This window comes from Xiphophorus couchianus, chromosome 21 (assembly GCF_001444195.1).
Source record: "Xiphophorus couchianus chromosome 21, X_couchianus-1.0, whole genome shotgun sequence".
Lineage (NCBI taxonomy): Eukaryota > Metazoa > Chordata > Actinopteri > Cyprinodontiformes > Poeciliidae > Xiphophorus > Xiphophorus couchianus.
The window spans coordinates 17189660-17333838 of record NC_040248.1 but is presented as its reverse complement, the minus strand read 5'-3'; the positions used below and the strand labels follow the sequence as shown (position 1 = coordinate 17333838).

The window sequence follows — 144179 nt, the reverse complement described above, 5'->3', positions numbered from 1 at the left end:
TTGTTTAAAATTTATGAAAGGATTAGATGGAAATGGATCTGTGGACAACAACTCTGAAAAAGCCGCAGAAATTTTGGTTATGAGAACTGGTTGTACTCTACATAAGCCAAAGATCTTCTGCACTCTTCTTCTAGGTCTTTTCGACCAAGGGAAGCATCCAATCTGAACTCAAATCCTTGGGGAAAGGCATTATGTTCTGATGGTCGGACTTTTGGACTAGAACTCTAAAATGAATAATATTATATATAAAACATGCTCTACTGTCCAACTGATCTGTTTTACAAACCCAATAAAATACAAGACATTTTCAAATACAGCTATTTGCACATGTCCTGACCATTTCCAAAAACAGATTTTTGAGCTGTCGTGTGACGAATATAGGCCAGTCTAACATTTAAAAAGCAGAAAAAAAACTCCCTTAAGGGCCCACATTCATCTGCAAAGCTCTCTGCGTGTTCATAATTGTCTATGAAAAGGATTTCATTATAGCCGCTGGTTTAAAAGTTCTCCTGGGGAAGGCTCTTGTGGCGCCATTCAGTGTGTTGTTACTAATGTTGTTCCTGCATTTGCAAGTATAAATTTTAACCCACTTCATTCTGAAAATATCTCCTCTAAAAATACACATCTGAATCCCAACAAGTTGGTAAAACAAATCAACATTAGGAGAATCGTAGAAACCTGCTAACATATCCACAAACATACCAAACAGTAAGCGTGGTACTATAAGCTCGCAACTAGACCTGGGCTGGCATTATTGACAAACAGACATGGTGCAAGTACACTTATGAACCACTTTGCGCTTGAACATAGTGTTTGTAATAGACTACCCATGGCTAGTACAGACATCCAAGAACTAAAACCACTAAACCCGAGGCAGGTACTCTTCCACCTAATGCCTAACTTCCATAGCACTTAAATCTTTACACTCTTCCTTGCAAGTGGTGTGCAAAAAGCTTTGTGAGGAGGAGGAGTGGAGATTTGACCACCACATGCTGTTAGGATTTCAAAAACATAATATCATTTTGGATTAAATTCCCTTTCATGAAATTGCACTTGAGTTTTCTTTGGCTGTTTAGAGAGAAGACTTGTTACCATCTCCTCCCTCCCACAGGTTTCTAGGTTTGTTACTGATTTTATCTCTCTTGATCTACATTAAATTAACATTGCAATCAGAAATGTTTATAAGACCATTGTTTTGGTACTGTTGGCAGAATTTTACTAACTTTACAGCAGACAAACCCTTCTTATAATTGCAGAGTTGTGTTTTGCACATTTCTACTAGTACTTTCGATGATTTATCGTTGGTGATGAGCTCAAAGTTTTTGATTTTGTAAATTCCTCTTTATGTCAGGGAGAATGTGAGGAGTCTTTAGATTCCTCCTCACATTTTCTATAAAATTCATGTTGGGAGACTCCCAACATGCCAAATATATGATTTTACTTAAAGTCACAGGAAAAATGTTGGTGAAACGATAACTGTTTACCTAAATCTGCCAGGCAAATAAATAATTTGGGCATTTACACAGTGTTCATTTAAGCAACGTACTGTTTAACGCTACCACAAAAGACTAATAAAATTAAAATCCCTTTTAAAATAGTTTCCTCTTACTTGAACTTTTGGTTGCCAGTTTATGAGATTTTAAAGCTCGTTTGACTTTATTGGCAAAATGCCTCCAACAATGTTTTAGGGCTGAAAAGGCTCTTCTTGAGGCATGATTATTAAATAAAAGGCGCTTTAATGTTTTTTGATTATTAGCCATGACTGTTCATGTAAGCTTGCGAGTGTCTGCCTGTCTATGGTGCGGCCATGCGAATCTGTGTGCCAACCCAGAGAGATGAACATTTCTCAGCTCTCCATTTGTTGCTCATATTTAGCGTCTTCATGTGAATATCTTGACTCCTGAACGTACAGTTGAAGATTATTTGTCAAGCATGTGGAACATTTCTCTGGTTTCATGCTTCATATTTCTCCCCATCTGCTGCTCGTGTGTACTCTACTACTTTGTTCAGGCTCTGTACTGATTTAAATTCAAGGCGACAAATAGTTTTCCCCGGACATTCGGCTGCCTCACAGACAGAAGATAAGAAGCGATCATAACACCAGGTAACATAAGGAGAAATAGGTCACATTAAGGATTTGAACCTCCTCGTAACAATGCTGGTGTGTGTGTGTGTGTGTGTGCGCGCGCTCTCTGCACTCTGTACAGATAACTCTGTCCTATCTCAACTCCATTTAGTGTCTCCATGTTTCGGTCTGGGTTACACCGACGGGCACCCCAGGGGAAATAAGGATATGGTTCTCAGGTTCCCAGCAGGCCCAGCATATGGGAGCTGCTCTCTCATCCAGCAGAGATGAATTCATCCCAAACTCATCTCCTCACTCAGATTAATTTGGCAGACATGGTAAGGCAGGTGGAATGTGTTGAGCAGCATCTGTGTCTGTATGAGATTGATGTGGATGCTATGCTTTTGTGTATGTCAGTATAATGCTGAAGGCTTTTGGAGATGGGAAACGGGATGAGGTGTCAGTCTGCTGTTATTTATTGTCATCCCTGTCCCATTATTAGTCAGAAAGTTAAGAAGGGGAAAGGAATAATTTAGTTTGACATCAAAGTTGATTTATTACAGCAGCAGAACATAGCAGTCACATAATTGTCAAAGTTCATGCAGAGCAAGTGTTAAGTTAGGAAACTCGGGTTCTACTAATATTACATTTTAATGTCACACATAATGAAACCAATATGGAGGAATTTAATATCATCAAGCCAAATATTAGCAAGTGAAAAAGGTTATTTGAATTCATAGTTTAAAAAATGTGCCTACTTCCTAAACTCAATTCACCTTGTAAGATAAAGGGATCCGTTGTAAGTAGCAGATAGGTTACCATAATGCCATATCATACCATACCGTACTGCACCATACTATATACCATATATCATTTACCGTACCAGATACCATATTCCATACCATACCATTTACCATACGCCATGTACCATATACCATGCTATACCTTACCATAACATATGCCATACCTTATACCATGTACCATACATTGCAATACCATATACCATACTATACCATGTCATACCATACCATTTTGGTCTATAAAGCACTTTAAAGTAACCAATGGTCTGCAAAGTGGTGTACATATACACAAGGCAGATCATTCCACAACTTTGAGGCAGCTACCACAAAGGCTTGGTCTGCTCAAGTTTCTGCTTTGATTTAGGTACATCAAGGAGCTGCTGGTTGGCAGTCCTGAGAGAGGGGGCTGGTGAATGTAACAATAATAACTCAGAGAGGTGAGGGGGAGGCCACGAAGAGATTTAAAGACAAATGAAAGAACTTTAAAACAAATCATGAAATGTACTGGCAACCAGTGGAGTGAAGTCAAAATGGGAGCAATGTGCTCAGAGCTTCTTGTTCCAGTTAAAAGTCCCACTGCAGCGTTTTGCACAATCTGAAGACGACTAATGGACGTATTACTAATCCCAAAATAAACGAGTTACAGTAACCCTGCCTAGATGTAACACAAGCTTGAATCAAAAAGCTGCCTATAATTGACTTAATTTTGCCTAACTGCCACAAATGAAAAAGCTAAATTTAATAATAGGCTTAATCTGGCATCCAAGTTTAAGGTTTGTGTTCATCTTTACTTCCAGATGTTTTATGATCAGCCTAACATACTGTGTGAAGGAGCCAAGATTTATGTTAAGAGTGCTTAGATGTGCCACCATAGACCCATAGACCATCACATATGTTTTTGAAGTTTAAAACTTTCAAAGCCACTCAGGACTTTATGTCAGCAAGACAGTTAAACAATTATCCTAATGAGAAGCAATTGTCTTGCTGTCCAGACGGATGACTATCAATACAACTGACAGTAATAAGCGTAAAAGTGGAAGAAAACCCCAATGTTTTCTGAAAACAGAACTAAGGGGAAGCAGACGCAAAGAGAAAAGGGGCTCAAAACCCAGCCTTGTGGGATCCCACATTCAAAAAAGGTAGCAGAGTACACCAGCTCCAAGAGTTTGACTGGAAAAGTTTGCTCTCTCAAATAAGACTGAAACCACTGCAATGCCGTAGCTCTTACACCTACATATATCATCCAGTGTCATCCACTGCTTTCAGAAATATCAGTTTCAGACCTTCATTTTGATATTAAATGTTATCATTTTGGTTGCTTATAACCATAACTAACCATGTCCTGAAGATCTCTACTTGTGGATTTTACTTTGAATCTTTCATTTGAACATACAGCTCCAAGAATAGTTGTTCTAAAAAGTAACGGCACTATATAGATGTACCTAATAATGCTTCTTATAGGTCCAAACATGGAGGATAAATTCAGGTCTATTTCTCAAAAAGTTGTGGGACGTGCAGGATGTATGTAGCATTCATGATGCACTTAGATCCTGTGTTTTTGCATTACCATTTTGTTGCTTTTATGTTGTTCTTTGCTGATATGTTGCTGTTGATCTCTGGCCTTCCCAGGTGGGAATAAAGAGGAGGTCCATGCTGTATTTTTGGAGCTGTTTTCACAGTATTTTCTATTTTTATATATATATTGGTGTTTGGAAAAACATGTTTCATAGGTATAAAGACAAGGAAATAAAGCAGATTTTGTAAAACTTTAAGACTTGAGGTCTTTAAAATAGGTCTTACTTTATCGATGCGCTCCCATTCTGATAACTCATTATTTGAAGGGTTTTGTTTGTACTTCATTTTTTCAGGTAAGAAATATTGGAAAACCGAGGGGCTATAATTTATAGTGTTGAGCAGGGATTAGTTATTGATGCTTTTATCTCATCACGTATTGACTCTTTTATTTCCCATTCTACCCGCCTAAGTAAGATCTTTATGGATCATCCGCAGCTGGTCCAAAATGCAACTATTAAATTTTGGACCCTTGAAAAGCACTTGTGTGTTAATTCTTTGTCGATATCCCTACACAGGCTAACCAATTTAAAGTACAAGTGCAGACTTTTAGGGTTTTTTATAGTTCTCTTATATCAGCTCAGAGTTTGTCTGAGGTCGGCTGGTCAGGGACTGCCACCTGTCCCAAAATCAACTTTCCTGCTTCCTCCCACAGTTCAAAAACACAAATGGTCTCTCTAAGTTGGTTTCTTTCACCCAGTTATGGCTAGAAGTAGATACCAGTCACCCTATGACCCTGCAAGGATAAGCAGGTGTAGCCAGTGAATGAGTACACTAAATAATACATCTGTACTGAACCAACAACTTGCCATAAAAACAAAAAAGATCCAATAATGGCAAAAAATAAAAATAATCAGGATGGTCACTAGCCCATTGCTGATTATTAAATCCAAGCAGCTGAATCACACGTTGTCTGCAAAAACAACTTTTAGCCCTCCAAATCACTCTGCTTGCTGACAACTCCTTGCAGAGGAACTAGCCGTCACAGGAGTCAAGGATTTCCTCGGCGTTGGAAATTATTAAGCATAACACCTTAAACAGAAGACCATTTAGCATGGCAGCCAGCTGGTGGTTTGTGGTGGAAGTTCCTAACCACTGTGGTTGCCTTCTCATGGTTTGCCAAAGATGATGGGAATCAGGGGGTGTGTGCCTTTTTTAAAAGTTTTTTAAATTATTATTATAAAACCAAGTCAGAAGACACTCATCTTAGTCTCTAAGTGTCTCTCTTGAACCAAAATAGAGCTCTCAATCGCAGCCTGCGGAGAATATTGCAAGTTTAAATTGAGCAAAGCAGCTCACGGATGGTACAACTGCTCACCATGTCATTTTGAACTATTGCTGTAAGCTCTCATGACAGTAAAATGAATATAAAATACGTAGACAAATGCTGGCAGCAGATGTTTGCAATAATATTGTTGAGATAACTGCGAAGTTGGAGTCAAAATGTTGGTAGGTTTGTTGTTATGGGAGGACAGATGGAGAAAATTGCATGTTAATTTTAGAAGAACATTTAGAGACCAAAAACGACATGAGACTGTTAGATTGGTCTAGTCAAAGCCCAGACTGAAATAATAACTAGAGAATCTGTTGCGAGACTTGAATGTTTCTTTGTAAAGACATCTGTAATTGCAAAACGTTTTTGAAATGAGTCACTTGTTTTTCCTATTAGTATTGTTTGTCTGTCACATAAAATCCTAACACATTTAGATTTCAAATAGCAAACTAAGAAAATGTGAAAACAGATATGGGTCATTTTTGCCAGGCACACCATGTTCAATTTCTACTCATTTTTCAGAACATAATCATCACATTTGGCAACTGTCCTGGTTCTTTTATCTCAAAAAATCCCATTAAAGTTCTTTGATGCTTGGGGTTGTTATAAGACTTTTTCAAGGGACTGTAGCAGCTGTTTGTTCAAGGCCAGTTTTTGATCTGTCAAACTATCTCTAAAAAGTGTTGGTACCTTCAGAAGAATCACGTTTTTTGGTTGTTTTAGGATGAAAATTCTAACCATGTGCTAATAGTGTCACTGATGCACTAGTTAATGAAGTTAAGTAAACTTTAAAGTCTTTAAATTTCCCATGTTGATGTTACAAAATGAAGAGTCGAACTTTCGGCCTTTCTAATGATTTGGCGGTACGCATCTGTTTTGTTTCAGCTCAACATGTGGAAAAAGGCGCCGTTTATGCCTGGTTGTAAATTTGCTTTAACTGCTAACTCTAAAGTAAATACTTCAATCTGCTTTCCATCCATAAATTTATCAAACATTGTTCTCTGTTTGTTGTTCTGTCCATGGGTCCTGCGCATGGACGACATCCACATCCAGACAATATCCAGTCTTTCCAGATGCATACGAATTTATTTATTTATTTATTTTTATTTTTTTGCCAAAAAGACACCATTACAACAAACAAGTAATCAAGTCAGAGGCTGCCCCTTCTTTTCCTGCTAGATTTGCATTTTAATGATCAGCCCTGTAGCTTCAAGGTACTCATTTTTGAAGGAAATATTAATTGTACATGTAATTGTAAAAGTGAATTATACAAAAGAGATGAAATTTGAGACACAAACATACAGTACACTTTTTATTTTCTGACTTTTTTTGTATTTCCTTGTCCTTGAATTTTTTCCCATTTCTCCTATTCCTTTCTGCCGAGTATCACAGCTCATGAGCATGACATTCCTCCTTATTTCTTCAATAGTCTGGCTGCCCTCCTCCCGCCCCCCCCCGAGACTCTGTCAGTCTCTTTTATTGATTCTCTCAAAGTTTGAATCTCCTAGTATTCTGTTATTCACAGCACCAATGTTCTTGCTTTACTAAAAGAGACACAACGTGGTGGAAACTACTCTACAGAACACAACTAAAGAATGCATTAGTCCAGGAATCCGGATACCTTCCAACTACGCTCAAGCAGCAACAAAGAACATGATACTTTCATTAAAAAGCACAGGAGCCACAAACAAACCAACTCCCTCAAGTCAATGCCTTAAAATCTGCATCAATATTCATGTTGTTGCTTTAATTTCGATGATTAATCATCACTGAGATGAGTTGTGCGCCCTCACTGGGCAAGACTGTGAAAAGCTGAGAGCAAAACAAGATGTCCGTTACTGTAAGAAAGCCACAAAGCCGGGAACAATCTACACGACTCACAGGTTTGGAATAGACAGAGTTCACGCCAACAGACTCGTTTCATGGCTGGAAGATCGGGAATCATGCAGGGAAGAACCGGACCGTGCGAGAGATTTACGGTCTGCAGAATGTTTCACACACGCTAAAACCAAATGCACATGATCAAACGCGAGAAAAAAAACACACCAGTAGGTGGCAGTAATAGAAGATCATCTTCAGAAAAATGGAAAGACTATATTTCTGTTTCACTCTCTCATAAATTGAAACCAATGTAGCTTAAATGACTGTCATTTTTTTTGGTTGCTTAAAAATGAATTTTTAGAATTTAATTTAGATCATTTTTATGATATTTTTGTTTGTTTTAGTGTTTTTCTGTTACATGTTATAATTTCTACATTATGAGACAACAGTATAATGCATAAACAAAATTTACCTGAACAACAGTCACTATTCACTGTATTTTAGTATGCAGTTCTCTTCGTTTTGCATTTTTGTTTCTTCTGCGTGACTTTTTTTTTATTATTACAATGCGATTGTAAGAAGTTTGTAGATGGTTTGCTAAATGCGTATTGTTGCTAAGGGTTTCTGTTTGTAATGCTGTATGGTTACCAATAAAGTTTTCAGGAAAATAAATAAATAAATCTCATAGCTGATGTCATGTCCTGGCCTTTATTTTCTTTTTCTTTTCATTGGCTGACATGAACATTTGTTCAGGTCACACTACCAACTGCGTCCAGGTCTGGCTCGAAATCAGCAAACACATTTGCTTGACTGCAGCTGAGTTGGTTCCCCTCAAACCCTCTCTCACTAACAGATTTCTTTGGCCAACAGGTCCTGCTGACTCTCCCAAACTGATGCTGACTCTGCACGAACGGGACATGGGGGTAAAACAGGGCAAGAAAATGTTGTATTGTCTCCCTGGGTTTATTAGTTTCCTTTCACGTTATGAGGAACATAAGAACTAGCGGTGCACTTTAATACACAAGGAAATGGCTTGGCATACTTAAGACACTAGTCCCATTGATTCCGAAATGTTTTTATTTTTCTCTCCCCAATTTATTTTTCAAATCCGCCATGTTAGATTTTCCTTCCTTCCCAAAGTTTTCTGCAGGAGAATCATTTGATCGGCAGGATCTGTGACTGAATGGCTAAATATCAAGCTAGGATCATAGTGGAGAATTTGTTTGTGTTTGGTTCTTAGCAGCAGGATAGTAAGTGTAATTGTTTCATAGTTTGAGATGTGCAAAATTACTTGCTTTGTGAATTCCCCGTGCAACTTGTTCCATTTGTCAGCGCCGAGCAGCTGATAAGTGACGTTATAAATCCAAGAGGAAAACTACAGCTTCCCTCTGTCTCATTCAACTTTCTGAGCCCAGCACCCATTTAATGCCACCTCCTCGCAGCTGTTTTTACTTTTTGAAGCGATTATTTTTTTTTAGCACACTTCCCATTAATCTCCCCCACATGCCGCACGACTGTCACAAACAAAAAGCCACCTTGCAAACCAATTATGTGTCCGCGCGGGGAAGATAACACACGAGCGCGGCGACTCGATTAGATGGATGACAAAATGAAACAACAGAAAGGAAACAAATTACACTGCGTCAGCAACGGCATCGAAAACGCCCAGAGGGACCGATGATGGCGCCGCCTCGCACAACACGCTTCGCCTCCTAAACTCCACTCTCCTCCCAGATCCTGCTCACAGCTGCTTCCCTCCGACTGATGTGCCAAGTGAATCATTCATTGGCGAAAACAAACAAACTCATCGACAAACACGCTTGCCGCGGCTCGGCATTATCATCTGGTTTAGTTTTTAAAAGGTTCCAAGACTGCTGTTTGAATGCAAAGTGCTTCTTCAGCCCAAGCTCTTCCCACACACAAATTATCGCTGATCTTGTTTGGAAAATGATACAGTTTCTGAGTCGTGTGATCCCAAAACTCATTATTAGGACAACGGACAGGTGTGGTGAATCCATTCTTTCCTTTACTCCACATCAATTTCTGACCCAGCCTATGGAAGGTTGCAGCTGAAACTGAGACTCGTCCAACCAGTTTCCTGACCATCTGTTATCGTCCAGTTTTTGTGTCTTTTTTATTTTATTTACCCATGAATTCCCTGACTACTTTGCTTTTGCTAATCCTTTCATGTTTTTCTGTTTTCTTTTGCAAAGTGGGAGGGGGCTCACCATATAACCTTTATGACTTTACTTTTTCTTTCAAATACTTTTCACATGGCAACATTTTTGGAAGCCAGAGCTCTATCCAGTCATTTGGCTCTGACCCCTGACCCCTAAAAGGTATTTAGAGGTTGTACAAACCATCAAAAGTGCTAATAAATAATGTATACCTCCAACTTTTATATGCTGGCAACCTAACTGGATGTCGGAGGCCTGCAATTTTTCTAGTTGGATCTCCAACTTCCTGGAAAGTTTGTAAATATTTCCAAGTTGTAACGTAAAAAATGCAACTTCCAACAACAAATATAACTCAAAAGATTTAAATAACCTCAAGTGGACCCCTGATGGCAAACATGACTAAGTTAAAACAGAAAAAGGGCACACTGAATACAAATTGCTTTAATTAGGCACATTACTATTATTTAGTATTAAGACCCAGGACACGCTGGAGGGACTATGTTTCTCGGCTGGCCTGGGAACGCCTTGGGATTCCACCGGAGGAGCTGGAACAAGTGGCTGGGGAGAGGGAAGTCTGGGCCTCCCTTCTGAAGCTGCTACCCCCGCGACCCGACCTCGGATAAAGCGGAAGAAAACGGATGGATGGATGGACTATTATTTAGTCACACTTTTGCAAAAAATTTTAAAAGTAAGTGTTTTATAGAGTTGACATATTAGTGGCAGGCTAAACGAAGTGCATGGAGAGCACCGGCATTTATTCCATCTCACAAAGATTTTATTAGAAAGCTATACATTATCTTGTCTCATTATCATCTACACCCCATGAACGTCCCATTTTTATGGCCCCTTTTAGCTGCTGCTCTGACATTACATCAGTTTCTTTGTCATCTTCTCACACTCCACTGTCACCAAGACAGATCTTATTCTTTTTTTGTGTGTGTGAAATCCTACTTTCTGTCTTTGCAGTAACCCAAATACACATGAAAAACTGAGACATGCACACACTTGACACAAACATGTCCTTCCATTAAGTTCCGCTTCAAATGTGATAGCCCGAGTCCCGGACTGGCTCTTAATTATTTGTGATGTAATTAGCCAGTAGGGAAATTATATTAAAGAATCTTAACTTAGACCTGAGGGAAACTTTAAGCAGTTGGTCAAATTAATGGGCCAGACAATCAAATAATATCCTTGACCCACTTCTGACGTGACTCAATCTCAATTGTTAAGAAATGCAATATATTGGGGTTTTCACAGTCCAGACAGTTATTCTACATTTTGGTTAGTTTTAATTTGACCTACATATAGAGCTTTGGAAAAAAATGAAGAGCCCACTGCACTGAACCCCATAGAAAACCTCCTTTTTATTCCTCCAAATATTGATTTCTGAACACTTCCTGAGTTAAAACAATAGTTCTGTTGTTTCTAAATGGATATGAACTTGTTTTTCCTTTGCATTATCTGAGGGCTGAAAGCACTGCTTATGTTTCGTTATTTTGACCATTTCTCATTTTCTGCAAATAAATCCTAAATTTTTGCTGGGAATTTTGGAGACATCTTGTCAGTAGTTTCGTAGAATAAAAGAACAATGTTCATATTACTCAAACATATACTATACCTCTGAAGAGTAAAATCAGAGAAACTGATTTTGTTTAGAAAATGTTAGGATTTTTTCTTTCTTTCCATCAATAAGCTAAGCATGCCATATTTTAATGAGAAGGGGGGAAAAAAGCATTTTTTGTGGATCAATTGATTTCTTCTTCTGCAACCTAGAAAAACAAAATTGTATAGTCTTTAAAACAAAAATGGGTTATGCTCTTGAAAAAGCTTGCTGTATTTAGCCACGTTTAATGAATGGGTGTTTCTCTGCTTCGGCTTCTTGTGCCGCTGGACAAAACTTGTGCGGTCGGGATTAATACTTTGGACACCGCCAGACTAAACTGTACTCTGAGGAGTGTCCAAAGCTTCAAATGCTGTTGAGTTCAAAACCTCTGCACAATGTTACCACTGACCTGTCTAGCGTATTCATTAGTAGTTCATATTTATTTGCTAATGACCACTCTTTTCACATTGTTTAATTACAAGACATTTGAAAACTATAAATACTGTTCCAAATTATGTAGTACTTTATTTTCATTCCTTTTTAAACTAAAGATATATTCTTCGCTCATATTCATCAGTACTTGTCATGAATCTAAAACCAACACCTTTCAACAACTTTGTCTTCTCTATTTTCATGGAGATGACAGACAAAAGTTTATGTCTTCCTGTGCGTCGTCCCTCCTTGACTGACATTTTTCTCGACAGTCTGCAGTAGTCCTTCTGCACCTGATCTGAACGGACACATATTCAGCAGTGGGTTCGTGACGACACCCCGTTGCTTAATTTGCAGTGATCGACTCTGACACATACCAGAATCTGGACCCCTGCTTCACCTGCGCCACTCAAATCCGTCCTCTGATGGTACCGACACAGACCGCTTCCTCCATCAAAGCCGCCTTGATTAGCGCAACATGTTTTAGTGAGAATGGGGGTCTTTGAGAGCCACTGAAACCTTCATTGAGCCGTCAATGGCGGTGAGGATTGTTTTATTGAAAGAGTATCTAAATCCAGCGGATCGTTTGTAGACATCGTTTAGGACGGTGACTACAAAAGACATGCCACATGCAGCACGAGAAAAGCCATGTCAAAAGCTTAAATTATTCCCAGGTGTTATACAGCATAAAAGCTGTTAAACTGCCCGACTTCAAAATGGCCACTGCCTTGTTTCCTCCATGACAGCCTGAAACTGGATGATTCGTTGCCATTAATTGTCATGTTTTGGTTTACTCGATTAACCCACATGCGCAGAACACACTAGAGAGACCAAAGTTAGTTCAATGATTTATTATAAACACGGTGCAAAAATGTGAAAGACATCCAGTATGGGACACTCGGGAGGGCGGAACCGGACCAATGGTCTTCCTGAAGAGGAACACAGAAGTGAGAACAGAGTGACGGGAGGGAAACGGAAGTTCAGCGGTTCGAGGCCTTACTTGCTGGTGGAAAAGGCGGAGCTGAGAGAGATAGGCAGCACGGTGGATCAGGGGTTGGAGCAGAGAGGACGGGCGACTGCGGCGTTGGAGGGCGGACAGGTGAGACAGGCTCTTCGGAAACCAAGGAGGATCAGGTCGTGTGGTCTCGATGATTCCTCCGGCTACTGGGAATCCAGATGGACAGAATGCCGGCAGTTCCGCGGCAACGAAACCATTTACGAGCTAACACTCTGGCACTAGAGTGTTGACGATGTCCTCCTGAAATACTCCTCCCAACAAGGTAAGTGGCAGCAGGTGTGCCGGTAGGATCCGCCGACCACGCCCACTACGAGGTTCCTGAACGCCCCCTGGTGGAGAAGGCCGCAGGAACCTCATCCAGTCCTCCGGAGATCCACAACATTAATAGGCAGGACCTAAAACATCCACTGTGAAACGGAACGGACATTTTATATTGTAATTCTCAATTCTGCCACAGGATGGAGCGGTTTCCCCCATAGGGAGAAAAATTCATAAAAAGTTGAATATTATAAAAAAAATATGAAGGTTATGAATACCAAGAGATATAGTCGGCAAGCTGAATAGTATAAAAGTTGATTGGTGAAAATAGCACAAGGTATGCAGAAGCATGGCAGAATTTACGGAGCAATCAGAAAAGTGGAACACAATAGTTCCTTTAATTAATCAGGTAAACCCTGTTGAGATCTAGATCTCATTTTCAAGAGGGACCTGAAACAAACTTCACTCCCCGTCGGGGAATCGAACCCCGGTCTCCCGCGGTACAGCGGGGATACTCACCACTGTACTAACAGGAGAACAGAGGAGAATAGTGTGAATGCCTGCAGCATTCACACTAAATAAAAACCTTCAACAAATATCAACCATCCTTTGGACTTAGAGACATCAGTTACTGAAAAGAACTAACAACATTGCTAAAAGAGCATCGTCTATGAGTTTTTGTTCAATCAATAATGGATAACATGATTGTTTTGAGATCTTACTTTCATGAAAGATCCATCGCGTATAGATCCTGCCATTCCTATTCAAGTTCTCACCAGAAAACTGCAACTTAAAAATATTTAAATACCCACTTCATGTGCACTCAGTATTGAAATTCTTGGAAACAACAGACCAGTCCCTAATTGGGTTTAGTTTTTGAATTTAAAATTCACATAAATGTGTTACTCCTCAATCCATAAAGTCCATTTCATAAAGTCATCTTATAAACATTTAACGAACAACAATCCAGCTGTGGTTAAATTAATCCAAAGTAAAAAATATATAAATCAAAAAAACAACTTGGTTTACAGCAAAGCTCAATCTGCTCAACCAATTCATCTTTATTTTGCCTCCACCTCCCAGTTAATTAATTTTTTATTTAGTTTACAAATAACTGCTGCCACTACAGCATTTCAGGCAGCACTGAAATAGCTTTGAAAACCACAGAAGAAGAGCACTGAGATGCTTTTTTTCTGTGAAGAAAGGGCAAAAGAACTAGTGATACAGACACAGATATTGAGGTAAATAATGACGGGATGATTAAAACAGCTTTCTATCAATGCAAAAAACACCAACAGGTAAAGGTTAGGGCAAGCATACAGAAGGAATAAAAGTTGGTAGGGGTGAAAATATGACTAATTCATCTTTTCTTTCACCTTTGAGTGTTTCCGAATGTTTCTTTCCTTTTATAATTTCCATTTCATTCCAGCAGCAGCTCACCTAAGATCCACTGTACATGTCAATACTCAAGAAGATGTCTGATTCTGCCCTTTTGAGCTAAACTTAACAGCCCTTAAAGTCCCTTCTGAACTTTTCAGAGGTGTTCTTGATGCATAAGTTGTTTTCGTGCTTGGGTCTCAATCCATTAAAAACATCAAAATAAAAAGGGAAACCCCTCTTTCTTGGCCTTTCGCTGTTTACCCTTAGCCAATGGCTGCCTTCACTTCATTCATAAATCTCATTGTCAGCCGCTGACTGGTAGATTGAGCAGACAAAATGGGCTGCTAGTCTGAGCCTAGAAGGTGTTTGTTCCACGACATTAAACCTTTGTTTCTAGGAAGCCTCCATCCTGAAACAAAGTAGTGCCGTTTCTGCACAGAGAGGAGATAATAAAACCTAGGAAGGAAGTCCTTTGCTTTGATGAGGCTGTAGGATGTCGGCTGTTAGTTTTATGAAGCAAAGGAGGTCAGTCACTTCTTGGTACTGCGGAGTTGATTTAATGCAATTTCCATCTTTTTGGGGCTCCAACTGTTGAGAGTGTAGATGTTTTCCAAGATTCTCGTTCAAAAACATGGCCGCACAGATTTGGTGCGAAACAAATCATACAATTACAACAGCAACCAGGCAGATGTTCATTTACACAAGTCCAAGACGCTTTTTGAATTCTCTGCCGGCAGAATATTCTCCTTCTGGTTCCCAGTCATATTGGTCCTAGAGCAACAAGCGGGCCCCGGATCATCACTCTACAACCATGTTTAACTCTCACTTTGATCTGATTTACATGAAATGATATGTTAATTTCACACCACATGGAACTGGATCCATATCTTCCTGGACATACCACTTACGTCTCATCAATCCACAAACTCTTGGGAAAGATCAAGATTCTCTCTGACAATGGGGCCTTTGTGTTCACTTATTGCTTTAGAACTAACCCAGTTTAACCCAGTCTAACTCTTATCGCTGAAATATGAATACTTAGCTTAACTGAGGTGAGTGATTAATGCAATGTTTTAGGCTGCCGGTTGATTGGGGAAAAGCGCCATCTTTAGACGGCACTGAATCACTGTTTCGAATCTGATGTAGTTGTCATGCCAGGCCACTGTATGGCGCTGTGATTTTCCTTGAAACCAGTTGAAGTGCTTAGCTGGAGCCACATCTTTCTTCTCACCAGGTCTACGTGTTTGCTCCACATCAAAATAACAGACTGACCATCTCTGATCCTTCCTAATTTAGTTTGAAACCCTCCGTCACAGAGTTTAAAGTACGTCGACGCGCCTACGCGTTTGTTCACAGGCGATTATTTTGCAGCGAATAAATAAACGCCTCTTCTGACTCAGGTCTTTTACACTGTTGACCAAATGGTGTAAAAGAAAAAAAATCTTTCTCTAAAAGTTGTATTTAACTCTTGTTTCGCAGTTGCTAGTGAGGTCAGTATGATCGTTAAGCTTTTCAAGAGATCATCTTTTGTTTAAAACAGAATCAACAAAGTAAGGTGTGGATAATGGGACACCGAGATAAATAACATGACTAATGTATTTGAACTGTCACCATAACATATGTCACCATTCACAAAACATAAACTAAAACATAGGCAGGATAAGTAGATGAGACATTTATAAGGTTATTATGAGTTAAAAGCTGGTACTCAGATAATCAGGTAAAAGTTTTCCCTGGCACCAGCTCCAGTAAAGCACTGGAACCTCTTTGGTGGGCCAGCCATTCCCCTTACAAGTTGCCAAAAAGCTTAATCTATTTTACTATTTTGTTTCTCTCTGTCCTTGAAATTCTTTCAATGTTGTGTTGCTTTTTGAGATCCTTGAGGTTTCATTAATCGGGACTGGACGTGCGTAGTAAATTCAACTCAACTTATCATGATGAGCAATGTAAACCCAAAGGAATAAAAAGACATTCCATGGATGTTCGTATGAAATCCACCCGTCTCCGTTTCTCTGTGCTTCCTTCTTCTCTTTTGGCTGTTTAATGACAGGGGCTGTCAACACATGGTCAGACATCAGTCTCCATAAAGAGGGACAGAATACGTACATCATTACTTTTCTTTTTTTTTCCTTCTTCTTTTTGACATTCTTCACTACATGAGTGACAAAGGCAAACGAAACTGCACGAGAAAAGACAGTACTATAACTGGTGGCATCTCTCATCAGCTCCCCTCTTTCCAACCCCACAGGACGTCTGAGACGTGGCCCCAATCCCGGCTTTGATACGGGCTCTGAGTTGGGGTGAGGCCCCTGAGGTAACGAGAGACAGAGCTGTGAGCCTGCAGAAAGAGGAGGAGGGAGAAAAAGACAGATGTAGCGCTGAAGACATCCACCCGTGGCCTAAGGCCTGAGAGACTGAGAGGTTCTGACAAACTACCAGTTCCTTGCATGAGAACACATGCAGTCACCTGTTTTTATGCTCTCATGTTAATCCTGCTGCGAGGACATTTCCTTCTCTGTCTGGGAACTCAGAGACAGGGAACTTTCTGCATACTATCAGCTTTCCTCCTCATCTTATAATGGCTTAGATTGGTTTTCTTATGAAATATTCTCCCAGTTTGCAGATTAAATTAAAACCACTTTAGTTTTTTTTTGTTTTTTGTTTTTTTTTACAGAGTTACAGAGAATCTCTTAAAGGGGCGGTACTGTGTGGCGGTACTAAATGGTACCGCCACACAGTACCATTTGGTATTGTGTGTTTTCCAAACACACAATACCATTTAGTAGCAAGATCAAGCAACTATGTTACTTTGGGTTATAAAAATAGATTTAATAGATTTGCATTTACACAACTGTTGCTTGAATATTGCTCTGATGATCCAACAACTACTTACTGTCATGAAACACTATGCAAACGCTCTGCCTGCACAGATGAAGATCAACTTAACTTGAAATGCCAGATACTTGAAACTGCAAGTGAAACTGGAGGCATAGCCTACTTTCTGATTGATTTGACTAATTATGTTAATGCTTTCCTTTCTCTGTTGGTTCTTTTCATGTCCCAATAGACAATGAACTGTAGAAAGAGAATGACCTCCTATCTTACTGTAGAGGCAGTTGTTGAAGGTACAAGCCTGAGACATGCTAACACACATCTCACCAAACACTGGATGTCCAATAGCTGATTAAGGCAATGTCTTTTCTTATTTAAAGAGAGATGTTATGTATTTTCCATACGTAACACTTACAGCACATTTTACAGTACAATAAAGTAACTTTTTTACCTTCAGTTGTTACGAAAATCATTTAGATGCCAAACGTAAGTTAAAAATAAAAACTGAATTTGCAATTTGACACCTTGAAATTGGGTCTCTGTCCCTTTAAGAAGCGCCCACTCTTTCCAACAGTTTGTTTATGACGGCATAATGGGATGGGTGTTTCGGCACACATGCATGGCTGCCAGGAGAGAATCAAGGATTCTGCAAATGTGCATTAAAGAAATAAAGCAACACCCCAGGCATGTTTTTGACGACGGAATGACATCATAACATGACGTAAAGATGATTTTGCACAATACCGCCCGTTTAAATGAGCCTTGAACAGTTTGACATTTTGTCTCGTTAACACCATAAACTTTTATGTGAGGGTGCCAGTGGCTTGGGTGGTGGTTGCCGTCCTGAAGTTTTCTGTTCCTTCCCAGTGATTATCAGGGGGGCTTGCATCAGGGAGGACATCTGGTGTGCAAAGGGTCTGCCAAGTCTGCGTGTACCCTGAGGAGGGAGGTGCCAAAAGGATGATGAAGACTGCCATAAACCTCTCTGCATTTTGGGGGAATTTCATGAGAAATTGTTGATTTTGCTTAAAATAAATGGAAAGCTCTGAAAAAACCCTTAAAGCAAGATAGCAACAACCAGAGCTAGAAAAGACTTGCTTAGATCAAACTATACTTGTGTGCTTTTATGGCCTAGTCAAAGTCCAGACCTGAATCTAATTGAGAATGTAACATGTGTAAAAATGTTGGTTGTAAATTACAGTGGAAATAGCTGAAGGTTTAATTCCCGTCGAGGCCGTACTTGCTTGCCTTGTTTTTATTTTATGGCTGATGTCAATAACCTTTGATTAAACCCTAACCACAGTGTTGTGATGAAGCAGAACAGCTGCCATCTGGGTTCAGACCATGATGGTAACAAACAAATTGATCATTCTAACAGAGGTTACCACTGCAGGCTAAACTTTCAAGACATTTACAAATCACAACATTACACCACACACTACACAATGTTCTAATAAATGTTTCAGTGCCAGCCACCCTTGAGTCCTTGAAATATATTCCTCATTTCTAAATGTTTGTACAGATGATGAATAAAACCAAACTCATCTACTATAGTGCTGTAAAAACACCCACCACGATATTAGCTCCGTCATGTTGCCTAGGAGTAGCCACACAATACTACCAGCACAGACAAAAACGTATTATGATAAGAAAATTACACTTTCTGGGAAAACTTCATTTCTGTGTACTATTCGATGGGGCTTATTACGGTCTAAATTAAACCACTAAAACTCTTGAACCAAGGCAGAAATCAGAATGGTAATTTGCTGCAGAGGAAAATGTAATAATAACGTTACCATTTTTTATTTATTTATTTTTTCTTTTCTCCGCTGCCTAACAGCCATAAGTCCCTCGTGAACGTAATGAAGCTCCCTTCGCTGAGCACTCCAGTGGATTAATGCGAGCCACTTTTGTCAGGCCCCCAACAGACGATGAGCTTTCTAACAACCCCCCTACCAGCACCCTTACACTAAACCTTTATCAGGCACAACCCCATTTGATTTGCAGAACAGTTTGTCGCCCTGGCTCACATGTTGGAAGGGAGATTCAATAACGGGGACTTTACACATTATACTTAAATGGGGTCATTTGGCAGCCGGTATCTGCTCCACATGCTGTGTGCCTCCGACATGGATCTATAGGGCTCATTCTGTTCCATTGACTTTCAATCACGTTCCTCTTACTCCCTCAGTTCCCAACGACTGCCAACCAGTGACTCATTACAGTGATGGGTAAGGGTAACCAGGGTTTCACAACCAGAGCATTATGGTGTGTACCACCGTGTGTGTTTTCTTTGTCATGTATTTGCCAGCCTTGTTCACAAAAGTAACTTTCCTTTTCAGATAGAAAAGTCCAGATTATAAATTCAAGATTATGAATACTCCAACTGCCAAATGAGAAGAAATTATTCCAATAACCCCATCAATGCCATTCCACACAAAATGACTTTCTTTTGAGTATTTCAAGAAAGAATAGAAATATTATTTGTTGTCCCTCAATGGGGAAATTCAGACGCACTAGCAGCAGGTTAATGGTGAATGTAATCATGCATTCTTTAAAATTAAGGTAGAAAATACAAAGCAGAAACGTATGAATAAAAGACTCTGTGTAGTAAGAGTAATTTAAAAGATAGATAAAATAATATTGTACAGTAATTAGAAATAGCTTACTCTGATTAAACAAAATGTGAAACGGAGTAGGGTCATTAAAAACCTTTTGACGCCTAGAGTCTCTTGGAGAACGGTACAAGATTGTCATATCTGATCAAAATTTTTTGAGAAAAACATATTTTTCAAATAAAAAACAACAAATTATTAAGAAAAACATAAACAAAAAAACAAAATCAAAATGGAAATACCAAAATGGAAGGTGGCCCTCCTCATGAGTTGAACAAATCGTATCAAAATAATATGAGATCATGACGCATTTACTTGAAATCTATTTATGTTTCCTGATAAGTTAAGGAATGTTTGTTTATGGCAATTTTCATTAAAATAGGTAAAGAATTTCCATTAGAGAGTTAAGTAAATCACAAGACTGATCAATTTAAAAATGAATGAAACAATGATATGTTGTTCAGCTTTCTGCTTAACCTCGTGGACCATCCTGTTATCCACGAAAATCCCTGACTTGTAAGATGGAGTGGTAACCAAATGGGAAGCCGCTATGGGAAGCTCGTTTTAACAACACCAATCCCATCCATTCCAATCTTTCAGCAAAGAACATTCGGGTCCATTTGAGACGAAAAAGAAAAACTGATTAATCTCCTTTGGAAAATATTATGAGGCCTCCCTGACTATATGTACATAAGGTCCATCTGGTGCCAAGCACACAAACACAGATGAGATTTTATTGTTTCTCTGGCCTCTAATGTCGGCTCAGCTGGGAACATTCCCACGACCTACTCTCTCCTTCTTACTGTCTGTAATACTAAAAGAAAGGGGGAAAAAAGGTGACCGTTATTGATTGCACCGTTGTAGTTCTCCTAAACCATTATATGTACGATGCTTGGAGACATATTTCAGAATTCAGACTAAACGATTTACAGTAAATTATGCTACGAATTTGAGATTTTAAAGCAGAAAAATACAGCAGTGAAATTTGTTAAATCAGGTGCAGTTAAAGGGTTGTAAAAAAAAAAGTTTATTGGGGTTTTTTTTATCCAGGAAAGATTCATCTGAAATTCACAAAATTCCTATAATCTTCTAAATAACAACAGCCTTTAATGAGAAATGTCAGCATATGCAAAATGGGAATTTATTTCTTCCCAGTGCTTAGTGAGCAACCTAAGTCTGTTTTTCTGCCTTAGTTTTTGTAATAGTTTCCCAACCAATGCAAATGCAAATGGCTTCCTTCGAAGTCCACAATGTAGGCCCTTAGTGGGACCAGGATGGACATCAAACATTGGAGGACAAAGTACCAGTATGAAACATGAGACATCTGCAGGCTCCATAAGCTTTGATGTCTGACCATGAAACTGCAGATTATACACTGCTCAAAAAAATAAAGGGAACACTTAAACAGGTGTTTAACACTTAAAGTGTTCCCTTTATTTTTTTGAGCAGTATATTAATCTATCAGGGTGGTAAGTGGAAGAAGGATGTTTTCCACTTGGGCTGTTAAAAATCAAATAAAACTGTAAAAAATATGTTTCATGTTCATAAATGTTAGCGACCATCATTTGTCTCATTTTGTTAAGTACTGTATTTTTATGTTCCTACAACGGCGCAAACACGTGATCTGTAGCTGCAAACTTTGACCACAAGAAGGCAGTGTTGCAAATTTGGTTCATGGATTTCCAAGGGTTTTAGTAGTTTCTTAGTATTTCCTGTATTTGTGCTAATAAGCAAACACAGATATTAGACTCAAATCATGGTGACAGGGATTTTTAAAGGGATCTTTTTCTGCAAATAATTAGTTAAATATGTTTGTGAAATAGTGGGGCTGAACAGTGGCGCAGTTGGTAGCACTGTTGCCTTGCAGCAAGAAGGTCCTGGGTTCGATTCCCGGGCCGGGAATCGAACTTTCTGCATGGAGTTTGCATGTTCTCCCTGTGGGTTCTCTCCGGGTACTCCGGCTTCCTCCCACAGTCCAAAAACAGTCTCTAAATTCTCAGTGTGTGTGTGCATGGTTGTCTGTCTCTGTGTTGCCCTGCGACAGACTGGTGACCTGTCCAGGGTGTACCCCGCCCGGAACGTAGATAGGCACCAGCGACCCTCCCGACCCCGCTAGGGACAAGGGTGAACAGAAAATGGAAGGATGGATGTTTGTGAAATAAGATCTAAGCATTAATTTCATGTATTTCTAAAATGGATTGTACAGGCGGCTCGTACTTGCTCTGTGAGTTGGCAGAAATTGTTTTGTGTTCCGAAAACTGCACCAACGTGTGTTCTCAGTGTTTAAAGTGAATAGTAAACACTCCCACTGCTTTTGAACTAGTTGCCAAACATTTTGTCCAAGTCAGTTTTCTTATCACTTAGATAAAGCTAAAGCAAAAAGGACGATTTTGTCCAATGTTGCCCCCACAGGCTATTAAGAAAACTGCGACTCACAAACACAAGTAATTGTGTACTGGGGCGCAACTCATCTCCAGTTTAGCTTAAAGCGAGAAAAGACACACATAACAGCCTGAGCAACGGCCATGTGTCGGCAAGCAGACATATTATGTATTGTTCCTGTTGATCCACTGCGGGCGCAACTGCCCAAACCCAAACTATGTTGTGGGCAAGCAAACGCAGGGCTGTAGTCCAACGTCGTATAACAGTTAGTGGTTCCTCTTTGGGGGAACATCTGTGGACTAGGTCATTTGCCGCACAGTGAGACCACATGTGCCCAGCTGGCTGGTTTGTGCTACAGTATGATGTCATGGTGAAAAAAAGTCAGCTCTGAGCAGGACACAGTCACTTAGATAAAACTGAGACCGTTTACACTACCAGGAGTTTTTGCAAACAAAAACTTCTTGATTAACATTAATGTCATTAATCAACAATTAATTAAAGCCTGAAACAAAGCACATTTTCACGTCAAATTTAGCTCCTATTGAATAACAAAGACAGGATATAATTAAGAATAATTCAAATTCAAAGGAAAAATGTCAGTTCAGATGCGAGGATGCAACTCAAGAGCATCAAACTGGAGAAACCGTTTCCCAAAAGAGAAACAGTTTTGGGAAACCGTGTGGTGTGAGACTCTCTGGAAAGGTCACAAGTCCATCACACAAAAAGAAGCATGTGCACGCCTACAGGTCATGTAAGCTAACACGCATGTCATTTAATGCAAATAGCCGTGTTACCATCCAGCTGGTAAAGACGGTACATGGATGGATGTTACCCAACATAAGAGATTTGAAATAACTACATTTCTTAAAAGATACACACATATGAAGGGATTTTTCCAGGTATTACTCTGTAAACATGCAATACAAATTTGAAAAAAAAAGAGGAAACAGAAGGAGATGATGACAATATATCCTTGGCATCAAGGATGTAAACATGAAGACAAGGGGAAGCTTCATAATCAGCTTCAGAATCAAAGCCTGTGGAAGAGGACAAAGCGGCAATAATCTGTGGAGGCAGTTTGCGAAGGATCCCAGCGCATGTGCTCATGCACGTTTTGCCTGTGAAGTTGATGAAGATTGAGCCATTAAAAGCATCATCGTCGTTCTGCTCAAGGGAACAATTGATGACGACTCAAAACAGCAACAGAACTGTTTTAACCTGTCTCTTCGCCATTCATCATCGTTAGGACAACAGCTGCAGCACTCTCCGTATCCCCATAAAAATCCCCCTCCGAACGTGTCGGCGTGTGTGTGTGTGTGCGCGAATGTGTTCCTAAGAATCCCTGTCTCGCACTGTATGCTACACAAAGGAGGTAATTTACGGTGATGTGAGGGAGGGGGGGTGGAGAAAAGAAAACCCTCAGTGACAGAGAGGCAAGCACAAGAAGCTGTTGGAAGCAAATTTGATCTTGGCCGGAAATGGGTAACCAGAGGGTTGATGGTGTTCTTGTGTTCCATATGCTCGCTGGAAAATGGGCTATCATCTAGATTTCTCTGTGAACATAACAGGAGACAGCAGGCTGGTCACAGCACATGGTTGATCCTCCCAGTGTACATTCACGTGCGTATGCTCTTGAAGATTTAGGAGTGTCCGGAGACCGGAGTCCAATTGCATCTTGCGTTTGTTTATGATCGGACGCAGTTGTCGGTGTGTGAAGTTGATTTCCCGGGGTCCGCGCGTGCTTGTTCTGGGGCCGCCACGTAGAGCGCCGAGTCAGTACATTTGTGTCACGCCAGATGTATCCTCCGCCCCGTCCCCAGGCTCTCGCTGCAGGCCCGCAGAGAGGAATTCAGTTGCAGCCAGCGGCACTTTGCATGATGAGCCTGGCCGATAGCCCCGATGAGGACTGATCGCACTACTTGGAGAGAAACGGGGAAGGACACGGAGGGAGGGAGGGATGGAAAACAGATGGGAAGGAAAAGCAGAGGAAGGAGGACTGTGGAAGAGATATAGATGGGGTGGATTGATGTAGGGGAGAGTAATGATGGGGAATGATAGGTTTAAGAAGAGTAATGTTGGTGTGTACAGAGTTCTCTTAAATAGGCAAATGGCCAGCCATCACTGACAGTTATCTTCTCCGACTTACAGCAGGCTCCAACACCTATCGTTACCCCGCTGAATTGATTATAAAGTTCAGAGGAAAATCGTCGTCTTCACAGTTCCAGTAAATCTTTGACTGTGGCTTCAGTGGCAGCTGAGTCCATGGCATGTGCCATCCCAGAGCACGCTTAAAAAAAACAAAAAAAACACTCAGTGAAGCAAGCTGCTGCAGGGAGGGGAGGAAGGGGCAAAGCAGGGGGTGCATCACATTAGCACTTCAGATCCATAATGCTGAGACTTATAAATAATTAGCAGTGTGGCACTATAGGGAACCAAGCTGGCTGTTAGTTAAAAAGCAAAAACAGGGGATTTCATTTACATCGGGCTCACTGATGTTGCGCACTATTCAGTCCCGTTTCAGAAAGTTGTCTTTTGATCAAAACAGCATGTGTAAGCTTGCTTAACGTCAGAGGATTTTTTTATATTCTTTGCAAAGAATATAAAAAAAAACATTTTGTTGTTGGTGTTTATGTCAGAAGGGGCAAGGCGCATCGCAGAATGTGTCAGAATTGGCTCGTTTTTATGTGTCGTTCCCTTTGTCTTTAATTTACCGAGTTTGACATTTGCACAGTTGCAACTTTCGGTTGAACTGTGCAAATGTTTTAAAGACTGCAGCTCATTGTTATGCATTCAAGTGTAATGAAGTAGTGTGACAAAGTGTTTGCCCCCTTCCTGACTTCCTTGTTTTTCTTCGCGTGTTCGTCACATTTCAGTGTTTCAGAACACCACTCTGATTTAAACAATAGTCAAACGCAGCATAAGTAAGCACAAGATGCAGTTTCTAGATGAAAGTGTTTATTATTAAGCGCGAAAAGAAGTCAAAACCTGTGTGGAAAAATTGATTTCTAACCTACGTCTACTCTACATACAACTAAAATCTGTGAATACATATGAGCTTCAATAAAAATGCTTACAAATGTCTATATTAAAAGTTCAAACACCAAAAATACCACAATATTCATTAATACGCAGCCACTAACACTTACAGTCTTATCAGTTTTTATCTCCGCTAATGGGGCAACAGCCAATCAGCACCAAGGAAAGTGAATGGCATTACTGGATTGGCAGTCAATAGTGTGTCTAGGTATTTCAGCTTCTTATATATATTTCAGATATGCTCTACAAAAGTAGTAAAGGCCAATTTTATGCAAATAATCTGTGTAGTGAAGAGTGAAGGTTTAAGACAAGTGAGTTGGTCGTTCAAAACTCTAGTTAAACTGAGTAAAAATCTAACATTCATCAGACGTTTCCTGGTTTCAGACTTGATTAAAGGAAAAGGTTTGTGACCAGATGTTGAGTTTTGATCAGTGAGGGGACAGAAGGCAAGCAAAGGAAGAGGAATTTAGCTTCACGCCGCCTGGACCCAGAATCGGCAGCAGTTTCACCAATCACTGAGCCGACTTGACTTTGCAGCCCCACAGTTGTGTCTGTCAGCTCAGCTGATGGGGGAATCTCAGCAAAACAGCTGCTTTCCTCTGCGGAAAGTTCACCAGAAAGGACTGGCAGCTGTCCATTCTGGCCCCGTTCTTGTACGTTTTGGTGGTTCCTCAAATGAAAATCCTCCTAAAAAAATTTACTGACTGCTCCCGAGCAAATGTCAAACACAAATCACAGAGAGCCTTAAACAAAACAGAGAGAAACGTAAGCATGATGCAAAAAAAAAGAAAGAAAAAAAACACATCACAAAGTAATCCTGGCAGCACAAGAAATCTTCATAGATTTTTCCCTTAGCAAGTTCTGAGATGGATTTAAGCAAAACATGTTGAGGGGGTTAAAGCATTTATATTTTGGAGATCGCAGGACACCAATTGTGTGGATATAAAAGATCTGGAACAGAAATTTTAAATAGATAAAGCATGGTGAAATGTCTAATTTGAGGTATTTTGTGCACTAAACACAATGCACAGCTATGTCACTTTAACAGTGTTCTATAACAATAAATAAAACCCATTAATGCTGAATATATGGAGAAGGGCTTGAATTGTGAAAATAAAAAGAATATCACTTTGTAAAAAATGCTTCTTTAGACAAAGTAGTCACTGTCGTCTTTTTATCACTTTTCATCTGCTGCGCTTGTTAGCAGCCATTTTCATGTGCTTGAAGTTGTTCATCAGCCCTAATAATTTCTTTGATACCCGAGTCTGACAATGAACTTTTCACTGAGGGCAGATTGAGTCAGAGCTCGCTAATCAGGAGCTGAACACTCACTGACCTGTTACATCCACCTCCACAGAGGTTTGATTGTCTCACCCTCGCGCCGCTACTCGACATCAGGGACTGCTGCTGATGCGAGCAACTGCTGATGAAGGGAGAGGAAGTGCGGATGAGCAACAGGAAATCGTCGAGGGGAGAAAACGGTAATGACAAAATTGTTTAATTAGGGTTTAAGTCCCACCTGCCCCCTTTTTGCCACATCGCAACCTCAGTGGGTATTTTCTAAGGATGTTATGTCATTGTACGCAAACAGGAAGCACGTAATCGCAAAGTGGTCCGTGGTTTTGTAAAGCTCATCTGAGTCAGTAGTCTGCGCAGCAGTCTTTCACTGCAATTAGCAGCAAGCTTATGACAACTTTTCATGAGCTTTGAAACTCAAGGAATGCTAATAAATGCCCACTTTTTTGTAAAATGGCTTAGATTACAGGGTTAGCATCTGTCAGCATCACTTTTCAAGTCTAGCCACACGATTCTCAACTGGATTTGGGTCTCGACTCAAAACTGGAGTGAAGTTGGCCCCGCCTCTCTTTTTCAAATTAAACAATATTGGTGTCAAACGTTTGTGCAACAACATTTCTTTGTTTGTGCCGCTGTCATTTTAAAGACATTAATCAACGTTTCCATTTTCTCCACATTGTGTTAGCTTTGCCGCATAATTGCATAAGTCCTATTTTGAAATATAGTGTTACATTTGTGCAGCAAACACTTTTGTTTGTGCCGTTACAATTTTTAACCTCCCCGCCCCCAGACACACACACACACACACACACACACACACACACACACACACACACACACACACACACACACACACACACACACATTAACAAAATCAAACTAAGTTTGTGTTTAATTAATTGTGCTATTGCACTGTTCGTGATGGTTTGTGCAGCAAAAAGTTTTGCAGCACAGCTGATTGACTCTAAATTCATTTGATTTAGATTTTTTTTTATTTGGGGGCCTTCGGGCGGACGACTGGTTGACCTTTGATGGCCTCCGGAAACATTTTAGAATATCTTTAAAATGATAGTGGCACAAACAATCAGGTTTTGATGCATAATTCAGGTTTGACACCAGTTTTATCATTCAGGTCTCCCTAGTTTCAACTCTTCTCTATCCCCACTGGAGGAAATTCTCCCCACAGCATGATACAGCCACCACCTTGTTTCATGAGTAATATACGCCGACCGTTTTCCGACAAATGTAGCATTTTTCTGTGTAGGTCAAACAGTTTCATTTGATCTCATTTGATCATAAAGGTGAATATTTACCCCCAATAAAGCAGTGCTATAACTTTACTTTGTGCCCACATTCCTCCTAATTTGATTTAAAAAAATATATATTCTGGAGCACAAGCCTAATCAGAGCTCTTCTGCGAACAAAGCCTCCGTCATCACACATGTCATCAGACGTGGTCTGTGCTTCTCCAAATATCGCCACGCTAGTTACTCATGTTATGACCGCCGTTATGGGTTCCCGTTTTTGGAAATACCCTCCACCGGAGACCTCGCTCCACTTCCCTCCCTGCCGCGAAGCCAATCAAAAACCGCTTCGGCCGATCGTCTTCGAATGCCATCTGTGCCACCTCATGATGACTGTGGTATTAACCGTCTTTGTGAGCTGGCCTCCCGAACTACCAACCGGGGTCCACTTCTGAGCGCGAGTCAGTCAGTCAGTGCAGAGGATGACTTCCTCAGCTGTCGCATTATCATCCGCGCACTTGCAAACCCATTTACGAAACAGTGTGAATGCGTATGTGTTGTCGTTCAGTTGCTCAGAGAGGGTTTGTGCGCCTCGCGTAATAGTTATTTGTCTTCAGAGTTTGCTTTGCAGCGGCCGTGACAGATTTTTGCGGCCAAAATGAATGCTGCTGTGGAGTTTTACAGTGGAAGCCAGCTTTCAATTTCTCTTCTTTTCATATTTTGTCAGTTTTTTTTAGCAATCATGTCTTTAAACTGCAGTATGTTGTGAATGATGGCTATTGATGGATAAGAAGCCAGCAAGGGCAATCTTACCAAAAATAATGGCAACAATTTACTAAAATATAATAGTTATTTTCTGTAAAAGAAGCTGAGTTAAGAGTGTGTCCAGCATTCACAGGTGCCAAGTGTGCATTAACCGCATTTAATGCAAAACTTTAACAGAGAAATGCAAAGTTTGAATTGTGTTGCTCAAGTAACACAACAATCATCATGGACTTTTATTTTGAAAAGTGAATAAATTAAACCGTCTGGGTTTAAAAAGACAAAACTAGATTGTTTTTACATTGCTCCAACTTCGTTCTGTGATTGGCAGGCCAACTACTGAAAATCTATTTTTTCTTTTTAAATTGAGGCATCACATCAAGAGGAAATAGCACATTTTTGGCCCAATTTATGTAGGGTTTGTCAAAAAAAAAAAAGACATTGGGAAATTATTACAGATATGTGACATGAAAATTGCATTTCTATCTAGAACGATGAATCTATGCAACGTATATGACTGACAAGAACTATTTCACTTTCATAGAATTTTTTTCTTATTTTTTAGATGTACTTGTACTGATGTGTGTGCAGTGGCCCAGTCAAAGTCCATATCTCAGTCTAATAGAAAATTTGTGAAGATACTTGAGACTTGTTTTTCACAGATGCTTTCCTGGAACCAAACTTTTGCGTCTAACACAGAGTTGCTGCAAAATCTGTACTAGAAGACATTTTGTTTTGGCACATGTGAGGAAGATCAAGAAAATGTTTAAGTCTAAGTTTCAGAAACATAAAAGAGAAGTGATTTCTCTAATGCGTGCATCAGAGCAGAGTCTAATCAGTGCCTTGGTGTGCATTCTGCAGGGGGTTCTCCAAATCCGCCATTCTACACCACAAACACTCGCCAGTCGTGGGTGAAATGTGCCGTCATCTCTCTTACATCATCATCTTAGCGGCTGTCTGGAAATCCCCCTCCCCCTCTCTCTCTTCTCCCATTTCCCCAATGTCCTGCTTTAACTCCTCCGTGATGTCACACGGACAGACCTGGAGTGCTCTCCGCACCCTCGTTTGGTCAGCAGTAATTGGAGAGGCATGACATAAATAAAACACAGCTGGATTGGATTTTCACTCCAAATGCAAATTCGAATTATTTGAGGAAAGCATGAACCTTTTTTTCGTTGTTCTTTTTTTTTTTGCTCCAGGCATCAAACCTGTTTCCCGCTAATTCTCTTTCGTGATGTCAGTGAATTAATTGGAGCGGGGCTGTAGGGCAGTTCGACCTGGTGATGCCTGCAGGTGAACAGACATTAACAATGTGTTCCAATTATTACATTTATATACAATTGAGCATTTGTGGGGGGGGGTTAACTCTAGAAATGTAATTAAACTGCAGAAAAGCAGATCTTCTTGTACTTTGACTCACATGTGTCAAACTAAAGGCCCTGGAGCCAAATCTGGCTCCAGGGCCTATCTCATTATAATGAGATAGTAGTATAATGAGATAGTCCTAGTACTATCTCATTATAATGAGATAGTAGTATAATGAGATAGTCCTAGTACTATCTCATTATAATGAGATAGTAGTATAATGAGATAGTCCTAGTACTATCTCATTATAATGAGATAGTAGTATAATGAGATAGTCCTAGTACTATCTCATTATAATGAGATAGTAGTATAATGAGATAGTCCTAGTACTATCTCATTATAATGAGATAGTATCTCAAAATAATGAGATATTATCTCATTATAATGAGATAATATCTCATTATAATGAGATACTCTCTCATTATAATGAGATAACTTGAGTTGGCCCTATAGCTTGAGATATGCTCAACTTGATAGAAAGAAATGGATATTGACAATATCATTGAGCAATACTTCAGAAGTGGTTTTACTAATCTTGAAATCTTGCGAGTTTTGGAAGAAACCCATAATGTTAAATTAAGTCTCCGGACGCTGGAAAGAAGACTGCAAAAGAAGCGCCTTTGGCGTAGAAAAAATAAGACAGATGTTGCAGAAGTGGCCTCTTTTATTGAGCAACAACTAAATGGATCTGGGAGACAGCACGGCTACAGGTGGATGCACCAGAAATGTTGGATGGCTGGCATAGTCACAGACAGGGAAACAGTACGTCTTTTGATGCGCCTATTGGATCCCAATGGGGTTGACCTGCGTGCACAAAATCGCTTGAGACGACGCATATATGTCAGTCGGGGACCAAACTATGTCTGGCACATCGATGGGTACGACAAATTAAAGCCTTATGGGATATGTATTAATGGATGCATAGATGGCTTTTCAAGGAAAATGATCTGGCTAGAAGCTAATAAAACTAATAGTGACCCTCACATTATTGCTGGCTATTTCATTGATGCTGTGATGGAGTATAATGGATTTCCACAAAAGATACGAATGGATCATGGCACAGAGAACACTTATGTGGCAGCGATGCAAAGATTTCTGCACAACACCGAGAATGAAAATGGTTTTGAATCTGTTATTCTCGGTCCGAGTACAAGAAATCAAAGGATAGAGCGATGGTGGTGCACTTTAAGAAGTGAATGTGTCCAGTTTTGGATGGACCATTTCGACCAGCTTAAAGCCGATGGCTATTTTGTTGACAGCTTTCTGGACAAATCACTGATCCAGTTTTGCTTCCTACAAACAATACAGGTACTATAAATTTACTTCTTGCTTTCAGCACACAAATTTGAAATAAGTTACAAATAATACAAAAGCATGAATTTGTTTTCTAACAACTATTTACTTATTTTTTTCCCGTTTTTTTTTTTTATCAAACAGGTGGAGCTGGATCAAGTTGTCCATACATGGAATGACCATCGTATACGATCTACAAATAATCCTGGGGCTCCTCCTGGTCGTCCCACATTAATGCATGGTGTTCCCAACCTGTACGGGGTTCCAAACTTTTTACAGTCTGCTAATCTAACAAAGCTGGAAATATGTATAGAAGAATGTCGTTTCAAGGACTTTCCCTGTGATGTTGATGTATTTCACTTATGCACTGAACTCATGACTGAGCACAGACTGGTAATGACAGATGATGTGTATGAAATTACTAATCTTTATGTAAGACTCCGTCAAATGATCAGTGACGGGCTGAGGGAATAGTTTCTCTAAATCACCCAGGTCCACAAAACATCTAACAAGTCAGATATTATGTCTATATGTCCTGTGTAAACACTGATTGTAAAACTAAAAGGCATGACTGAGTTACAATTTGTTTCCATGGTTTACCTAAAAAGACTAAACATTTTAGTTTCCTTCAATGTTGTGGTCAAGGTCAATTTATTAATTTCTATGTGTTTAATCTTATTTATTAATGGAAAATACTAGCCTCCTGTTCAAAACAGTACTAAATAGTACCAACATTTGCAGGCTCTCTGTTTTCTTAGCCTTACTTGTTCAGGGAAACTGTTGATATATGGACAGGAGTATTACATGTAGAAGCAATGTTTTAATCATGTTATTAGTAACAGATAACCAATATGCTATTGTTTGCAGTTGGTATTAATTTGATAAGAGTACAAATGTTGTCTTTACTCTTGACATATACATGTTTTTCAGTATTATGGCCAATCAATTTATTTACAGTGCAACAGCAAATCATAAACAGGCTCTAAACTTTATTCAAAATGTATTTATTTTGTATTCTGTCAACAAAGAACAATCCATTACTTTGTCATCCCCAAATATAAATCACAAATGCTTAAAAAAAAATTTGCCTTGGTGTATAGTGCATTTAATAAGTTTAAGATAAAGAAATTTACCAAGTTGTGTCCAGTAAAACAAAAAGACTCTTTTCATAACCTTCCACAAAAGAAATCCAATGTGCAAAAAAGAAAAAGAAATTAGAAAACGATTTTATTATGAATATGGATGCAATGTAACAAGTACAACTGTCAACATAGTTGTGTCTCATAAAAAGATACAATAACAATAAACAGTTCCTATTTTTGTTTATTTTGGCTGTGAACTTCTAAATACTTCCTACAGTAATTTTCACTTTACCTCTTATGATTTATTATGTCAGCTAACAATTAACATGTTAATTATGGCATAACAAAAGTCAGCTACATTTTGTTGTATGGCATCATGGCTTTCCAGAGATAGAATTTTGACTGCTCCCCTGACAGTTAACAGATATGCAGAACTTGTGCATGTGTGGTAGAATATCTCCCTTGTTGAGTTTTGACAACCTACCCTTAAACAAACCAACAGCTGTGCTGCACAAACCAACATTTACCTATCACAAACAGTTGATCCCGTTTTATTACATCTGGAGAAAGTTTGGAAATTACTCAGGTAAAAAGTTATCTCTAAAACCTTAAACCCTGACAAGGAAATTTTGGGGAAAATCCTTAAAACATCTACTTAGATCTTGATAGGCAACTTGTTACTTTAAATAGCCACCTTAAGTCCTTTTTTTTCTGAGTTCCACAACCGTGGAACTCCACCCTCTACCTCCACCACTTTCAAAACTAAATAATGTCCATGACCCATACATTAGACTCCAAAACCTTGTTCATTTCAGCACTGAAATCTGGATAGCTATCATAATAGATTGACAGCTCAAGGACACAGCCACATGTGTGAGCCACAGGTCTTCTGAGAAACCCTTGAATCTTTGTGAAATCAATAAGAATGTTCTTATCCAGGAACAGGTCTGAACCTGTGCAGAACCTTAGAAACAAGGACAGATGCTGCAAATCTGCATTCCTGATATACGTGCTAACGTACTTTTGAATGTCCTTCTGATGGACATTCATTTCCTCAGGAAAGACAATGGACTTCAAAACTTTTCTTGCATTTGGTTGCAAGTTTTCACACACTGAAGAAAGGTCCTGGAAGCTGTTCCCGATGATACTGAGTGTTTTGGCCCACTGTTCAATAACATAAGCAGGCTCTTGGACAAGTGTTTTGTGTGCAAGCTCCTGGAGGATTTCGTTTACATTGCTGGCAGTGGGCATTCGTCTGCAACTGCGGTTATCAAGAATCTCTATCAATTCCTCTTTGTCAACACTGCTGAAGTCTGACTGCCATGACTGAAACACAAAGCGCTCAGATTCAGACATGCACTTAAGGAAATTCTCCACCACCTCACTTTTAACCTGTCCAAAGGCTGCTTGCTCTAGTATGACAGGTGCAATCTTCATCCATCCATCCATCCATCCATTTTCTGTTCACCCTTGTCCCTAATGGTGCAATCTTCATAGGAAGATATTTCTCTCTTGTCCATCCAAAAGCAATTATTCGGCCTACACTCTCCCACTGCTGCTGTCCATAATCATGTCTCAGAAAAGGCACTTTATAAGTGTTTCCTGTAGTACACTGGTCATAGAAATCTTTCCAGAATTCAGAAAGACAGTCTCTAACGACTCCTCCGTCATCATAACCCATCTCAGGTGTTCCATCTGGCAGTACAAGCTGGATTTTGAAATCTTTATCTAAAAGTCCGTCATCACAGAAATGTGCTATGAGCTCAGGAAGTACCTGTCCTCTGTGAACTATCAGCATCTTCTTCACTGCCTTGGAGGATGATGTGGATTGAGGGGATATTGGCAAAGTATCATCCAAAATCTGTGGCTCACTGTCAGAAAACGGTCCTAGAAACACTATGTTACTGCTATCCAAATCCTCCTCCCTAAGCTCTGTAGAATGAAGTGAAAAGTTAATATTCTCATGATTTGTTATGTTTCCAACAAATAGGAAGTCAGAAGTTACCTCTGTGGATATTGTAGATTGGCTGGTCACTGCAACATTTACAGCAGATGAAGAGGAGGGCTGACTCGGAGAACTGTCTTGATCCTGAAAAAATGATGAAGACAAAACTTCATCTTGACTGACTGGTTAGCCTTCTTTTTATGGGTGGTCAGGTAAAACCTGAGAATAGTCAGTTTTGTAACATGAAACATTTGTCCAACAGTGATTTTGTCATCAATTGCCACTTCCTGATAATCTTTTAGATCCATTTCAAAATCTGCTATGGACCCTTCTCTATTTCTTCCATTTGGAAAGAAGAGGCCAATAGCCATCTGGATTATCTCACTTTTTTTAGCATCCTTTGATACATCGACCTTCCTTGTTCCACCATCTCTTCTTGCTCTTACTTGTTTAAAAGCCTGTTGTTCTTCATCATAAAGCAGCCAGCCTATTTCTATTTTTCTCTTTGACTTCAGAGCATTCTTCTTTACAGTTGTTTCAGATTGCTCTTCTTTTTCCATTCCACAGCCATCTTCATGAGCAGTTTTTCTTTTACCCAGCTTTGATTTCAGGCGCTCAAACAGTTTTGATTTGCGACGGCTTGGGGGGCCATTTTCCTTCCTTCTACAGTATCCTGATAGGGCTATGCGGTCTCCATATGATGGCAAATAATTCTTTAGCTCTTCATCTGTCATGAGCTGGATGACGTTGGTATCAATCTAAACAAGGACAATAAAAAATAATTTCTTTAAAACTACAAAAATGGAACTAGAATTGCATGCAAATTATTTGAATTAAATTAGATAACATTGCTAGACACATGCTTTAAAAAAAACTGTAGTTTTTGAAATACTGATTTAGTACCTTCTCTCTCAGCATGGTCTCGATAGTTTCCTCTGGAATATTCCTTTGCCTCAGGAAATCACTCAGGTCATCCATTCTGTGATCATACACTGGAAGAGAAGATACACAAGACCATCATCATATGTTTCCAATAAAATGTAAAGCAAGTCATACTACAAATTATAATTTTACCTAAAAAACTAATCATAATATAGTCATTCATAATGCCATCCCTCCATCCATCCATTTTCTAACACCCTTGTCCCTAATGGGGTCAGGAGGTGCTGGTGCCTATCTCTAGCTAACGTTCCGGGCAAGAGGCAGGGTCACCCTGGACAGGTTGCCAGTCTGTCGCAGGGCAACACAGATACAGACAGGACAAACAACCATGCACACACACACTCACACCTAAGGAGAATTTAGAGAGACCAATTAACCTGACAGTCATGTTTTAGGACTGTGGGAGGAAGCCAGAGTACCCAGAGAGAATCCACCATGCACAGAGAGAACATGCAAACTCCATTCAGAAAGACCCTGGACTGGGACATTCATAATGTCTTTAAGCACTATGTTTTTTCATCAAATGATTTTACTAAGGCTAAACTCAAACTATTTCAACGTCACAAATAAATTCTTTCACAAAAAATATTTAGCATCTTTTAAACTTTTGTTTTATAATAACTATTACCACAGTTATTTCATGCCAAATTGATGACTTTATACTATGCTAGCGTACAGACAAATGTATGCATATACAGTAGTTTTACTTTTAAAATGGACACATCTTGAGAAACCTCTTTAAATTCACAGAAAAGATAAGAAAGTATTTATTGGTAGTAACAATAAATTTTCTACTGCTAATCTTTAGCAGAAAATTAAGCCATCTGTGAAGCATAGAGGTCTTTCAATAGAGAACTGGAGAAACACGCTATGGCAGAGAACTCACATATACCTCTTGTGTGATCAGACAAGGCCAGTGAAACTGCAGGTGCTCCACACCATCAAGTCTTCTGTCTTTCTGAAACAACCTGCACTGTACAAAAGCAAGCACATTTGGTTTTGATGGTTACTTGAACTTACTGATTAAATCAATAAAAAAGATTTGAAGACATACAAATATATATATATATATATACACTGCTAAAAAAAAAATAAAGGGAACACTTAAACAGGTGTTTAACACTTAAAGTGTTCCCTTTATTTTTTTGAGCAGTATATATACTGTATATAGCCTATTTACATTTCTTTGCTTGGGGTGCAGTTAAATAAATTATTTAGAATTTAATATTAATAAAAGAGAGAGAGACACAGAGAGAACGTGACATAAAATGCCATGACATATTTTAGTTTAACTTTAAAAAATATATATACATAGGCTTAGAGGTATTGTTTTGGTGTCGCAGTGGTTTGGGAGCGAGATGCAGCATCTACGAACTACTCACAAGTTATTACACCACGATTTTGTGGTAGACTGAACATGTGTCATTACAGCAAATAAACGTACCACGTAATCCTTCGATATTAACTACAGTTACCGGAAAGTCAGTTGTGGACTGACGAAGTAAAGAAACAGAAAACGTTAGCTTCAAAGATATGAATGCATCTTCTTAAGCTATCTTCAAGAATAGCTACCGTTGTCAGTATGCCAAATTGATGGCTTTATACTATGCTAGCTTACAGACTTAACTTAAATTAACAAAACCACATTTCTTACCGTTGTGAACAGCTATGTTTAGCTGGGTGCTTGCAGGCGGCAGGCGCGACTGACGGTACAGTCAAACCGCTACAGGTGGACTGAACCAATTCGAAATGGGGCTTCAACCTCCACAGTCTCCAAATGTCCTGAGCCTGTGTAGACTATCTCATTATAATGAGATAGTAACTCAAAATAATGAGTTACTATCTCATTATTTTGAGTTACTATCTCATTATTTTGAGTTACTATCTCATTATAATGAGATAGTAACTCATTATTTTGAGTTACTATCTCATTATAATGAGATAGTAACTCATTATTTTGAGTTACTATCTCATTATAATGAGATAGTAACTCAAAATAATGAGATAGTAACTCAAAATAATGAGTTACTATCTCATTATAATGAGATAGTAACTCAAAATAATGAGATGGTAACTCAAAATAATGAGATAGTAACTCAAAATAATGAGTTACTATCTCATTATTTTGAGTTACTATCTCATTATAATGAGATAGTAACTCAAAATAATGAGTTACTATCTCATTATTTTGAGTTACTATCTCATTATTTTGAGTTACTATCTCATTATAATGAGATAGTAACTCATTATTTTGAGTTACTATCTCATTATAATGAGATAGTAACTCAAAATAATGAGTTACTATCTCATTATTTTGAGTTACTATCTCATTATTTTGAGTTACTATCTCATTATTTTGAGTTACTATCTCATTATAATGAGATAGTAACTCATTATTTTGAGTTACTATCTCATTATAATGAGATAGTAACTCATTATTTTGAGTTACTATCTCATTATAATGAGATAGTAACTCAAAATAATGAGATAGTAACTCAAAATAATGAGTTACTATCTCATTATAATGAGATAGTAACTCAAAATAATGAGATGGTAACTCAAAATAATGAGATAGTAACTCAAAATAATGAGATACTATCTCATTATAATGAGATAGTAACTCAAAATAATGAGTTACTATCTCATTATAATGAGATAGTATCTCATTATAATGAGTTACTATCTCATTATAATGAGATAGGATCTCATTATAATGCGATAGTAACTCAAAATAATGAGATAGTATCTCATTATAATGAGATAATTATTTTTTTTTTTTTTTACATTGTGGCGGAAACGGGCTTCCATAGGAAATCTACACTGCGAGAAGCAAAATATCACATTTGCAAAATTTCTTGCAAATATTTCTCAATTGGCGCCACAAAATCTGTCATTTGAATTGCAAAGAAAATCCCTCCCCCCCAAAAAACGGAAATCCTGTTGAGACTGATCAATGTGAAATAAATGCTCAATAACATTTAATCTTAAGATGTACTTATTGACTGCAGAGATGTGTATTTGTTAATATTAAGCAGTTTGTTATGAGGTTTTATCACTAACTCCTGGAACAACCGACCCCTGAGAACATCTATGGTTTTGCTTTGAACCAAAATGAAAATTAGTCTCGACACTCCTGCTTTGGTTTATTAAATCCGCAACTGAACATGAGACGAAGTAGCGAAGCACAAAATTGCGTCCAAAAACCTGAAAACAACATGATCTCCTCGTCTCTCTGCACTGGCGATCACCTGCAGCCGTCTGATTCGAGTCCTACGTTGACATTTGGGGTTTTTATCCTGCAGCCGAACTCCTGTTGGTGTTGCCTGCCCCCTGACTAATTGCAATAATAATTGCAGCTCCGGCTAAACTTGGCCGGAGCTGTGACCCGAGCCTGCTGTGAGCGGATCGGAGATAATGAAATAATTGCCCCTAATGCTGTTTCCCCCCCCCCCACCGAGCCACCGCCGAAAAACCTCCAGCCTCAGACGAAGAGGCATCAACATTCATTTGGTCTCCATCAGCAGCGTTTTCCGCTTTAATTGAAATTTAGATTGTTGTTGACCCCCTGGGTGAGGTTTGGTGGACCGAGCCAGGGGGAGGCTGGATCTTGTGCAACACTAATGGGGTGGGCTGGCCAGAGAATGCCATTTATCTGTCATTGTGTGTTTGTGTGTGTTTGTGTGTGGGGTTTTTGTTTTTTTTCATAAAAAGACAAATTTCAGGCCATTTATCTTCTCCCAGCTCTACAGCCGCTTCTGCATATGTGTGTGTTTGTGATGATTAGATGTGAACATGCACACACACACACACACACATGTTTATATAGATGTATGTGTGTGTTTTAGTGTCGCTGCTTGGGAAAGCGTGCTCTGATGGGGATTTTTTCTTTTTTTTTTTAAAGCTGTTCTTGAAAACAACCTCCGGGTTGTTAGTGGAAGAAGTTCCTCTGGCGACGCCGGCTGCCTGTCCTACACATCTGCCTCCCCGACTAACGAGAGAGGAGGAATCGCCTGCAGCGATAGATGTAGAAAATAAAATCCAGCCTGTCACGAGTCTCTTTAAAGAGAAGCTCTTTAGGCATTTAGGACTTCTGAGTCGAGTTTGGCTGCATAGGCGCACGGTTTCTATGCAGTCGTAAAATGTGTGGAGTCTAATTTCAGTCAATTCCAGGTACAGACAAAAATAAAAGTATAGATACATATTTGTATTTCCAAACTTCTAGACAAATAGAATAGAAAGTTAAGTCATCTTCTTATGTCCATCCTTACGTTTTTCATTCCTAGCTTGTTTCATTCTTCTCCTCTTTGCACCCCTACGGCCTTTGATTGTTCCTTAGTTCATCCCTTTCTTAGGTTCTTCTTTCCTGTCTTTCGGTCCATTCGTTCTTCCCTTTTATCCTCGCTTCCTTTCTGTCTTTCACATGTCCCAAACTCCTTCCTTGTTTTCTACTTTTCTATACTTTTGTCTTTCTTTGATTCATTCCTACATTGATGCTTTGACCCTTGCTTCTTTCTTTCATTCTTTCTTCTATCCTACCTTTTGTTGTCTTTCTCCCTTGTTTCATTCTCACTCCCTTGCATCCCTTTGTACTTGACTTCATCCTTCCATGCCTCTTTCCTACCTACATGTGTCCATTCTTGTGTCCTTCCATGAAATCATTATGCAGGAGCCCTGAACGTGCTTTGGGGCGAATTGGTCAAAGAGACTAAATTCATGTTACGTAGTCGGGCTAAATGATCTGCTCTGGTCGTAGCTACATTTCCTGGCATCTTTCAGGTTAATTTCCGAGTAAAGAGTCTACTATTTCCCTCTGCGTCTGTAGAAATAAGCCTCCTGCTTTAAACTTTTTCATTATTTCATTAACTTTCCAAGAATTCGTGCAGCAGCAGAGTGCAGTTTGTTGTAAAGAGAGCAGCGGCATTGTGGTCCTTATGTTAGTTCCCCCAAAATGTGCCACTTCATTATAAGCTTCTGTCTTTTTCAGCAAAAATTCCACGCGTGGCTGAGTAATTATGCAGCTTTGAAGCTTTCACGACTAGAAGCTGAAGGAACAAAGTCATTCTAGTAAATGTCAGCCATTTCTTGTGTCTGCTGTCAACAGTGGCGGTTCTTGTTCGAACGGCACCCGGCCCCAAGGTCCCTCCTTTCCCGTAAGACGCTCGTTACCGATACCAATAAAGCAAAAAAAAAACCCCAAAAAAACATTCATCGGATTTATTTTCTGTTCTCACAGCCAAAACACGACCGTGACAACGTGCTGCATCCAAGGGGAACTCTGCTCTGCTACGAGTTCAGTCGTTATTGAGCGGAATCACTGAGCTGGGACTGCGTAAACCGCAGAGAGATTTCCACAGAGCTGGACCCACTTCAGACTCGCATCACATGGAAACCAATCCGGCGCTTGGGTCGGGATCAATATTTCTGGAGAAAAGAGACGCCTTTGAGGCGTGCGCTCCCTCACTCTCTCTCTGGAACAGACGCTGGTTGTGCCACAATTACAGTTATGAAAGCTGTCAACGCGGCATGGGCATTAGTGGACATGAATTCTCATCTGGGGGACTGCACCAGAACCAGCAGGCCTTAATTATTCACAACGTGAACTTATGGGACCGAAAATTTAAAAAAATAGCACTATGAAAACATAATACGGATGGGATGCAGGCTCTGATCTCTTATGCTATTTATTCAAAAATAATCATCTTTGTGACTCAAGTTAAACAGATAAAGTTGTGTGTCTTCTTCAGCTGGACATGTCACACGCTAATTTACAACAGCTTAGGTTTGTTTCTGTGGTGAATTTATGTGTAACATATGGCCCCAATGCGGCAGTCCAACTGCACCCAGCAAGCAAAACATCCTCAAAAAAATAATTAACATTGTTTCAAATAAAGGAAAAAGACAGAGTTTCTGTTCCTACTCCACAAAAAAAAAAAAAACGCTCCTCAGCCTTTGTCCTTAAGTTTTTTTGCTGAACTGCATTTAGATTCGTGGTCGCTACACTCTTCATCGCATGAATTAGCCTAACTGAGGAACAAAAGACAACTCAGCCCGGTCTGTTTTCTTAATTGCTTTTCGAAGCTAAGCGCAGATCCTCGAAGATAGGACCTGAAGTCGGTTGTTAGCGCGGGTACAGTTTTTAATTAGCCCCCTTTCACAGCGCCGCTTCCGTGACAGCTGAAAGCGCGAGCCTTCGACGAGCACAAACCGGATCCTCGGGTTGTTTAACGTGTCTTAACAGGAAGTAGCTGATGGCAACCGAGATGTTTAATCACCCATAGGTGATATTCATGGTTGGTAGGTGGCCTGAATGAGTGGCGCAATCCTGGCAACATTTAAAAACAGCAAAAATGTAGGAACGAGAAGAAACTGACGATATTGTGTATTATTTGCATCCGAGATCAAATGACTGAGGGAAATGAAATCTACTTTTTGCTGAAGCAAACCAGGAAGAAGGGGCATACCAAAATATTGATAACTCCTCAACTTTTTCACAGTTTGTCACAATACAACCACAAATATTTTAAGAAAGGTTTTTGAGGCACTAATGGAGTTTATTCAACAGTAAATGAGCAGAGAGAGAAGGGGTAGCCGTACATCAACTGGTTCAGGGCCAGGAATCAAAGTGTCATTATATATATATATATATGTATATATATATACAGTACAGACCAAAAGTTTGGACACACCTTCTAATTCAATGGGTTTTCTTTATTTTCGTGACTATTTATAAGGCAAGAAATCCCACTTATTAACCTGACAGGGCAGGTTGACCTATGAAGTGAAAACCATTTCAGGTGACGACCTCTTGAAGCTCATCAAGAAAATGCAGACTGTGTGCAAAGCAGTAATCACAGCAAAAGGTTGCTACTTTGAAGAAACTAGAATATAAGGGCTATTTTCAGTTGTTTTACACTTTTTTGTTTAGTGCATATTTCCACATGTGTTATTCATAGTTTTGATGCCTTCAGTGAGAATCTACAATGTCAATAGTCATGAAAATAAAGGAAACTCATTGAATTAAAAGGTGTGTCCAAACTTTTGGTCTGTACTGTATTTATATATATGTATATCAAATTAAAGACATCAAATTTGTATCCTCTTTTTATTCAATGCTTGCTCATGTATTTTTACGATGAACATTTTCATTCGAAACACAGTTTTTTGTAATCTGCTCTTACATCACTGAGGACTGAAATCCCAAGCACAGGGGGGAATTAACCAGTCAGCTGGATAATCATCTCCCAAATTTGGAAGGGTATCCACCGTGCTGTGGGATTAGCAGAGAGATTAAATGAGAGCAGGATCCGAGCCGCCTTCAGTCAGCAGATGCGAGGAATGATGGACGGGGAGTTCGCGTCTTCGGCTACGTCGACTGTGAAAACACATCTCGCCTACTGATGGTTACAAGTCTGGGAGAATTGAGTGCCAATGTGTGTTTCATATTTTGGGGGAAAGACAAGAAAAAAAGCGCTTTGCCGGAGTTTTTTTAAACCAAACGTTTCGGTCCGTGCTCTTTGAGAGTTTGGGAAATGAGATTCTCCTGTCGTGTTTAATCCACCTCTGTAATGACTTCCTCGTAAGAAAGAATAGATAGTCTGAGCCCAGAGGGGGTTCGCTAAGTAACTCCGCCAGAGAGCAATGGCTACTCAACGCTAACGTAGCCCAACACCATAAACACAACCCATCTGCTAAGGAGGGCATTTCACAGCTCCTCTCCACGCTGTAAAAAGTAATTTTCCTTGTCACAGGTGGACAATTTTTTTTTTTTACACTCAGCATAGATACAGGAACAAGTCAGAAAGTGACTTTTTAAAACACATTAATGGTTTCTCATAAAGAGCCATCAGTTCCACACAGCCACCGTTTTATCAAACCTGGCATGTAATAAAAATTTTCATAACGGACTCTTAAATCAATTCATAAAGTCGGGCCGCAGTTTGGGGATGAAAATCCAATATTTCAACACTGATTATGTCACAATGAGTGCATGAGTGTTTTACATCTGGACCTCCTTCTGTCCGATTTAATCTTCAGAAGAAAGTATTTATCTTTTGCAAAGGGAATAAAGGAAAAGCAAAGAGAGAAAAGTGTAAGTCAGGAGGTGTTATGTAGTTACAAATGTTCATGAAATGTAAAATGGATTCGTCATAATTCAAAGTTGAATGTTAGATGTATAATTTACCGAGGAGCCCGGTATTTGTGGAGCAGCTCTCTTGAAGCATCATCTAATTACAGATCCTTAAAGATTATTAGTATATTTGCAAGAAAAGCCTTTAAAAAAAAATTAACTTTAACACAAAAAGTTGAAAAAAAGGAAAAGTTTTATTTTCATACTTTGCTTTTATTTTTGATCAGAATGCTGAGGACATTTTATATGCAGACTTTTCAGTGTGAGGAATGGTTTCTACGACAAAAGAAGAAATTACTTTTAGGCCACTGAGCGACATTATTCACAAATAGAAAATAGGAAACATTTTCTTTCACATCTATAGACTTGCTAACAACAACAACAAAAAACTATCATGCTAAAATGACCCCCCCCCCCCCAAAAAAAGTGTGATAAAACATGGTGGCTAATGTTCAGTCAGTGTGAAAGTATTAAAGATTCCTCATGTAACCCTTAATACTTCACAATTAGCCTCGGAGTTGAATTCAGCATCAGTGACGGCGCTAAAACGACTGAGCATAGACGAGTGCTGATCCTTTCATCACACTGTCGATGGCTTTTACTGTCAAACTTTGTGGAATTGAAGACACAGCATTTATTATTGCTGCTCCAGAAAACGGTTTAAAACGTACTTTGTCTTTTTTTTTAGGTTACAGGAATAAGACAAAACTTGAACTTTGGTCATTGTATGTGTTGCAGATTTTCAACCGAGTGGCTGAACCCTGAGGGCTTCTGTTCCGTTTAGTCAAGACGACGCTATGAAGCAGATTCCAACTTTAGCGCATTAGCAGCTGGCGTTTAGCCAGTCGCCGTATCTTTTTACAGTGCTTACAAATCACTCTACCCATAATCCCCTCTTTCCAAAATAGCTTTTACCTCATTTACCAGACGACGTCCTTCGCTGGCAAAACCTGGATAACATTTCATGGGTCAGACGTATACACTTATGGTGTGTATAACACTTGGTGTGTTTTAGCCCATCGTGGTCTGCAGGTTGAACCGGTTTAGAGTTGGCCTTTATGCTGCCTTGGCACGTACAGATGAGGAGCAAGAAAGCTCAGGCGGTTTCCCGGCCCTTTAAAAGGGCTCCCTGATGGATGTCAAACTTTAGTCCACGGCAATGTCTCAAAATGTCACCGCAATCCACACGCGTCCAGGTGCATAAAACGATAACGGGGAGAGAGTTTTTCCCTCCAGAGTCCGCAATCACCACCGAGCAGAGAGATATAAATTGGAAAGTAAATAACCCAGTTGTACTCTGTGCTCCAGGACGGACAAAAAACATACGCTAGCAAACAATCGACATTGCCTTGGGACATGACTGAGTCACACTGAAGCACACAGTGGTCTCACACACACACACCCACACACACACACACACACCCGCCTGCGCACACTTGGAAGCATATTTCAGGATTTTCAGGCCACTGACCATACATCCCCTAACCAGAACACCATGTAGCTCTGCTCATCGCTGCTCCTGGTCAGCTGCTTTGTGATCGTACAGTGCAACATGCGTAACATGCTCTTTTGCATTTGACGGCCAAGGCCTGGATTCACACGCGGCTGACTGCTTTGTGGCGCTCCCTCACTTTCCCACAGTCCTTTTGTGTCTCTTTCCTCCGTCGCCCCGTTCGAACGCACACTTCCTTTCCTTATGTATTCCCTCGAGTCTCATGTCTAGTTGGGAAGTTAAGCTGTTTGCGTTAGATAGGGAAGATTGCGGCTCTGTTGGACCGAGGCTCATAAAATCCCACAGATCTTATCCTAATTGCCTGAGATTTGAGGGGCGAAGTCTGCCGAGCAGAGCAGGGGGGGAAGCATGTCATTTGAAACAAACAGGGATCCAGACACCTCTTGTTTTCATCGCAGCAGGACTCAAGAGAAAACCTCGCACAAGCAAGCAGGACAGCGATGCCAGCAGGTGGACATGCAACCGACTTTCCCCAAACCAGTGGAAAACCCCAAGCTTCCACTCGCCGGAAATAATTACAAAAAAGCACAAGAGACGAAGAAGCGACAGCAAAACATCTGAGCTGTGGCTTTAACATTTTGGTGGTTCCCTGAAACAGTCTACATTGCGTCTAAGTCTCTTGCTCCATCTGTATCTCAGTGAGCTGCGGAATCAGTGCGGGAAATCATGAACTTGTTTCATTTATTTATTTATCTTCTTTTCATTTGGCTCATTCTCATTCTGCTCATGCGTCTGTAAGAGTAAAAGGTCAAAATGAACATCTCGGCAATCAAAGCAAAAGAGCCACTCTACCCAGCGCAATATGCATTTCAGTAAAATCACTTATAAACAGTCTGCTTTGGATCTGTAGCTGCGTGTTCCCCGTGTCTGGGTGGAAAACGGGGAATTCACAAGGCTTTACAAAGATAAAATTGTACATATTGGCCACAAGAATCAGTGAATAGTGTATCTTTCTTGATAGTGATTTTCTTTTTGATATATAAATCGTTTAACATACCTGTATCTTAGCTAATAATATGTCAGTTTATCAAGTTGGACTAAAATTGGACATTTTCTCTCATCAGGAACCACTACAGACACTTATAGAAAAAGAAATAACTTGGAACAGCATTGAAACAAGGAAATGGCAAGCATAGAAAACAGAAATATATTCTCTATGCTGCTAACCCACTGTTTTGTTTTATTTTGCCATGTACATTGACAAACATATAAACTTCTCTGATGTGAGTCTAAATGTAAAGAAATGAAGAACTTTCTGAGAAACATTAAGTCTTATGATTTCACTTTTTGTAAGATAAGTCTCATTAGTTTAAGCAATTGGGCCAACTTCCTTTCACCATTCACAGTTTTACTTTTAACAGTGACTTAAAAACTTTGGTAAGACTTTATTTGAAGGGGTGTGGATAAATAAGACTGGCATAATACTGTTATAAACATGATATAACAGAAGTTATGAACATAAGTCTTCATGAATGAATGAGTGTTGTTATAAAGTGTCATTTCGTAAATAATTACACTTTTAATGCAAAGTTTTACTAAAACTTGCATTAAAAGTCCATTAAAAGTGCCATTATTTACCGAATGACACTTCATGACATCAGTTAAAATCATTCATGAAGACTCATGTTCATAACTGGTATTATAGTATGTTTATTGCTTTTATTGTATCAACCTTCCAGACCTCTCAGGTCTTCTGGTTCTGGTTCTGCTCTGCATCCCCAGAACCAGAACCAAACGAGGAGAAGCAGCTTTCAGCATCTATGCACCACAAATTTGGAACAAACTTCCAGAAAACTGTAAAACAGCTGAAACACTGACTTCTTTTAAATCTCAACTAAAAACCCACCTGTTTAGAATTGTATTTGAAATGTAATCAATTACAAATTTATTGATGGAACTTGACTTAATGCTTTGTTTTTGATTCTATGTTGCATTGTGTTTCTGTGTTTGTAATGATGTAAAGCACTTTGAAATGCCTTGCTGCTGAAATGTGCTATACAAATAAAATTTGATTGATTGATTGATTTATAACAGTATTATGTCAGTCTTATGCAGACCCCTTCAAATAAAGGGCTACCAAACCTTTTAACTTTGTATTGAGATACAATCACACTTTTCATCTGGCAGTTTAGGGATCTGCAAACCTTTGATTCTAGAGCCAGAAGTGACTATTTGGTGCTGTCAATAAAATATTGCTCTGTTTTGTTTGTGTCATTTTGTTTTGTTCTATACCCCCAAGGAAAAAACAAAAACCGAGGTCTGGTTGACTAAACTTCGTCTACGAGGGTAAAGATTTGGTCTCCTGTTCCGCAGACAGACTGAAAGCCCCACCGCTCCAGCTGGAGCTGAGGTTCTACAGTACGTCAAAGCCTCTTTTTTCCCTCAAGTATGCACTCAAGTATGACCATTCCTGCAGAGGCTGAGATGTGGCGTTCCTCTATAGTTGGGATATATAATTTGCACCACCCTGTCTTAAACACAGGGACCGTCGTGTCAAACCAGTGGTACACCAGTCCTACATGCGTCAACAAAGAGGCGTAACAACCACAGTATCCATAACCTTCCACCATCTAAGAATGCATTCTGCCCATTAACCTACTGCAGAACCAGTTATTGCTGGATACCTTTTTTTTTGTTGTCGATGGATTTGGAGATTTTCAACGATGGCCTGCATTAAAAAAAACTTAAAAGGTCAGAAATCTGTAGGGCGGTGAAGGTAAAATTGAGTCATTCATTGTCAACGTCTCTCTAGCAGATCCTTTCTCTCGCCTGCTTCTCACGTTATCCAGTTCTGAAAGGGAATCAAGAGCTTTGTTTTGTCACCAGTCAGCTATAAAACTTGACATAATGGCAGAGAGAACCTTTAAAGTAAAGTGTCTCCTTCTGCATTTCCTACACAGCCCAAGTCATTTCTTGCAGACAGTAAAGTCTGGCGTTATTGTCTCGCTTAACAACCTTTCGAGCAATTTGCCCGGAAGACACAGAGGCTCCGTTGCTCGGTCCGTTAAAAGAAGATCATCATCAGAATGTCTTTAGGAAAATCAGGAATTAGCTGAAGTTCTTCATATGTGAAAGAGAAACCAAACGTTTTTCTTTTTCTTTTTTTGCACTGCTACTGTAATTTTCACAATGGCTAAAATTAAACTGACCTACATTTCTAAAAAGAAATGTTGTACATGTGCGGTTAAGAGAACGCCATCTCTTACAGACTGGGAAAATAGTTGACTTTTCTTCGTGGTTGACAGCCGACTCATAGCGATGACTTATTAGCTTATCGAACATCTCATACATCTTTCAGGGAGGTGGATAACAGTCAAGGGGAACGCTCCTTGGAATGCGGCCTCCCCAACAAAAATGAGAAAAGCGCATAATGTCTGGGTCAAGAAGCCAAGAGAAAATCTATTGGCGGGAAGGGAGTGAGGGGAGAACAAAGTTGGTTGAGAGAGAGCGAGGTCTTAAAAGTTTCCAGGCAAATTGCTTCTGAGTCTCCCTTCCCTGAAGGAGCAGGGGATGGAGGAAATTTTCAAGCCCAATTCTTCTTAATCTACAAGGAGACAGATATTGATTATTTCTCTGAAGAAAAAAACAAACAGCATGAGAAAACGAGCCTCTGGGTGAACCAAGACTACTCCGTCACAATCAAAACGTATCATTTATAGTTAGCTGGAGAGCCATGTTGGTTATCCTGAACTTCATAAGTGCCTGTTGTGAAGGAGAAGAGGGGGCGGCGGGGAGGGCCAAATGCAGGCTGACCTAATCAATGGTGTGATTAATGGAGCTAATTTTGCCTGGACACTGCGGGTCATTACTTCCTGTTTTCCATCTCGTCCTTCCTTGTGTCTATATAGAGGCCAGCGTGGATCATGTGTTTGCCTCGCTAATGAGAGTCATGCATAGGCAGAGAGGACGGCCGAGGGTTGAAGTCACGCACGACAAGTCATCTGGGACCGCAGCCCCGCCGCGCAGAGATGCTATCCGCTGCAGCCGCTGACAGCGCCCATGTGGCCCCTGCATACCTGTCCGCTAACATAATTTCATTATTCCAGCTGGAGTTTGATTGACTGGATAGGCTGGAGTGCTGTCCCACGACGGATGAACGCTGGCTTTAGTTTCATTCCTTTCAGCAGCAGGCTCACTATAATGTGTTTCTGTTGCTTTGCGAGGTAACGTAGGCAAATCGTCAAAACGGGCGAAACTCCCCCCCACCCCAAAAACAGCATCAGTCCCATGTACTTCTGGTGAATTTTATTGCTTGACTTTTTTTTTTTTTTAGGCTCTGATATCCATGTCTGGCATCTGAAATCTTACCGCTCTTGTACCACATTGGCAACACGCCTGCCATAATGGAACAGGTCAAGACAAACGACACAATTTAAACAGAGAAACAGCAATACGATTAAAATCTAACTTACAAACTCATCTACATAAGTTTGTATGTAGATGCTAACATTTGTTCGAGGAAATAATGAACATTTTACATTTAAAACACACTGAGGTCTAATATGAGCTTTCAAAGTGAATGAAGCCTCTCGCCGTTGGCTTTAAACGATGTAGGTTATACCAGCTGGGTTTGTTGTTTCTGCTGCTTAGCTAACGTTTGTTGCGTTGGGTAAAGCAGACGTTACAAGAAGATACATTGTCGTTTTAAAGACACTGTGTTTTTGCTCTTCATTATTTTTTTGCTTTTAGAGCCTCTGAGAAGTATGAAGCCCCTTAAAACATTAAAAAAGTGTGAGGAGACTCGCATTTGAAATCAGCAGAAGGTCAAATCCATTTTCCCCGAAGCCTTGCAAATGTGACATTTTGGAAAATTTTATCTGAGAGCTGCTGAAAGTAAATCACCTTTAGTTGACCTTGGTTGTGAATTCAGTTTCAGCAACTTTGCCTGTTGAATGATGCTTCTTAGGCTGGGATGGATTATAGTGTCATATGTGGATCCCTTCAGCTACTTGTGAAGCTAATCAGATCTATACATTTTGAAGTTTACTCTTTCAGAATGGTGCACCGTGGGTCGGTGGGTTTGCCATGTAGCTCATGTTTGTAGCTTCAGCTAAAGCAGACGTTGCAAGGTATGAGCTCATATGGCCTCATAAGGTACTTTTCTGGTATTCTGCTTTTAAATATTACATGTTCCTGTGAAGGATTACTTTTGTAGCCTTTGGGAAATATGAAGTCCTTTAAAATGGCAAAAAAAAAAGTGCAAAAGCACTTTGGTTAAGGAGGTCAGCAGAAGGTCAGGTCCACTTTTCTGGAGCTATCGCTAACTTGACATTTCGGAAAATTTTATCTGACAGCAGCTGCAAGTAAAGCACCTTTAGTTGACCTTAGCCGTGAGATCAGTTTCAGCAGCGGGGGCCATTTTTTAATTTATTTATTTTTTGTGATGTTGTTTCGTGCGAATTTTAGCTGCATGGCTGCGGAAGCCACTTGAGGCTTCGGCTTGAATAATGCCTAAAGACAAGGAACCTCCAGGAGGTTTTCTCCAGACGCCCACCACAAAGTTTGAACTTCTGACCCTTCGTGCGCCGAAGGAAAACATAACCTCCATTTGTTCAGGAGGTGAAGAGAGGGCGAGGGTAGAATTCATCTGAGCTCGATGAGTCTACCAAGCATTGAACAACCACTTCACAAAGAGGACGCTGCTGCACGGTTCCTCGTTTAGCAACGTCGCACTTTCAGCAAGGCAGAGAAAAACGCAGCTGATCTTTTGCAGCGTATTGAAACGAGCTCATCTGGAGTGCGAGAAGTGTCTGCATTAAAGGAGATAGGTAATGTTTTACCTATCTCCTGATAAAGTGTTTTCTACTCATTCAGTCGGTTAGTCTTTGAATGTTAGCTTTGAAGGCCGTCTGAGCGAACAGCTAACATCTCTGAACTGCTGCCTGAAATGGTCTTCAGTTGGGAGTCAAACCGCAGAGCTGTCCTAAGTTTGATGAGTTGTAATTTTCGCTCTTCCTTCACTTGAGATGCCCTAAATGCCAACAGAGCCGTAGTTTAGGAAAACAAACAGCACAAGGGAGCAGGAGAAAGTACAGTAAAGAATTATTCCCTTACTTTCGTTGAACTCTTTTCTTAGCTAAACCAATTTCCTTTTGTGAGTCAGTCCATTAGCCCCATACCACTGAAGTTAATGACGCGAGCGCCGGTATCTAACACAGCGGAGCAAGAGACAGCTGGAGAACGGAAAAAACCAAAACGACTAGAAGGAACATGGTGGGGAGGCTAAACAAAAATGTCACCAACTACGACAACAACAAAAAAATCCTGTCAAAACAATGTTGAGATTCTTTCTACTAAAGCGTAATGCGTCTCATTTGACTGTCTGGGGAATGTACCGTCTGGCCTGGGTGTGTTTTCATAATGCCTGTAGGTGTTTTTCTTAGCGGAGTTCTCCGACACACAAAACATTTGGTACCGACGACGAAAATGATCGAGATCAGAAAGCAGATTATTAGCTCGTCTGGTGGAAAAAAACAAAAAAACAACAACAAAAAAACAAGCCGCGGTCTGAAAGCGCCATGATTTCGCTGTTCGTGTAATACAGCCCGGCGGAGTCAGTGATTCTTTCACTAGACGGACGGCGCTTCCGGCACCTTCAGAGGTTATTTTACCGCTCACAGATGAGAAGATAGTCTATGGCAGGGGTCTCAAACTCCAGGCCTTGAGGGCCGCAGTCCTGCAGTTTATAGATGTGCCACAGGTACAAAACACTGGAATGAAATGACTTAATTACCTCCTCCTTGTGTAGATCAGTTCTCCAGAGCCTTAATGACCTAATTATTCTATTCAGGTGGTGCAGCAGAGGCACAACTAAAAGTTGCAGGACTGCGGCCCTCGAGGCCTGGAGTTTGAGACCCCTGGTCTATGGAGAGACAGAGGGAGAGAGACTCTCTCTGCCTCTGAATGGACATGAGGGAGATTGGTAGATGTCTTTCATCTGTCACGCTTCATATGGTGACATTAACTTTTCTGTTTCATTTTTCAAAAAGTGAAAAATCACAGCAGGGCCCCCCCCCCCCGCTGCTCTTTGAAGGAGTGAAGCTCTGAATGGAGGCGCCCACATGAAAGCCTGGCATGCGATCAAACGGTGAATATAATACGCTGGACAGACAGAAAAGTGCATGTTATATCCCAGGTATGGCTGGTTCAGACGCGTGGAGAGGGCTGAAGCCCTCCCCCTTGATTACCCGTAACCTTTGCCCCTCACCCCGTCAAACTAAAAGTAAAAGCTTGACTGTAGGGATTGCGGGGAACGAGGGCGCGTCACGATCATGAACGCAACGGCCTCTGGCAGGAGCGAGGCGGCGACGCGTGACGTTTTCAAGCGCCTTCAATTGATCGGCGGAGCGACGTTTTCAAGCGCCTTCAATTGATCGGCGGAGCGACGTTTTCAAGCGGAGAGACCGCTTGGTGGTTTCAAAAGAACGTTTCCTCCAAGTTCACATGATCAAACTGTTTGTTTTGAGGCTCAAAGTCTCACCTGCTCGACCGCCGTCTACAGGGTCTCCGGTACAAAAAGCCACGTGTCGTTAATATCGGTAACCAGCAGCGCGGGTTCCTTTAGAAAACCGCCGCCTTTCTCTATTCGCCTCGAGTCTTTTCAGGTTGTCTCGTGTCATTTTGTTTTGTTACAGTCACATACGTTTTCATCTCTTGCCACAGTTTTTCAGCAGATACGAGTCTGAACTTAGACTGGGCCAAACACGCGTCAATAGACTCTATGTTTAGGCGTCACTGTCCTGCTAGAAGGTCTGAAGTCATTCGCAGGAGCATTCAACTCTGAGCAGCTTCCCTAACCGTGAAGAAATGTTCCTACCGTCACTGAATACGCAGCAAAGGTACAGGTTGGAAAAATGGAAGAAGGGGATGATGGGAAAGAAAGAGGGAAGAACACATTGAATCAAGGAAGGAGTGAAGAAGTACACTTGGAGGGAAGGAAGGACAAATGGAAGAACAGTAAGTATTTGACAAAGTAAGAAAGGAGGGACGTAATTGGAAAATTGGGAATACAGATATTTTTCTGTACTCTTATAAAATTCCCAACTTTTCCGTATTGTGTGGGACACTTTGGTCTTTTCACATCTTAAATTAGCTGCTAACGTAAGCCCCAGCGTCCAACTAATACAAACTTAGAAAAATCGAGTCTATATTTGTTTCATAGATGAAATCCTTTTTTTCCAAAATATTTTCACAGGTTTTCTGAATGCGACTCCAAATGATTTGTGGAAAACTCGCTTATTTTCGTAAAGCATTTTAAGATTTTTTGAAATGAGACGCAGTTTGGAAAGATGAAATACCTTGGCACAAAGCGACTTTCAATGCTGACATTTGGAAAATCTGTCAGCCAGCCAATGGCGGTGATTGGCTGTACCCCAAAGAGTGACAATAAGGAAGACCGTAATTATTAACTTGTGTTGTGGAGCAAAGAAGGTTTTCCACTGTGCGTACGACTGCATACTGTGGCACATTTTGTGTGTTGACTGTTAAAATGAACAGTGTGGGAGCAGGGCCCCTATCCTCTGGGGTCCACTGTACAATCATTGCATCCAGAGTGCATCTAACAAAACAAGATTATGGTTCATCCTTTTAAGATTTCTTATATTTATTTGCCTATTTTTTTTTTTTTTTTCAATTTACGCTGCCACACATTTTTATTTCACAATTTCTGATGGGACAGTTTTTGCGTTGGACATGTGCGCTGTGTGTTTACGGTAAAATACCTCTGAGGGATGGACATGGCGCCCGGCCGGACTCTAGGCGTCTCCTGAATGGCACAAAGATCAAAGAAACACACCGAGTGTGTTTGAAACTGATAATGTGGCTTTTACGGACGATGCGTTTTGACGGACCTCTCTTCTTGGGCTATATATAGACATATCTCTCTCTCTCTACATATATATATCTATATATGTAGGTAGATAGATGGGCTTCCATTTCATAAGCAGAGCACCGTAAAGAGTCAGGTTAAATGAAAATGCATGACTTATGGTCTCGTGTTAATCATTCAAGCTCTGAGCCAACGACAGCAGGAAGAGGAGGAAGAATGCTGACGAAAATAGCAGCACTGTAGAAAAAAAAGGGAGAAGAGAGAAAGAGAGCTCTCTCCGAAGCCGGTCAGTTTGGTACCACAGAGAGAAGCACAATGGCAGCTGGGAGCGCAGAGTTTACCCCAGCCTCTGTTTTTTGGGATGCTTGCATGATATGCAAAAACTCTCGCTTGCTCAAAACGCGAGAAAAGATTCGTAAACTCATTTTGAAATGCCAGTGCAGATTTTAGAACTTCATATTCCTTCAACTGCAAGCCGCCCACTGAGGGCTGTTCAAGCAAACGAGCGCCTTCGCTACATACGCTGACGAGTGAGCCCGGAAACAGTGGCTGTAATGAGTACACAAACACCCGCTCCAGGGATGAGGGGAGGACACACAATGGGGAAAATCCTCGACCAAAAGCAGCGATCTAAACATAGCTGAGCACATAATAGGTTAGAAAGAGGCAATTTTACTGCCAAACAATGCCGTGATGAGACCCAATCAACTGTTATCCCCAAGAGTGCAGTTCCACATCACGCACACACGTGCAGAAAACAGTCAGTAACTGTAGCTTGACCTCACACACCGTGTTGTCAGTAACTGTATGTCAACTGTGTCCCCGCAAAGCCAGAATCCACACTCTGCAGCTCCCGTTTCACATTCGGTCCACAATAAATAAATGCCACTGCCGCACCGCCGGGATCACACGTCTAGAGCCCAGTTTTTTCTATTTATTTTATTTTTTTAAATCACGCCATTCCAAAATAAAACACAGTGCCACACAGCAACAAAAGAGGGGCCGCTGAACTCTCGGAGCCCGACGGCAACGCAATTCTCTGAATCAAACTCAGCATTTTTTTTTTTCTCCTTTTTTTCCGCGCCGACTAAAGTTAATCTCTGGGGTTGGGAGTGTGCGTGGCTTTATTTACAGCGAGGCTGGGCTGAGGGAGGGCAGAGTTCAATGGGATCCCGCTCATGCTTTAGCAAAAACAAGGATTTTATTGCACGTCCGAGTGAACAGAGCTGCACATTTCCGGATATTTGTCTTAAGATGATGTTTGTCGCCGACAATGTCTGTTAGAGAGTTTTTGGTATTATCATTTTATTTTCTTACTCTAGTTCACATTAAGTCTATAGATCTTTGTGATTTTCTGTTTAAAGTGTTCTCTTCTTTAAATGACCTGGAGGTCACTACTGTCTGTTCAACTTTACGAGAAATAGATAACACTGAGTTTCTCAGACTTTAAACCCTTTTGCAAGAACACCTCCTAATTTAGTAACCACCTGTGAGCAGTCGTATTTTGTTTTCTTGACAGTATTGACCGAGATTTGAACCGGGCTCAGACCTTTGATCAGATATCACATCTGGACCTGGGTTGTTAGATGTTTGGGTTAGAAGCTTTACGACTTCTGTTGTTTTTCCTGACTGCCCCCTTGCCTGTTCTCCTTTGACAATAAAAACAGGAGCCGTTGTAAGGGCAGCCCAGAACGCTCTGTGGATTCTTCGGAGGAAGAGTTCTCAGAGCCTTCCCTTTTGCAAAAGCTCCACGTTAAAATTCATATACGTTGTCTGTGGTTCTTTCTTTTATTTAGGTTCGAAAGGAAAATACCTATCAATGTCGCAATCCTCAACCGCTCTGTTGGGAGGAGGGATAGTTTGTTTCCGGTAGTTGTCTTGCAATTGGAAGGTTGCTGGTTGAGTTGCAGCTTCCACATATCGATGCACAAAGGCACTAAGCAGCCTGCCGGTGTATCAATATGTCTGTAGGGTAAGGCACTTCCAGTGGTCAGTATAACTGCAAAAGCCCAACAAACGTTCAATCCATTGAAGCACTGTTTGGCTGCACCAAAGTTGTACCCAATTGGATTAAAGTCTGAACTTTGACTGGGCCATTTTAACAAATTCGTACGCCTCGATCTGAACCAACTGTTGACGGATTTTATTCCAGAATTGGATGGTCGTGTTTTGGTAAGACTTGCTATGCTCTTTCCAATTTCATTTTTTTTGATGATCATTTAGAATCTCCTTCATTTCTAAAACATCTAATAATTTTTCTGCTGTATTTTCTCTTGGTCATCATGATACTGATCCTCCAACCTCGAAGTATTAAATAGACACAGATGCATTGTATTTTATAATTGGGTAACTTCTGAAGGGAATCTAATCAGAGTTTTGACTTCCGGATGACCCTTGTAGCAGGTCGAGCTAATCAAGCTGGAAATCGTCCGATTCCGAGCGATCGGTGCATTCCTCTACATGAACAGGTCTCCTATCATAAACACAGATTACTCAGCTGCCCTCCTGCTGCACAAACGGTGAGATTGGAGGCACGTTTTCATCATATATTGATCAGTTTATTCATTCAGTCAGAACATGATTTCTTTTTTTCGAGATGTCCCACAGTCTTACACAAAGAAACCGTTGTGAGACATCCAACTGGACCATAAAAAAAACTAAGGAAAAAACAAGAGAAAAAAAAAGAACAGAATGTGAGCATGAAGATGGACACACATTCAAAGACTGCTCGCCGACTACCGAGGCCAATTCGACTTGCCGATCATCCGATTTCCTGATTATATCCCAAAAGGTACCACTTGAATATTTTTTTTTCAATTTTTTTTTTTAATATATATCTCATTGTACCTAGAAAAGGGGGTAGGCATGGGAATTGGGACACACTGAAAAGGTACAAAAATAACAGCATTTTCAAGAGAAAAAGTTCCTTCAAAGACGACGGGTTCTGAAGCCACACGGAGCAGAACCGGCCGTTTGTACAGTAAATGCTTGCATGCACGTTGACACAGGCACTGATCTCGACTTGTCTCGCTTCGCGGGGCCCTACGCTACGAGACAAAAAAAAAAGCATTCTGGGAACTCTGAGCTCTCGTAAAACAAGGCAGTCAACTTTTTTAGAATTTTTTTTTGTTTCTTTTGTGTGTGTGTGTGTGTGTTTTCTGTTCGCACATGACCTCACAGAACAACCACTGAGAAAGAAACACTTCATCGAACTGAAAGGGACAAATTCAGTGAGACGGAGGCTGCCGTTCAGCCTGTTTTTGTCATATGGAAAAAAACAAAAAAAACAAAAAAACAAAAACAGTAACAAATATCTTAACACACAGAAATAGTGGCTTTACTCCATAACCTTCCAACAATACATTACTTGCAATACAGGGTGAACCTACTGTATATTGTAGTACAGAATAGCTCAGCAAACCAGTGCCGATTATCCTGCGTAGTGTAATAAAATCCAGAAAATACCAATCACGAGAAGCACTTATTTCAGCTTCTTTACAAAGAAACAAACCAAAAAAAAAAGCAAAATAAAAGCAATATACAAATAAAAGAAGAGGAAAAAAACAGATAAAAACCAAGGAACAGTAAAACCAAGCACAAGTTGTATGCTTTATATTTAAGGCGAGTTAAAATATTGCAGAGTAATTTGGCCCCTGTGTCTCAAAACAGTCAGAGCTCCCTGACTCTCAATCGCTGCAAGGATCCAGAGAAGGGAAATGAGAACGAAAAAAAGTAAAATAAAAACAAAACCAAAAAATTACAATAATAAAAATGTGATCCTCTTTGGAAAGAAATTAACTTGTTTTGGTTTAGTCTGGTCTCAGGAGTTTGTTAAAGGGACAGCTGAGGACTTTCATTCTTGGATTAAATCTATTTTCCTTCAATTACAAATTAAGAAACGGAAACAAAGCAAGGCGTTTGATGATTGGTAATAAGGTGATAAAGTCCTTGAAGGGGGGATGATTTGAGTGGGCCATCATGAGAATAAAAAATAGCTGTTTTTTCCCCCAACAACTCGATATGAGAGATGACGATGCAGTGTCCCGCCGTAAAAGTCCTCCATCTGCCTGAAAGCAGAGAGGTCAGCAAAATTAAACAAAAAGGGACGGGGCAGGAAGTCAAGTTTCAGAAATACAAAGTGATGCTGACCCTCTAGCGTTTTCTTGTTTGTTTGTTTTTTTTTAAGTCTGAGGACCAAAGGTCTGTTCTGGCAAAGATCCCTCTCCCGCTCCCCGTGTTGTTAAAAAGGCCGGGGGCTAACAAAGTCAGCGTTAGGTTCTGGGATCTCCTGAATCGCAGTCAGAATGTCTTGGCTGTTTCCGCAGGTCTGAACAAAAGAATCAGATCGCCAGAGAGACGGAGGGAGGCATGGCTGTGGTTTGTAATAAAGCGCTCCAGAGTCAGCTGTCCTCCTTTTTGGAAAAGTGACGGCTGTTGTCCTGTTTCCGTTGTTTTTATTTTTTGTTGTTGTTTTTTTTTTGTTTGTTTTTTTTCCTCCCGCCAAGCGTCTCATCACCTCGCCCGCCCCCGGCTCCCTATAGTCTCTCTCGGCGGCTCAGACCCATTCCTGCATGGAGCGTTTGCAGTACAGTATGTGGCGCGGCGTGCCCTTCCTTTTGAACTGCACCACAGTGTAGACCAGCACCAGCAGGCACAGCGCGAGCACGCACGGGATGACGATGGCTATGGCCTTCACCGTGCTGGCCTCGTTGTCCAGCTCGATCACCACGTCCGAGTTGCCGTCGTCGGCCGGCTGGCGCCCGGGGTCCCTGGGCATCCGGTCGCAGCCCATGAAGTCCTTGACGAATGAGCGCGGGTATCCCGGCTCCACCCGCAGCAACTGGTTGTTGAACTTCCAGTACTCCTTTCCTTTATAGAAGTAGGTGAAACCTGACGGGGAAAGAATTAAAAAAAATAAAAAACCATATCTATATACACAAAAAACATGAGTACCAAGTCACCAATAAATCAATCTGATATGCATAACTTGTTGCTTCTTCAAAAACATCTCAACAGACAGACAATATGGCTGACACTACATGCTTGATGTAGGAAAAACTCAAATGGATTCACTAAAAGGTCACAGATTGCATATTTGAAATCGAGTGACTATTCTGATATCAAAAATCGGATTGTTTTCCTGATCTGTGAACATATCATGTTTACATGCCTCCAGGTGGAGGAAGAAAGAAAAAAAAACACTCTTCAGTATGGAGTTTATTACTGTAGGAAGTACACTCAGATTTAGATATGGACATTTATGAACTTTAAGAAAAAAATAAGATGTAGCTAGCAATTTAAAGTGAAACTGTCTTTATATGTGCAGTTAATTAGAGAGTGAAAGAGAGCAAGACTTGAAGCAAGAAGGCGAGAAGTTACTCCGTAACACCCTTTGTGTGTCAACATGCTATATTTCACAAATGTTGGCAGCCTTGTAATGATCTATTATCTGTAATGTAGGATGCTAAACACAATTTAAAATGTCAACGCTCCAGTGTCCTTGGTTTTGTGTTAAATTTGACTGCTCTCTCTCGCAGTGGAGAGATGTCGCCTCTGGTAGCATTATTAACAATAGATGACCGCTCACAGCAGGGAGGATTGAAAAAACAATTCTTCAACAGAAACCAGAATCGGCTAAAATTGCAATAGAAATGCAAGCTTTCCAAAAAACTGATCGGTGGATCTTTAGCCTTACCTCTCTCTCTGTATATATATATTATAACCAAGGTCAACTTGACAAAGCAAACGGCTAAAACAGTTTCCAACACATTGTGCCCTCCTGCTTTGTAAAGCAGTCCTTACTGTCCCTCAGGATTAATTATTTTGGTCATAAATGCTAATACATAGTCAAGCTGAAGCCAGAACCGTCAGGAAGAAACACATAACACAGCATAAAATGTTACTTTTTTACCTTTGGTGATCAAAAAAAAATGCATAATCTACAGTTGAAAATTTCAAGACTTCAACATCACTACTGTTACGTATCAACATTTGATGAAAGGTTCTGGGTTTTGGGCTGACACTGAATTAAGTCTCTAAAATGCTTGTTTGTTGTTTATTAAAGCTGAGTCCAAAAGCATGGCTGAAACTTGAAGTTCTCCCCGTTCTCTCTGGCCTCCTTTACACTTTTTGCTTGGCCATTTATTATTCATGCACACAATTTCTTGGGGAAGATGAGGGGAGAAATGGCCTAAATTTCAGGCAAGGAAGGGCCTGGGCTTATTTAATCGCTTGTTAGATGGAGATGTTCCTGGTGAAGCATGGAGTGAGTCTTTTAAAGATTGATTTCGGAGCGAGACAAAAATGATCAAACGCGCAAAGACGAGAAAGAGCTGGAGATATCATCATTTGATAACATCAAACATGTCTTATTTAACCAGCACAATGCCTGTCTGACATTCAAGGCTAACCACGGTAACGCTGATAAAACTTCCACTGAACTGCTGAAACTTCCTGAGTGGAACTGAAGCTCCAAAGTTTTCACAAATCAACCTCTGACAGTCATTGTCTGGCACACACGGTAGACATAAAGTACATTTTTACCAAACCAAACATCAAGCACAGAACAACAGTAAGCAGCTAGCTTAGTAAATAACTAGCCTAGCAAAAAGAAGAGCGGTTTCAGTTAGCGTTCTCAGCCGTCTCGTTTGGTTCAGCGCTTCTTTGTAATTCCACCAACTCTCATTGTCCTTCCATACTCTGTCTGGGATTTCTCCCATAGAGCTTGATTTTTCCGGTTGAATTTCAAAACAGCTGCTCAGCTAATTGGCCCGAAATTCAACCCAATTTTGAGCCAACTAGCAAACAAAAGGAGGAGTTGTAAACAATAACTTTGATTTTGTAATCTCTCTGTGGCTATAGAGTTGCAATTTGGCAAAGTAAACAAAGACATTCAGTCCATGTTGGCCACACTTTCAAATACAGATGACTCGTTTGGTTCAGCGCTGGTTGTTGGATGGTTGTTTATAACACACCAAGCTTCATACCATCAAACTGGTGGATTACAGTCTGACTTCAAGGCCAAAAGTTAGCAATGCCGAGTCCACGCTTCCAGCGTGTAGTCATTTCTCAATACGCAAGAGTCCAGACCCTCTGTACGAAGCAAAGCACAGAACAAGGGACTGATTTTTACAAGAGTGGGTTCTCAGTATAAAATTGAAGTATTGCCAAAATGACAGATAAGCACTTTGAGTAAATCTTGACTAGCTAGCTAATAGCCGCTAACAATGCTAACGTTTTGCTTCACAGCTTCCTATAACTAAAGGGTTTCATTCTTTCTGATATGTTCAGGAATTTGGTGGCCTCTACCTAAAAATCTAAAAAAAATAAGAGACTGGTAAAATCTGTGCTCAATAATTCTACATTCAACAAAGATTTTTTTGACACAGTTTGAGATCCGGGGAACATTTGTTCCTTCGGTGAAAATCTTACAGCTTAGATGCAAAAAGTTTGAAAACACTTTGAGAATACCATACTTGGCTATCCATTTGTCACTAAAATTATTACAATTAACAACGTAGCTTCCTGGTGGTGCTAAGCTTTCATTTCATTTTTTAAAAATTGGGTCTAAAAATACCTAAACTCAATATCTCTACACTGAACAGAAGGTCTTTAAAATATTTATGAAGCCATTATTTTATTCATGAAATCCCATTAACTGAGAATTTCAGTGTTTTATCATTAGGTCCATCTTTGAGTTAGTCAAACATAAAAACTGCAAGGTATTGACAGATTCCCTGACAGAACTGCCAGTTTTCCATTTGTGAAATTATCTCTGTTTACAAAAAAATGATGATTAAATTTTTTTCTAAAAAAATAAAATAAAATAAAATCACTTTGTTCTAGGACAGTAGCTACCAAGGACTGCACAAGTGCATCTCACATGAATGCTGTTTGGTATTCATGCAAGATGTAATCTGTGGAATATAGCTAGGTTAATAATGACCTCAAGCCCTGAAAGCCTGCTGCCTCACTCATGTTATCAATGGCTCCAGGATAGACATTATGCCTATTTGGGTCAACTGCGTCAACGTGATCCTTGACACACGGTATCCACAATCAGCCAGACGGGCTAATAAACGCACGTCGGCACAAAGGCGAGCAAAAACGCGCGCACGGATATGTCTGCTGGATACAAATCCACCCTTCACACTCCGATAGATACCTGCTACATGACCTCGCTAGGACACACACACGGCCAAAGATCTGGCGGCAGATCCTCGCCGCAGATGGACCGAGGTTTCAACACCACCTGCTCTGCTTTTTCCAACTGTGCCGCTGCCAACGCCACACACCAAACCCACCTGGCATAATATCTACAGCAAAAGATTTCCTCTTTTCCTAAGGTTATTTTACGGGCCTAGAGGTGAGCTCAGTGAGAGTTCAGACATTCCACCTCCACACCGCTGAAGAGGGCCAGGTGGCTCAAACCAGTGCCCAGCGGGGATCTTGTCCTTTCTACTTTCCATAGCTCTACTCCAACTGGGTCTCGCTGCAGTATGGGCCGATTATGAAACGATTTCCCTTTGACGCCATCAACAAACAAAGGCAGGCTTTTTGTGCGATAAAGTTATGTTAAACTGTTTGCCATGTGCAAACACTGTCTCGCTCTACTGATGTTACATGGAAGTGTGCCACCAGCTAAAAATCAGCGGGTAACTGGGGCAAATTTCAATCAATCCTAGCCTGGTTTAGCTCCCATGCAGCATGTGCCGGCGATCAGCCAGAATCGATGCCGCCTGGCACATGACTGGTATTGTTATTGCTACCGAACCGTATTAGGCATGACAGAGATCGTACCATGGGCTTTGTCGACGAAGGCCCCCTGTGGTGAAGCGGGGACCCCCTTCCACACTGAGATGGGCTTTGGATAGCCAGGGTCCATGGTTCTCTTCTCCTCGTTGTAGCGCCAGTACCTAAACAGAAACAAATGATGAGCCACAGGAGGACAAAGCACAAGCTGGCAAATATACAGTTTAAACTGACAACAGATGGTGGAATATTGTCCCAACACATGTTGGGTTAAGGAGTTATTCCACCCGAATGCATTTCAAAGCCAGTTTTGAATATTCTCCGTCTTTACAAACACATCTATTCTTGATCTTTTTTTTTCTGCTTTCTCCATCGTTCCTCACCTGTCTCCTTTGAAGAAATAGGTCTTGGCCACGTCCTCCCACCACACGGCCGCCTCGATGCTCTGGGACGGCATGCCGTGGCTAAACTGGGTGATGTCCCTTGGGTAGTCAGGCTCCAACTTCGTGTCCTTGTATACCCAGAATTGCTTTCCTGCGTATCAGGAACAAACAGAAGGAATGAATAATTAAAAAGAGGCGGACGGGCAGCAGCAAAACATTAGCCAAAAGCTAATAGCAAACGTTAGGGAATAATCTGCTGCTTTGAGTTACTCTTTTGGATCTGGACTTTTACCCGATCTATAACAGGTGCTACTCTGGATTATACACAAAAGAATGTGAATAATGAGTAAAATTGCTTTGCTTTCACTATCCTATGAAGTACGCTGTCATCCCTGTTGGTCGAACGCCTTTTTCCACCACACTTTGCCCTTCTTCCTGTTAAGTAATTGGGTTAAGCAGCACATTTTTGACACAGTGTGACCCCAGGAAATGCATTTCTGTATCACTGGAGGAGTTGAAGGCCGGGCCGGGAAGAGGCTCTAGTGGGGGGAGGTGGACGTTCCCAGAGAAAAAGAAAAGCACATTCCTGTCAACACTGGGAGTAAAAATGTGATAATATCGAAAACCTTTACACTTCTATTGGTCTTTCTCCTCACAGTTTTGTTTCATCTCAGGTCAAGAGAAGTCCAAATGGAATGTTTTTGTATTTTTTCCCCCCTCCACGTTTTATCACTTCACCCTGCTTCTTGAGGAGTAATTAGGTTGAAGCGCACACGTTCCGACAGCTCAGCGGTTGTTTGTGGTTTTTACAGTTTGATTAATATTTCAAGGCATAACACGTCTAAGCCAAAGAAAACAGAAATGTGTGTTCAGAAGAAAAATAGGAGTGTGAAAACTGAGGTTATTGCACCTTTATCCCTTGCTAGTTTCTAAATAAACACCAGTAACTGAGTGAGATTAGTGGACATCCTAAACTCTTGCAAGCTCAGCATTAAAATGGCCTGAGCACCTTTACTTAGACATGCAGAAAGTCAGGCAAAATCCTGCTATTCAGAACTTTTCACTGTTATAAAGACTACAAAAATGTGGATTAATCCTGGAAAAACTGAATTGGCACTTAGAGGGTTTAAATGGAAGGAGATGTAGGACAGGGTGTTGCTTGAATATTAACGGGGAAGAATAGACTCCTATTGGAAAGGAAATTCCTGTCATTTCATGTTTTTCTCATACAGTTTGACGCTTATTGTGGGTCACGCTTCCCCTGACACTAACACACCACACCCTGAGATTAATGGAGTCTCCCCCCTCTACCTCCCAAAAGCAATGAGTTCAAGCTGATTCAAGCACCCCTGAAAACATGCCAGATTCTTTTTCTCTCTCTCTCAATAAATTCAACGTGAAATATGAGTTTCCTCTTTAGTTTTGGTAATTTTTTAAAAATGGGAGCTGACTTGAATCAGCCACAGTACAGTCGAGATTCGTCTTCGAAGTTGTGAGGGTTGCTTTGATGTTTGTGTTGACTCAGGCCAGTGACTAATTTCCCCTGCTCGACCTTAGCTTTGAATGGAGAGTGTAATGCGTAATGAAGATGTCTTACAAAGTCATTAACACTCCTTGAATCGTCCCATGTTACAACCACAAAGTTCTTTCGTGTTTTATTGGGTTTATTATAAGAAAACATAATAAAACATTTATTCACCAATCACCTCTGGGCAGACAGGAAGTTGGAGAAGTTTAAGGATGCTTTCTGGGGAAAATCTCAATGTACTATTTAATTGAGGCAAAAATAGAAAGAGTATGGCAAACCTACCGAAATATTGATGTCAAGTCAAATATGGGGAAGGAAAAAATGTATCACAATATCAAAACTGTGTTCAATATTTACATAGGATGGACTTTTATTTTCTAGTCTTAGAAATGTTTTTGGCTAAAGTTTAATTCCCGAAGCTGACGTACATTTTTGTTCTACTGTAAGAAAAGAAGCTCCTTCTTATCATGTTTTCATTGCCAACACAACCACTATGCGACACAGTGCTGAATAACAGCAGCTAAGACGTATCAGAAAACACTTCTTATCCCAAAGGCAAAGAACTGTCGTTTGTACGGGGCTGCAAGTAAGCGGGACGAGTACTCTGAATGTTTCTGCTATCTAAAGTTTAGCAGTTTCCAATCTTAGTCTTTACAAGAAATAAAGTAGAGGAAGTAGTAAAAAAACAACCGAGGAAGCACTAGTTCTGATTTTGTGCTTTCAGGATTATTACTAGCGATTATTAGCCAGCTAAAGCTTGGTCATGATCACAACATGTGCCTCTGTCCTTAGTAACATGAACAAATGCTAAGTTCTTTGCGACTAATATGTGCCACAGTGTTTATTTTATTTCATACAAACTATTTCACAGTGGTATATGGCCTGGTAGACATGAAGGGGAGTAAATAAGTCCAATGGTGTTCTCTCTCTCCCCTTTGGGGGATTTATAACGTAATGTGTGTGCTGTATAGCAGTTTTTGGAAGTCACAGATGCAACATTTCTTTTCAGCAGGTTAGAAATAAATTATATAAAACAACTTCATCTCATCAATTGTAGAAGTTGGAATGAAAAGTCCAACTTTGGGTGTTAAAGTTTGGTAACAAGAGGGATTAGACAATGTTTCCTCAGCCCTCAGTCACACTGTTTCTTATTTTGCAATCAATTTAGGAATATCTAAATCTGCCTGCATAGTTGTAAGGTAGTATATTTGGGTTATTGTTATAGCACTTGTCATGATTCTTCAGCAGTGTCACATAAATGTACTACATAGCTCAGGATTTTTATGCTTATTCTGCAGCGTCTTTCAATGTGTCCAGAAAATCCATGGCAACCTGAATTAGACAATGACCAAGACGTACCTGCTACAAAAGCAAGATGCATATGTATGCAAAGGCACACTTATGCAAGGCCTGTTTCTACTGTATTACATCAAGTACAACAGAAAAGAAAAATAGAAACAGGGAAGCAATGACTAAACAAATGGCAGAGCATTTCCCTGTAGCAAAGAGCAACACATGCTGTTTCTAGGTTTAGACCAGTGGTGTTAACTGGGATGCTTTTAATGCACAAAGACATCCAGGACCTCAGTGAAACCCAGACTTCAATGACCCCATTAATGTCTGGGTTTTTGGGGAGAATTTATGAGACTTAAGAGCTGCATTTGACCTTTTTCTTTCTGAATTCTCCAAAATGTGGACAGAATAAGATTGTGTGTTGCATGACTTCGAATGAGAAATGGCATACTGTTAATTTGTATTTACTAAATCCATCCAGTCAGGCAGTGCGCAGAGTGAAGGAAAAGGCAGTGAAGTCCACGTTGCAGGGATTGTAGCACACGCGTGAGCCGTAGTCTTGCATTTCCAGGAATTGTTTGGGATTGAAAATAGAAATTCCGCCGAGAGAGGATTTGTAGTTTTCATCCCAGCAAACTTTAATGGCTTGTCTGCATCTCCTTGCATCACACCACCACCCTTCTTTTTTTCTTTCTTTTTATCCTTCGTATCTTCTTCTGTGAAGTGTGTGCAAATACACAGACTGCCAAGTTTGTTTGACGTATCTTTCAAGTGTCGTCTAGGCTCTTGACATAATTGGCTTCAAAGCTCTTTTACTGCTTGGTCTACATTTAAATATGTTAAAAAAAAATCACACAAGCACAAAAAAACCCCACTCAAATCATACATCATTAAAACGTAGCTTGCAGTAAAGATTCTTGGAATCAACAGCGATTTCCTAAAGCAATCCAAACGGGGGGATTTTTAGCTACGGTTGATGATTTTTACTAAATATACAGTTTATTTCCACAAGCAACACCAGAGCATATGCATTATTTACAATCAGATGTGTAGGGTTATGTTGGAATATTCCAACTAAGCTAAACGATCTTTTAATCTTCCCCAGATTTACAATAAAATCTTGTAGCGATTTGAGAGAGCGGATAAAAACGTCTTTCTTCTTGCAAATGTAAGCGCTCATAGAAAATTCTTGCAGAATATCGGAAGAAAGGGGTGTACGAGCTTAGAGCAAAAGAAAATGAACACAACACTCCCATGTAAACAGATCTTGAGGTAAAGCTCGCTGTTGCTAAACGACACACAAGAGAGATCTCATAAACCAGGATTACACAGACACAATATTTGCGTCGACATTTAGGATCAAAGCTTTCTGAGAAAGGCTCCCCACGGGAGAGGAGCAGTGAGGAGCTACATGATGAAGGCAGAGATGAGTGGTGCTGGAGAGTGAACGATGCCTCACCTTTGAAAAAGACGAACTTGCCCTCGCTGTTCTCGTAGACGGCGTCTATCTTTGATGGCAGCCCCTTCCAGAACACGCTGATGAGCATGGGGAATCCTGGCAATACAGAGTTGTCTCTCATCCGCCAAACCCAGTGGTCCTGAGATGGAAGAAGAAGATGTCGTTAGAGTATTAGAGTGATATTTTTAGGAATACTGTCTTTATATTCAAAGGTAGGAAAGGTAACAATTGCATGACTAAGGTTCTTTGTTTTTCTGCGCGTTTAGCAAAAGGCAATACATCATATCTTTAAGACTTTAAGACTCCCTAAGCTGGTAGTTTTGTGGATATTTTTGGCTCATTTTTCTACATGAGACACTTATCTAGGCGTGGATTCACACAAGCTCTTTTTAGTCCACTTGGGGGAAGTGGGAATGCACAAACAAAATCTGATGCAAACTCTGGTCTTACTAAAAACTTAGGTGTTGGTTGGATTAAAGCGAGTTCTGGTGTGGTTCCAACCAAAAGCAGGAAGCAAAGTATAGCATAGGGCATTCTGGGTAAATACAACCAAAACAAACACGAGAGTCTAGAACTAACGAGAAAAATCACTCATGGTGTTTTGCCAAAGACAAAAGAGAAATCCTACAGCCGCTAATGTCAGACACAACTCCATCTTTGTTTACATTTTGTGAAAAACAATGTTGCACTCATGTCTTCTTCTGAGGTTTACATGCTGTTTCCTTCAGTGGTTCTTGGTGTAGCACCACCACTGGCGAGGAGGTGAACAGGTTTTCTTAAAGGGTTGGCTCCATTTCACACATTGTGGTGTGAACATGAACCGCACTAGCTGAAGAATCAATCAGATCCAGTTTTAACATACATTTTTAGCATGCGTTTGCATCATTCAATACTTGAACTACAGATATACAGCTGCGGTTCAGATTCTTTAAGAAAAATTGCTTTCACCAATAAGAGGCAAGTTAGCAGGCTGCTAACTTTAGCATCTTTAGTGGTAACGGTTAGCCAGTCACAGTTTTACAGTCATACTATTAAATGGTTACTGTTTCTTTTTTCTGCTGGCTATGCTGAGAATAAAGGCCTCTTCTTAGGCCTTTCACAACCACTTCTTGGTCAGTCAACCTGCTAATTTTACATGCCTGCTTCATCAAACAACTCCTTTATTTCAAAATAGGAGCTTCAAACACAGACACGATATGTTAATTTTAAAGCACCTGCCTCCACATTTGTGGTCAATATTTACAGCTAACACAGCAACTATACCTACTTTACTTTGAAAATAAAATAGCGATTTTAATGCTTGCACCACAATAAACTATAAAAATATTCACTGCCTCTCAGCTGCGACCAGGTTTTACTTTCTTATACTTGAACTGTCACTAAAAACTCATGCATGTGAAGTTGGCATGCTGAATTTCATCTGAGAAATATAGAAAAATCAATTATTAATCCAGTTTCTGTTACAGATTCTTGATTTCACTGTCCACACTACTGTGATGCAAGAATAACTCAAAAAACAGGAGCTTTGTAACCTATTTGGCGCTGAATCCTTTGCTTTGCACTGCTTAAACAACAGAACCTGCTGTCACTGATCAACTCTGGCTTGCCTGCTTTGACAGCTGTTATGCCTCAAAAGACACACTTCCTCAGGTTTCCTGGGAATGCCTCCTTTACACACGCAGACGTTGAAGAACACACTGGGAAAACCATCATGTATCTGGGGGCGAAACGATAGCCGGGGCCTTTATGAGGGTCTGATTTCCTCTGGGGGCGGCAGGGGGACATGAGTAGCCAAGTGGAAGGTGTGTCCTTTTGATGTTGGGCGAAACTTGATGACAGAGGGCGCCGGGGGAGACCCAGCTGCGAAAGCTATTAGAGCCCGGCGAGATGTCCCACCCCTTTGGCGATGAACGGCCAATTGAACGTGCTCCGCGCTCGGCCCCAGCAGCCTGACCTCGTACATGCCGAGAGACGCAGCGAGGGAGAGGAGACGACTCATCCTCGCAGCCTGCCTCTTTCACAGTCAAAGCTGAACTGACTATTCATGAAACGCGCCTTGCCCCGCTCTCTTTCTCTCATCGTCTAATCCAATTGTTTCACTGGGACTGCACTCTCCCTAGACTCTGTCTCCTTTTTCCTTTTCATTTCCCCTTTGTCTCTCGATTCCGCCTATCTCCCCCTTGCTATGCCTGCTGCCTCCATAGATTTTTAACAGTGCAGCATTTTTCCTCTGTGCGAGGTTTGCCCGGTAATTGAAAACAGTTCAAACTGAGAAATCTAACCCCTTTGAATGCTTCTGACTGTAGAAAGGGCACACTCCCTCTCTGAAAATAAAGCTCGAGCAAGCAGACATCCCTTGCAGAAAGGTTTCTGCAGGCGCTTTGCGATTATTTGAAAAATAATCAGGAAATTTCAGCTTTAGGTTCGTCTATGTTTTGTGAAAGTGCTTTCACCTGGGCTAGATTACCACATGTTCTCTATCAGGCTTTGAATTCTGCACTGATCAGTGAGATAAATTAACTATATCCGCCAACAAGGAAAAAAATCTACACAAACTGCAAAAAGCGTTATCAGACTGCAGATGACTTCAGCGCTTTGTAAAGCCAAAATCAATACAGCACAGCGCATTATTGCACAAAATGAGGTGCAGCGCATTTCTGATTACCAGAGCTGTGCTTAGAAGCCGTAACAGTGACATAAAGCCCCGTTACGACCACCATTGAAATCGATCCCAGCGTGCGTCCTCGCCTGGCATGAATGTGTCTGAGGAAAGAAGTGAAAACGTCATTCACCGTTGTGTCAGAACTATAACGGTTTAATGCTGCTTTGTCCTTCAGCACAACATAAATGCTTAAAAAAACAATTCAAACAGATGAAGATAAAATTTTAAACCAAGGATAATATATCTACCACCTTTTTTGACCCAAATCAACTGAAGATGTACTGAAATGTCAAATGGTAACTGCACTGGCTGTGACTGATGCTACCAGCTGGAGGATGAGAGAGAGCAAATGTTTTAGCTGATAACGGGAAGGTTGTAACAACTACAGCAAATTCATAGCCTGGTAAAACTACACTTTGTTTTTTTTTACAAGGCTATTGAGAGTGTGTTGAAGTTTTAAATTTTACCCAATCGCTAATGTTCGTCTGTGAAGTACAGAATTGAATTCAATGAGAAGGTGTGTCCAAACTTTTGGTCTGAACTGAGTACAGACCAAAAGTTTGGACACACAGTTGTGTCCAAACTTTTGGTCTGTACTGTATGTAATGGTCCCGTTCGATGCTATGAACACTGTGACCATCTGTACTGCGAAGAGAGAATTGCCGAGCCAATTGAGATGGCTGTTGATGTTAATTCAATGCTTGGAAGCGTGGCAGACGTGGACTGAATAACGTTGTTCACTTCCTGCGAGGTCATTGCTAAAAGTACAGGCAGACAACAATTCAAGAACAGCACAGAAAATCAACATTGTCGTTTACAACTTGTTCTGTTCACTGATTGGCTGGGTAAAATGGAGCTACTTAGCTCAATGGGAGAACTCCCAGACAGGAAGGCAATGACCAGTTTTGCTCTGTTTTATCTTTTTGAGCTTTCATCTTATGTAACATACAATTGGCAGACTTTTGAAAATTTCAGAGATAAGGATCTACATTTTCTGATGCTCTTTCTGTAGTAATAAGTCTGCTTAAGGCCTGGCTTGTTAATATTAGATGATAAACCATGGAAGGATAGAAAATTATATTTTCAATAAAGTACAAATAATAACGCAAATGAGTAACTCACCTACTGGCCATGAATTCCTATGAAGCTTTCAGCAATGAAAGCTTCGTTACATCTAATGTCCTTTCTATTTAGACTCTAACCAAACCTGTAAAAGTATCTGGGTCTAAGTTGTCACACCTTAATCAGAAACAGCTACACTTTTAGATTGTTGATAATGAAGCTGGGGCATACATGTTATAGATACTGTTTCAAAAAAACCCTAATTGGATGACTTCCTATTTCGTGGCTTTCCATCTCCGTCTTTGCAGAGCCGGGAAAAGAGGAAAACACTACAAAGACGTGGCTACTGTGTTCTCATTATTGGACGTGGGAGTCAGAGCATGTCTCAGACATCACCAATCCTAAGCTGCAAGGGAACCCCCTGGCCTCCCACAATCCCCTGCTCTATAATTGTCCTTATAAATGACGGCTGAGAATATATAATGTATGTCCTGATCTAGTCTACGGGTCTCATTTAAGAGATTTTATGCTTGATTGAGATCTGGGTCACTGAGTGCAACCACAACTTAATCTCTACTGGTTTGTGTAAGAAGCAACAGCAGCCTAAGGTTATTACAACATGCATCGATGGATGAATATTACAAAAGCTACTGTATCTATAAGCTACTGAACCTGTAGATTTTATTTCCTTTGCTTTCTTTTTAATATAACCACATCCCAATATGTGGTTATATGTTGGAATATAATCAACATCCCCTTATCGGCAGGAAATTTGGCATATTATACATTTTGTCAAGAAATTACATTTTGGCTAACATTACATGTACTTGCTGATCAAGACCAGTACTGGTGTCAGAAAAAAAATAGACCTATTTTATTAAAAAAAAAAAAATGTCATACTTTAAACTTGAGACTGGAAGTGATGGTTGAATCGTTTATGCATTTTTAGCAATAAAATCTTATTAAAAGAAGGAACTGAATTGTTTGTATTAGCAATTTCTCTTCCAAATATTTCTTTCACTAGCATTAGTACCTACTACAGAAAGGGACCATTTTTATTCAATTACCCAAATAATCGTTTGAATAATTAATAGATAACATGATAGTTTACAGATTTAGTAACATTTTTAGGACATATACTTTGGTGATAATTCTGTCATTTTGTGTTCTACTAAGAACTACTACCTCTATTGAGGAACTTCTGACACATTTAAATGTTAAAAAAGCTAAGTTTACAATATTGGGTGGCATGTTTGTGTTGAAGTCCTTAAAAAACAATAACTGGGCAAAATTGGAAATGGAAATCAATATCAGTCTATGAAAGCCTGAGTGTTACATCACTACTTATTTCAAAGTTGTGTATCTCCAAATGTTATTTGGGAAATATTTCCATAATAACATAAAAAGAAAACAGCTGGTTCATTTGGTTTGTAGCGCAAATAGATTAATGTACCGGTAATCAAATAGCACGAGATAATGGTTGATTTTAAAATAAATGTTAAAATAATTTTTATGTATCACTTTGGAGAATTTACAATATTTTATTTCATTATAAAATCATTAAAATGGTCAAAATATGTGTGATGACCCATGGAAGCAAAGTACTGGCACATTTGCATTTTTATGTTTAGCCATATTTGACAAGATAAACTTGTGTTTATTACCAAACGATAATCTGTTGATTATTGAGAGCAAAGATTAATAGGGCAAAACATGAGAAGCTGTCAACCATCATTTTTGATAAATAATTACATTTGAGAATATAACAAAATCAATAAGTACTGTAATGTATCGGAGCAATGTCACTTTCTGCTAGGTTCCATTCATCTTGTCGGCTTTTTGTTCCATCAAGAAAATATTAAAGCTTAGAGGAAAGTATGTTGTAGCAAATGTTTGACCTAAATCTCCAAATCCCCCGTATGGATTTTCTGGCTCTACGAACTGACAAGATATCAGTGAGCCATAAACCCAAAATCCAAACTTCAATAATAATGTCTGAGACTCTACATCCAAGTTTTACAGCAGCAAAAAAAAAAAAAAAAAACCTGATGGAGTCCTGGAAACTTTTGCGTCTGGTTGGAGTCAGACGGCGTGGCACGGCGGTGCAGCACATCTGTGGAACAGCTGCAGGGAGCTTGGTTGCAATTAATGCAGAAGAAAAGAACTGGTCATGTATGAATCCATGCATATGGATGAAAGTGTGTCCTACCCCCCTAAATCCGCTGGGATACCATATGGTTTGGGAGTTCATTGGGAGTGGGGACGGGAATAGCTGAAGAGATAAAGCTGGTGCCTCCGCAGTTTTCATGGGACATTAACTAGAGACGCCGAATCCAGACCGTCATCGGTGAACCTTCGCTGACCCCTTGTCGCCTTGCTCCAAAGAAAAATAGCCGACCATAAAACTACCGCCCACGCAGGCGTGACGGCCGGCCTGTAGGTTCAGATTAACGTGCCTCGTGTAAATTAGGCCTGAGCACGACTAGGTGGAAGAGCTGGACCCACATTTCATCCAGCTACACACTTATTACACACCTTGTGAGTGTTTTGGCACACTATAAATATTTCCCTTATTTGTCAGGTTACAACCACATGTTGGGGAGCCTGGCTATTTGGCACTGTAAACAGAGATACATGACATATCGGCAATAACATCGGGTGATTATGTGAACTTATGGGGGCTAAATACAAATCCGAAAAATTGAACAATGTATAAATTCCCCTACTTTTAAATTGGTGTGTCACAAATTTGACTGTTTGTGTGATTTGTGAAAAAGTTTTGCAAGCAACGATTTCCACATGGCTGTATTTACAAAATCTTGGGATATGTTGATCTTATCCTGGAAAATCAATGATAAGATCAAGATCAAGACAAGACATACTGACATAATTAACACCAAGAGGATCAACCTTTGGTAGGGATTTTGCGTGTGTACGTTTTTAGCTAATCCTTAGCTTTCCATGCTGTCGCTGCTTATCCTGATCGCCTACTGAGGCCCATCGCAGTAACGTTTATGACCTTCGTGTTGCGTCTGCATGCGGAGCTGCTTCTGCTACGCTTCCACATGTGGATCATTTGAGTATTTAGGCAAAAATGTTGCCTAAATATTTTTTAGGCAAAAAATATTTGTGTCCTCCAGTATCCCTATCTCCGTACCTGAGGCGGCTGAGGGGCCGCCTCAGCTGCAGGTATAGTGTGCCGATACCTGCACCTGAGGCAGTATAGTGCGCTGATATAGTACGCAGGTATAGTGCACTGATATTTCTAACACTGCGAGGTTCAAATGTTGGAGCAGAGGGAAAACTGGCTCATCATTCTAAAGTACATACAGCTATTATCCTGGCACATTAAGAGGAAATGTTCTATTTATGTGTAAATGACTGTAATGTTAATAGGCTCTGATGTGCGTTCAAAGAGAGAAAACAATCAAGTGAAAATAACACCCACAGTTATGAGTCAATACGGCTGTGTTCATTAGAGCTACACTGCGAACGAAGCTCTTCTTTAAGCGTGGGGGAAATTTTCATTTTTTTATTTTTGCCTAGCTTGTTCTTCTCAAAATGCAGTTGTGCACATTTAAATGAAGCTGCAACTCATACATCCTCCTAATAAAACATGTCTGACATGACTTATACATGCAGAAGGTCAGAGTGGAAGTGAAAGCACAATACATGTCAACTTGAGTGAAAAAGTTGCATTTCTTTTCCTACAAAAAGCAGTTTTTTTGCCTATAAAAAAGAAGCTTTGCAGCTTTCAGAGTATTTGCACCAGATGAACTCTAAAAGTTCCCAAGCATCTGCAGTCTGCACCTACTGCTAAGATCTCTGCTGTAATGACTTGGCGGAGACCGCAATCCAGTCTTATAAAACAATCAAGTAGGATGGTGAGTAAAGCCGAGTGGCGCAGGCCAAATGGCTCGCAAAACCAACAAAACCAAGCGTATAATTCATGGACCCGACCAAGCACTGAGGAAATTGCTGTTATAAATGACAGCAAAGCAACACAGGATAAGCAAACACGAGACTGCACATCATTTCTGAAATGTAAGCCATCAGTTTAAGCTGGTCTTTATGTCTCATTTGTAGGCTTTGGCGAGTTCTGAAGGGAAATTTATCAGGGTCTGGAGTAATGCAAACAACTCTAATTATGAATCCAGATAAACTTCTTTATAGTTGGACCGCTTCCTGTGCGAGGGGGGGAAAAAGGTGTTAACACGATACGTCAGTCATTTCGGAGAAACCTGGCCACACTTTCACCGAGGAAGGAGAAATATAAGAACCACCTGTTCCTCCGGGGGGGAACGAACTAACATTTTGAATCCAAGTCAAACTCCTTTGTCGGTTTTTGTGCTTGGAAATATCGCTTGACGTTCTGAGACGGGGATTACGCTAAACAGGTGAGCAAATGACCGAGTCTTAATGCTGTTGGTGGTCCTAATGAGGTAAAGGTGGCGGAGCTTTACAGCTTCGTTTACGAGAGTCCTGCAACAAATCATCGCCGTCTTCCAGCGTTTTCGCGAGGATTTTGTTTGGACCTTTGGAAAAACGTGAGCTGGTGCTGCGGAAGCATTTGGAGCTGTGAGAAACGTGAGCCAAGCAGTTTCGACAACTCGGTCCGAAACTGGTTTGCTGACATTTGCAGCTGTAAATGCCTGAAGGGCGGGTTTTTTCGGCACTTTCCACATCCACATGCCCCTCTCATCCATACGGTAAAGGCTGAGCTTCTGTACAACATTCACGTTGAGATCTTTTACACACAAAAAAATCTTATTTTTAAATACTTGGGTTACTATTTGAAACACAAATCAAGGTTTTTCTGGCCTGAAAATAACTTTTGTATTCAAATATAAAAAGGTGTTTCTGCTGCCAATCACTGATCCAAGACAATCAAGAAAATATTGGCCAACTTCAGTCCTTGGCTGATTGAATGGTGAATTTCCAGTTTACTGTATAATGATGAAGGTCTTAAAAAATTGTGATACTACAACTGTGGGTAGGTAAAAAGGTTGAGAACCAGAAAAAAGCAAAGACTCCAAAGCAAAATCTGCTTTTTTATATTCGAGTTAAGTTTCATCTAACTTTTAAAATGGACTGTAAAAATGGGATTCTTTTAACAGCCCAAACTTTACTATTGTCTGGAGATTTTAGGGTTTTTTTTAGTATTTTTTTGTCTAATTTCTAGTGCAAATATCTTAGTACACTTGAAATAAGATGCGACTAACTTACAAGTAACTTCTCATCATCATAGGAGCTCGTTCCTAAGTCAATAATTTCTTAATATTGATGAGTCAGTTCCACTGACAGATTATTTCACTTGTATCAAGGGAAAAATGTTTTCTTATAAGTGAAATAATTTGCCAGCGGAACTAGCACTTTTTCATCAATATTAAGGAGTTATTGACTTAAAACAAGCTCCTACATCTTGCTGACAGGTTATTTGTAAGTTAGTTTTGCCTCTAAGGTATTGGCACTAGAAACTAGACCAGAAATACTTGGTAAAATTTTGTGTTTGTATTCTATCATGCTACTTTAAAATTATTTCCTTGTTTAGACGATGTTTCCATGCCCTGAGAATATCACACTGGCACAAATTCACGCTTGAAATTGGCCAAATAGGTATTAAGTTTAGAGTGATCTGATCAGAATTGGCCCGCAGAACTGTGATCGTTTCATCTTTAATTTTACTAATTTTTTTAAGACCGTCTTCTTGACTTCCTAAACTCAAAATCGCCTGAAGATGGCTGAACATTGTCTCTGTCTCGAGATGAATAAATCCCATGATCCTCATCACTTTATCAGATCGGGCGCCTGCCCTCGGAGGCACTATAGCCTGCGAACATCATGTGAAAGAGGCAGGGAGAGACTTTAGGCTATAATGAAAAAAATAATAAACACAATCTGGGCTTTGAGTCTACCAGCTCCGTCTCACAGCCAGATTTATCTCATTCGGAGAGTTGAAATGAAAACCTTGGTGTCTGGAGAGCAAACACACAAAGAGGGTTTTCCAAGCCTCCGTTCCACAAGCCTCCTATTTAACCAGTGAATGGAATCTATTTATATCTGCTCGACAAATTCACTCTCACATAAAGTAAGATCACAACATCTCCACTCGGTGAGACTCACACAAGACAACTTTGTGCTGGTCTTAAGGTTAGAATGTGTTTCAATGCCTTGTCTTCACCGGCTTCCATCAAGGATGAATGTTTTTTTTTCTCACTCACTGGGGCGAAAGCACAGCACTGTTCATGTGTTTGCATTTGGTTTTGGTCAAATTTCCACTTTATCCAAATTTCTAAACACTGGTGCCACGGATAGCCTCCAAAGAGCCCCAACAGGAGAGAAAAGCGTCCTATGTTAGTAGCTTTCACCATTTTTATACAAGAACTGCCAGCCAACTTTCCACCAAATGTTTGATATTACCTGCCCAGGCTAAATCTGAAGCAGATTAGCAGAAATAAATCCCACCCAGTGTGTATTTATGCAGCCCTCCAAGCTCTTAATGATCCATTCTTTATTCGCCTCCAGTCGGCAGAATCTGTTCTTTTCCAGGCAAACCTCAAACTGACAGACCATTCAAATGGTTCTGCGTTAAATCTGTTGTGGTTGTTTCAGGCAACAACTGATACATTTTTCGCCAGAAAAGTCAGGGAGAAGAAGTCTACCTCGAGGCGTGCAGGGCCGTGTGATCGCTCTTATCGCTGAGAGACTCAGACGACGGGTAAAAGGAAAACAGCTGCGAGGTTCGAAGTGAGCGAAGAAGGCCCCGGGTTTGTTTTGACACAACAGACTCTCCGTTTACCTTGAAGACGAACATCTCCCTCCTCAATATGGCCACCGTGTTGAAGCCTCCGTCGCAGATGTTCGGTATGGCGTTGGGGTGGGACGGCCTGTCTCCTGGGGGCAGCCTCGGAGGTCGCGTCTGCCTGTCTGGTTTGCGGGGATCCGAGGGAGGATTTGAGCGCGGCGGGGGCGCCGTGGGCAGAGGCTTGGTGGGCTGGGGGTTCCTATCAGGGGGCCCTGGGGAAAGACGGAGAAAAGAAATCTCACTTGTCGTCACACTTTTAATCTGCAGAATGTTGTTTTTACCACTTTTTTTGACAAGCTATGGTGGAGGGGAGTGGGGAGAAATTGACGTAATAAATCCCACCTTAACAGGGTTATGAATGTAAAGTCAACATATTCCCATGGTGTAGAGACATTATAAATATTTCATCTCTCAATGGTGCAAAAGAAATGTATAATTATTGTTTCTATCAGGATTTCACGTGGCACAATTAACTATACCTTAGAAATTCTTTTTTTTAATAAATATCAATTACAATTTTTTGAAAGGAATTCCAAACTTTTTGGGGGTTCATCTCTGTGTATATAACATTTTCTCATTCATAATTCATCTTTCTGTTTCCCTTTAGGACACAAACATGACGGCCACTGGGTTGGACGAGAACCAACATTTATCGAACCGTAGAGTTTAGATTTATGTCCCAAACCTCGGGCTTCTGAGGCGTTTGATAAGCTTGCAAATACATGCAGCACAGAGAAAACCAAATGACATGAAGATATGTTAACATTTTTCTAACACAAATACAGGAGCAGATAGCTTAACCTGTTGAGGAAATAAAATAAGAAGGGTGCAGAAATGAGTTGGACTGTAACAAGCACAGCGCAATGCACCCTGCACCGCTCCTATCAACCGCTCATCCCAGATGATTTGTACTTGACTCACCCTGCACTTAGAACAAACGACAAGATGGAGCTGGAAGATGTTAAGCAAAAGCTAAAAATACTTAAATGATGGTCTAAAAATAAAATTATTGTCTTGGCTCGGGCCTATAACTAAAGTTAATCTGTTGGGTCGAGTAGGATTGGAATTTTTAGGCTCGATCTAAACTCTGTCGTACCACGCCACACAATGATCGGGATGCTATCATTAAGTGATATGAACATATTTATACCTTTTTTTAAAATCTTTCATACTTGAAATTTTTTCTTTAGTTTTTAACATAAAACTGTAAAGGGGTAACACACAACAAGTTCAGTATGTTATAAAGTAGTGCTTGCAACTTTAACCATCTTTATGACATGCTAAACAGATGTCTGGAAGTTGCAGAACATTTTTATAAATGTAAGGTAATTATGAAGTTTGTTTTAGTCAGATGAGACACAAGATGGTTTCAAATCCAGTCACCATAAGATCCAACACCAAAAGCGAGCAGATCTAATACTCTAAACTTATTATTTTGGGATTTCTTTTCTCACTGAAAACATGCAGAAAAATGAAGGTTACATTGTTTTTCTGAGTGAGGTTATATCACTGCCAAAAAAATAAAACAATGCAAGTCAGACACCATTACAAGGGGTCGCCATTAAACGTAGCCAAAACTGGATGTGCCAATTAAAATCAGTTTCAAACTAGGTTTTCTTGAGCTTTCCTCTTCTGGGAAGCATTCTCTGTGATGGGTAGAGATGAAAAAAATATTACTTTTTCCTCGCTGGATGCCTGAACACGGCTGAGTGCCATTCAACATTGATGAGGTACATGAGAGAAGGAGTGCGACGCGTTCATGGGAAAAACAGAGAGAGGAGAAGGAGGCCGAAGGACCGCAAACAAGTGGGTCGTGCGGATGAATAATTGAGCAAATGATGATGCGTGAATAACACACTGTAACTGTGAGGATATGAGTTACCATGTGTTGATTGGGGTCACGTGGGGCACCATGCGGGAATAGACAACCGCGATACGAAAGATGCAAATGTGACAAACGACCCCGTCCTGAAAACGCCCCCAAACGGCTTAAATCGCTGTTTTGGAAAAGTAAAGAATCGACTTAACGTACTTCTGACACCAAGAAAAGTCGGACTAGATGAATCGTGGGACAAACTAAAAAATGGGTGAAGCATTAATCTCGCTGGATTAAGATCCTGTCCAGTCGGCAAAACTCATCAGCTGATTCACATGATACCGATTCTGTTCACCGACTGAGTCAAATCCCCTGAAACACATCCCTAGATTAGTGGAGCCAGAGTGCTGCGCAGTCATGGAAGCATGACATGTCGATAGTCATGTCGATAAAACTCGCAAATATGCACACACAACAACATGTTGGCGCAGAGCAGCGGCTGATTCACCGATCACACACGGAAACAGAAGACAGGAATCTGATCTGTGAACTCGGGTAGCTTACACACAGATTACACTGGCAATCTGTGAAATATGTTTGGATATAGCGTATTTGCGAGGCTAAATAAACGAATGGAAAGATGTTAATGTGCGACTAAGAAAATAGTACATTGCACTAGAAGCATAACGAACAATGACTGTAGTGATGACTGTAGTGTAGAAAAACACACTACAAACATTCAGACTTCAGATCCAAATGTATCCCTGCAGAAAATGAACACAATACGGTTTTTTCACTTTAAAAGCATACATATTTTAATCAGCACTGTACTAGTTACGTTTAAACTGGGAATGTGGCAGTTTTAATCTTGATCAAAACCATTAACCTTTGGAAAACCGTGTGCCATTAGCATTAACAAAGGTTAGAATGTTGACTAGTGAAAAGTGGCTAAAATGGCCCAGTTGGATCCTTGGTTTTCACCCCATAAGGGGTCAAATACATTGTACCCCTTACATTTTACAGGTACAGTCTCTGGTAAAACTGGACTCTAAAACATAACAGAATATCACATTGATTCATATATCAAAGCATAAACGTAGCGTATTTACAATTTACTGCCATCATAAAACTTATGACAGAAAAATAGCAAAATCAGCAAAGTAACAATCTAAAAGAAATGTTAAGGTCTGAAAAATAGTTAGAAGTTATCAATATATTCAAATGAAAACTTGCCTTTTATTCACAATATACAATGTATTAATCATACCTAATTTACTGCTTCTTGCCCTAAATCAAAAGATGAGTTTCAGACAAAGATGTAGGATATAAAGCTTAAATCACAAATCTTTGAGAAGCCATTTTAATATCACAAAATCTCATCTTACAAGATGTTGTGATCGGTGAATAAAAGGAAATGCACATAAAATACTATGATCCCAAACTCAAAACTTGTGATTCACTAGGAATTGAGACGAACATTGATCCAGTTCCTAATTTGGTAACATCTTGGTGTATCCTCGGTGAACTCAAGCATGCCTTTGTACACAGGATATGAGCAAGAATTGTCTCTACAGGACAGGAAGTCATTATCTTCAAAGCCAATTGAGAAAAACATTAACTGTCCATGAATTAAAAGTAGGAAATAATTTTGCTTTAGATCTTCATATGATCTACGATAGTGATTCAAGTTCGACATTCATTCTACGAGGTCTTATCTTCATTGAAGATTGTAAGAGGAATATAAATTATCTGGAGAACAAAAACAACCGAGAGGCATTTCTTCCCGAGAGAGTAGACATCAGCTCTGGAATATTAAAGTCTCTCCTCACCGTTGGGCAAATCTAACCGGTGTCAAAAGTTGTATTCCCAGAGTTTCTTGTTTCCCCCTCGACACTCCGACGGACTACAAATAAAAGTCCTAAACCCCTCGTAAAGACCGGTCACTGCCTCACTCCATTGCGCTGTCTTCATTTGGACTGCCTTCACCTAGTCAAGACTTCTATTTGTAATCCATCGTTGCACCTTGTTCCTGTTTTGTTCCGTGAGTTAAATTGGTGTTGCCATGAGGCAGAAAAGAAGTGGGCCATCTGCAGCAAGGTAGAAACAAGGCGGAGAGGAGATGCCATCACTCATCCTGCCCTTCAACTCTTGGAAGAACGGAGGAGGAGGGAGGAGAAGAGACAAGTAAAACATGAGAGGGATGAGGAGAGATTTGATCGCTTGCCCGGGTCTGTCATTCCCACAGGGACGTGCCCTGACCATGTAGGCAGATGGCAGGTTGTTTTCCGTGAGTGTGTGCGTGTGTGTCCACTGAGTCGTCTCAGTGGAGTGGGACTAGTTTACAACAACGACAGCTGAAACTCAACACCATCACTTTCCATCAGCTCCACAAGTCAGACAGATTGGCGGTCGAGACGGCTTCAGCATTCGGAATAATTAACAGTAATAGAAAAAAATGTATATGTTACAATCCTAAATTAGGAACTTTGCTGGTTCTTACATAAATCCTTCACCGTTTAATTGAATTTCACACTTCTGCCCTGCAGCTCTGTGAGCTTTATGACAAGACAAAAGTCTCTGCAATCACTCTGTCAATTCAAAACGGGTGTCAGCCAAGAATGTGTAGAGTAGGGGCTGCAGTGATGAAGCAGACAGTGGTCTTAAAGGTAGATCTTTGTGCTTGATGTAACTTGTATGTGAAGAGATTTTCAGATCTAATGGTTGAAACCTAGCAACCTTACTTAAGCATTAAGAGTGTTTTCACACCTGATGGTCCAGTAGACTTGGTTCGACTGAGGACCAAAACTGCAACATCTGTTACAGTTTCAAATGGTGTGGTTCACTTCCACACTCCACTGTGCCAAATGATCCAAACTAATTGTAAAACCTGTTCAAGAGACTTTCCAGGCAAATGGACTAGAGCTTGATTAAAGTGGACTAAAAAGGGTTGATGTGAATACACCATAAGAAGCAAGTTTACGGATTGTAGCCTCCAAAAATGACTGTGTGATTGCGAGCCAGGGACTTTCTGGATGAAGTTGCCATGTTGCACCAGTCCAGGTGTGGGTTCTCTGAAGGTTCTCTGGCTTTCTCTCACCGTCCGCATGTTAGGTTAATTGGCCACCCCGAATTGACAAACCCAATCCTTCGACCAGTCACCCGATGCTACAGCAGGTAGAGAAAATGAGCAACTAGACTGAACTGCATAATGCTGCACTAACTAAAGGATCTTTAAAAGGCAACGTGGGATTTACAAAATCTTTATTCTCCCTGTGAAAACAGAACTGAGCATTCTCAATGCCTTTTTTTTTGGCATCAGGACCGCTTCGGGATTAGACGAGTATGAAAACCTTAATATATGGACTCTTAAGACCTGGACTGAATTACTGCAAACTGATTAACTATTTTCTAAAACACATTTATGGAACCAAACAAAAGGGGACTCTTAGTTTTTCCACCAATTTGCAGCCTCATCTCATTCTTGGAAGCTAGCATTGAGACGATACTTGCTTCATGAGCCACAAGTATCGTCACACTCCTTGTCAGAGTGAAAGAGAGAGAGAGGCTGCCCATGAAGAACTAGCTTGCCACTGTTTTTTAACTGAATTCATCTTGTCTCTAAAATAGACTGTAATCGATGCAAATTTAGAGTTGAATTGAATTACAGTGGACAAATCTAATATTCCAACAATGGCGTCTCTGTTAGCTCTGGCCTCAGCGTATATGGAGCCCTGAACCATCTGGATACCAACATCCAGATAGTGGAATAAACAAGCGTTGATAAGAGATGGGTTCACTCAGGGATTTCATCCAAGCAAACCAAGTCATGTCAAGCAGAACTTTTACTTATCACACAAGTCTTCAAGGATTAACGGTTTGCAGACATGAATGAAAGAGGTTGAATCAACAAGATTTAAAACACATCTCTCAATCTAAGGCGTTTGGAGAGAAATCATGACATCAGTATATGCTGTTGGCTCCCTTATGTTTGCCAAGTTTTTCAATTCAACGCGTCATCACACACCTACACCCTCATAAAGCAGATCAAAAATATAGATACAGTTTCAACCCTTACCGTAAATCTTCTGGATTCCCATCAGGTCGTCCATGGGCAGCTTGAAGTTGTCCGTGTCCATATACTGGTAGAACGGCGCCATGATGGCCGTGGGATCGTTGGAGTGCTCCAGGCCCAGTGCGTGGCCGAGCTCGTGGACGGCCACCAGGAACAAATCGTTACCTGGGAACAGAGAGACGAGGAGGGAGTGAGCAGAGCGGAGGGAGCAGCTACCGTGTTCAGCGCTGCTTTTGGCTGCTGCTGGCAGTGAACTGTTTTGTAGCATCGTATGTCCCTCACAAGCAAACAGAGATGAATAAAAAATCTTGGCTAAGCTCTTTTTTGGTCACCTTGCAGCTTGTCAGTTTGCACCTGTTCCGGTTGGCAGTGCTGGAGTAGCTGGTGGAAATACAGCCAACTTTTCCAAGTGCAGTATTGACTATTGAAAAAAAATAGATGCTATAACAGTAATAGTTTTGGGTATTTCACATTTAGAAAGTAACACAGTCCCTGTATGGCTCTAAAGTGACCAAGGACAGATGCTGTATTTTCACTGCACTGATATCCTAAACCTTTATTAGCCATATATGAATATATGCATAAACTCGCCTTTACTGGCAAAAGGAAGCGCTTTACTTACCCTTAAACACAGGTAAGAGGACGACCTTTTGAGACAGTATCCATTAAAGCAATAGATCAACACAAGACAATATTTTGTTTTTTACAAAAGTGTAATTTATTTATATTTGACAACACTTATTCTTAAACCACTAAAATCCAGTTACCCATAGAAGCGTAGCTTAGCATATTTAATAATTCGGCTGGTAAATACAACCATTAAGCTAGATTCGTTTTAGGGGTATAAGAGTACCATAACTTCCGGAAAATAAGTCGCTGTTTTTTTAACACGCTTGGAGCACGGTGAGTCAAACATTGAAGCGGCTAATAAACGAATGTTTACAAAAGAGACAAAAGCGACACTGAGAACGACAACGAAAGAAGGGGTGAGGAAGTGTGAGGTTGTTCAATTTTGATATCGAAGAAGATAAACTTACTGGTTTTAGTGCGGAGGAGGAAGATAAAAGGAATGATAGCAAAGATAAAGAAATTACTTTTTCTGCTTGGCTACTGCATTTTTTCTCATGAAGTGCTCTTGTTACAGGCACTGTTTGAAAAAAAAAAGAAGAATTTTTGCTACACATTTCATTAAAGTTAAAAATGTTCTGTGTAAATATCCTATGCTACAACATAGACTACTGCAGCTTATAGACCAGTGAGGCCTATTTAGGTACACTCTATTTTTCTTTTCGAACTTTAAAAACAACATTCAGATGTGCCCTATAGTCACTTGTTTCCATCTCGCATCCCTTATTGTAAAATTCAGAACCGTGACGGTTGAGTGTGGAAATTTGATTGAACTTTCAAACATGTTGCCCCATCAGCGCTCTCCTGACTCCCACCTCGCCTGCGTCTCACCCTCCTCCGTCTTTCTTATCACATTCGACAGGAATGGAAAGGAGCATCACTTATTTACGACAATTCCCAGTAAAGCGGGGCACTTATCAGCTGCAAATCTGTCACATGAATAACACATCAGCGGACGGACCCACCGGTTCACATCACTTCCAAGCAGGTACAGAATTTACGAACCGGGCCGGCTCACGCAAATGGCTCTAATTGGGAGGCTCTGAGTGATACCGGACTCCATAAATGTCAGCGAGTTTTTACAGGCTTGATGTCTTTGACAGTCAAAAAAAAAGTCCTCAGATGACGACAGAACATTTACACAAGCTTGTAATATCGAACAAGCATCTGGAGATGTGGTTTAAATCAAACAAAGAAAGGAAGCGACTTTTAATCTGGGGGAGCAGGAAAGCAGACATGCGTCTCACAGAGAAACTGTCATTCGTAGCGAGTACACTGAGACAGATGACTGGCTCACTTAATCACCAGTGACTGTGAAGCAAAACAGATACATTAGCCTCAAAACACTGGCAGATGTAATCAAGTCCTGGTGAGACAGAAGTAAAACATTTAGGAGGAGATTTTGTAAAGTGACAAAAAGAAAAAGAAAAACAACGGGGTAAATGTGCAGTCTTAAATGATGTCCTGGATTCTTTCACAGTGAAAACATGCTTTTGTTTTTCAAACTCAGATAGATGGGATATTTTTCAATTTAGAAAAAAAAAAAGCAGAATGGCAGAAAACACATTAATTAAGGCACATTTACTATGGAATAATAATAGAAGAATAATTGATGCTTTAAATACAAGCATAAAGCATGACAGTGTATTAGAGCCGTGCAAAGAAAATAAAAAAATAAATAACATTCATTTTTAGTCTTTACTCTTGTAATATTATGACTTTATTCTGAAAACACTGACTTTATTCTCATAATACTACGACTTCAGTCTCATATTATTTAGACTACGTTGTCATATGACTATTCTCATAATAAAGTCTTACACTTCTCGAAATGTAAGACTTTATTCTTGTAATTTTATTCTATTTCATTTTTCTCTTGGTACAGCCTGAACGCTCCATCGTAAATAGGATAATGTCATACAGTTTTAATTTAAATTGCCAACACACAGTACGATTATGAATGAGCAGGGCTGAAAAAGCCATGAATAAGACTTGCTGTTAGTCACAATTTTTATTTATTTAATTTTTTTAAATCAACGGAGTACACATGCCAACACTGTAAAGTCTGATTCTACACTGGCTCAGGTCACATCAGTGGTCCAAACAGATTGATGGCCTGCCTCTGTCGTTCTCCATCTCAGCCTCCTGTCAGCCTTGACGTCTAGCGGGTCAGCTTTGAGGTCGGCTTTGTCGCTGTGTTTCACTCACTTGCGTAGCTCAAAGAATAGACAGGTTGTCACGTCGGCCCCCCGGGGCCATAAGTACAACTAATTATCGACTGGTGGGTTTACTACATGGACGTGACGAGCACAGAAGGGTGGGTGGAAGACGAGGCGGATGAAGGAAGATGAAAGACACAAAGAGCGAGGGGACTGTAAACAAAAGGGATAAAACAGGAGGAAAAGTTTGGGATGCAGAAGCAGATAAGTGGGAGAAAAAGATTCTGGAGCAGATGAACTAAGAGATACAAAAAAAGCATGTGGCGTACACTAAGTCTAAAGGGCATTGGGAGTGACGGCTATGTGAGGAGAAGTGGGTGAAAACCTGAACAAGCCGAGAAGAGGAAAATGATAAGGCTCGGCTCGATTTATCTTGTGCGAGGTTCCCGTGTTGCCGCAGATCGCAGAAGATGGAGATGATGAATTATACAACGCTAACCTTTGACCGATGCATTTATAACATCACCCTGCTGTCAGGGAACCCAAACACACACGTAAAGCAAAAAACAGAGGCTACATAAACAATGCATAACATGAAATACATCGCAAAGAGCTACTCGGGGGGCCTTGTGTGGCAACCCACTCAGAGCAACGTTTTGCTTTTAGTTGTCGTTCAGAAGCAGGAGCGCTTATCACACGGTGATTCATCATACCTGTATCTGCTGGCTTAGCATAAAATTTGCTTCTATTTAAAGCATGAAAGCTATTTTTGAAGAGGAAAAGTGGTGAAAAAGGACAAAAAAAATCACCTCTGGGTAAATTATTATTCTGGAGTTTATTTTTTTGTTACATAAAGTGGGCAATGATCACAGTGGCAGCCCGAGGCAGATGCAGTCTTGCAGAGACTCAGCAAGGGCTAGGTCAAGGTTGCTGTTAATGAGATAGTGTGGCTGAGTAGAAAGGAAAAAAAAGAGGAGAGATAAAGAGGGGGAAGATGGAGTAGAAGAGGAAAGAGGCTGGAGATTTATGATCACATGTACCTTTGCTTTGCCTTTCCCCACCGGGTTCTCAGCAAAGCAAACAGGACTTTTGATTAGAAACCTGAACCCTCTGGCTGGCTGTTCTCCATTATTTACCAGCACACTGCTGCGAACCATCAGCTGGTTGGAGGGGCGCGCCTGACATGACAAGACTGGATATGAGACATAACCGCACAAATAACAACAAAGGAATCTCACAAATCACAAGCAGGGGCTCTTGTTGATGCTGTTCAGCGGCTGTAATAGCGCAGGCTGTCAGCAGGTGCCTTCAGGAGCCCGTAACACTGTCTGACACTCGGCTGCTTAACTAAGCGGCCCCCTCGGTTCACCTGATACATGACATCTAACAAAAGAAAAAAGAAAAAGAGCAGAGGCAGCCCAGCAGGATACCCCCGCCTCTTGCTTCCTCTGAACTTGTTATCCTTCGCTTTAAAATGCTCAAGGTCACACCTTTGTCTTTTGCCTCGTTTGAGCAAATCTGAGGAGCTAGTTTCCGGCGTCACTTCCTCCCGTGGCATTACCATCATCTTAAAGACCCTAAAACAAAGTAGCTACAGCTCCTCCTCTTCTGTCTGTTGTAAAAGACGGCATCCAGCAGAGATGAACAATGTCAAAATCCACCACGCTTTTTGTAGCGAGAAACAGCTTCAGCTGCTAGCCTGCTTCACGTCGCCCAAGAGTTAGCAAACATAAGCACTCCCTTTGTCCCAGAGGAGCTCAGATGTTTTCCCCATTGTTCAGCTCCCACAAGTCCCTCTGCAGCTGACGCTGCGCTTTCAGGAAAGGACTCGGAAAAGGCTTCCAGTGTTAAATGATTTTTTTTCCCCCTGCGAGTGTAATACAAAAAAATGAGACGGTGTTTCTCTGGTGTCAATCAACAGATAAAGGAGAAAATGGTTATAATAAATTTAAAAAACACACACACACAAAGTAGTCGGGGTGTTATATGCAGAGGCAATATTATTGTTAAGTAAAGTGTCTATGGTAAATCTGTCATTACAATGCCTATAACACTCAATTAGGTCTGGACAGCAAGATGGGGTGAAGCTGCTCTCACAGCTAGCTAATATAGGTGGGCGGCATCAGCTAACTCACTCACTCTTTGGTAAGCTAGTGTAAGATGATTTATTCTTCCTTTTCAATTAATATGGTTTTATGTGAGATTGGTTATTTGCTGGGGATGTTGCATGGATGAGTGGGGGCGCTGTGCCTTCCAGAGGATATATTTCTTTCTTCTTCGGGGGTTGTTTTTTTTTTCCTCCAGTCTCTTCGGGGGCGGAGACGTTAGGCTGTTCGGTTGGACGGTGGAATAAAAGTCTGCAAAGCTACGCTATTCCCGCTCAGTGTCTGCTCTTTCTCTACCCACGACCTCTTATTTTCTGGTGATACAGTTCGAGATATCACTACGCAGTGTTACACTGGTGGCAGCGGGTTGTGGACGCTTTCAGCGATTGAAGAGGTGAGCACATGCTACGCATGCTAACCACAGATAGCTCATGCTGCACGTGCTGAGCGGCGTATATAGCGGCTGCTGAAGACGGACTTTTTTTTTTGCCCTGGCTCTCATCCTACTGCCGGTTACGGAGACGAATACACAGCTATGGCGAGTACTTTTTGGGATCAATTACCTTTTCATTCTGCAAGTAGCCGCACCAGGCCTCACTACAGCCACATTTTCATGGGGGATGGAAAAGAGGATTTTTCAAAATGGTGCAGACGTTTTGAAGTGACTGTTGCTGCTGATCCTGATACCACTGAGGACAGTTTGGTGAAGCTGCTACCTACATGTTTAGGAGGTGCTGCTTTTAGTTACTGGGATAGCCTGTCTGATGCAGTAAAAGCTGACTATTCCGCCACAAAGGAGAAGCTGAAGAGCGTTTTTGGACAAACTGCTTATTTGTCGACTTTCCAGAGCTACATTAATGCACGCAGTCGCCTTCCTGGTGAAGCCCTTCCTGTGTTTGCTGCTGAGATTTGCCGTTTGGTTGAAGAAGCTTTTCCGACTTACGGTGATAATGCTAAACAGGGCGAAAAATTTCGACGCTTTATTGCTGGTCTTGACCCATACCTTCAGCTGCGATGTCACGAGCAGGGTGTTGATACACTGGAGACTGCTCTAAAGTTTGCTATGCAGATTGAAACTGCTCACCAAGCTAGTAGAGTGTTCACTACCACGCCTCCTGTGCAGTCTTTGTCTACATCATTAGTTTACCCTGCTGTGTCACCTGTGTGGTCTACTCAGGTTCCTTCACCCACTCCTCTAGGAGTCCACTCAGCTACTGCAGATGATTTAAAGACGATGGCAAAGACTATTGAAACACTGTCGGACAGAGTTCAACAGCTGCAGCTGGCAGTTGACCGCCAGCGCGAGAACACACATCGCCAGGACAGGCGAGACTATGGATTTCGTCATCGGAGCCCCACTCCAGGTGAACGCCAGGGTGACCGATATTCATCAGATGGCTACTATGGATCTCCTCCACGACGTAGAGACTCATCGAACGACCGAAACGCACCTAACCACAGTTCCAGTTCATATGTGAAGGATGGACACAACCAGCAGGGTCCACGTACCCTATCTGGATCATCTGAACGCTACACGCAGGGCTACAGCTCTTCAAACAGAGGCTACGCTAGTCGTGGCCGCTCTCCTGACCGCTATGAAAGGGGCCGACGTAATCACTCTCCCAGCCCAGGGCGAGTACGTTTCCGGTCTCCTTCACATTCGAACCATGATCAGGTAAACTAGGAGTAGCTGACAATGAGGGCAAATTGCCAGCTACTGACTTCGCCCTAGCCCAGACACACAATGACACCTACCATGACACCGTTACTAGTGACGTTACAGGTTTGGCTGATGTAGAGAAGAGATATGTGTCAGTGGTTATTGAGGACACTGTAGTGCATGCTTTTCTTGACACTGGAGCGGACGTTTCAGTCATTAGTGAGGACTTTAGAATGGCTACACCTGCTCTTCACAGGAAGCCCATTGTAAAACGGTTTATTCCTCTCACTGGTGTCACAGGTGACCCCCTTGACTCTGTAGGCTCCATTTATGTGAACCTAACTATTGCAGATAAGCTCATGACACACACACTTCAAGTTGTCAGAAACTGTACAAAGCCAGTCATTTTAGGTTGGGATTTTATGGTGGCAAACGGCATTACAGTTGACACTCGAAACATGACTTGCAAGGTAGCAGGTACAGCTCTGCCACTAGTTAGTCCACATCTGTATGTTCCCTGCCTGACTGCTGTTTCAGTATCATCCACCGTTAGCATTCCTGCTATGTCTGAGAGGGTCATCACTGCTACTCTGGATGCACCCCAGAAAGGGTTGTTACCTAGCGGCTACATGGGTGTGTTTGAACCACATTATACCGACCAGTCTGCTGCGGGTATTGCATGGACTGTGGCCAGGGTAGAACGAGGTTCTATTTGTGTTAAAGTAGCTAATGTTTCACATAGTGATGTCATGTTACATAGTGGTACACAGGTGGGCCACTTTCATGCTGTCTTAGCAGAGGGCCAGGGTGAATTCACCATTATGGACAGTTCTATCTGTAACATTAATACTCAGACACCTGACGGTCCCAGAATAATCCCTCTTACAGATAGTACAGACTCGGATCTGACACCTCTGCAGAAAAAACAACTGACAGAGACTTTGACTTCTTTTGCAGATGTTTTTAGTCAACACCCACATGACTTTGGCAGGACTGACATAGTGACACACAAAATTACTACGAACGGTGACACCCCAATCTCACAAAGAGCCTACCGCACCTCTCCGGCCATGAAGGCAGAAATTCGCCGTCAAGTTGAAACACTTAAATCACATGATTTGATAGAGGACAGTTCAAGCCCCTGGGCCAGCCCAGTAGTTATGGTGAAAAAGAAGGATGGCTCTTACAGGTTTTGTGTAGATTTTCGTAAACTGAACTCTGTCACCGTTACTGACGCTCACCCCTTACCGAGAGTTGATGACAGTCTAGATGCGCTTTCTGGTTCGCAGTACTTTTCTACCATGGACATGTCTAGTGGGTACTGGCAAGTACAAATGGATCCAGCAGACAGACAGAAGACTGCGTTTACGACAGGTGACGGCTTGTACCAATTTAAGGTCATGCCAATGGGGCTTAAAAACTCACCTCCGACCTTCCAAAGGCTCATGGAGCTGGTTCTGAGAGGACTGCACTGGACGACTTGTGTCATTTATTTGGATGACATCATTTGCATGGGAAAAACCTTTGAAGATCACCTAGGCAATCTCACAGACATTCTCACTCGTTTTCGACAAGCTGGTTTAAAGCTAAACCCAAAGAAATGTGACTTTTGCAAACCTACTGTGAAGTACATGGGGCACATTGTGTCTCGGGATGGACTGGCATCGGACCCTGTAAATAGTGAACGCATCAGAAACTGGCCTGTTCCACGCTCTCCAACAGAGGTACGTGCTTTTTTGGGACTGTGTTCATATTACAGACGTTTTGTACATAAATATGCCTTTATTGCTCAGCCTCTGCATAGGCTTACCCAAAAACAAGTGGTGTTTGAATGGACAGATGACTGTTCTGCTGCTTTTCAAGCACTTAAGGATGCACTGACTTCTCCTCCAATAATGGCATTTCCCAACTTTGACCAACCATTCATTTTGAGTACGGATGCATCTAATTTTGCAGTTGGTGCTGTACTGTCTCAGACACAACAGGGACAAGAAAGGGTTGTATCTTTTGCAAGTCATGTACTTTCAAAAACAGAGAGAAAGTGGTCTACATATGACAAAGAACTGTATGCCATTGTGTGGTCAATTAGACACTATAAACATTATCTGAGTTGCAATCCTTTCACGATCATCACTGATCATCGTCCTTTACTCAGCTTAAGGAAGATGGACGTCACGCATGACCCTACCGGACGCAGGGGTCGTTGGGCATTGGAGTTGGACCCGTATCAATGGAAAATCACTCACAAAGATGGCAAGAAACACACAAATGCCGATGCCATGTCACGTATACCATTGGAGCAGGATTCAACTGAGGTGACAGTTTCAGCGCTGCCTGATGGTCACTCTCCTTCTTGCGGTACAGAAAAATCTGTTTCGCCGGCTGAGTTGCCATGTTCAGGCCCTGAACGTTCAGAGATGACCAATGTTGTACCACAAGTGTGTTGTGTGGACAATGATAGAACACATGTCAATATGGGGTTTGCCACATTACAACAGACATTATCCAATCAAAACATGGACATTGTATGTGCACAACTCTCTGATCCTGTTTTCTTTGAAGTGTATACCTGGGTGAAAAACAAGAAACGTCCCTACCTCAGACAGGTAAAAGGTAGAGTTCAGAGAAAACTTTGGTGGCAGTTTCCTAAGTTATCACTATGTAATGATTTGCTTTGTTGCAAAGGTCAGAGTGCACCGGGGAAACCCGAGGTCTATCAAGTGTTAATTCCACCTGCACTTGTTACAGAAACAATGCATTTTCTGCATGGTAATCCTTGTTCTGGTCATTACAGTGCTGAGCGTACATTTAAGAAGGCATTGACAGTGTGTTATTGGCCAGGAATGAGATCTGATATTGAAAACTTCTGTAATCTGTGTAAGACATGTGAAGCTTTCTGAAAAGCTGTACCAAAGCACAGAGCCCCTTTGCAATCTATCCAGACTGACAGACCATTTCAGTTGGTCTGTACGGACATTACTGAACTTCCGGTTACCTCTCTTGGTAATAGATATGTGCTTGTGGTACAGGACCATTTTACCAAGTATGTAAACGCCTATGCTATGTCTGACCAAAAAGCTGCCACAGTAGCACAGTTGCTGTGTGAACGGTATATACCTGAACATGGTGTACCTGAGGAACTGTTGTCAGATCAGGGACGACAATATGAATCTGAAATTATTCACACAATTTGTCAGAGACTACAAATGACAAAAAAAAGAACCTCTCCATATCACCCAAGAGGGAATGGTATGGTAGAACGGTTTAATCGGACTCTGAAAGAGCAGTTGGCCCGACTCATTCAGGACTACGGAGGCGAGTGGGACCACTACCTCCCTGCTGTGGTACTGTCTTTCAACTCTACTCCTCACTCGAGCACAGGGTACTCACCATATTTCCTTGCTCATGGACGAGAACCCCGACTACCTGCTAATGTCCATATTTCATCGCCAAAGGTTTCTGATTGCCCACAAAACTATGGTTCAGAACTGGCTACACGGATGGACGCTGCTTTTGAGACTGTTCTTCTCCATCGCGAAGAACAAAAACAAAAACGAGAGTACTATTACAATAAGGACACACGGTTTAGGCCTTATGCTTATGGTGATCTGGTATGGATAGATGACCCCACCACACGACGACAAAAGCTTTCTCCAAACTGGACTGGTCCATTTAAGGTTGTGTCTGTGGATGAAAAGGGGCTCCTTTACAAGCTGGTGGATGTAACATATCCTCAGGCTGCGACCAGAGTCATTCACTATGATCGTTTAAAACCTTATCGTAGCTCCACAGACACATTACCCACAGATGTCTCCCAGTCTGTATTTCCTCCAAACAGGGACACACTGCCGAGGTATACTGCTTTGTCTGGTTCATTGCCCTGGCTTTTTGGCCAAACAGCGGCAGCCCAGACATCAGGAACCACTAGGTCGTTGCCATCTTCACCAAGGAACCCAACAGGACTCATTTCCCATCAGCCTACACAACCACCCCCCAGCTTGCCGCCTTCTGGGGGTGCAGTTATTACCAGGCATGGGTGTACTGTGCGGAAGCCACAGCGACTGCTGTTATGAGATAAATGATCGTTGTTGTTCTTATCAGGGGGGGTAAAAAAAAAAAAAAAAAAAAAAAAACTGGTTCCGTTAAACCCAAACATGTTGACCGTTGTTCTTTATAAAGGTCTTATTGTGAGTTTGTGTCCTTGGTTTTGTAACCCCCCCAGGTGATATGTGACAGTCTGGAAGGATTGTGCTTTGGTGAAATTATTTTTTTATGTAACAACTTCATTTTGAAATGAGGACATTTCATTTAAAGAGGGGGAAGTATGTAAGATGATTTATTCTTCCTTTTCAATTAATATGGTTTTATGTGAGATTGGTTATTTGCTGGGGATGTTGCATGGATGAGTGGGGGCGCTGTGCCTTCCAGAGGATATATTTCTTTCTTCTTCGGGGGTTGTTTTTTTTCTCCTCCAGTCTCTTCGGGGGCGGAGACGTTAGGCTGTTCGGTTGGACGGTGGAATAAAAGTCTGCAAAGCTACGCTATTCCCGCTCAGTGTCTGCTCTTTCTCTACCCACGACCTCTTATTTTCTGGTGATACAGTTCGAGATATCACTACGCAGTGTTACACTAGCAACAACCTTCAATACTTGAAATTGGCAACAACCTTAGTTGAAGCAGGCAGCATCTTTGAGTAACTCATGCAGCAGCAATTTCAGGTTTTACCACTGCGCCTCAAAACGTCTAACTAAATAAAATACAGCGGCGTGGAGGAACAGGAGGAAATGAGCACAAGAGCTCAAGAGGATAAAACTAGAAAGTTCCCATCACCAATTTGGCAGTATTTCAGATACTTCAAACCAAAACTAATCAATAATTATCTATATTGACTGACATAAAAAACTTGTATCATGCTACATTTTTCGGCCATTTTGTCCAGCCCTGGAGTCCATATGGTCTTATAGCATCTTTAGTGACTATTGACTGAGTAACGGTTTGGCTTGGGGGTTAATGATATGTGTGACATTAGATATTTCAATCTGGAGAGACTCAGACGGAAAAAAACAGCGATTAAAAAGGTTTATTGACATGCATGAATTTAAAGTTCTTTGGCGCTCGGGCCCCGGCTGAGGACATTGAGCTGTGAATTGCGATCAGCTCGGATGAGCATTCCCGATGTAGGTTAGGAATGTCATCCCCCGGGACCCGACACTGGTGGTGGGGGTCGGTGAAGGATGGGAGCCTGAAGAGTGGAGGTGGAGAAGGGGTGGAGGAGGGTTGAGCGCAGCTGGAAAGCGGAAGATGCCATGGATGGAGGTCCTTATCAACTGGGCCTTGGTCGGTGATTGGACGTGACGTGGCTTGGTCCAGCGTTGATAGGTCGGCGGTGATGAGCGGGACACGCCGACTGGATGATGCAGGTGGGCCTAAAGAGTCTTCCAGTTTGAATTTGCGCCTAGGCTTCATTTCCACTAAAATCTATATTTAAAAGTGCAGATTTTCCATGTGTAATTTTTTATTTACAACAATACTGAAAGTTATAATTAATTTCCTCCTTGAAGTGCAATTGTAAAGTCAACAGAGAAGTAAACAACATAATTCTGACAGATTACAATATAGTTTATAAGTTTAACCATACCGATGCTACAGTCATGTGTCTGATTTTACCTTTACTGTACAGCAGAACAGAGAATTATGTTCACAGAGCTCTTACAATCACGTGTGACTGTATCATATGCCGACAGATAGTTCAACAATGTGGCAGGAAAAGGAAAAGGAAGAACCCGGAGAAAACCTGCAACACTGACACTAGGTGTTTGTTCAGGCCGGGACGTCACAAGAAATCAGTGCAACCTTGACCCTGAAGCAAGCTGGAGATCCCGTTTGCCAAGCGAAGGGGAAAATCAGATTCCAAAGGTGGCAGCCCAAAACAGTGAGCCACACAGGACAGTCTGTGAAGGAGCCCTGGGCTGTCCAGGAGTGCTGCGCTGTACTGAAAAGCAGCCAGGGGATCTCAGCCCAGCGGTCCGGCGTTTGGCTTAGAGGGGCCCGAGACACGCACTCTGCTCGCTGTCCAACCAGAGCTGTGCGCCTGATTTGACAGAGTGGCCATTGTGAAGGATTCAGCCAAAGTACAACGCTCGCATTCTGCTCCTTTTATTTTCACGCCTTCTCTGCTTCCAACAGCCCCTCTCAGGACAGAAAAGAAACATGCAGAGAGCCATTTGGTGCATTTTCCCAAATTAACCTGGAACACCACCACTGTTCACACGGGAGGCTTTCAGATGTCATCCTAAAAAGATGTAAAAACTTGTTTTCCCCTCTGAAAATCGGAATTAGTTTTCGAAAATGTGGCTTGTTTTTATTTATAAGAAAATGTTGTACTGTTTACATACGAATGCATGCTGAGTACGTGGGAAAGAAAGCAATCTGTGGCTCCCATTTCTTTTCTGCGCCCGTCGTCTCGCTCTGGGCTGTTGACACTGATCGAGCGACACTTGTGCTGCCGAATCTATTACACTTAATTCTCACGAGCTTGTCAGAGAACAAAACAGCAGCTGATGAAAGCCCCATATGCGCACTGGAGTAATTATTTATTTACAAAGACTGCTGCAGAATGGAACCCGGTGAATGGAAAGCTGCCAGGCGCTTGAAAATGTGCCCGTTTCTGTGCAATCACGGTAAACAAATTAAAAGAAAAGAGCTACACGATGCTACAAGGGAACACAGGGCTTTCAGTTTCTCAGATTTTTCTTAAGGGAGCACCCAAGACAGGCATGAGTGTAGGTCTACGTCGGACCATTAGTCTTTATTCATTCATTTATCGTGGTAAGCTGACGGATGGTTGGTGTGCATTTATGCACATCAGCAGTGGTATCCAGTTACCGCAACACGAAATGGTGGAATAAATGTTTTTCTGAACATTGTATCACTGCTCTGTATAAGACTTAATGTAGAAATTCAAAAACAGATCGGCCAATCATTGAGTTGATAACTGACATTGTCCAGTAAGATTGAACCAATTTCTCGGCCAGCTGATTTATCGGTGCCGATTTCCTTAATTTTGGGAGATTAGTGAGCGGGCAATACTTAAATGTGAAGCAGATCTTTCCCCCCGATGTTGTCTACCTCAACAAAGATCTAAAAATCAACCACTGTCCTCTTCTGCTTTCCCGTGAGAGAAGTTTGACTGACAGAATCTTATTTTACTCAAAAACATTGACCAATACCTGTGAAACAACCTTGTTTGTTTATCAGTCAGCGATCTTTCATGGCAGAGCAAAAAGGAAAAGTAGTTGACTTCTGGCTTATGATCAGAAGATAAGACCAGTTTCACATTTAAGTATTGCACAAAATTAAGAAAATCTGGGCCGACCTATTGGTGTAAAGTAAGTGAAAACATGTAAAAGCTGGTTATCGATTATAGATGGAGGTTTATCTTGTTATAAAATACATTTGTCTATTAATTATTGAGTGGAGGGTTTATTTTTACATCTCTACATTTTTTATGTGTCCCATAAGTTGAGATTTATTTAATACTCAGGTCAACATCATGTTTCCTGGAATGTGGGATGTTCCAGGAAACATTTGTTTACATTTTAACAGCAGATGTAACGTTTCTTCGATAAACAAGTTGGAATTAGGTTGGTTTTATTCAAAAATTCATGCGCTCCGCGGCTGTTACTTAAAATAAACATAGATACATCCAGCCACTGCAAAATTTATTGGACTCTCTTCTCTCCATTCATGAACACTTAAAATAGCACGGGTCTCTTGAAAGGCTTCCACCTCAGCTGTCACGTTTAGTTTCTTCAATAATGTTGACACATCTGATGCTTTTAGCTCTCCCGGAGCAACTTATGTTTTATATTTCTGCAGCTTTTTCAAACGTTTCGACTGCAAAAATAAACTCCTCTATTGTTTAACAATTCCTGTCCAGTTAGGTGGACAGGAATTCATGTTTCCAATAAATATTGGATCCAAAGGCACATTAATGGCACCTGTCAAAAAGTCTCCAAAATGTCTAGCTTTGCTGCTTAAGTCCTTGAAATGCGTAACATAAGTTGAATCAAAAATGATAATCCTTCAAGAGTGAGAAAGCTGCATATTCACATGAAATCACCTATCCTCGGCGGGATTGTTTACACTTTTTGTTCACTAAGCGTAATGCTCAGAAGGATCTGAGTGACTGGTAGGAGGCCTGATCGAGTCCCTGAAATGTGCACCTCTGACACAGTGTGTGTGCGCGCCGTGCGTGTGTTAGTATATTCATGTGCGGGGGCAGAAGAGAGGACCGCCACCCACGTGGAAAGTTGACGCTCTTGCCAGTGGGCGGCCATCTATTTCTAGTGGCGGCCTGGTGGGCGGGCGCGCATGGTGATATCTTCGCTTTTGTTTCTGCTCACTTCATCTCGTTTTCAGCGGGGTAAAGTGTGAAAGCAATGATCTAAATCCATTTTGTCTCTCCAAAACCAGCAGTCGGAAAACGCGGTTATGTAACTCCTGGAGATATAAGCAGCCACGATAAACAAGGTGTTAAAAAACGTCAGTTTCCGGTAAATTCGACTAAAAGCATGATGGGAATAGATGAGGGACTGTTATTAAACTCTATTTCTAAATATATTTATTCACCTGAAATCCCACCAGAAAGAATGTCTTTAGGTATCCATTGTTAAATTCCACCAAAGATATAAATATTTCCTCAGCAATATCAATTTATATGATTGTTATATTGTGCTTTAAAACCCTAGTTTTGCAGAAACATGTTTTCCACAAATACAGGTGTTACACCAGGCTTTTCTGTTGTCTGTCATTTAGACTGACGAAAAAAATCTCGTCATAATCTATTTTTACCCGTTATCTGCTGCCACACAGCAGACTGGAATTACAAGCAACACTTCAACCAAAGTTTTCAAATCAGGGAACATTTCCAAGTGAAGACTCTTGATGAGGTGTTTTTGTAATCCTCTGAACTGGTTTCAGTGGGTGGAAATCCCACAGAATACGCTGCTTTTGAACTAGTTATGCAGCTGCATCGTTAGTTGCATGAATTTTGGTCTGTCAAAATGACAGATGGCCTTTTTTGTCACCATGAAAGAAAAAAAACTGTAAAAAACAGAAAATATTTACTTAACATGACCCCTGCACAAATTTAAAAAAAAACTTGTTCCCTTAAAGTTTTTATATTTCAATATCTGGAGGGTACAAAAACGATCAGCACATATTGTTTTATTTTCACTCTGAGAATTTTATACAATCCCTAGCCTTTATCCAATTGTGATTAAACTGAAAAATGTGCATCAAATTACACTTTAGTTGATCAATCAATCAATAAAATTTTATTTGTATGGCACATTTCAGCAGCAAGGCATTTCAAAGTGCTTTACCTCATAACAAACACAAAAACACAAAGTCATGAAACGTAGAATCAACAATCAAAACATGACATTAAGTCAAGTGCCAACATTAAATTTGTAATTGATTACATTTCAAATACAACTCTAAACAAGTGGGTTTTTAGTTGAGATTTAAAGGAAGTCAGTGTTTCAGCTGTTTTACAGTTTTCTGGAAGTTTGTTCCAGATTTGTGGTGCATAGAAGCTGAAAGCTGCTTCTCCTTGTTTGGTTCTGGTTCTGGGGATGCAGAGCAGAACCAGAACTAGAAGACCTGAAGGGTCTGGAAGATTGATGCAACAACAGTAGATCTTTAATGTATTGTGGTGCTAAGGTGTTCAGTGATTTATAAACTAACAACAGTATTTTAAAGTCTATTCTCTGAGCTACAGGAAGCCAGTTAAAGTAAGGTTGATATATTCATCTTGTTGATCAGAACCAATCACTGGTTGAAAATATCCCCCACATACACCTGACCGTCATTTGAAATCTATTTCCTATTTCTACATTGTATCAAATAACAATGCTACATCATACAATGTCAACTGTCACAAAGTGTCCTTAGAGATAAAGTCCCCTCTCTGCAGTCTGTTCTTCCAGTACCCTTGAAACGCGTGCGCTCTGCTTTCCAAGCCATTTCGCCTCCTTTTTCCTCCCACAAGCTCTTCTACTTGCAGTCACTAAGCCATCAGTTCTGTTTCAGCTGCCATGCTGGATGCTGTCACGCCCATACATGTGTTTTTACTGAAAGATGTGGATCCGCCCTCATAGTAAGAAAAGTATTTGATTCTCTGAGTTCATATCCTCTGAGAGGTAGAGAACCGGAGACAAAGCGGAGGAGATTGAGACAAAGATAGAGGGAGAATGTAATAAGGAAGATTAAAAAACTTTACTGTATCTGTGCCGAAAGGGGAATCTTTCTGAGCACCATAACCTGGAGAGATTGAGGATTTATTGCCTCTGCAAAAGAGGTGATTAAGCCAAGAGACTGCTGAACTAAAAGACGAATTTGTGGGAATTCTGTCCTTGACTATATTTACCCATTTAAATATTTTGGTGATTTTACATTTAAAAAAGTCTTGAATAAGTCAAGTAATATGAAATATACAGATGACAAGCTAATTTTTACTAATGAATAGTCGGAACTGACCCTGAAATTGTTTTAAGCTATAAAAGACACAATGGATGATGTGGCTTAGAGTTATATTATTAAATAAGGAAAGGTCTACACAATGGATTTCACATTTTTAGTGGTGATGCTTTTATATATAAAAAACACTGTAAAAATCAAGTTTGTTTTTCTCCTTGGACAAATTTAAAGCTTTTAGAGGTTTGCAACTTCATCTAATGAAACGCTTACAATTTTCTTCCTTCAACGGGAATTACATTAAAACAAGAATCAAATTTCTAAGACTCAAAAACTCATTAATAGCAAAGAAAATGCATAAATTATCAACTTTTTGTCTACTCCCAAGTTAAAACATCAATATAATACAATTACCAATGCAAAAATAAAAATAAAAATGAAATAAGCCTCAAGACTGAAGGAAGCTTCCCTTTACTAAAATATGATGCAGTTTTGCAAGTATTTCTAAGGCTCAGCAAAAATTTCCTCAATATTTAAAAGGATCTAGTCAGTCAAAAATGTTGACTACTTCACATTAGCAGGCTATTTCCTCCTCCATGTCTGCGCAACAATACAGGGCCTGACACCATAAAACCATAGACAGTCACCAAACACAGAAAGAATGCAACTATTTGGCCCAAATTACACCTGAAAAAAGAACCATTACTTGCTGGAATGGAATGAAAAACCCAAACACCAGCTGGACTCATTTGCAGACGTGTTGGCTAAAAAAAGGAATTGATAACAAATCTGAATGCATGACGATGCACAGACAGAGGAACCTCTCTGCCTAGACACGGACAACTTCCTAAAGCTTCGCCCAAACAGCATACAGACGCATTCTTTCCAGGACTTGGAAAAACATATGCTGCAATCCTGACATCTGGACGACAACGCAAAGTTACTGGCTCCTAAATGTTGCAATATGTTGTAAAAAAAAAATAAAAAAACTAATTTGATTCAATTTAACTAGTGCAAGGCATATGGAGTTCATACATAGGTTGCCGTTATTTCTGATGATTATAGATTATAAGTAATGAAAATCAGAAATTTAGTTTCTCAGAAAATCATAATACTACCTGATTGAAAGTTAAGTGGAAGAAAAAAAACAGTGGGATTGATAAAGGAAGCTTGGAAAAGAAAAGGCAACTTTGAAACAGTAGTGAAGTAAAGCTCATTTAAAGGTTTGGGATTGATTGATTGAGTGGCTATACAGTTCAGTTGGACATATTTTTCAGTTGCTGACATTTCTTTTAATAAAAAAAGTAATTTTCTGTTTTTTTGAAAAATAAAAAAAATAAAAAATTTTATTGGCTGTAACCCATAAAATCAATAAAAAATAAACATAAATAAACAAATTCATGAAACATAACTTTTCAATTGCATTCTAACTTAGTGGGATGCACCGCCAATCAATCAAGCATAACCAAGTTAACAGAAATACATTTTCTAGCTGTTTGGTGGTCAAATCTGGTCAGCATTTGCATATCTGGATTGTTTAAGTTTTAATTGCGACAGTTTTGAAAAATGGCTGAGGGGCATCAAATGTAATTCCATCTAAAGGCGCCAAGCTCGGGGAGAAGATGTGAAGCAAGGCGGAGTGAGGAATAACAGAAAAACAGAAACAGGAAGGAAAAGACAGAGAGCACTGCTGCCTCCTCATCGCTCAGTAGGAGAAGCAAACTAAAAATAAACCTGCAAGGACACCATATGCTCCTCTATTTCTCAACAACTCTTTATCTTTCCTCTCTTGTACTCTCCCGTACTCTAGTATCTCTCATTTCCTCTGCACTCCTCTCTGTCCCTCTCCTTGATTTCTTTTTATTTCTTGACTCCAAGGAATATGTGCCCCGCTGAGAAGCCGAAAATTGATCCCTTTCATTGTTGGGAGGCTAAAAAAAAAAAATAAAAAAAAATAAAAAACACATCCGAAATGACAGCTGCTTTCAATGCGCCATCTAGTAAGGGGATTGGACGTCAATGATAAACCGTTCTGCCAATCGACGTCTGGGGAGATGAGCTTCCTCCTGCGACCATCAATCAATCAGCTGATGAAAGTCGATGCTGTTCCGGCCTCCTCGCCGTGGCCAATCCCGACTCTTGTCTGGTGCCCCGGCAACCCAGCTTCTGCTGTCCAATCCTGCTACCTGGAAACATAAATTATTCCTTTCTCCCTTTTCTCCAGATGGCGAATACTTGCTTTCCTAACCTCTCTGGATCATTTTGCAAGTGCGGGTGAGGAACATAATAAAGCCTGTTAAAAATATTTTTAAAAATCTCTCATTTCCTGTGTATGGGATGCTACATCGTTTCCTCTGATGGAGGACCTTCCAGGTCTTAAACGACCTCCTTGGGTGAACCCGGATACTTGTGTGTAGTCACAGTATGTAAGTGATGATTTCTTTTTCTGGTGCGTAGTTATTTCTGTAAACTAAAAAAATAAAAAAAGTCTGGAAGTTGGAATAAAAACCAGCTTATCTGTTCCTGCATGATTTGCTTTGGTTTCGCGTACAAACACGGGCACCTCATGCACAGCAATGACCTTGTGATGCTGCACAGATCAGTGCTGGCTTGTTTATCTTTTCTGACTACCAGGAATAATAATAATAAAAAAAAACATTAATAAATAAAAAAACGGACAATCCAATCATCTCCATGTCCAGTTCCAGTCCTTTGTTTCTGCCTTATCCCCAGTTCCCGCCAAATCCCTCCACAATCCTCTCCTTTCTGCCCTCCAGCACTTCCGCCTCAGCATCCCAATTTCTTTTATGCTGTGATGTTTCAAGCAATTATTCTCCATCCTCTTACTCTATTAAATCTCTCCCCTTTATTGTAGCCTGTACATTTAATCTTCCATTTATCCATCCATCTATTGATCCCTCAAAGCTATGCCACTGTGAGCCTCGAAAAGCAATAGTCGCAGCGTTCTGAAAAGCTTCAGAAGCTGCGGGGAGCATCTTTTTTGATGTCGCTTTAGCTGATTGCGTGAATGCTAACAAAGGAAGCCAAGTTGCATTTTGTTTGCTATGTCGTGCGCTTTATTCCAGCCTGGCGGAGCAAAATTTTTAGTACACTTCAAGTGACGACATTTTTTTTAGAAAACTACTTTCTGTATAAGAAAAAAAATACTCATAACTTAAACCTCTAAACCCAAAAAAATGTAAGCCTTTTCTTCGAACCTCCAACTCATAAATCAGGGTTCAATATAAAGATTTAACTCATTAAATCTTGCATGTTAGGAAGTCTAATACCTCTTTCCCTGGAGATGTTGCTGGGATTTACTCTGGGTTCATTTTGTTTTCTTTCATACAACGTATTCCAGACTAACCACTAAATAGCCGTTCAAACAGAGTCCAGGGTTGGTTTCTGGTATGGATTAATATGTAGAACTTTATGGCTCCGTAATCTGATATCGTTAGACTGAATTGAAATGAATTGGTTTCTTCTGAATTGGACTTTCAATTAATTAATTGTATATACAGTAGTTTGATATAATCTGGACATGTTTGACTGAATGAATTGGGTTGAATTGCTTAGTGAAAAAAAATCCTCAAAGAAAGCTGCTGAAAAATACAAAATAATAATAATAATAATAATAAAAAAGATATCAAGCTCTAAACTATACTTTTGCACTGACACTATGCTGATTCTGTTGGTGTCAGTTTTTTGTAGCAGCACAAGTAACACATTTCCTTCCTTCACAAACCTGTTTTGCTGTAATTGTTACATAGAAAATGATTCAAGCTACTATATTAAAACATGCTCACGGTGTAATGACATGCTAACAGTGATTCGTAAATTAACTACAGGAAATCTTTCTTCATGTGCTGTATGTACTGATCATGTAAAGCCTCTTCTCCTGATTGCAAACTCACACCAAAAGTTCATTCAATCTTTTTAGCATGCAAGCAAAAAGGCAGGAACCAGAAGCTGAAACTTCATCAGCGAGCCGTCATGAAGAAAAGACGTTTGAAAATCTTTGTAGCAAAAACTCTTTACTAGTCTGCTTTCACACACATAAAGGGGTCTGAGGATGCAGTTTGGCATGAGTGATGTGATCATGAAGTCGGCTGTCACCCATGACTCTTGACTCCCAGACCCCCTACACACACACAAGCAGCATAGATGAGAGCAATCAGCGTAAAGCGGGGAAGAAAACACACACGGCTGACTGAATGTTGGGTTCAGCTTCTTGGAGTGTTTAGATCTTTTCTCAGCCCTGACACACACACACACACATAATGCCACTGTTGCAGTTACAAAAAAAAAAGTAAATGGTCCTTTAAATCTAATAAGATGTTATTAGCCGACACAGCTGATGAATTGCTGGAAGTAGAGTCTTGACAGATGCTCAGCAGCAGCTATGTTATGTTTACATGCATCAAAAGACTACAGCTGGTACTCATTATTAATTAATCTGCCGAGCATGTTCTCATTTAATCATTTCCCTGTAAAATCACCCAAAATATTTAATTTGCAATTACGTAAAGCTCGAGAAAAACATGCATAGAAATGCAATTTTCTTTGATCGGAGCGCTTCTCTGCCATTGCCGTATTTGGTGCCTTTATCCTCTGCACGTGCAGCAGGCGGTTTCTGTTGCTCGGCATATCCAAGTCTCTGAGAAAGCCATTAGTTAATCCTAATAACTACACGCATCATCCTGTGCTGTGTGCTAAAAATCCCTTTGCATGTAAGTTTGACTTAATCCCCTATCCTCAAAATGCCTCAGCGTGAAGGTGCAGAGAAAACAGCGCTCTTGGATGGGTGTGCACTTGTTTATCTCCGCGCAGACAGGAAATAATCCTCTAGTGTGCACTAGTGACATCACAATCAAGCACAGCATCTACGACGCGACGTTGGCAACGGACACCATGCCGACTGATCCTTGTTGACAACAGAGCACATGGGATTAGGAAAGACAGACATGGGGGGAGGTTTGCTGGACAGCAACTCATCCAGTGTGTATCTAAAAAAAAACAAAAAAAACCCCCAACAAAATAGTAAAAAAAAAAAAAAAACCCAGAAAAAAAACCCGAGGGAAACGAGATTGAAAGGAACATGAGGGAGAGACAGAGACTGTGTGCTGCTCTGAGCTAAAATTACATCACACCCAGCTGTTGCCTACAGAGCTCCCATCCTGACAGAGGGGGAGCATGGGATGAAACAGAGTTATCATGAAAAACATCTAAAAGCAGGAAATATATTTATTTTTAGAATGTAAAATAATTACTTATGCGGTTGGTAGAAACTTTGAAGCTTAACAACTCTGTCGGCTGTAGCCGTATGTTGTAGTTGCCTGCTTAATGTGAGTGCTGTTTATCGCTTGTCTGTAAAGTTCTGAAACATTAAAGCTTCCTTAATAAGAGTCTAAGTCTCTAAGTTTCCACACTTTGACAGTGCATATGTTTCGTGACTGGAAATACTCACAAACAGACATGTTTGTCTTTCTCTTGAATGAGGTAGAAGTGCCTGAAGTTCAGCAACAGATGGGGGAGGGGACGTCGTGTATTATCCAAACTGTTAACTGGTCATTTTTGTGATTTTGTGCATTTAAAGTTTCATACCTGTTTTGACAACCACCAACTCAAAGTAGTTTCTGTAATATTCTGAATGACGTTATATGACTCCAACAACACTTTGGAAGGCCTGGCAGACTCTAGTGAAGTATTGGTCACTTTGAAATATTGCCAATGTATAACTTCAGGGTTTCCCTTAGTGTTTTATAAGCCTGGCGGGCCACCTGGCTTTACCTGTGCCTCCACATGACTAACCATTGCTTATGTATTTAAGTCTTTTTAAAATGTTTGCATTTTTTAACATTTTATAGTTGGTGTTCAGGTGTTAATCTTCCAATCTTTCAATAATACATAATTATGAAGTGACATTTTCAAATCTCCTGTCAACTTTGAAAATTTTTTAACTCAAAAACACAACGGGCTGCTGGATGAATACCTTGAACTTTGTGGTATTGATAATTTTCCTATCCTTTTTTTGTGTAAAAATGGTGCTATCTCTACAATAAATGGTTTATAGAGATAATGTCTAAACTTGAACCTGCTTGGCGAATGTTTGGCAACTGACAATTCAAAATATCTTTATATGTTTCGAAAATAGGTTACTGTAAGGACATGGGGTTTTAAAAGTCCAACAAATCTATTATCAGAATGACTAAATTATTTACATAAATCCGATCAGGGGTGATAACTTCTAGAGGACTGGGTCTCAAACTCCAGTCCTCAAGGGCCACTTTCCTGCAACTTTTAGATGTGCCTCTGCTCCACCACACCTGAATAGAATAATTATTGTAGGTCTTTAAGGTTCTGTAGAACTGATCTACACAAGGAGGAGGTAATTAAGCTATTTCATTCCAATGTTTTGTACCTGTGACACATCTAAAAACTGCGGGACAGTGGCCCTCGAGGACTGAAGTTGACACCAGTGCTCTAGACCAGTGGTTCTCAAACTTTTTTCAGTGATGTACCCCCTTAAGAATATATTTTTAGTCAAGTACCCCCTGACACGGGCAAAACATTTTTGGAATTAAAAAGAGGTACAGTGCTGTAAAATCACTGTCTGATTTATTAAAGCCAAACAACTTATATCAGTGAACCTGACAAATACATCCATATTGCAAACATTGCATGGTTAAACAAAAAAGAAAAACAGAAGAAGGTGACCACCAGGAAGGTATAAAACCAGTCAAACTGTTTTATTTTAAAGGATATTGAAACTAAGTACTGAATATAAATTTCAGTGCATGAACACACATTTATATTTTATCGAACTTTTTACAAAATAATTTTTCCCAAGACTTATTATGAGGAGCCTACTGATTTTTTAAAGATATTTTGAAAAGCTTCACGTACCCCCTGCAGTACCTCCACGTACCCCCAGGGGTATGCGTACCCCCATTTGAGAACCACTGGTCTAGAGGATCAGAACCCAAAATAACAGACTGCCATACAGGGTAATGTAATATGGCACTAAATTAAATGATTGCCGTCATTCAAGAATTTTCTGACAATTAACTTCGTCATTTATAAAAATAACTGAACTACGAAGAACATTTAAGTGAAAGATATCAGTTTAGGTCCATGGGCGAGTAATGGTATCTTTGCAGGTGCAAAAAAGAAGTATAAACTTTATATTTTCTCTAAAGCGGCAGAAACCTTCAGTCACATTGGCCCTTTTGTTGACATCTTCATAAAAAAAAAACTTTGCATCATAGAAACATCATGGTGTGAACTTTTGGCTATTTTAAAACCTTCCCTTTTTTAAAAGTGTGGTAAACCTCTGCTCTGGTTACCAGTCACTGCCTACTGCAAGGTATACAAAAAGCTAACTAATCTTCATTCTTACACAACTTTGAGTTTGACATATTTTCTACATTACCCTGCATATTTAAGCATAAGCCTTAAGCATAAGCTGATGCAGAGGCTGTCCAACCTGAAGGCACTTTGATCTTTAACTTCATATCAAAGCGTCCTTGGCCTTGGGCGTTGAGCCAAGCGCTTTCCTTCATCTGTTCTGCAGCCTGGGAGTGGACAACAGAGGAGCATTTCTATAAATTACAGTATAAAGGAAAAAATACAGAATGCGCGTGTGTGTGTTTGTGCGTAAGATTGCGTGAGCGAGTAAATACGGCTGGAATGTTAAGTGCTTTGATTGCGAAGCCCAATCACTAATTATTACTTCCTCTGTTCAGTTTTCAGTATGCAAATTGCAGAGCTGCTTTTGGTGCGGTAATACCACTCTATGATTAGCTTTAATCACAGTTTTAAATAGGGAGCAAGAATGCATCTCTATATAAGGATAATAGCTGAAATAGTGTTGATGTTTCCTTCATTAATTCTAATTAATATCACACAGACACTTCTTGGGAATTTGATGTTTGTTGTATTATAAATGAAGTGTTTGAGTGAACATCCCGTACCCCCACATTCTATATTGTTGATTTATTCATCACTATTATTTTAGGTTTTTATAAATCTAAACACAAAAGCAAAATCTTACATGTAAAGTTTTAAATAATTAAGCGAGCAAAAGCTAAAGGTGGTTGAATGAAAACCTGGTAGCTGGAAAACTACCACTGCAATGCCAAAAAAAAAAAAAAGAAAAGAAATCTAGCAGTAAAACCTAATATCTGTATCAGATTCCTGGCACATGAAACCCTGTTATAATCAGCTTCTCTATGCAACGCTGGTTACTAGGAAAATGACTATATGCAACAGTGAACAGTGAAGATAGAGCAAGAGCATGTTCGCATTTGGCAATGGAGGCCAGGCATAGCAAAACTGCATGCATTATGGGATGTTTTCACAAGAGAGTAGGCTGTAGCAGCTCTGTATTAATATTGCATAGGAAGGCTGGAAGAGAGGTTGACTGTGTGTTTGTTGGATTGCACTGAAAGGAGTGCAGGGAGTGAATCTTAACTCTCGACGATTGCTGCTGCTTCTCCTTCCTAAAAGACATCCACAGCACTGAAAGCAATATAATACACTTTGTATGGTGTGTGAGCTTTGCTTTGGCTGAAATTATAAGCAACTCCCTTTTTACTTTGAGGTTAAAGCTTGTTTGTCACACAACAAAACATGGACTAACAGCCATCAAATTACGTTTTATAAATAGCGCTATGGCTGTAAAGCCTTCAACATTGCACTTAGCTTGCTAACTTACATCATCTCATATGCTAAAGAGTTAAGGTTGTTATTGTCGTAGTTGGGTGATGAAAATCACGTCATTTTGTTCTCTGCTTCATGTCGTTCGGCTCTTCTGGCGAACCTTTCGCCCGACTTTGCATTCACAACCATGGTGTGATTGGTCATATTTCGTTTGTAGGGACAGCAATGTTGTCTTGCTCTGACCACCCAACTTCGAGAAGTTGAGTAGTCGGAGAGCAGAATGGATAGTTTTGAGGAGCAATTATCAGGGAATACACTGAACTCCCCCTGTTTGGTTCTGGTCCGATGCTCAGTAAGTGGGATGACTTTACTTGCAGTGTGTTGATTGTGAGTCATCTTTACCTTAATGGTCTGAATTGCACCTCTGGTAAATGAGGTAGGTTCTACTTTTCTTCTTCTTTGGAGTCTGGACAGGACATTGGTGCTTAGTGACATTAACATACTGTTTGAGCTATTGGTGAAATAAGATTGGGCCCTACCGCATTGGCTTTATTTGCAACATTAATGTGCTCAACTGATATCCGTCGGTGTGATCAATCCATTTAAAATCCTCGCATAAACATCTAGCCCCGTGTTTAAAATTCTGTCAAGTTCCTCACTTCTAATTCCACTGCCTTGTATTCAACAGCTCCCCTCTCATTTCTGCTCTCCTCCTCAAATATTTTTACTCCCCACTATGCAGCTCGCTCAGTCTTCCCCTCTCCGGCTGTCTCTCCTGCAAGCTCTTCAAGCTCCAATATTTGTCTAGAGATACTCTGCCATTGTCTCTCATCATCTCTTACACTCTCTGTTATCCCTGCTGCTTTCTGCTAGTCAACTCATCTGTTTTTTTTTCCCTTTTCAACTTCTGTCCCTGTCTCCTTATGACTGACAGCTCTGTCACAGTTTTCACTCAGTAGCGATCATGCGTCCCCTTCCCTTGCCTCTGGACTGCAGGTAAGGTTGTCTCCCATAATGTCGCACTGAATCCAAAGACATAATTAGAAATAAACTGTTTTTAAAATCTGAAAGAGATTGAACTTTAAAATAAATATGATACATTAAACATTGTATGTTCTTGTGCTTTTGAGTGAATAACACATTTCAGAGGGTGATGTGACACAGTTTGCATAGATTCACACACTGACGCTGAGATCTGTTGGAGTTCAAACCGCAACAAGCTGCTCAACTTGCTATCTAGACCTCTGCTAAGACTCCCTGACAAGCTGAAATGCTCTGAAGACAAACAGTTGGTCAGGGCAGAGGTTTGAGGTCAGCATACAGTGAGAGGTCATAAGTTTAGGTCAGCAGAGGAAGTGCCTCAAAAAAGCAGACCGCCGCAACCAAAGTTCAGCAGCAGATCTACCCCCTGCAACAGCATCAGGCAATACAACAAAGCTTCAAGCCCTGTGGGAGCAATCAGACCACACAAAACTGGATTTCTGAACAGCGATACAGTTGTCAGGTTTTTTTTTCATATTTCCATCTTTCACAATTGTCTTTTTATATATATATAAGTTGAATAAGAAATTAAAAACACGTTTTGTTTCAACTTTCAGCTTGAGTGGTCATTCATTTTTTTACATTAAGAGCATCTCAAATTAGCAATTAGCGGGGTTATGTCAGCTAGCATGAGTTATCCAGCAGTTTCCAGGTGTTTTTTTCCCCATAAAAAAGTGTTTCTTCTTTTTGCCTTAACTCTGAGATTCCAAAATGTTCCAGGCAGACAAAGGTTGAAACAAAGGAATAACATAAAACCCATTTGCTATAGTAAATTCAGCCTGCCTGTTATGTGCTGGAAATCTTGTTCTCCCTTGTTTTCTTGGAGCTTGATTGAACATGTTAAACAAAAAAAGCTAACTTTGAGATTTCCTCCAGCCGTGACACATTCCAAACGATAAGGTATCGTTATCTCCACATAATGTGCTTAATGTTTGTAAAAACTAGCCGTACTCAGGTCAGGGCAGATCCAACGTAATGTTTCAGTCAATGGATCCTATTTCTAAATTTACATATTTTTGAAAATATTGTGATATGCAATAATCATTTTGTATGAATTATGAAGGTGAACTATTTTATGTAAATGAAATTCAACACTGCCTACCATCATGGTTGGGGTTTCCCAGCGTCCACGGTTCATCAGAGTCAAAGTGCGTGTCACCTCCTATTCCAGGCCCCGGAAAGTAAGCATGGGCAAGAAAGCCTCCCTCTCCGTCAAAAGGGGAACTGTCGCCATGGAAACCTGAAGCAAAGATGATGGTGATGTCCACGTCTTTCTTGGTCCTCTCCAGCTCGCTGTAGGGCACGGCCTCGAAGCGCAGCGGTGTCACGCTCTGCCACACGTCGAAGGCTCGCCGAATGGCGTCGTGGGTCTCGTCGGCGCCCACTTTGGGTGTCACGTTCTTTATGCTGCCAAGACATGAAATGAAAACCCAAGAGGGTAGCATAGAGACACTACAATGTTAGAGTCATGCTTTCACTGGGCTAAGTTACTGAAATTAACCTCTTCTAAGTGATGGGATTGTACCAGCACTAAGGTATGTCCTGGTTTTAAAAAAAAAATTCTGATGTAGCAAAACTAAAGACAGTCATTTTGAAGAAACTGAAAGAAAAATGCCAAAAAATACCGCAACCAAGGGCTGTCAACTTTGACGTGTTAATGAATGCAATTAATCCAAAAAGTTCAATGCATTAATCTTACATAATGCAGTTTGATCACAATATCTGTCTTGACATAAAAGCCTCTCTCTTGCGGAGGGTTACTTCCGTAACAGTCTTCAGCACGGCCTTGTACAGTGGCTAACAATGCAAAGTCACAAACACAAGTGAAAGAGAAAAGATGATGTAAAAACAAAATGACTTCTGCTAAACCTTCTTGAATATGAATGCCAAAAAAACTGAGACAATAAAACATTTCCTTAAATATTTTTTGAAAACGTGCATTTTCGCATTTCAAACTTACAAAGTTGAACTAAGTGATTAATCACAGCGGAATTAATATTTTTTAATCGATTGACAGCACTAGCTTTTACTCAAAGCTACAATGCCCATTTCTAACTCTTCATCATCGGACGAGGACCAAGAAAGAACACCGGTGCTTCTCAATGCCCTGTACTTCAACTTCATCTCATGATTCAGAAGAATCTAAAAATAAATAAATAAATAAGTACTGTCGTTATCCCGGCTTGGTGCTATTTTACGCTCATCCGGCTCGCCAGCAGAGAGCTAAATGGAGCGATTTGTGAAAGAACACAGCTGAGCTCTCCCCTGCCGGCTTTGAGTTGCTGCAGGTGTGCTAAGAACGAGACAATTTCCTGCCACTGGAATTTATTTTCTAATTAAGGATTATCAACAGCCCACTGCCTGCTGAGAGCTCCGGTCTGGTTTAGGCAATCAGGAAAAAGTTCTCACCAGTTTATTCGCTGCGAAAATATCCTAGGGTCATACTCTATTAAATTGAGGGGCTTTTTTCTTCCTCCAAGGATGTATGGATAGTCGTGGTTTAGATCACAGGCCTGGTTTGTGCCTATCACATGGCGGACGTCTGGAGAAAGCAGGGTGGCTGATGTTCAGCCGACAAGCACAGAGGGTATAATAAAGTGATCAGCTAAACAGCGCTGTGCCAGATGCTTTCTCCCACCATAGTCTTCACGTTACAGCCTTTCGAGTTTATTCAAGATCTCGCCGTTTTTCTCTTTCCTTCCCACATCTCTTCTTTGTGTACACTGTGCCACCTCCTTGCTTTTGTTCCCATTTTTTCTTTCCAACTCTTCGCCGTGTCTATGTTTGCCTGTCAAGCTGTCATTTCCCATGATGACAGTAAATATTATCAGGAAGTCTTTGTCTACCGCTGGAAGGCACATTTACATGCTGAGTATTTGCAATTCATGTTAGCTGACGCTCCCCTCTTGGCTCCATCTCTAAATAGGGATATTTTAAGGCTGATTATTAACTTGAAAAAGCATGGGGATGACTCAACGGCACTGTCCTCTGAAAATGCCCTAATTGCTACATCCGAATGATAAGCTTATTTAGAATATTCATCTTTCAAAACGGGTACACTAGCATGGAAATGTCCTCACATCATCAAACAAATGTTTAGGTAAATATTCAAATGCAAAAAAAGAAAAGACAAATATACAGTTACTAAAATCTGTGCTCTGTTGTTTCTGTCTTCTTCCAAACCAGTGAGAAGATATCTGAAATCAGATGCTTCTGCTTTTCTTAACTTACAATTGATCTCAAGAAAGCAAACATTAACTCAGACATTTAATTATTTGCATGATTACACATTACATATTAGAGAATATACAAAGGAAAGAATCATTGTCTCCTGACTACGTACTTAAATGGGATGTTTCATATTTATAGTTTAAGAAATGCCATCAAGACATTAAAGTTAAGGTTTAGCATAACTAGACAATGGGGCTGCAGCAGTGCCTGTATGCATACTGAGTCATCTCGATACAGACGTCATTTATGGGTGCAGGTGTGTTATTCACCAGCCTGAGGTTATCACCGCTGTCATCCAGGACAGGACACACACTTCCGCTTCTTTGGCATCGTTTTTAGAGTGATTACAGAGAACAAGGCCACTGGATTTTTTTTTCACAGCAAGACTTAAGTGTAAGTTGGTAATGTTGGCATTCAGTCAGGAATTCTGTGATATGGAAGCAACAACTCAGAGCGGGTTGAATTGACAAGTTTTGAGCTTGGTCAGGCCGGGTTGGTGATCAGCTGATTGAAAACAAAACTGCGCGTCTTTTTCTTGATTATTGACAATAGCTATGCGCTACCAGGTCCCCATGACAACAGATGCAACCCAACACAGCATATTTCTCCTGGTAGCTTTATATTTACTATGAATTATAACTCAATCATTACATAATTATAAAAAGCTCATATGTCAACCTTTGCTAAACTCCCAGGATCAAACTAATTTAAGCCTGAGGGACTTTTAAGATAATTTTGTTCAGACATGGACGAAAAAAAAAAAAAATCACCCTGTCAGATATACACTGCTCAAAAAAATAAAGGGAACACTTAAACAGGTGTTTAACACTTAAAGTGTTCCCTTTATTTTTTTGAGCAGTATACATAGGCGCATGACTGATTATTAGCGATGAAATAATCACCAAAAACTACAAAAGTGCTAAATGAAAAGGGCAGAGACAAGCATCTTAAACTCCACAGGCACACATGTTTGCTGGTTAGAGCAGCCGCAAATCATCCCCGTCTGATTCAGACCACATGGGGACTCCGAACAAATGTCCACTTTGTCTTTTAATGGAGGATCTTCAAGCAAACAGAAACACAAGTGTGATGAGTACATGAAATGCTCTCCAAACCGACACCACCTGACTGCGACAGACTTGGTAAAACGTACAAAAGCGTTTTCCGAGATGAAATTAAAGAAAAGCTCTTCTTTTTTAGCACCTTGGTTCTCTCCACAAACACATGACTTGCTATGTTTAAGAGCCTTAACAGCAACAGCAACTGCAGACCCTTGCAGATATAAAAAAAAAAAAAGCTGATTTTATTTGAGTCGGTAACCCAACTCGCTGCGTGCTCGTCCTTCCATAAGGGCACGGCAGATAAAGAGAGAACAACAAGCGGAGAGAAGCTGTGCAACAATAAATGAGAAGATTCCCAGACTCTGTCGGGCCCATAAAGGATATTAAAACGCCACGGTGCGAAGTGGTGATGCTTCCGGATGCAACACATGTGCTGTAATAGCACCTGCACGCAGGGAGAGCGGTGGGGAGGCCAAAGCTAATTAGTGCCTCCACACAGAGACTACTGTATGTGGCTGCGTAGAAACTGGCACACACCTGGGGCGATCATGCATTTGTTATGCTTTCCAAATGCCAGCAATGTTATTTAAGATTATTTTAAGCCTAAGAGTCGGAAACAGCAAGAGGGAAGTTTTGGGAGGGGAGACTATATGAAGGAAAATTGCTTCCATGCAACCATCAACATGGGGAGTATCTTAGCGGGGTCTAATATATCCCTTTGTTCCGACTTTTTGTTAATTTTTGTTAGAAGATTATCAACAAAAAAAGAGAGAAAAACATAAAAACAGGTGACAAGTCGATTAAAAACAGCCATGTTTAACATTACAAAAGTGCAGACACCAACTGAACGTTTTTCACATCTTGCAGCATTACAACCACAAACGTCAACGTGTTGTACATATCTTTTATGTGAGAAAGCAACACCACATAGCCTTTCATCTTGAAGGCAGACACAAAACAAAACACGGTTTTCAAAAATGATCGACAATTCATGATTCAAAAACTGTGGCACGCATTTAAATTTAGTCGCATGGAGCCAAGACTTTGTGGCGCCACTTTTTTTGCTAGCTATACGGCTGGAAAATCCTTTTGGGGTATTCTTCTTCAATCCTTTCATGACATAAATCCGTACTTTTCCACAATTAACTTTCCACGGTATTTGGTTGTTTACTTAAGTTCACTATGAATTTATGACAGTGGGAAGGAGGCTTTAAGTATCCTGAAAAAGAAAAAACAGAAATAGGAAGGAAGGACTCAACATAAAGCATATAAAATGAAGTCTGGGAACAAAATAATTAATTCGTTCATAACCTAATTTTCCTTTTCCTTTCTTGTCCAGACTTGGAAAAAACAGAAATCAAAATCAGTATGTTTCAGGACTATCTGTTGACTATTACTTTGATTTTCCAGTTAATATTTGAACAGCAAATGATGTTTAATCTGATATTTTTGTTTTTATTGAATTTGAACCAGGTGAAGCTAATGCCAGCTTTTGTATTTTCTTTTTATCTTAAATGCAAATTGTTTTTTTTTTTTGCATTTAAGATAAAAAATGCAAAAAAAAATTTTTTTTTACATCTGGCCATTTATCAAATGTTCTTCTTGTAAATGGCCTTTTTTGAGTCTGTATTGTCCAGTTTAATGATTAATCAATCACTAAATTATTTGATGATTTCATTAATTGATTCATTGCAATTAACACGTTTAGTAATTTCAGCCCTACCATCTGAGCTTCGATGCGTCTCTACTTGGTGTTGATCAATCAAATTAAATCCCCCACAAAATACGTTGAAAGCTGTGGTTATATGACAACATCGCAAAATTTCAAGGGCACGAATGCTTTCACTAGGCACTGTAGCAGCAGATTTATTATGATTAGGAAGATTTTTCCAAAGTGAGATTCTGGAACTTTAAAGAGATTAAAGGAATTGGAAGATGAATCTGCTGCACCAATTGGAGATAATAAAAAAAAAGAGCAGCTGCAGGCACGTCCGGTGACCGACTTACGTCCGCGTACAGCAGCAGCACACCAGCGGACGTACGTGCAGCCTCGCAGATTAAAGATCCTTCAAACTTATTACATAACTCTTCGGCTTCAGAGAGCCCTCTTTGCCTCTTTGGCCACCAGGATTTCCTCCTCATCCTTCCTCTCCTAAATGCCTTTCTTTCTGCAGCTGCTTCTCCTCCACGCTTTCCTCCCTCCTCATTTTTACACTCCTCCGCTCTTCATCAAGCCTCGCTCATTTGCTTCCTTTCATTTGGGCGCCCACGCAGATGTGCCGCTCGTTCGCCGGACTAATTTTAAACCCGGTCCCAGCTGAGTCTCACGGGAAAAAAAAAGAAGAGAAAAAAAACGCGGGCAGTTGTGCCAACTGTGATGTAAAGTTCCACCCGGGCTGTAGGTTGTGATGCACAGATTAGATTGAGTGTGCAATACCGCCTATTCAGTGATCTCCGAGGTGGAGAAGAAAGAAAAATGACAAAACAAAGATCAATTGTGGAGGATTATTAGATGAAGCATGGAGCTGGGGGTAAGAGACCCTCTAGCAGCAGAAAAATATTACAAAATATGAGCTGCTGCCCTCACTAAATCAAAACAGCAATATTTTACACCCATGTTGTTCTATACATTACTGCTCATGGAGCTGGATTTCAGAGAGGAGGGGGCGTTTCTGAGTTATGAGACTGGAGATGAGCTCTATGGTCGGAGATTTGTCGTGCAGACTGCTTTCCTGTCTTGGTTTTAGGGCCGGGCAGGGATAAAGCTGGCTCTTTCACAGATTGACGTCCTAACGACACGGCTTTTTGGCATTACGCGAACTCAAACTTTAGCTGACCCTCCGTTCTGTATATTATGAGTTCAAATCGCTGTCGGTTCTGTCTGGCTGGCGCTCCTTTGATACATAAGTTGGAAGATTTCACAGTGGCATTTGACGGAAACACACATTACAAAGGCTTTTACAGTTTGCCTTACAAGTAGGGATGCACTAATTCACTTATTTTTTCACTTCATAGTTACCGATATCTGAGATTCAGTATCGGCCGATACCGATCCAATACAGAAAATCTGCAACGAATTGACTTAAAATGTTTCTTTCTTTTTTATAAAAACACAGATATAAATGTAATGAATTACAACTATATTTCGTAACTTTGCATCAGTGCAGCACACTTATTTACATTTGTGACCAAACCCTTCTAAAGCTTGGTCAAAAGTGTAAAAACAACAACTTTAATTTGTTTGGTCAGTGCAATTAGGAGCACAACAGCCAATGTAAAATATATAACACAGAAACTGAAACCCACAAAAACAACAGGTTTACTACCTTTCTCAAACATGCAAAAGTAAACTGAAGCAAACCTTTCAAATGGTTTAGAAAGTGCAATTAGGAGTTCTAAATATCATGTAGAATAAATAAAGCGTGATGTCGCTAAGAGCACAAAGTATAGATTTAGAGTGCATAGATATGATGTAATGGATTGGGCACATAATCTCAGATACCCAATGTAGTACTTTTTAAATATTGGGACCCATACAGATATTAATATGGGATTGGTGCAGTATAAGGCTTATGATGCAAAGATCATTTAGTGAGTGATCATAAGCAACGTGTCAAAAAGTGAAAACTTGATATGTTTACTAAAAGTACTAAGCAGAAAATGTCCACTTTTATTTCTCCAAAGACATTGAAGTTATGATTAGAGATTGAGATTTAGCGAGAAATCAGCTTGTGATACATTACTGACTAATTTTTAGCTTGCAGAATTAGATACAGATGTAAAAGAAAACTGTATTTTCTACATCATGTGAATTCATGTGGGAGATTCACTTGGGCTTTGGGAGAGACATCAGCAGATAGCATATATATAAACACATAATATAAATATCTTTCTTTATTGTAGTTCTAAAAGAGAAACAGGATAGGTCAAGAGGTAAAAGTTTGACAAAATTCAGAGAAATTGGCACAAAGTTTAGATCAGTGCCTCTCTCATGAGAGACTCATTGGATCACCATAGGACAAAATGGAAAATGCCGGTTCTGACTTCGGGGAAGAAAAGAAACAAAAAGACAAAGGAGCAAACAAAAGCTAGATTTATTCTACGTCACCTCAAGAAATACAAACCCACCCACCTGTATGTGATATGTTTATGTTGCCACTTCTGGCCAGTGAGGGCGTATCGTCGTTTCCTGACGCTGAATCTGGATGCGCCGCTGATCTCGTCGGGAACCCCACACCTGGGCCTCTTCATCCACCTGCAGGATGAAGGTGCAGGAACCACGAGTCAAAACTCAACACACATTTTGTTGATTTTTGCCAAGCTGTGCAAGCTGGCAAGAGTAAAGTCCAATCCAGGGTAGGACATATTGACCCAAAAACGATAGCACACAATTTATTGAAGTTAGACACATTTAACGCCTCTCTGCATACACACACTGACACACAAGAGGTGCCTCACCTTATGGTGTTATCGCTACATCAAGCCAGAGAAGCAGCAGGGGGGGGGAAAAGCAGACAAACTGTTAGCTTATCATATTTTACTCTGTTTCTGCCTTGTGGTTGAACAGATGTTCGTCCGCTGGCCACCGGATTGCAATCTTACAGTTCAGTGGCCAATCGGAGCTCATTTGCTCTTTGTAGCACAGATGGTATTTCACCGTCAGTGAGGACAGATATCAGTGAATGCAGTTTGCAGGTAGAAACAAATAAAAGTCAAGTCAGGATGCCCCAGTTAAAGGTAAGGCAGCGTTTAGTTTACAGTGGCTACGTCTTATGTTTTTCTATGAAAACCATTTTAGTAATAACTGGTTTAAAACTCCCCTTTTATTTAAGGGAGGGACATGTGGGTTTGCTCTCTACTTCACACTATTCTCGCGATTTTAAACAAGACATGTGGCTCATTTCCTGAGGTCTGACTGATTGAACGAGGAGCGACCAATCACTGTCCCTTTTCTTCTTCTTGTTCCTCTGCTGGGCATTAATACTGAGGCACTTTGTATCCTTTGATCTGACACCGGAGATGAACTGTTTGCAAAGGGTCCGTTTGATCAAATTAAAACACCTCGCTTAATCTGTGTCGGGACAACTTTGTGTCTGGCAGAATGCCTCCTCGTCTTCAGAATACAAAGTACAGCTGGAACGAGGAGTGCAGTAACCATTCACATCCCGGCTTGAATGTGAAATCTCATCAAAATGCTTGAAATGTTTTACCCAGACGGTTTTGTCTGAGACATGGCATAAATTTAAATAAGACTTATCTGTACGTTATATCTTTAAATTGAAGTGAAGAAAGGACATCATTCTATTTGGAGTTCACATCTTAAAATATGAGAGAACCATGGCTGGTTCCTGGTTAATGTGCCACAATGTTTTGTCAAAGGTGTAGCAGTCTCTATCTATATGTATATATAATTTACACAAATAGAAAGTGGCAAAAATTGGGAGGCAATTATAGGTGTACAAATAGGTTAAGCATAAAATTCACTTATATTACTATTATTTCACAAATTAAACTTTCTATTACTTCCGAAGGCATTGCTCAGGAAGCATAAAAGCGTGCATTACTTACTCTATAGTGTTGCTGTCCAGATTCCCTGTGACATTTAGGCCATAGCGGCGCTGCATGGCAGCGATAGCAGTATGCATGACTCTGGCAGAACGCAGCACAGACATTCTGGGGTCTGCAGGAGGTAGGTAGCCATACCTCTGGAGCCACACCTAAAGGCAAGAAAACACAAGAGCAAAACATTATTATTTAAAAGATGTTTTCAAAACATTAGTTATCTTGACGTTGTAACACATTGGCAAAGAAAAGCTAACAGTGATGCTAAAGCTAAGAGATAATTAGCTCCGCTTAGCAGTGGTGGAACCAGGGGGCATGGTGCTCCCAAACTTAAAAATGTCAAGTATACGAAAATATTGGCTCACTTACTCCTACTTTTTGCATGTTCATGGCAGATAGAAAGGGTATCTCAACTCTTTTTGTCCTGTAAGCTTAACTAATCCTTCGTAGGTTTTATAGGTGACACATGTTAAATGGAGTGGTGTTGGCTGTTCAAGCAAAAGGAATCCCTCTCCTTAAATATTTTAGTCACAGTAATTACAGTAATGTTTTGTTTGATATGACAACAGTTTCTAACTGTAAATCTTCCTTGCTAAAAATCGTTTCTTCATTATAGCAGCTCATTGTTCTATAAAAACATACATTAAAAATACATCAGACTGTTAAAGGCTTTGTAAATAAAATTTTACATGAAATGATACTTTGCACGTAGGTATTTTTGCAATGTGGTATTTGTTTCAACGCTGGATTGTGGGCTGTTGAACTGAAGCAGAGAAGCAACAACACTGGTGTGACTGATTTTTCAAAGAGTTATATACAAAATAATGAAATATCAGAAATCAACCACGTGACCAGAGTAAGTATTTGAGATAGATTTACAAGATAAGAAATGTCAAGATGCTTTAAGATCTCAAAATCTCACAGAACTGGATCTTGGTGACACATTACAAACTGAAAGCCTAAATAAAAAAAAGCAGGTTTATAAGAAAGAAAGATATCAGAGCAAATATCATAAAGCAAAGGTGGTAGGGATGGGTGCTGGGGACTTAAACGGGCTAACTTCTGCTCCCAGTCCTCATCACAAAAATGCCAAACAGATTCACTAAATTCTGTTCAAACACAACAAAGCCAACACGTTTGTTCTGGAGTTAACGAGCAACAACGTCTCTGAGTCTGAGCGAGCCAACGATCCCAGAGCATTCCTCAATTCAGCAGATCAGTACTCAAAATCGAAGCTCTACTACGCCGTAGACAACGATGTTGAGCTGTTTCTGTCATCATGGTGCCCTGCTGTTCGGGACGGCGCAGGATACACTCTGGCAATAAAATCCACTAAGCAGTGAGGGAAGCTCGGCGAGCGGCGGGATGGGAGGGAAGGAAAAACCATTACTCCTCTAGGGCAGAAACGTGACTCTACGGCTTCACTTACACTGAGTGGGAAAACGAGCCGCAAAAAGGAGCACGTCAGAAGCTTGTTTTATGATTTGGTGTTGATATTTGTAAATGCATACAATGCATGTTTGTTTCTTTGTTTTTTTACAGTGAGGTATCATACTCTGTAAATATGTTGATAGGTCTTTACTGAATTATATGTGAGTTGATACTTGTAAAAAATAACCTTTTTCTTTGCATATGGTGAAATGAGGACTATGTGATCTGATTGCTAAAAGGTATGAGATTAACACTTCAAGGCAACGTTATGTCATCCATCTTTTGCTGCTTTAGAGTAGGAGAGGAATTATGCAGAAAGCCCAAAGAGCGACAGATTCACCGTCGAGCTTTGCAGATGGAAATGTTTATTTCATTTCGGCTAAATGTACAATCGAAATATGTACATCCCAAATATTTAAAGTAAAGTCGGTCAACGCAAAAGTGTGTTTTTTATTTTTTCTGGAAACTTTAAGTATTAAAAGACAATTAATTTTTTTAACTTGGACAAATGGATTTAGGCACTTTTATACATCATAAAAAAGCAAAATTCTCTTTCATGCATGTTACTTTACATGTAATTAAAACAATGAGAATTGATAAACGAGACAATAAGTGTAGTAAAAATAGGGATTTCCTGGATATTCCAGCTTTAGAAGTTTCTGAGCTCTGAGCAGATTATGATTTTTTTCCCCTAAGAATGTAAACATAAAAAATAAAAATGTGATGATGCATAAATGAAGGAATAATAAGACTATACCTGTTTACTGCATATGTCCCTGGCCTTAATTTTCCTTTTTTTATACTGACAGAAAAGTACATTGTGTTTGCTCTTGAGTTTCATAGGCTCTTAGATTTAATGCAATTAATGGTGAGGAAGGACAGTTTTCAGTGTTACACCAACTGATCAAGTGAAAAATATGTATATCTAATATTTGGTTGATTACTTAAAAAATCTGTCATTTACCACACTGGCATATCCCTGCATTACAAAAAGGCAACAGTCTGTTTTAATTCATTCTCTACTTGAAAATGAACAACACCACAACCAGACATTTCTAGCGTTGGTTTATCTGTTTTGACTGTAACAGAAAGAACAAAAAATAGTTGCAATCTATTTACTGAGACCAAAAGTCAGACATTCACATATTGCTGCAAGCAGTCAGCATACAGTCTAGTCCAACTTCCACTCATATTGTTTTTTCATCTCAAGTACTGCTCCCACATATTTCTTTGTCTTTTCTCATGCATCTCTCTGTTTCTGTCTGCGCTCCTGTCAGCTTAGCGGTGAGAACATTACAATGTCTGTCAGGTTCATTGGTGCAATTTTTATTCAGCTGCTCAGCTGCTGGAGCTTCCCTCCGCCACCTCCTCCCCGCCTCCCCGGGCAAGCTGGCACGCAGATGCACAAGCCCCATGAAGCCACAGACACCAATTCAGCGTGAAGATGTTGCAACGAGATGCTGCAAGCGCCTATATGGCCACAGAGATTTTGATGTTTGTTTGAGAATTTACAGCAAAGATATGGTTCAAACAAGTCGCAGATATTCAGTTTGTTTTATCGTGAAGGCAAGAGGTGTGACGCTGTACTTAAAAGTGTCTTAAACCTATATATGAACTAAAATTAAAAACAACAAAACAAAAATAAAATTTGCTCAAAATTCACATTTAGTGTTGGAATTTTCTCCTTGGTTATGGTTTCATAATTACTACAGCAACACAAAAAGAAAAATGACTGTTTTTAACAGCTAGGCATAGCATAATAACCACCGAAAAAAGAAAGGAGCGACACTAGTTGCATTTCCATTAACTCCAAATGCGCAAACTGGAATGACAAAAATGATTTCGGCTCCAAAGTATAAGGAGTTTGTTGGGCCAATGCCTGAGTAAGACGCAAACATCTCCTCTGATGGCTGACGATGAGCGCTGGTGTCGTGGCTGAAATATGAATATATCCCCTGTAAGTGTCTGTCACTGCTGTGATCACATGATAAATGAGTTATCATGTGATCGCCCAGGTGTGGTTTTAATTGCATTTCTTATTTAATGGAAACACAGCAATTGCGAAACTGTTTCTTTTCTGACATTAGCAGAATATTGAAAAAGTTTTGCATACATTTGTAATGGAAACGCAGCAACGGTTGAGCTTTTCATCATAGCACCTGTTGCATATTTGAAGAAAGTCAGTTTTACTATCTGAAAGTTGAAACTTCGGAATAAAAAATGTGAAAAATCCACTGTAAAAACACAAAGTACTAGTAAACACAAGTACTTTTCGTTTAAGTTCTAGTGCAAATATCTTTGTACACTTGCTAAAAAGTTACTTTTTAGCAAGAAGTAGAGGCTCGTTTTAAGTAAATAATTTGTTAATATTGATGAAAACGTATTTGTTCCTTTGGCAGATTATTTCACCAGTACTTTCACAAGACAATGACCCAGTCTGGACTGACAAGTTGTTGCGTCTGATGCTCCGACGGTGACAGGATGTCGGACGGTGTCAGGGCGTGCGTGGGAATTGAAGCGCTTGTTCGGGGTCCGACGTGAAACCGAGACATATACATGGAGGTAGGATGCACAGGGTGTAGCTGTCAAGCTGGTTGTTTATACACAACGCCACGGGGAAACAACCAGGCAGAGCAGGAGGTGAACATAACAGAGGAGGGCAGGCGGTGATTCCAAGGAAATGTTCTGCACTAGCAGCAAATGCAGTAAAGCTAGTCCCTTTGGTCACTGTGTTTTTTTCTTTTTCTTTACACCGGTCTTGGAACTTTAGAATAAAAACTCTGACTGCAGAAGTTGGAATCTCAGGATTTAATACGGTTTTACAGCAAAATCAGAGGCACACCAATGAAATTTCAAATAATTTCTTCCCTTTCATGGTCTATAAGCACACCAATCAAGAGCACTTTTGTGGTAAATAAAACAGCTAAAAGTCAGAACGCGTCATTTTCTTGTTCTGACTTTTAGCTGAACGAGAAGGCGTAAAGCATGCTATGTTTTACACTTTTACATATGAAAAAGCGAAGAAAAAAAGAATGGAAAGTTGTCAAAGTTGAAATCAGAAGAACAGACATCATCCAAAATTGGAAGCCGGTAGTCGGTGGTAGAGATGTGAATCTTCCAGTGTCCAGCGATTTGATTCGATTTGATTTTTAGGGGCACAATTAAATTCAGAAACAATTTTTGATTCAGAAACCAACTTTTCAATTCAAACGCTCTAGAAATTCTCTTTAAATTATGTGACAGACGAGAGTAAAAGACTCTAAACAAATAGAACATTTACTTAAAGCAATTCTGTAAGGTTCCATCAGCTTTTATTTAAGCAAAAATAGAATAAATATTCTGTAACTTAAGTTGCCAGTACAAGATTAGTTTAACTGCCTAGATTTATTACTCAAAATATAATTTTACCAAAAATTAAGCAGACTAAAATCAATTTTTGAGCATTTTGAATCGATTTGGAATTCCCAGACTAGGAATTGCGATTCTCTAAATAAGGAATCTTTTTTTCAGCACCTCTAGTTGGTAGCACTGTTTACTCGTAGCAAGAAGGTTCTTGATTCAAATCCTAACTGGGGATCTGTCAGGATGTTTTTCCTGCAGGAAAACTTAAAACATGCACGCAGTAGCTGTGCCTTCAGAGCCAGACCCTCCCAAGCTCAAATGAGAGAATCAAAGAGAATCGTGGCTGAATGCTCAAACGTGCTGACATAGTGCAAAATTTCAAAGATTAAATCTTAGCCTTTAATCTTTTCATCCTTCATTATGACAAAGATTATAGGTCACGCAACTAGTTTTACTTTTTTTAGCATCCTGTGACCACTTTAGGAGTCCACAAAGCGCACATCACATTGTCAACACCTTAATCCATCCCAACATGATAACGACAGACTAAGTTTCCATGTTGCTATAGTCTTATTGAATAAGAGGAGACCGCTTTGCGCAGTCAGAGAGCGTTTCTTCCGTCTTTTCAGTATCCAGTCACTTCTTATCCGTTTCTGTTTTCCTCCTAAATCCTTCCTTCTCTGCTGCCCACCTGTCCTGCTCATCGATTCACTCTTTCATACAGTGATCTATGGCTGCCGGCATTCTGCAGATGTGAGGATTCCTGAGGCTCCGGCTCGACAGCCTCATTCATTTGATCCAACAGAAATTCCTCCCTGTCCTCAGTCTGCAAATGGATGGAAATGAGAACAAGGGAGAAAGGGGGGAGAGAGCGAGAGCTTGTGCAGCTCGTACTGTGTTGGACTCCTTGGAAATGCATTAACAGTGACTGTAAATGGGGAAAACATAAAGGCTGGGAAGGGGGTTACCACTGCAGGAACTTTAAATCTAAACACATTAAAAGTACGCTAATTAATCCAACAAAGCCCAGAAAACGATTATAGATCCTCTCTATGCAATTAAATTGTATTATTTTAAGAGGTCTGGGCATGCTGTGAGAGCAGAAAAAAAAGAGTTTAATGAGTTCGAACTTCTGCAGATACTCAGCTACTGTTGAAGAGAAGAGAAAGAGTCCAACAATGATGCTCTGATAAACACAAAACTCCTGGAAATGTATCCTCACCTACTTTAGGGGGTCTCTGCACTTCGTTTCACTTCCCCTCCAAATGGATTTCCCTTACAGACTAATATATGAGAGGAATCTAGTCTGAGATCACATACACCCACACCTTTTTTCTTAGGGCGCTCTTGCAGCTTTATTTCAAAAACTGTACAGCTACTACACACATGAGTACTTAAACTGAACGCATATCTGTCGAAAAATACAATTGATATTTTCCCCAAACCTATTCTCCAAATCTTAAACATCGTTTGTGCAGAGAAATAAAAAGTAAAACCAGAGTCAGCATAAGACTAAGCTGCTGCAGGTTAACCCAAGATGGTGACATAAGAACTAGGGCATGAAAGTGACTCAGACGACTTGTCCTTCCACCGATGCCTCACACTGCTACTGAACCGAGGCGAACTTCAAGCCCTCAGATCCCATGGTCCCTCTATCAGTAAAGCTGGTTGGCCGCACCTGACAAATAGAAGGCAACCCAATTAGCTGAAGGGTGCCACAAAAAAAAGGGGGACCTACTTGTAAGGCGGCCTGATCCGCTTTATTATGAATGAGATGCGAGTCAGGAAGCCTGGTCAGCATGGCAACGCACAGACAACATGTGGTAGCTGGACGTCATTGTCATTTGTGACCAATCAGCTGATAAGACCTCAAGTCACCTCGAGTTACAAGGGATCACATGTGTGTTAATAGTTCATGGTGAGTCAGGGGCATGAGTGCGGTCTCAGGTCAGGACGAAGTGACATCAGGGGAAAGATCATATGACGTCTTCAGGCAGAAAAGCATTAAGTATGATACCTCAGTGTTGCTGTATTGCTGTGTGGCATAAAAGCACATTATAGAGTAATTTGCAGGTTCAAAAACCTAAATTAAAGGGGTGGTATTATGTATTTTCCAACAAAGCAGAGCCGTTTTTAATGAAGTAACTTTGTCCTCTTTAATTGTTATGAAAATGCTGCATATATGACTTTGACTTTATAATTTAACGCATTGCAATTGAGCCTCTGTCTCTCTAAGGAACTTTCCAAATATGTTGTCGATCAGGAATATCAGTAGAACATGATGTAAAGCGATTTTACATAATACTGCCCCTTTGAGGAAATGGTGACTAGAAATAATATTTGTCCATAAGGACACAGCACCCTGTTTTTTGTTACACTTACAATTATGAAAGTTTAAAGGCCCAACAAGAAATCGTTAAGTGACAATTTTTAGCTGAAGTGGTCACGACCGACAAGTCACTGGTGAAAAACAAGAAAATACATCCTATTTCTGATCAGTAAATTGACCTAAGCACTGTAAGGAAACACTAACAACACTCAACTGTATGCATATTGTAACAGAGTGAAGAATTTTAAGTATAATTATAATGTTTTCATGTCCACATTTCTTCGAGGATGCGGAAGAGTGGGAGAAAACATAACTTTTCCAGCAGAAAGGAAGGAAAGAAATTTATTACAGCGAACTATTCCTGTTTGGCCGGGAATCTTTGTCTTGGAACACCATGGATTCAGGAGTTTGTCAGCCCTTTTGGAAACTCAGAGTTAAGGTAATGGAACTTAATTCTCTAGGGAGAACCTAAACGGGTTTGTTAGTGCACCTGACACCAGCTGATGCATTACTCTTAGCAGCATGGTACAGCACCGACTACCAAGCGAGGTAGATACGCCGCCTGAAGGTTTCAAACTGCCAACAGTTTCCACCACAGGCTTGTACTAATCAGTCACGTTGAATACACCTACTGAAAGTCCCTCCACTTTTTTTATTCAGGTCATCTATTCAGTGATGGATTTCTGTCTATGCAGGAATGCTGACGGGAAGTAGTTAGCTCCCTGATAGGAGATAAATTCAGGTGGAAGACTTTGCGCTGAGTCTTTTTTATTCCTCTAAAATAGGTCAACCAATTACTCAAAGGTCTATTCGGCCATTACTGGTTAAGCACATTCAGTCATTTGATACATTAAGCATTCATCTAGCAGCGATATGACATTAAATGTCCAGCGATTCTGCTCCCCATTAACCTTCCTATCACACCACAGGTGGTAACGGGAAAAAAAAACAACAAAAAAAGCTCCTCTGTTTGTCCGGTAACAGATTTGAGACGGAGCGCTGTGAAACAATGGTTTTGTTTTTTTCTTCCAGGCACAGGTGAACGGTCGCAACGTGATCCCCCGTCCTCCAGGGGTTGCTCCGCCGCCTCTGACCGGCCTGAATTATTTATCCGGTACACGCCAGACCGCTGGAGAGTGTGCCAGGGTCGTCAAGGCAACCGCTGCCGGGTTTTTTTTGTTTTTTTTCTTGCCCACACCGATAAACTACAAACCCACACAGACACATGCATGCATTAATTCAAGCTGCTGTACTTAAATTCATACTATGGAATTTCAACAGAAAAAAAAAAGACTTTTAATGAGACACAAACCGTGGTGTGGACCTCGTGGCCTCTGACGGGGTGTGATTATTGCAGAGGCTGAGCAGGGCATTGTTGCATCTTAAGCCCCGGGCGCCTACAGATTCACAAACACACACATTTGTTTTATGCATGCCATGTCTGCTATCTCGGTGGCCCCATTAGGATAAAAATGCCACAAAAATGTCACCCAAAAATGTCACGGTGTGATCATACATACTGAATAGCGACTCTACAGTCTTTGGAGATTTTAGGGGCCTAAAATAGAGATTAGAACCTTGTGGCCAATCTCTAGAGCTGAGAATGTTTTGATTTCGCTAAGGGAATATTAATAAAGATAAAAGATATAAGAACAGTCTTGAAGTTATTTTTTTGTTTTGTTTTTTTGCTGTTAATGTTATTCCACCTTGATCTTTGACAACCGGATTGCAAAACAAAGCTACAATGATTGCAATGTTGACATTCTAAGCTTTCGCTTTCCCTATGTTAGTTGTTAGCATTAATAAATTAGCAATCTCTGTTTTCTCTTTTCTAGAGAAAGTTTGCTTTCTAATCCTGACAATAACTGTGAAGCAACCCAAACATTGCAAACATTTAAAGATCCAGGATATTCCATGACAAAGATTGAAGTACAAACAAATATGAGCTCTGGTCGGCTTTGCTGTTATCGGCAGTCTTGCTCTCTCCCGCTTTCTCACTGCCTGATTAAATCAAAGTGATGCATCAACAGTAAGGGTGGGAATCTTTAGACATTTAGTGTTTCAAATTCGTAAGGCTGACAGGCAACTAAATCTACATCTATTATGCAGACCAATTTATTTTAGTTAGCCATGCTTTGCATGGGTAGCTAAATTTAAATTCATTTTAGTAATCTCTTATTCCTCCGGTACATTCTTTTATAGTTTATTTATAATTACAGACAAGGGTCTCACAGTGATTGCTGATGTTTGGTGCATACATGAAGTTAGTTGTGCTGCATCACAAAACATGCAGCTGTTTTTACAAAGATCTGCAGGCATTTTTAAACTATTTCACCTTCATTTAAAGATCTCAGGATTTTTTGTATCCTGAACATGAAAGCCCTGGTTCGCAAGTACTAAATAAATCATTTGTCACAAAACTTGCACGAAACAAAATTCGCTACCCCTGTTCTATTTTAAGGAAAACTTTGACATCACTGCTTGATAATCCCGTAAGGTCACAGATAGATTTAGCTGGTTTTTTTCTTCATCTATCGTAATATTTGTAATACTGTCTCTCATGTTTGTTTCAAAATAGTCCAGCTTAGTTTTTCACAGCATGCATAGGGTGTGCCATCTTGACCAGAGGATGATGGTTGCATTACTTGTTCAATCATCTCCCAGTTACTCTGTCGTGTTACACTGAAGCACTTCAGAGGTCTGCTTGTTGCATCACTTAATATTTGAATATAAATTAACATCAACATAATGGAGTAATCAGTCCATAGTACAATATTAGCTTACATTTCTGTATTTCTTTGACATCACTGAGACTGAAAGTAGCTAACTGGGATTTGGACAAAAGACGGAGTTTCCAACTGGACAGTCATCTGTCGAGGCCAATAAAGCAAAAGAAACTGTACTGGTCACCATCATTGTTGGTGCATCTCCAACTTACAGCAACGTGAAAAAAACAGTCAAATAATTCTCGACTAAGGCAAGGCATCAACTTGACGGTTTTATGACGACTGTTGTAGTTATTAAATTTGAAGTTATGGAAAGAACAGCTTGCAACAGTTCACCATGACTCATAAAACGCTGCGTGTAAAAGAATCCGCACACTCTCACACTTGTGCTTTAGTATTTCTTCCAGAGGCTAAATTTATAGCCCCGCATAGGACGTGGGGCGTCCTATGCGGCAATGCGTAACATTGCGATCATCAGTCACATTTAAGATTTAACGCCCCGGCAAGCTGTGACCAAAGACATGTCTCGGAAGAGGAGAGAACGTCTGTTCACCCACAGAAAGGAGGACATGAAAGAATACATAACAGTAACAAGTGCTGAGGAGTGTCAGGTTGGTGCGCGCATGTGCTGAGGAATGTTTTAGGTCAGTGAAGGTGTTGTTGTATTTGTATCTGGGTGAACAGACTGACACAGACACCCCAGTGGTCCAGAAATCTGCTATCCTACCAAAGCCAAATGACGCAATCCATATGAGTGCTCAAAGACGAGACACGCCGATAAAAATACACCAATACGTGAGCCTACGAGTTCTCAGACACTGGCAGTTAAGCGCCTTCCTATATTCTGCACTGTCTGTGTGGAGAAATATAGCTAAAGGCAAACGACAGCAGCAAACTAATGTATTTACTTTGTTTAAGATGAGAAAATCCAAGAATATAACTTCATGCAAATAAAAAGCCCGGTTGCATTTGTGATTGATGGGACACAAAGGCAAACCTAATCGCTTTTACATTAACTGCCTTGGGAGTGAGAGCCCCAGCTGCACAGGAAGTGATGCATTTTCAATTTTGGGCTATTTTGCTGAATTGTGTAGAGTAGATAAGTAGTTAATACCAATGCCGATAACCACCGTGCCGCAGGGAGGGAACGAAACATTCAAACTTCATTAACAGAAAGTTCAAGGGAAAACACACTGGAGCACAAAAGTACACTGACCGACTGCCAAGCAATTTCTGGGAAATGGCACAGCAAAAACGCACAGCGGGCGAGCACCTATCATTAAAAATAGCATGCGAGATCCATTAGCCCAGTTATCTGTTTTAGGTAGTTATAATCCAGTCTGAATTAAAGCGTCTAGTGACCTGCAGGACTGCTGCGGCTGCACGCAGGCAAGTGAACTCGCCCACCCTTCCAACCGACACATGCTCGAGACATTAAGAGGAAATCCCCAGAAGCTGGAGAACCCACACGCATTTTAAAGACACTCACACACGCGCGTGCTGCTTCACATTAGTCGCTTTCGAACGTTCAGGTGCCACTTCAGAGGCTGAACATGCCGACTGGGAAGACAAGCTGAGACGGTGATGAAAATGCTGCCATTTCTCACGTGATGTCCACAGCCCCGTGTCGCGCACCACAAAGACTCCCAAAAGCAAAGTGTTTGTCAGGATATTTCCAGCTTGTAAAAGTACAATGTGTTTAATAGACACAGCTTTGACAGATATCCCAGCCAAAGTCATAACAAGTAAATACGCCAATCATTTTTATACTAAGCCTTCAATAATATATAGCTGTGTCTAAAATGTGCAAGCTCACTCATTTACTTGTTGTTCTTTCTTTTATTAGTTCACTAAAATTCATTGTCAACATCTTTTATGAAGCTTACTACTTACTGTAGGATGGTGTTATGTTGGGTAGCAACACCTGACTACAAATTTAATTCACTTTGTTATCAAGTAATGCATTTTTCATAACTCAAGCATGTATAATAATATGTACTGATTTTAAGAGTCTTAAATTTAATGAATACATTTGCAGAAACTCTGGAATTAGTAGCACAATAAAATAAAAAATATATCATCTGACCATGTAACAAGGTTTCCCCCAGAGAACTGGCTAAGCTCGGTGGTTGGGCGCTAGGGCTGTCGAGTTAAAAAAGGGGAAATTTGAAAATATCACTTGATAATTATATGTTATTGAAAGAGTGGACCTATTAATACCTGAATACCAACTAGAAAGCTTTAAAAAATACTAACATTTTTAAAATATATTTTTAAAATGAGCAGTGCTTAGCCTGGTGGGGACACAAGTAAAGCCTTGTGACTCGCCAGGCTTATAATACACTGGGGGGAAACCCTGATGTAACTACCTATGTGTTTGTTCCTATTTCCATTACGGCTTTAAATACTCTTGAAAACGCCTCAACTCTCAGGTATAATTGAACTTAGTGATGTATTATTATTATTATTATTATTATTATTATCTGAGGATTGTATTATACTCTGTTTGTTTTTTTATACAACTTATCTACATTTGGGTTAATTGACACTCATGAAATGGGGCAGATTATGACTCATGATCAAAATGACAATTCTTACATCTCTAGTTCAGGTAAACTATATTTACTGAAATGTAATGATTCCATTCTGTAGATTATTAGTAAAGAAAATTACTTTCAATTTGTCAAAATAGCTACAAAATAATCCACCTGAAGATACAAATCAGTATATAGATGGTGCAAAAGCTCCTGTAGCAGACAGCTCCCGTTTTTGCATATGGGACTAAAACTGAAAATGTCCAACATAGAGAAAAAAAACAAGGCCAGGATTATGACCTGTTTTTTTTTTTTTCAAAGAAAAGTCATCAGTCAATGTTTTCCTCTCTTTTAGACTCAAAAAGACAACTAACAAAGCCACTTACTGAAGATTTTAATTCACCCAATAACTGAAAGGTTTGTCTCAACAGAGCGGACACCTCAGCATTATCTCATTTTGTGTTGTGTTTCGCCCATCTGGGACGTTTTCATGGAAACGATCTTCGAGATTTACATGGAGAAAACGATTACCAGCGACTCATGAGCAAAGTTTACCTGAACCATAAATTCACTCATGCATTCATCTGAGACAAGATGTGTCAACAGATGGGAGAACAATTTTGCACTCTCTTTGTTGTACAGCAGATTATCTCTGACTAAGCAACTCCGCTCAGTCTCTGGTGAGCACAGAGGCATGACTCAAGCGCTTAATGTTAGTCAGAGCACAGCACTGCACCTGATGCCTCTGTGAGTAGAATCAAGCCGGTGCGATGCTCAGGAGGCTTTGACATGTCTACAATGTGTTCCTTGAGCAATGCTTCATCAGCAAGACAAACAAAAGACGAATCTAGGTGGATCAAATGTGAATAAATCTTAATTGTACAAATAACTGAATTAGTAAAGCTGTGAATTATGTTTCTTTTCTGTAAGCAAATGTAGGCTACACATTAACTAATTTACCTTGATTTAATAAGGAAAACCAAGGACTTAAAGAAATGAATGGTATCAAAAACTGCAAAAGAAATGTGTCTAAAAGTTTTAATCTTAATCCAGAGAAACGAGTGGAGTGAGCAGTTTTCTCCAGCTGTGTACACTTGCCCTTCCCCCACCCGTTGCTTAGCTACATTTTAGCATCAAGATGCACAGAGAAATTATCTCATAGTTTCAAGTCCATCCTCTCTCGGGAACATGTTGGCAAATTAGCAAAGTACCAAAATGACCCGCATCCATCTTCAAACAATACCAGACTGAACGTTTTACTGTAAATTAGCTTCGTTTTATTCTTTTGAGATTTCAACGTCTGCCAAAAATGACATGCAGGATTTAGAAATGCTAGCAGACTAAATGAAAGGGTCTATTTTCTTTATGAATAAATCACAAAAAGACTGATGTCTGCAGTGACTAACCATGCTAACTGCTAATACAAGATGCTAATGTCAAACAATGTAAATGATATACTAACAATGTTTTACCTTTCTTTGACGATAAGTAAAACAACATTTTTAAACAACTGCTTGCTCACACTGTGAAATTGTCTCCTTGTCTATAAATTAATATGATTAATATTAATCAATGTTTACAGGAGGGCCATAATTTAATGTCACTTTATTGTAATTGTCAAAGAGAAGTTGGGATTAGCTGTCAGTAGGAAAGCACCAATATTAATATCTGACAATAACATTGTTGTTATGGCTAATATCTAATATTAAATGACTCTATATACAGTATATCTATATCTATGTACAGGTTGACCACACCACTTGCATTGCTTCTCTGATTCAGTTAAACACCTCATAATCCTGTGCTGCATCACTAACACTGATTGAAGAAATACTCACATGACCAACCAAAACCCTTCCTCCCCCCAAAACGCATAAAATAAATAGCAACAAGACGGAAATAAACATTGGTTGTTAAAATCAGTCCAGTTTTACTTATTGGACCAATACCAATATGCTAAAAAAAAACAGGCTAACATGAAGCCCTTAAAATCTGTATGGGCAGGTCAGAAACTGGTCACAGAAATCTAATGGGTCCAACTCAACATGAAACAATAATACAAGAATGTCATACTATCCTTTCCCATTTTAGTTGGTTGCTATGCCAACTGAAATTGCAAAAACGAAACCCTAACTTAAATGGACCGTCTACTAGCATTGGTTGTTACATCACATTTTCAAAGTTCTTCAAGGGGGAAACAATTGGATAACCAGCAGCTCATAACGATTCAAAGCACAGACGGACAGAGATATAGTGTTAATTTAAGTGTTAGAAGTTGGTACAAATTACCATTTTATCACTCCCTGGCAAGCTGCATGTGCTGTAAAATGTAATCCAAGGGAAGAGAAAAGGGGAAAGCAATGAGAGGAGTGTGGCATTCTACATTAATTAGTCCACAAAGCTGTCATTGAAGCTGCCACTCAAAGAGGTAATGTTTTCTAAAAGACAGCAGCCTGCCCAGCGATTACAGGGCAGTGGCAAGATGAACTTAAACCACTCCTGTTATTTGGAGGAAATACTCACCTCTGCCTGCACTATTACCCTCTACAACCTGTGCTAGAGGCAGACACGTCTATCCTCGCCGTCATAACAAGTGCAGAAAGCGGCTCCGGTGAAACTAGCTGAGTTTCCACCATTTTCCTTTTTTTTTCTTGTTTGTTTACAAGCCTCCAGACGGACAGGAAGAGAAATCATTCCTAACTACTTGAAGCTAAACTCTGCAAAAATGCATTAAAATAATGAGACAATGCATAATGCGAATGCACAAATCAAGCTTTTGTTTGCCAAACACCTAATTCCAGTTTACTGTATGTTAGCATATTGAAAAAAAGTGTAATTCATATCTAAATGAGAAATTAGCAGAATTATATAACAAGAGGCCCAGATTGGTCAGTGAAGAATATGTTACTTTTCTGATGCATTCCTGGATGAAAAATCAAATGTTTATTAGAATCAGGAGGGAGGGATTCACAGGTAGATTACTTTTACGCTGGAGTATTATTTACTTAAAGCACCTTATTGTTCTATTAAATTATAAAGAAAATATGCATGCAGATGCTTTACATGTATAGAAAATAAATCATATTATAATATCATCCATAATTCCCTAATTGGCTCTGATTCAAGTAGGAAATTATGGTGCATCTCCAATTTTCATGCTCTGATTTTGCCAGATTGTAGCTTGTTTATTTTTGTGTCGTTTTTTTTTTCTTTTTGAGCCAATGTTAAAAAAATGTCTTCACACCCGAAATCCCCAAGGTGGCAGATAATGAACTTTACATGTCCGCTAGTGTGTTGTCGTTTGTTTTTTTTGAGATGGGACAGAAAGGAGTTTAAAAAAAAAAACACCAACAAGAGAAGGTCCACATGTGTGGAAGCTTTGCATCATGTTGTGATGTCAGGAAGCTCAGGGATATCAAACTACTGAAACCGTATTTATTCAACAGGGCAGCATAAATACTCCGACAGACACGTGCTCAGCGGTTTCTTTACAAGACGCAATCAGTGTCGTTCAGTTTCGGGATAGTCTTGCTTGTTCGCTCGCAGAAACACAGAGTTCTCAAATATCTTCCTTTGTTCATATGGAAACACATAGCTCCTTTGTCTCTGACTAGATGCATAATTCACAAGGACATACGCACGCTCAAGTCATACGGGGGCTGTACACTGCTTTGCTATATGTTTGAGATTTCTAAGCAACAAGTCGCAGAATCATGGCCGTGTTCCCACCAAAGCATTTCAAGGATGCGAAGGCTTGTTGGAGGACAATAAAATTCGAAGAGGATGGCAGAGTAGAAGAGAATGCTCTAAACCACCACAACCATGTTAATGTGAAAATGACACTTTTTACTACATTGTGAATTGTGTTGTGCAGTGAAGAAATTTGGGTTAAATATCACAGAAAAAGACGACTTTTTCTCCTTCAACATAAGACAGAGAAATCTCTGTCAAACAGCAGCTCAGTCCAAAATCAGTTTCCAAGAATTATGAACAACTCTCGTTCCAAATGAAGCCTGAATCTGTTGCCAAAGAGAGCTGGTTCACAAAGCTTGTGGACATGTGACCGCGAAGCTCCAATGGCCTTCGGTAAACAACATGCCCGGACGATCTCGTTTGGTGTTCAGATGATCGATGAGATGATTTACTCTTAAAAAGTTGGATGTGAAGCGGGCAGATCAGGCTTTCTCCTAAAATCTCATGGAAGTGCCCTTTGCTTTAGTCTCCAGAGATCTCTTTCTGCTGAGCACATATAGTGGGAGGCTGAAAAAACACAAACATCTGGCATCCATCCAGCTCAAACATTTGCTCCAGTGACCTTTGTGAGGTCTTTGCTGATGTTGAAATCGCTAAGTTGTGCATCTTTCACATGAGGCCGGTCAGAATGGGAGTTTCCATTCTTGAACATGACATGAACCACCAAGATATCTCAAAGTGAACAGGTTTTTGTCTTGAATGATCTTTCTGTAAAGATCAATACCTCTTAGGCTGTATGAGAAGTAGGGTTTTATCTTGTACATATGTTGCTGATTTCATTATTCTCTTCTCTTACAGCATGTGGGAGTTGCACTAGTTCTACTCTAAAGTATGGCAATCTATTTAACCCCTAAACAAAGAGTGCTGAATGCACTAACTAGGACAAATCCTTCTTTATATTCAGCTGACAAAGACTTAAAAGTGGTGAGCAAAGTACAGTACACCGTCCTCATCATAAGCAGTGATGTATGCGATGATGACAACGTGCAAAGGCAGTGCTGTAGGTTCTGCAGGCGAGCTCATATGTTGCCACTTAAATTTTACATGTGCAGGAAATGTCACAGTAGCTCCGTTTTACAGCCTATTGTGCTTCCTTTTCACACAGCTCACTTGTAGCAATTACAAAGCCAAAGTGACAAAACATCCAGCTGGCTTTTTACAATGCGTTAAAATTGAAATGTTTGACACGAAGGAGACGCGTTCAGTTAAAACAGAGATGCAACAATTCTTCCCTCTTGCTGCTCAAATAAGTGAATGCAGTGATTTATTTATTATGCTTTTGATTTTTGATGAACAGGAGGAAAAATGTAGAATAGCTCTAGAAGCTCCAGAGTTCTCAGGACATTGGACATTTGGACATTTCTGCAATTCTGCTTTAAATAGAATAACACAAGCACAGCAAGCTGGTAATTTGTACATTTGGCGGTCCGCTCAGATCGCCAGCCTGCAGCCCGCTGCTTTACAGACATGTCACTTGTCGTTTGTAGTGTTAAAACAGCCTTACTTTATAAAAGTGATGGGTGGGGCTCGTTGTGTTTTCACAACACTACCGTCTGTGTTTGTGGCAACAACAAAATCCTTCCAAACACCCACAGTCTTCTTGTCTTCCTTGTAAAAGATGGGAGGCAGAAGCTGCCTTCTTTCAGCCAGCCGAGTGGCAATGTGCAGGGGGGCAAGCAGTTAGAGAAAAAAATCCCATCAGTTTTTGATGGGAGTTCAGATTTGTTAGAAGGGAAACTATTGGAAGGTAAGGGTTGTGAAAAGACAATGTAACTTCTATAGCCTCTTGTACCTTGATATGGGTAACTGACACGTGCCTGCTTTCACATCGATGTACACTAAAGAGATAAATCTGGTGATTACATCATATACAAATGAAAAACACATCATAACAAAGAAAGGATACGACAGAAAATATTTGCTAGCATCAAATTATAACTTTCTAAATCCTTGGCATACCTAAATACCAGCAACCTATCAATACCTTGTCTAGTAAAAGATGCCATGTTTAACCTGTGGCGTTTACGTGGGTTGCTTTATTTCATTTTATCTCGTGCACATGAGGGGCATTGTGTATTAATGAACATGTTGAACAACACAACGCAACAGCAGCCAAGGTTTCTCTTAGCCTTTCTTCTATCGTTTATTTTCTTGGGAGTTTTTTTTATGCCTATACACATAGAGGGCGATTTGATAAAGTAGAGCTAAAAACCAGTTGGGCTTTTCACAAAGACGCTGTTGTTGTTATTGTGGGAACAGGAGCTACACTCCGCCTGTAATACTTTTTTTGTTTGCTGTTGTTATAGGGATAATACAGCCGCACAAAGGAGCAGGCGCGTTTCTTCGTAGGTAGAGATGCTTTTTTTTTTTTTTTTCCTTTTTTTAAAATATATATATATATATATATATATATATAAACAGATACCGGTCCAGTTCTTACCTCCACGCTGAACGGCTGCTCCTCTCCGTTCACGGCACATAAAATCCACAGCAACAACTGCAAGCATAACGTCCCCATACAGCGACTATTAAGACATCTCCTGCTGCGGAGAGCCAATAAACCCATAGTGAAGCCCGTCGTTGTTGTTGTAGCTCTCTGTCCGTGCGCAGCTTTATTCACAGTCTATGCACACACACACACGCGCGTGCGGCAGCAAATCCTAGACGTTTAGTAGCAACATCGCGGGTGTCTCCTTGCTTTTCTTCTCTTAGCGGGGCTGAAATTAAAGCTGGAGGAGATGTTTGAGATGAGAGAGAGAGAGAGAAACGGGAGAAGAAGCGGATGCGTGCGGCGCGCTCTCCTCCTCCTCTTCCTCGGCTGCGTTTCTTTTTCTTCTTCTTCTTCTTCTTTTTTTTTTTCAGGGAGGAGGTTTTCCCCCGGAGGAGCGGTCACCTGTCAGCAGCCTCCCGGTGCAGCGGTCCCCGGGTCGGTCCTCCGTCGCAGCGGCCGTTGTTCCAGGCGGACGCGACCAGCTCGTTCTCTGTAGGCGCGCGGCATAGCTGCCCGTTTTCAACTGCGAGTCCAATCGATTGCGCATGTGCGCACTGGCACCACTCCGCTAGCCCTCCCTCTCCATCCCTTCTCCAGCCAGTCTCCAATAAAAACAACTCGCATCCCGGCAGCTCTCTTTGCCATGTTTGACACAAGCTGAACACTTGCAGCTTCCCCCCAGTTTCTACTGTATTCCATTTGAATGTAAATAAACACTTCACCTCACAATACTTAGTGGAGTTTCGGTTTGTGTCTTTTCCCCCCCAGATGACAAGAACCATTGTTATAATTGTTGTACTAACAAAATAAATACATAAATAAAACACTGCCGCTACTTTAAAAATGCACAAAAAATGTACTTATTCTTTACTGCACATACAACGAGGTATGTAAAACTCTACAGTGGGTCCTAAGAAATAATTGTTGCTGTCCCTAAAAAAAACCCCCATAAACCTAAAATATATTTAACAGATTTGGATTTTTTTTTTAATTTGTCTAAAGTTAGATTAACCTTATGTTATAAATAAATAAATACACGTTTCATTGCATCTGTTTGGAGCATATTTGAAATAAATTCTTCGCACAACCAGTAGAGGGCGATGACAGGACCGATCCTGATCAAGATCACATTATTCAGCAGAACTGTTTAGAAGATGCTGATACTTACAGTCAAGGAAAATTAAGCAAGCTGACCTGCTGTTACAGCAGGAAGAATAAAGTGTTCAGCCCCACTCTGTAATAAAAATCCTCCTCCAGTTTGACTAATCTTTTAATGACGATATAGGGTGTTTTAACAATTCTGGATATTATGCAGGTTCACTTCAATATGTTAATGTATTTATTGAGAGTGCTTTAAAAATGTTTAGTCATTTTATATAGGTTCATTTTACACAGACTAAAATTCTTCAAGAGCTTACTTTCAGGAATTTTAAGCAAATGAAAAGTGCAAAAATAGCTTCTTAGAATTTTTGAATAACACAGTAGACCGATTTTTAATGTAGAGATTTTGCGCAATGGCCTAAGTGCTCATGAGGAAGACTGTCCATTTGACAACTGTCTGACACTTTGTGGAGTGGTGTATCAAAGCATATCGATGGAAAGTTTAAAGGAAGAAAAAAGTGTAGAAGTTTAGTCAAAGGCTCAATGGCAACTGAGATTAAAGGAGCTTTTAGAGAGGACGGAAATCATATCGATTAGTTTGGCGGACATTCACATGGAGTAAATATTACCTGGAGTCAATACATCAAGACCAAAAACATGCACAGATGTAGTGCATGAGTGTTAAGCAAAATACATCCCAGTGTGTGTAGAACTAGATCCATAAAATAAATTGACTTTTCAAACGTAAGCTAATGTACTGAGTCGGACCTTTAACTAATCTTCTGACAGTTTTGGATATTATCTGATACACAACCTTAATGCCATGTAATTAAGAGCTTTCTCTCACTCATAGAGTTCAGTTTGAAGTTTGTCCGATTTAGCTTCGTTTCTTCTGAGAATAACAAAAAGCTGAATGTGATGAGCCAGGTCAATGTTTTTCTGTTTAGCCTAACTCCAAGGGAGGATTCTGGTTAAAGGCTGTGTCATTGTGTGTCAGAACAAAAAGTCAGACGGACTCCAAAATACACACATCCCCTCCCATCTTCCTCCGAGGATTCTTCTCCTTCAAAGCTGCACTGAAATTTCTACATTTTGGCTGCAGTTCAAGTGCCTTGCAGAAAGTCTTTTTTTCTTTTGAATGTTTTATCATATTACAACCGCAAACCTGAATGCCCTGAAATGTGCACATGCTTTGTTAAAATCCATTATCTTTTGGGTCTGAACCTCCGCCATAGTCTCAAATCTTTTGCCGCCTCCAACAGCTTTGCTTCCAGGACTACCCGTTATTTAGCTTGAAGCTGCCAGTGCCATGTTTCAGCATGAGCACAGACGTGCTGAGGGTGGCATACTGTACGTTTTCACATGTTGCATTTTGCATGTAGGCAAAAGCACTTACAGTTGTCCTCTTACTAGATTCTGCCACCTAAGCTGTGCTCTCCTTGTCCGTTTTTATGGACGGCCATGTTTGATCAGTCGTCTCTTCAGATGACTGACCAAACGGCGCTCTTGGAGGTTTTTAGACGTTAAATATGGCTTTATAACCTCACCAAGCTTCGAACCTCTCCACAAACAAGCTTTTCCTTGCCCGCTGTGCTCATTGTGCTTAAAGGTGCTGCTGGTTCGCCGAAGTTCTCTAACACACCTCTAAGGATTTTCGCAGGACATCTGGATTTATAACGTAAGATCAGAGCCAGGCTAAGAAAATGTTTAAAAATAAAATTTTTTGAAAACAATCAGCTACAAGAATAAAATAATAATATTACAAGAATAAAGTCATTGCATTATGAGAATGAAGTCAAAATTATCCAAGAATAAAGTTCTAGTGTTACATGAATAAAGTCATAATTTTCTGACTTTATTCTGGTAACATTATCACCTTGTAGGAGATGTATGACTTCCGACAAATTCTCAAAATTTTTTAAAATAAATGCTGAATGTTGTTGGTAAAAAAAACAATTCTGGAAAAATAATATCTCTATAAAGATAATACTCAAATGAAATATGTTTTTTTTTTTCTTTCGTAAAACACTTGCGACACACAGTCCCAGTGAAAAATATGCAGATCTTTGTAATATGCAGGAATTTTAGAGTGAAATTAACATAAAGCCAATAGCATTGATACAATAAAAAAACAAGTGTTTGAGCAAATAAAAATAAAATTGTACATAAAGGTTCAAGTAAATACTGACACACATACACCCCTACAGATCCAAACTAAGGCTCATCAAGTTGCCTGAAGCCTTCAGCAAGGTCTAGGCGTAATTATGACGGGATGTTTGCCCATAACTCATGCAAGGTTGGCAATGTTTTATTTTAATTCGTTGTTTCAGTCCACAGACTTTGCTATTAAGCTTAATCCTCAATTCACAGTAGCAATAAGATCTGTAACTGCGTTTCTTATTTAATGGAAACACAACTGCGAAATTGTGTTTTTATTTTTACATTAGTGGAATATTGACAAAGATTAGCGCACATTAGCAATGGAAACACAGCTACTGTGACCACTAAAGCACTAAGGACGTGTTTATGTTCCGACTTTAACAGCGAAAGTTGTACTCAACAGCCATTATCTGTTGACGCCTCCTAAAGTGCTGAATATCCTATTTATAACAGAGGGCAATGAGGGAAAACAGAGATTGCTGATATATCTCATCAGTGTACGCGGCAGAGCATAAATTAATGAGACAATTTATTACCAAGGAGATGATGATAATGTGTTCCTGTCACTCAGATCAGTGGCTTCTCGTGCGAAGGGTCTTCCTGTACTATTAACTGAGTTGCAGGGGGTGCAAGACTCAGCTTAAGTGTAAAACTTTCAGTCTAAAGAGGCATATTCGGGCTTATGGATGAACTCGTTTTAAAAGACAACCTTGATTGGCCTCATCTGTTTTTGCGGTTAATGTTCAATTTACGAATAATAGCCACGTTATTACAGTAACATTTTCCAAAAAAGAATGAATGGATCTAATATTTGATTATTTCAACTGTACTATAAGTTGTGCAGAAGTTTAAGGCAACGTCTGCCATGTAACTCCAGAAACGGAGGGTGTCTTGTAGGCTTGTGGCCTTCAATACCCAGTAATGCTGTTACCTGTTCACTTTCAAAAAAAAAAAAATGTGGCCATGCAGAAATGGTGATTTACTGACCAGTTATGAGGAAAATCAACATTTTAAAGGAGAACTACAAACACCTGCCTATTGTTCAGCTTTGTAAAATAATGCTAATTACATTCCTTGTAATGTAATTAGCATTACATAATCTCCGTAAATCTTAATTTTAAATGGCGCTAATCTCTATAGCGCCTTACAGTCCTCCAGCAAGCAGTATGAGTCATTGTCATCGTTTTATCATACTGCCTATTAAGTGCAAACAAAATAAACCAAAAACCATCAGGAATAACAATAAAAATCATCATAAATAATCTCCAGATGTATTGGACTGCTTTTCTAACTTCCTGTATCAGCTGTGCTGTAAAATATGAGCAGAAGATACTATGTTTTTGTCTTCAGCAGAACGCAATGGCAGAATGTTAATAATAGATGGATTTTTATCATGGTGGATTTTAATCACCAACACTAAAGTATCAATAATTTAAGTTATTGAACATATGACAAAAAACAACAACAACAACAACAAAAACACAATAAAGACGACAACAACAAAGAGAGAATAAATCTTAAATAAAACTTGGACTTCTAAAATAATATTTTGTTGGGATGTTAAATTGCTGCTTTTCTCAAATTTGAAACAATTTGCTTAAAGCCTCCAAACAGAAACGGGGACCAGAAACTTTTCCAATAGATGACTTGGAGAAAATTGTAAAATTATTATTTGTGAGTCTTTTACTTCTTTGCTGGTTGTTGTTTATGACACTGAAAAATCCTTTGGTCTACCCGGAAACAAGGCAGAGGAACAGCAAAAGTCAGAGATTCAGAAGAGAAAATAGTCTTCTCAGCTGCTTCCTTTCACATATTTCAGGAGAAATTTCAATAAAGGATAAAAAACGCTGTAAAAATCAATAGGGTCATAACTCAGGTTTTGTTAAGTTTTTGTGTGTCTTCAAGCACCCGTAAATCTTAATTTTGAATGGCGTATCAGTTTTGCTTTGATTCAGTTATCATCAATGTTTGCATAAAATTTGCTACATATGAACTCACACTGAAGAGATTTGCAAAATATGCACGTTTGCAGAGAGTTTGACAGGACACAGTCAGAATCTCTGCAAAACAAGAAAGAATGAAAAGAGATCATTTATAGCTACATTAATTTGCGCAAACAATGAAATTGAAGGTATGTTCTTCATCTGTATTCTGCGCTGTCCTTCCACTCGTGCAGAGCTTTTGCCAGGACTCTCGACAGCCTCTCTCTGCAAAGCGATGCAGCTCCATCTCTT

General features: G+C 40.2%; 2 protein-coding genes and 1 long non-coding RNA gene across 5 annotated transcripts; all 3 read right to left on the bottom strand.

Annotated features, from left to right (window-relative positions):
- Nucleotides 1–31349: 31349 nt before the first annotated feature.
- On the bottom strand, nucleotides 31350–34305 carry LOC114136571 (uncharacterized). The gene is made up of 2 exons (XM_028004623.1): nucleotides 33796–34305; nucleotides 31350–33737 (listed from the first exon to the last, which is right to left on the bottom strand). Exons 1-2 carry the CDS (start codon nucleotides 34102–34104, stop codon nucleotides 33069–33071), a joined length of 978 nt encoding a protein of 325 aa, XP_027860424.1. The 5' UTR covers nucleotides 34105–34305; the 3' UTR covers nucleotides 31350–33068.
- A 382-nt stretch (nucleotides 34306–34687) lies between these two features.
- LOC114136598 (uncharacterized) lies at nucleotides 34688–37023 on the bottom strand. 2 transcript variants are annotated; one of them, XR_003593848.1, is made up of 4 exons: nucleotides 36848–37023; nucleotides 36086–36166; nucleotides 35155–35243; nucleotides 34688–35009 (listed from the first exon to the last, which is right to left on the bottom strand). It is a non-coding gene; the product is annotated as an uncharacterized LOC114136598 (long non-coding RNA). The 2 variants fall into 2 exon arrangements; XR_003593847.1 differs by lacking the exon at nucleotides 36848–37023 and having other exon boundaries at nucleotides 36086–36227.
- A 19180-nt stretch (nucleotides 37024–56203) lies between these two features.
- Nucleotides 56204–138759, bottom strand: mmp16a (matrix metallopeptidase 16a (membrane-inserted)). 2 transcript variants are annotated; one of them, XM_028005060.1, is made up of 11 exons: nucleotides 138634–138759; nucleotides 120085–120233; nucleotides 118975–118989; nucleotides 118649–118771; nucleotides 111327–111631; nucleotides 83496–83657; nucleotides 77599–77816; nucleotides 67076–67214; nucleotides 62796–62946; nucleotides 62461–62576; nucleotides 56204–58551 (listed from the first exon to the last, which is right to left on the bottom strand). In XM_028005060.1, the coding sequence occupies exons 1-11, from the start codon at nucleotides 138757–138759 to the stop codon at nucleotides 58217–58219; spliced, it is 1839 nt and encodes a 612-aa protein (XP_027860861.1). In that variant the 3' UTR covers nucleotides 56204–58216. The 2 variants fall into 2 exon arrangements, with proteins under 2 accessions (XP_027860861.1, XP_027860862.1); XM_028005061.1 differs by lacking the exon at nucleotides 118975–118989 and having other exon boundaries at nucleotides 58217–58551.
- Between the last annotated feature and the right edge of the window lie 5420 nt (nucleotides 138760–144179).

What these genes read in the sequence shown, in the direction of transcription:
- LOC114136571 (XM_028004623.1), bottom strand. Translation starts at nt 34,104, where the DNA reads ATGCTGATAGTTCACAGAGGACAGGTACTTCCTGAGCTCATAGCACAT. An exon ending in AGAAATATCTTCCTATGAAG is followed by an intron (nt 33,738 to 33,795) that starts ATTGCACCATTA and finishes GGATGGATGAAG; the next exon opens with ATTGCACCTGTCATACTAGA.
- mmp16a (XM_028005060.1), bottom strand. Translation starts at nt 138,759, where the DNA reads ATGGGTTTATTGGCTCTCCGCAGCAGGAGATGTCTTAATAGTCGCTGT. An exon ending in GGGAGATGTTCGTCTTCAAG is followed by an intron (nt 67,215 to 77,598) that starts GTAAACGGAGAG and finishes CTTCCATCTCAG; the next exon opens with GACCACTGGGTTTGGCGGAT. An exon ending in CTTCGTCGACAAAGCCCATG is followed by an intron (nt 58,552 to 62,460) that starts GTACGATCTCTG and finishes TTTCCCCGTCAG; the next exon opens with GTTTCACCTACTTCTATAAA.